Raw genomic sequence first — 144,179 nt, forward strand, 5'->3', positions numbered from 1 at the left:
CTTGTGTTGATGTTGTTGCCACTTTCTTGTATTTTATTTGTATTTTATTGAATTTATGTAGCCCTTTACTCCAAAGTGCTTTACATGAGAACAAGTAAACAATACAGCAAGCATGAGATGACAATTGAACCACAACCTGAAAACAGTATAAAGAACAACTTACTAAATTGCAGTGGTGAGGAGGGTGAAGGGATGGGAGAGGTGTACAAGGGAGTTGTAGATGTAGAGGAGGTAAGGACGGGGGAAAGAGGGAATGCAGAAATGTGGAGGAAGAAGAGAGGAAAAGGAGAGGCTAGATGCGAGCAGGGGGAAGGGAGGAAGGAGATAGTTTAGTTGGAAAGGGTAAGGAAAAGCAGTAGTAAGAGGTGAGAGTAGTAGGGAAGGGCGGAGGAAAGGAATGTGGGGTGTTAGGAAGGAGAGTAGAAGAGATAAGATTTTAGGGAAGAGCGAAAGGAAGGGTAGGAGAGAGAAGAGCGGATGTGAATGGGGAGGTGGTTCCATTGGAAAGGAGCAAGCAGTTGGAAGGAGCGGAAGCGGGAAGGGGCACAGGGTGGGGGAGGAGGAGAGAGTAGGAAAAGATTAGCAGAGCGAGAAGGGTGCAGAAAGAAAGAAAGGGAGGAGAGGTGGGGGGGGGCAAGACCATAAAGTGATTTGAAAACAAGACAGAGGAACTTGAACTTGAGCTGGGAGTGAAAAGAGAGCCAGTCTAGAGAGGTGAGGGAGGAGGAGATAGAATCAAGAGGTGAGAGAAGGCATAGGGAGCGGATGGCAGAGTGGTAGATGGATTTAAGAGGGGAGATATGAGAGGAGGGGAGACCGAAGAGAAGGGAGGAACAGTAGAAGAGCCTGGAGAAGATGAGGGAGGTAATTAAGAGTTTAGTGGCGTGGAAGGTAAGGAGGGGTCGGATTTTACGAATGTTGGAGAGGTGAAAGAGACAGGATTTAGCAGTGAGAGAAATGTGGTGAGATAGAGAGAGGAGAGGGTCGATATGTAGACCAAGGTTACGGGCATGGGGAGAGAAGGAAAGCTGGGAGGGGTAAAAGAAAATCAAGGGGGGAGGGAGGAGGAGGAATTGAGTTGGCAGGGAAGAAAAGGAGTTCAGTTTTGTCAGCATTCAGAGTAAGGAAGTGTGAGGACATCCAAGATTTAATGGCCGAAAGGCAAGAAGAGCGTTTATCATGGATGTCAGGAGAGAAAGAGGAGAAGGATGGGAAGAGCTGGGTGTCGTCAGCATAGAAATGGTGTGAGATGCCAAAGGAGAAGATAATGGGAGCTAAGAATGAGGTGTAGAGCTCCATATGCTGGCACGTATACGTTTTTGCTCTATACTCCAACCTCCTCTCTCCTCATTCTTTTTCTTTACTACCTCACCACCTATTTCCGCATGTGCTCTGCATAGTTCATCCATTACTGCGTTGCCCACCTTTCCTAACATCTTTTCCTCCTCTTCCTTGCTTCCCCATATTCCCCCCTCCCTTATATGCTTTCTGTAACCTTCCCCTCTTCATATTTTCATGCGCTCTCTGATATTATTTTCTTTCTCTATAGTCCCATTTCCCTGTCATTCCCTTCCCGCCCCTCCTCCCTCCTTCTCATCTCCTGTTGCTCCATGCATGTCACTCTGTCCGCTATCGTTCTTATCCGCGCTTCCTCCTTTTTCCTTTCTTCCTCTTGTACCTTCACCCTCTCTTTTACATCCTTATTTGCTTTCCTTTCTGTCCCGCGCTTCCTGCTCCAACTGCCTGATCAGTGCGCTCCGTACCTCCCTTAATTCTGACAGTCGCTCCTCCAACATCTCTTCCTCGTCCTGTGACAAATGACCTGTTACCTTGGTACTTACCCCGTGCCCTGTCTGTAGGTTGTCCGTCTCTTCCTTACCTACCTTCCTCACTACTTTCTCCTCCTCCCCTGTTAGCATCCCCCCGGAGTTTCAGAAGCACCTGTGCTGCTATCCATTCATCTGGTCCTACGTTTGCAAATTCTCTCGGTGTCCGTTGTCCACCCCCCGTGTTGCCTCTTTTATTTTTGTTTCCGCTGTGCTCTTCACCCCACCCCCTTTTCGTAACTATCCGTTGGCGCGCATGGTGGTGGGCTCTATACAGGGTTGGAATATCCCTCATCTGCTGTTAGTTGTGGTCTGGTGGCTTCTCTCAGTTCTGTTAGTGGATACCACCCTCCTTCCTCCTTTACAACTCTAGCTATTGGTATTTCCTCTGCCTTTTCCTTCTTCCCCTTTACCTCTGATATCGCAAATGATCCTTCTGCCTTCTCCTCACTTTCTTCAGTACTGGGTGGGTTTTTTTGGTGCCGTACCCCCACCCCCCTCCTTTCACTTTCTCCTCTTTTACCTTCTTTTCCTCTTTTACCCCCTACATTGGGACCATCCCTGGTACTCCTGGTGCGCACCCTTGGAACATCTTCCATAAATCGAAAATCTCTAAATGGCTTGCCAACTTCTTTCCTTTATTTGTGTTGTGTAGATATGTCAGCAAGGAGTGTTTGGTAAATGTGTCGAAGCTGCCGTTGGTGGCCATGGTACCCTTAGTTTGTTGTCTGTTCCTTGTGTCCGCTCAATGCTATATTTTACAATTTTTTCTTTGTGCGGTCACAATGTCATGCAGATGTGTTGGAGTGGTGTAGTTAAATCCCTTGCTCTTAGCCCTAAAACCCCGCACCTGCCCCCGACCCGTTATACGTGGCCATGTTACACGTTTACTTTTCTCGATGTCACCCTTTTACCTGGCCCTGTAAACTGGAGACTTCCGACCGTCCGCTGAAACGGAAGACAATTTCAAATTTTCAATGCTTTTACTGTTTTTTTCTCACGATGTTCAATTATGGCCCCCTTTGGCCGCAGCGCATGGAGCCCCCTGCTGCTGCGTGTCCTGTGTGGCGTGCTTGTAAACCTTCCTGTGCTGCCAATACTGGGCCCACCTTCAACTTAGCTCCTCCTCATCCCCCCTCACAGCCTGCGTGGCTTTGTACTTTGTTATTCCCTTCTGCCCCTCTTGTCGAGCACAGGCCGGCTTTCTCTGTGCGAGGCCGCCTCTCCCCCTTCACCCCTCCCTCACCGTGGTTCCTTCTCTCAATCACCCCTGGATGTGTACGAGGCGATTATCGTGTCCTATACAAGCCTTATGGGTGAAGTCACCAACCGTACGGACAATTACACAACCAATGAACGTGTGATATCTTTCCCTTTAAACTCCACAGCTGTCTTCCCACGGCGTCTAGAGTGGAGTAATCAACAATCAATTAACTAGTACAATCGGACTGTGCACGCTGCATCGCCTCGCGTGTGATACGCCCCTTCTATAGGGGGGCTTAACTAGCCAATTATCTTCCGCACTTGGGAAACAATCTAGCTACCTCCTACGGGAATACGTCATCTACCTGCCAAGCTAAAACACTGAACTAGTAGGGATCCCCTTCTAATCATTGATCTACAATGTCAATTCATTGGAAAGCCACACCTCCCTTATATAGGTGTCCGTGATCTAGACCAATCAGGACGATATGTCAGTCATACGTGGGTGCTCGAAGCCCCAACCAATTTATTCTGTGACGCTGTAGGGGACGGCCCTCGTGCCTGTCATGCTACACCTCACACACCTATCGCTGCTGATTAATCAAAATCCTTTTCAACACCCTGTAACAACCGCCCACCACCCTTTTTACAATTCCTCCCCCCTCCCGCACAACATTACATTGCTGGTTGGGTGTGCCATACTCACATCAAGTTCTCGTGCGCAGGGGCCGCTCAACTGCGGGCACCCCTCCCAATCCGCTCGCCACCACCCCTCGTCTGGACCACATCTGGACACTCGCCAACCGCGGGCAGGATACTTCTCAAGTCGGCTCCCGACAGCCAATGTCCGGATTGCACTGTCCGGTCTTCTCGCAGTTCTGTGATGGCCCTGTAGTCCTCAAAAGGGGGCAACGGCGGAGGGTGCCACACTGCCGGGCCACCTCGTCGCAAGAGGCCTTGTAGTTGTTGCCCTTAGGTAGACCTCAAACAGATCTCAGCAGTGCCTCCAACTTGTTGTGGTGATTTCCTGAGGGGCCAGCAGAGCCGTCCGTGGACTTGCAGGGCTGGGGAGGCCCCAACTCCTCCCGCGTCCCAAAAGGAGTATGAGGCACACACAAGGGCAAGGTAGTTACTGCTGTTTATTTTAGTAATGGCAAGGATAACTCTGACCGCATGCATCCGGAGAAGCTCTCAGCATTAGTGGGGCTCGCAGGTCCTTTTTACCGTGGTATGACGAGCTACTTGCGTCACCTGGAAAAACGATCCCCAAAACCTATCACCACTTCCGGTTGGCTCCCCGAGTGGTAGGGTCAGTATGGTTACTTATAGAGAAGAGGGTTATTGGGTGAGGACGGGTCAGGTGATACACTTGGGCTGTCCCTAACAATTGTTACACCGAAGTTGTTACAAGGGGACACTTGGTGATTGGCTAACTATAATGGCGTCATTGATGAGCCCCTCGTATTCTGATTGGTTCACCCGCGAGCCCCCAAGCCTGGGACCACCGCCGTTCCCAGCTCACAGTGTACCTGGTACTGGCAACAATGTGCAACTATGTGTCAGTGGTGGACAATGGACAGGTCTGACTATGGGCTAATGTGCATGTCTTTCCCATCGCTTGTAGGTGTCCAATTTGTCACTTCGTTGTTGCAGACTGCGTCTCAGACGTGGGACCCCAGCGATTTTCTGTCTCGTAAGCTTGGCATCTTGTCAGTTTGGCTTGGTCACGTGTGGAGAGACCGTGGCCGGGATGGAATTATGAGCATTTGATTTGTATTTCGGTTCTGAGGAGCGTTTGGCATTGGCAGGTGTAACCTTGGCACGGGGAGCGCGACATGTAGATGGCAACATCGCGGCCTTGGCTGTGGGTGCTCGTTGGGGCTCGTTCTGCCTGTTCAGTACTTTGCATTTTCGTCTGAGAGGATTTTCGTCTGAGAGGCTCCTGCCTGGGGACTCTTGCTTTGCGGCCTACTTTGGCCTAGTTTCTGGGTGGCGGTACATAAGCCATAATATGGGGGTCGCGAGGGGCGACAGAGCGTCACAAGCAGCAGTATATGTGTGTGTGTGTGTGTGTGTGTGTGTGTGTATATATATATATATATATATAGGCGTCTTCATTGGGATAAGTAGCGAAAAAGCATCTGCAAGCAGATATACATGAGCTCTTCATGCGTCTTGCGTTTCTGCGGTGCTGTAGGTGGCCTATGTGGAAAATAACAACGATGCATGTCTGTGGGTGTGTTGGTCCTCTGCATCATAGCACTGAGTATGTTCTTCGTGTAGGTTGGTGTGTAAGTGACCAATGTGCATTGTGGCATGTGTGTTCTTGTCTGTTGGCTATGTCGTCATGGCATCTCTAATGATGATGATGATGATTGTGGTTGCTGTCTAATCGAGTTGGTCCATGAGGTTGATGTCAGCTTCACCAGAGGTTCCCGGATGTGGTTTCATTAGTGGGCAGGCTCCCTGGGCGTGTGGGGCATGGCCACAGTGGAACTTGCCGTCTGGTGAGGAGGTGAATGGGTCGAACTCCTCTCGCGGTGGGTGCTTGGGTCGTGATGTCCTGGGCCATGGTTTAGATGAGAATGGGGGGAAGGGACTTTCCCATTTTCCCTCTTCAAGTTCATACACACTTTCTCCAAAAGGGTGTTACCTTTGACAGCTCCCTGTTAAAGAAGGGACATGTTTTCCTCAGGGATAACAATGCACAAAATGCATTTCAAATATTAAGACGTGCCTTTATGGAAGCTCTGGGCCTGGCTCAACCTGATACATGGAAACAATTCTAGAGACTGGTGCTTTGAATAAGGCTCCAGGCACAGTCGTTAAACAGTGTTAAAAAGACCAAGAAGAACATCTGGTTCGTTGTTCTCTGATTCTGAAAATAATTATTCAGTTTTGGAAAAAGAATTACTAGCTATGAAACTGACTTGCACATAATGGCATCATCTGTTATTAGTAGAACCAGAAATAATCGAGATATGGATGGATCATAGGAATCTCCAAATGCTACAAAGTTTTGATTGCCGAAACAGCAGACAGGCTCAATGGGCCTATTTCGTCTCACAATTCCACTTTTTGCTAATCTACTTACCTAGAATCAAGAACTTAGTGGCAGATGTGTTGTCCCACTGGGGGACAGGAACTGACGCATCCATTTCCTCATGTTGAGAAGATACTCCCTGCAGAGACTTTTATCATGTCCATCGATGTATCATTGCAACAGTACACAGAGATTTCATTAGCAATCCCCTGACCAATGCATTCTGTGACAGTACAAGGATGGGTTGCTGTTTAGAAGCAGCCATCTTTTTGTTTCTTTGCAACTCCTATGTTTGTCTCTTCTTTCTTTTTTCCACGACACACCTATCACCAGTCATAGAGGTGTAACAACCACCTATGAGAATATATTGCAACAGTTTTGGTGACTTGAAATACGAAACGATGTGTAACCTTTTGTTACCACATGTTTGGTATGTGCTCAAACAGACAAAAACCAGTAGGCAACCTGCTTCAAGCCAAAGCCCCTAACAGACCCTGGAAATGTATCTCCACAGATTTTATTGTTGACCTCCCTGTCTCTGACCCCTGTCTTTCACCAAAATGGCAAATTTTACACCACTGAGCAAACTACCATCCACCTTTGCAGATGACGACCATCTTAAAGGAAATCTGCCAGCTACATAGTCTACCTGAACGAATTGTGTCTAACAAAGGACCACCCTTGGGTATACATAGGAACCTGACTTCTGGATACCATCCTGAAGTCAATGGACGGACAAAGTGTTAACCAAACCTTAGAGCAGTATCTCTGTTGTTTCATCACTGCTTCACAAGGCAATTGTGTTTCCCTACTGTCAACAGCTGAGGTTTCCTACAACTCTTTGCACACCTCAATAGGAATGAGTCCATTCCAATGTGCCTATCGGTACCATCCTAAAAGGATACCTAAGAAACTACCCACTGATGTCTTGATTCCATCGCTGAATGATTTTTTGATTACACTTCGGTCAACGCAATGGCTGGCTGCTGACAATCTTGCTAAAGCCAGACGTGGTATTAAAAAATGCACAGACCCGAAAAGAACTACTACCACTGCCTACAGACCCGGAGAGCAAGTATGGTTGTCAGCTCGAACATTACCATCTCATTGAACGCTGGGAAAATTTGCACCTAGGTATTTTGGTCTGTTCACCGCTGAGAAAGTCATGAATCCTGCTGCCTTCCATCTTCGGTTATCCCCCTTCATGGAAATGTATCCACCCAGTTTTTCCTTGTTCCCGATTGAAACCGTTCCATATGGACACATCCTTGCATCAAACCCCCAAGACATCACCTCCCGTATAGAAGGATCAGCACCCTGAATATGTAGTCCAGCAGATATGTGATTCGAGAGTTCATCTGGGGTGATAGCAGTACCTGATATACTGGAAAGGGTATGCACCCTGTGACCGGACATGGGTAAAGGTATCTAACGACCATGCCACTCTTTTGGTGCATCATTTTCATCTCTGAAATCCTGGAAAGCCTGGTCCTGCAGGACTTGGACTGGGCATGATGTGTGATTCTGCCCGAGGATCTCTATATGGGCGCTATGACACAACTTGCCCATATCAAGAAGGCAGCTGGTCTAATCCATAGCGACCTTCCCAGGGTGGCTACTGGATGTTTCTGGTTTCAGAAATGCGACTCTGATACAGCAGTGCGACGCAATACCTGGTGTGCATGAGACTTGGTGCAGCGTAACATAGCTTCTTCCAGTGTCCCTGATGCTAGTTCCTTCTCTTGCTCTGCCCTGATCCTTCATCCTGCCTCCCACCCCCTACTATCTTTCTGCTCATTACTGTCCTTGTCCTGCCGTGGGTTTATTATCCTATGCTGCCCTGCCTGTCACCAATCTCTCTGCTGCTACACCATTCTAGCTGCTCTCCTGGACTTGTTATTGATCATCATTTTCAACCTTTCTTGTTCCAGGTACACTTGTTTTTTTTCTGCAAGGGTTTTTGGGATCCTACCCTCGAGTCAGGTTCACTTGCCTTCCTGTGCCTGCAGGGGGGGCCAGGTGGCTTCTCGAAGGGACATACCCTTTCACTTCCCTGATTGGAGTCGTTGAACCCCGCAGGTAAGGCGCACATCTCACATGATGTGCTGAAGTATCAATTAGTTATTATGTAACTGTTGTACAACATGCTGGACAGTGTTTTTGATCTTCTGTTATGGGATTCACAAGACCAGAAACTCTTACAGTGGTGGACGGAACATGTAGCCCCCGTAGTGGTGAGCAGAGAGCCAGTAGAATGGTGCTTGCTGTGGCCCTGCATCAAGACTCTTCCGGATGACAAAATATGAACTGACATTTACATTCACTTAAGTGGGCAACCACAGCCAAACACTGGTGGACCACGTTCAAAAAGGGAGCAGTGATCAGAGGAGGCTTCATGGCTTCACACCTGTGTAACCTGGCCTTTGGGGGAGATCAAGGCAGAGATTGGCCCGGGTAACCAGGTTAGCCTGAGAGACAAAGGAAGAAGGAGGATGGGGATGATAAAAGGCTACTAACAGAAGAGTTGGATTGTTTGGGTGAGGTCAAGGGACTAACAGGAGGCGGAACAAGAGGAATGATGGTGCATCAGATCGTGGAAGTTACTAGTGGAGAGAGTATTGTAGGAGAGGTATTGATTGATGAGAGCAAGTGATACGTCAGTGCGAGTATGCATGTGTGGTGGGTAAGGTGAGTAAGTCTTAATGGGAGAGTAGGGAAGTAAGTGAGAATAGAGTGAGTAGGGTGACTGAGAGTGAAAGGGAGGGTAAGCATGAGGGGTGGAGGGGTGTAGTACAGTGCAGAAAGGGAAGAATCATAGAGTGGTATGAGCAGATAGTGGTAGGAGGGGAGAGTAGTAGACGGGTAGGCATCCAACAATGTGTGGACGATACTCAATTGTACATGAGTAAAATGCCCACTGGACGGAATCTCTTCAATTAACTAGCCATCATACAGTCCTGGCTGTCAGCTGCCTACCTTTAAACTTGACCACTCCCAACACCAAATTCCTCGTCCTCCACCCCCCCTCCCCCCCACTGAACAACGACTCAAATGGCTCAGTTATATGCACTGATAAGGATTTGATCATAACTCTCGGATGCAGCGAAATCCTTAGGCTTCACCATTGACTGTAGCCTGTCTCCCCCTCCGCCACCACCCTATGGCAGGCAATAATGCTTAATGAAAAAATAAGAACAAAGAGTATATTATAATATTCAGTAAATAGATTAAGCTTGCCGCAACTTTGTCTGAGTTGTGACCTGGTGTGTAATTGCCACAGAAAGATTAGGCTCCAGGCACCATAAGTGGATTTTTGTGAAAGATTGTGTACATGTGTTTGTCTTTTACTGGGGGAAAAGCCTGATTGGATTTTATTTTTTTTTAGCTTATTTTGTTAATTTTATTTCCACAGAATATGAGGGGGAGACTCTCCCACTGCCCTCTCCCCTAACAATATTGACCCTACCACAGTCCATCATGTACATTTTGGTGATAACATTTTGAAAAATAAAAGCAAAATAATTTCGAGCAGTGTTTGGTCGAGCAGTAGACCCACTACCATTTTACTTTGTATGCATCGTGTAGAGATCGGTGACAAAAGCAAGTTCGTATTTGGCATGGATTACTTAAAGTAAGCTGAAAAATTGCCACCCCAAATCTACAATACATGTTTTCATGTTTGAAGTTAGGTTCTACTTGAAGGGTTCATACCTAAGAAATCAAATGCCCCAGGGAATTCCCCAGGGTGGGAAAATGTATTCCAGAGTCTGGGTGGATGTAATCGTTCTGTCCAGTCAGTGTTTTGTTTGTAGTCTGTGCTGCCATGCAGGGGTGGGCTGAGATCCACAAGAAGCCCTGGATATCATTTTCAAAGTGGCCCCATATTACACATTTTCAGCAAACCCAACCCTTTTCATATGGGACATTTTGGAGATGCCACACAAGAGAGGCCCAATAGACGGAGGCCTACCAGGAAACCTCCAGAGTTCCCCGAGTTGCCACCATGTATTTAATACAATCCTGATTTTGTTTCCAGACTAAGGAATTTCCCAAACTAGCAGTCTTTGCTTTCGCAGACATGCATAGTAGGAGAGAGTATGGAAGCCCATAGAGGGACAGCCCACCGTGTTTTGAGTAATGTGATGTAGCCGTTACCAATATTCCAGATGCCATTTTTGAATCCTCAAATCTCTGATTTCCTGCAGTTTCAGAATATTGAAATTCTTTGTTGTTCTGTTTATTCATATCCTAGTGAAGTGGGAGAATGGAAAAAACGGCTCCCAACAATCATCTCCACCCTTGGCCTAGAGGATCACGGCCCAGACACCCACCACGAGAGGAGTTTGCCCATATACCAAACGACCATGTACCCTGGTACAGGAACATACGGATGTGCCCACCCGCGTGCCCGCCAGCCTGCCGTACCCTTGCCGACGCCTGCGGCATGGAGGGACTCGACTGATCCATCCAGCACTACCTCAACACATCGTTAGAGATGCCATGACGACTTAGTCAGCGGACAGAATACTCGTGCAGCATACACACTGGACATTCCCACACCAATCCGCACGAAGAACATACTCGGTGCTATGACGTAGGTGACGAACACACCCACAGACGCGCATCTTTATTATTTTTCACTTAGGCTTCTTAAAATGCAGGAACGCAAGACGCACAATGAACTCATCTAAAAGCTTGCTTACGCTTCTCCTAAACCCATGTGCAAACAACGAAAAGGTCTAATGAAGGCACGACAATGGGGACAAAGCAATATGGCACCAAACGGCTCCACCTATACACCAGGCCCAGGTAGGCCTCAAGCAAGAGTCTCCATGAACTAGGCCTCAAGCAACAGTTCCCATGAACATTGCAATGAGCAAGAGTAAAAGTTGCTGATCCCGCAGAATGAGCCCGGCTAAAGCAGACAGCCAAGGGCACGATGTTGCTAACTTGCATGCCACAAGCTGACACCAAGGTCGCCTCCCCAATTAAGCAAAGCGCACAGTGGAAAATACAATATTAATTGTGCAAAATTATGTCTCAAACACAGTCCCACCCCACGTGACCAAGCCGAACCTGACAGAGTGCCAGGTCCGGGAGGGGAAAGGGATGCCTGGATACCCAGCTTCAAAGGTCCAGGCAGATACGAGCAAGCGTCTCAAAGGACATCTGCAGCGGTGGGAGTAACCGGCCTTCTAGCATATGCATAAATCTTACATTGTCTACACATATCACTAGTGAAACAATGTTGCAAATGACAGGTGCACCGCGAGCTGGGAACAGCGATGGTCCCAGACTGGGGGGCTCGTGTGTGGACCAATCAGAACATGGAGCTCTTATCACTGACGCCACTAACACTGACCAATCCTCAGAGACCTCCATGTAACAATTTTCATGTATCAATTTGTAGGGACAACCCAAGTATACCACCTGACTAACCCTCATCCACTAATAATGCTCTCTATACGTGTGCTATACTGACCCTACCACTCGAGGAGCCAATCCAGAGTGGCGATAGGTTTTTTGCCAACTTTCCCAGATGACGCAAGTAGCGCGTCATACTAAGGTAAAAAGGGCCTGCGCGCCCATGGTGAGTTGAGAGAGTGTCAGGACGGACGCGTACGTTCCTCGACCCATCCCTGCCGTTTGTTCAATAAACAGCAGAACCACCTTGCTTCTTGTGTGTGCCTCATACTCATTTTTGGGATACACAGGAGGAGTTGGGGCCTCCCTGCCTGGAGGTCCACGGACGGCTCTGCCGGCCCCGGGAGAATTTCCCCCCGACAAGTTGGAGGCACTGCTGAGATCTGTTTGAGGTCTACTTTTATTTTTATTTTTCCGAGTGCCCCTGTTGCTGGGAGGCCCGGCGGCGCGTCCCCCTCTCCCGCTGCCCCCTTTTGAGGACTACAGGACCATCGCGGAACTGCAAGAAGACCGGACAGCGCAATCCGGATATTGGCCTTCGGGAGCCGATTGAGAAGTATCCCGCCCGCGGTTGGCGAGTGTCCAGACGTGGTCCAGACGAGGGGAGATGGCGAGCCGATTGGAGGGGTGCACGCGGTCGAGCAGCCCCACATCAAGAGCACTTGTTGAGTATGCCACGCACAACAAACAATGTGAAATTGTGAGGGAGGGGGGAGGAATTGAATGCGGGAGGCGGGAGATGTTACACAGGTGCGTGGCGAAGGTTTGACAAATTAGTGTTGGCAATGAATGAATGGTAGCCGGACAAGTGAGAGAGCAGTCCGCTACGTTACGGGAGAGAAGGGGGCGGAGCATGAAAACATCACATGCGGCCGCTCGGAGACACTGAATGGCATAGGTCGCGACCACGTGTAAGGGTGTGTGTGCATGCGCGGTTTCCTACGATTTGGTGATTATTGATCAATGAGTAGATGAGGATCCCTATTGATCGAGCAAGAAACTCGATAGGTAGATGACGTTTCCCTGTAGGCGGTAGCTAGCTGGTTGCCCAATACGGAAGATAATTGGCTGGTTAAGCCCTCCTGTCGAGGGGCGTATCACACGCGAGGCGACGCAGCGTGCGCAGTCCGATTATATTGTTGATTACCTTGTTCCAGGCGTGACAGGAAGACAGCTGTGGGGCTAACGGGGGTAGATTGCAACTATATTTTGAACTTTTAAAGAATTTACCAGTAGTTTGAAAAAATCGGTGACATCACCAGTAGGGCTTTGTCATAGGATATATCGAATACAAGGTACGGAAACGGAGATAAACGGTACTGAATTGACAAGGGGGAAAGGCGGAAAAGGGGGCGTGGTTGTGCGCGGAGAACGCCGGCCACGGCAAGCATATAAGAGGGAGGAGGAGCAAGTGGGACGGCGGTATAGGAACGTAAATAAGGGGCACGCAGCCGCAGGGGGCTACGTGCACCTCGGCCGCAGGGGGCCGTAAAGGTGGGAAAGAGAGAAGAGAATGAACAAATGTGAATGATATACTTTATTGTTGGATTATAACAAGAGGTTATACATTATAAAGTGTAAGAGAGGTAACGACTATAAACTAAGGGAGGGACAACGAGTGTAGGTGCTACAATGTCATATGGGACAGGATTGGGAGGGTGGGGGAACACTCTCACTACCCCGCTGCAACACATATGTAAATCATTATCGCCCCATAGAGAGAAACTTATCAAGTATAGCATTGAATGGACGCAGGGGACGGATAACAAAATGACGACACCATGGCCACCTAACGGTAGTTTCGACCCGCATATCCAACATTCGCTATTGACACATCTGCATAACACATACAAGGGGAAGAAGTTGACAAACCATGTGGAGGTGTTTAATTTATGGAGAATGTTCCAGGGGTCCCGACCAGGACCAAATGGAATGTTTGTTATGGGAGGAACAATGGAGGAAGAGAAGATTAAGGAAGAAGGAGAGAATGGGGAAAAGGAGAGTGAAAGAACACAGAACACGGGGAATGGAGGAGAGGGAGGAGAGAAGAGCAGCAACATAAGTGGAAAGGAAATAAAAAAGGAACAGACAGAAGATATACCCATAGCGAAGGTGGTGAAAATGGAGGGAGGGGGGTTATATCCTTTAACAGAACTACGAGAAATGGTTGAATTAAGGGCGGCTGAAGGGTACTCGAACCCGACATACAGCCCGCCACCGTATACAGCTACAGGTAACTACACAGGAAGGGGACAGAGTAGCATGACAGGATCAGCCTGCACGAAAATACCGACGGGGGGAAGTGGGACTGGCGAGGAACGGATGCCTGGAATAGGGCAGGACGAGTGGGTAGCTGCGCAGGTATTATTAAAATTACGAGGTTCATTAACAGGGGAGGAGGAGGAGGTAGTGAGAAAAGTGGAGGAGGATGAAACTAGAAGAAGCAACGGGACAGGAGTAGAGGGGAAAATAAAGGGGGAAGAGCTGTTAAGGCAGAAGGAAGAGGTGTTGGAAGAACGACTAGCAGAACTAAGAGATGAGCAGAATACACTGATCAAGCAGCTCGAAAGGGAAGAAAGAGAAAGAGCACGAAAAAGGAAAGAAAGCAAGGATGAGCTGGACAAAATAAGGGAACGGAATGAGGAGAAAAGGAGAGAAGCAGAAAGGGCGAAGGCAGCAGCAGAAAGGGGATCAAGAGCAGCACTGCGCGACAAAAAGAGAGAAGAAGAAGAGGAAGAAAAGGAATTGGAAATATGTAGAAGAAAATTACTATCAGAAACGACAAGGAAATACGAAGAACGAAGGATGATAGAGGGCATACTAGAGAAAGAAAGGGCGAGATGGGAAAAACAGAAAGAGGAAGAAAGAATGATGGGAAAAATGGATATAAAGTCATTAGAGGAATATATAAAGGGAAGAGCAGAAATTGATAGAGGTATAGTTATAAGAAATGAATGAGAGAGAGAAGGAAAATGGGGGGGGGTGAATTAAGTAAGTACATATACAGAGACACAGAAGTGGCCACGACATCACAACAAAGGGGAGCAGCTGGCAATGTAAGAAATGATGAATTAGATCTAATTGACTTACAAACTGTAACAATAAAAGGGGAAAAGACGGAATGGGGGTCGCCGTTAATGGAAGGATTTTGTAGTGAGGAAGAAGAAGGGATTGAGAGGGAAAGGGGAGATAGTAGGAGGGAGAGTTTAGATAAACTATATATAACTAGGACAGAGAATCACCATGGAAATGTAGGAGGAAGGAAGAGGAGGAGGGAAGTGAGGAGAATGAGCAAGGGTTAGTAGTTAAGGAGACACGTGCAGTTACGCTGTCGCCCTCCCACCCAACATGCTCCACTACCCCGCGCTCATTACGTACGACAGCACGATCTAACTTAGCACCCTTCCCACGTGACCTGACCCCCTATGCAGGGAAACTTAGGGACCTCCCTGAACGTAGGATGAGAGAACAACTACATATGCCCATATCAGGTAAGGGGGAAAGTATAAGAAAAGGACGTGAGAGAGGTGAACAAGATAAATGTGATATGGGGAAAATTGACGATGTAGAAGAGAGAGAAGAGGAGGAGGGGTGTACGGATGAGATTGTGTGGGACACAAAGAGCAAGCAAGGACACAACTTGATGCCACTTCTGGAGAGAGGAGGGGTTAGACCACAATACGTCCCCTGGAAACATGCAGACAAAGAAAATATAAAGTGCAGGCTCCCATCACTAAGTGGAGGTGCGGGTAAATGGATATACGAAATGGAAAAGCACACGGCAGGACAGAAGTTGGCAGTGGGGGATGTAAAGGGCCTTCTAATATCAATATTGGGGGATGCAGCGGATGATATATGGAAGAGAGCAGGCTTCCCCGGGGTAACAATAATAAACACGTCACACGATGGGGCACCATTCGCAAACTGCAGACATGCATTATGGCAGGCACTAAGGGTCCAGTACCCAGACACATCAGACATAGGGGCAATTACCTCACGCAAGATGAGGGACAATGAAGATCCTGTTGATTATATCCAGGAAATTCAAGAGAAGTGGCGCATGGAAACTAGAGAGCCGTGGGACAAGACACCAGCAATATTTTACCACATACTAGTACAAGGGCTCCCAGACGTAGTACAGAAACAACTGAAGAAAGTAGTGGGGATGGAAGCAAAAGCATGGCCAGAAATACAACTGACGATAGTACATCATTGTAGAACATGGCAAGAGAAGGTAAGACAAAAGGAAGAAGATAGGAAAGCGGAAGAGGCTAAATTAGTTCAGAAAAAACTGAATAAATATACAATGGAAGGAGCATTAATAACCACACCTACAACAATGACTCAAAGCCCCACACAAGTAGTGGCTGCACAGGATCCCACTCAAATTCAACAATCACTGACTATGACACAACAGCAACCGCCACTTCCACCGTACACAACCAACATGGGTGGAGCATAGCCAACAACAGGGACCGGGTATTATAACTATAGCAGGGGGTGGGGAGGAATGTCAAGAGGAAGAGGATTTGGATATAACACACAACAGCAGGTGGGAGGACTTAGAAACTACTACCCTACCGGACAACCAGTATATCAGGACAACACAGTAAATTTCCCATGGCAGAGTAGGGAACCACCCATGTGCTGGATATGTGGAATGGTAGGGCACATGTCACGAACATGTAGAGTGAGACCAGGCACACCATCTTGGAACGAACAGGAACAGCAGGCCATCCAACAACAACAGACACCACAGGTTGTACAACAACAACAGCCACAGACATACTCACCGCCTCAACAACAGGTAACGTTAACACAGCAGCCCCAAATACAGCAGGTGCAACAACCCACACAAATCCAAGATAACATCATATCGTCTACCAATACACAGCCACAGCAAACACAACTGGGTAGGGTGACGGTATTGGGACACAACCCTTACACGGGAAGTGGCCAATCGTTATACCCCCAATAGGACAGCCCACAGACGGCCTTGGTGTGTCCCATCCTGTCAGTAACACCTAATAGTGCGGAGGAGCCACGCATAGCGGTGATGATAGGTGACAAAAAATTATCATTCCTTGTCGACACTGGGGCAACCCGGTCATGCATAAGGGAGGGTAAATTTAAGATGTCAGGTGAAGCCATGAACACACAAGGATTCTCTGGGGCTAGGGGATTGGTTCCTTTTACTGATAACATTCCCTTATCAATAGGGGATTATGACATGTCAGTTCCACTATTGTACTCTAAGGCCTCACCAGTGAATATACTGGGGAGAGACATCATGAGCAGATTGAACATGACGATCTCCTTTACGGAGGACGGCATAATATGCTCAACCCCTGGAATTAACATGTTCACTGCACGACAAATAATGCAAGCATACTGTGGACAGACAGTGGTTAGGGCTGAGCCCATGGATGGTGAACTGTTCCAATACGGGACAGACATGGCAATTGCATGGATGCCAGGAATTGAAGGAATAGTTTGGAGACGGCCAGCAGCCTACTTGTTTAGACCTGAGACGCCAACAAATGAACAAGAAGGAAAAGTGATTTTGGTGAGCATAGAGAGTATACTGGCAACTGCTGATTACATAGCAGTACATGCCCAAGACAGAGAAGGAAGAGCATGGAGGGCGGTGATAGCTCTAGCCGAAGGATGTAGACTCACCCAGGTGTCAGATGAGGAGCTGTTTTCAGAAGGAAAGGAAGAGGGTGAAATGGTGTTCATGATGAGTTTAGAGATTTGGTTAAGAGTAACTTACAAACAAGTGGCGCAGAAAATGGCAATGGCACTTGAGACACCCACGACCACCCCAGTTCCATTTTTTGAAGAGGATATGGCAATGGTACCTACATCATTATGGACCACCAGTCCCTATGACGTGGGGTGCATAAAAAGTATTGGGGGAGTGAGGATAAAATTTTAAAAGGGTGCAATTCTACCCAGAGTGAAACAATATCCACTATCAAAGGAGGCAGATGAGGGCATATATGAAACAATAACGGCCCTCATAAACAACGGCATATTGGTCCCATCAGAATCACCATGAAATACTGCTGTATACCCATTGCGCAAGACCAAAGGAGGGTCGTGGCGCTTCATACAGGACCTCAGGCCCTTGAACAACATAGTGGAGGCAGAATACCCAATAGCAGCAAACCCGGCCACAATACTGTGCGGCATTCCAGCAGAAGCATCACGGTTTACGGTGATTGATCTCAAAAATGCCTTTTTCTCAATACCTCTACACCCAGATTCACAAGACCTGACAAGCTTCACTTACAGAAACACAAACTGGAAACACACCAGACTGCCACAAGGTTACTGCGAGTCACCCTCAATATTCAATAGAGTAATACAGATGGACTTGGGTAACATTGAAGTGGACAGTACAGTACTACAATATGTTGATGACATAATTATTTGCAGCACCAATGAGAGAAGATGCAGAGAAGACTCATTGAAAATGCTGACAATACTGGCAGAAAAAGGTTACAAGGTAGACAAGGAAAAATTACAGTACTGTCAGGAACAGGTACTTTATATTGGTCAGCTCATATCCCAACACGGCAGAAAGATTGCACCACAAAGGGCACAGGCAATTTCCAAAACACCCCTACCACAAACAGTAAGGGAACTGCAACAGTTCCTAGGACTTTGCAACTACTGCAGGGCATGGGTATTTGACTACAGCTCGTACATAGGGCCCCTACTTGAAGGACTAAAAGAAGCTAACAGAGGGGGGAAAAAGTTGGGGTGAACAATGGAAATGAGAGAGGCTTTTGATGAATTGAAGGATGCAATATCCACTGCCCCGGTACTAGCCTCCCCAGACTACGAACGGCAATTCTTCATATTTTCACATTGCGGCTCAGCAGTGATGAAGGCAGTACTGGCACAAAAAACAAGTATGGGCTACAAACCAGTTGCATTTTACAGCGGCCACTTAGATCCTGTCATGTTAGGACATTTTCCCTGCGAAAAAGGCCTCGCCGCAGCTGCTTTCGCGGTGGAAAAGGCATCAACAATAACTATGGGGTGCCCAACCACACTGTTTGTAGAACATGCACTGTTTGCAATATTGAACAAGCCTTAGTCTACATTAACAACGCAGAGGGCGTCAGGGTATGAGATCATCTTATCTAGACCAGAACTATCCATTGTTAGATGCCACACGGTTAACCCTGCAAGGTTTATAGCAGAAGAAACTGAGGAGGGGACTATGTACACGATTGTACACAGACCACTCAAATGTACTCATGTACTAGAAAAGTTGAAGAGAACGCACTAGAGGGAGGTGAGCTCTTGTTCATTGATGGGTCATCGACAATTGACCAAAGCGACGGGATACGAAGAACGGGGGCTGCAGTGGTGAAAATGACAGAAGTGCCTGTGTGTGTGGCGTTGAAATGTGTACAATTACCACAACATTACTCTGCTCAAGCGGCCGAATTGGTTGCACTGATCTTGGCGTTGAAGGAAAGCTTTGACAAGCGAGTGACCATATATTCTGACAGTGCATATGTCACGTCCACTGTCCATTCCGGGCTGTCCAAATGGAGAAGAAGAGGGTTTAGGAGACCTGACGGCACTCCAGTGCAACATGCTCTCTTGCTGGCTGAACTAATTGAACTAATTGAAGTAATAAATGACCCCAAGAGTTAGCCTTGGTCAAATGCACGGCACATACCAATGGTGAAGACCATGTCTCAAAAGGAAATGCGGCAGCAGACGCACATGCAAAGTATGCTGCGTACTTTGGTGAGATTTGGAACCCCCCCGGAGTCAGAAAGAGGGAGAGGGAGGGGGATAGCAAGAGAGATGTTAATTAGAGAAGGGTACACCCACCTCCCAGCCACCCAGATAATGGAACTACAAGCAGCAGCACCAATGGCCGAAAAGGAGATATGGGTAAAAAGAGGATGTACAATGTCACCAACTGACGCCCTATGGTGCCAAGGTAACACTGGGAAGATGGTAATGCCACTGGCTCTATTGAGCACCGCCCTGAGCCAATTACACCATCCAGCTCACACAGGCAAGGAAGTAATTGCAGCACGAATTAGGGAAGACTGGTTCTGCCCCGAGTTAAACTCCCATGTGACAAACTTCATCAGCAATTGTCTCACATGCCAACAGTTCACAACTGGTCACACTCTGAAGGTGATAAAAGGTACTATACCCCGGCCAGAGGGACCCTTCCTACATATACATATTGACTATGTTGATATGATCAACGTATGTCAAGGAAATAGGTATATGATTGTAGTAGTATGCCCATTCTTCAGGTGGATTGAAGCAGGACCCTGCTCACACCCAGATGCATTTAGAGCAGCTAAATATCTGGTCAGGGAAGTTTTTCCCAGATGCGGAGTGTGCGAGGTACTGCGGTCAGACAATGGCCCGCATTTCGCCAACAAAATGTTCCAGCACATCACATCCCTCCTGAATATCAAGCATAAATTTGCATGTGCATACCACCCACAAGCCAACGGTATATGCGAACGCCTGAATGGCCTACTAAAGGAGGCAATTGCAAAGATACAGCAAACCACAAAGAAGAGTTGGCTATATTGCCTCCCACTAGCCCTATTTGAATTGAGGAACAGACCAGGCTCCGACCACCACCTCACCCCTCACAAGGTGGTAACTGGACGCCAAATGCGCCTTCCTCTGACGCCAACATCAAGAGCATTTACTGACCACGAGAGCACCTCAGCCGTTCTTGGTGATGAAATGTACAAATATGTGTCTTCTTTGATTACTAGCGTTGTGTTTGTATCTCAACAGCGCGAGCGCACGTGGGGCGGGTCTAAGAGCGACCAACAAAGAGAAGAGGACAAAGAACGTGAAACAGACAAACTGCAAAATTACCAAAGGTGACCACGTGCTACTTCGCAACTTCAACAGGAAGTGGAACAGCCCACGTTTCACTGGCCCCCACCTGGTAGAGGAAGTATCAACAAGAGCTGTAAAACTACAGGACAAACGCGCCTGGAATCATCTACACGACGTAAAGATCTGCAAACTCCAGACCCGCCCCAGCGCCACCGACAGGGCCGTTGGAACAACAGCAACAGCGTCTCCCACAGAAGAAGTGACTTTCCCTACAGCTAACGACCCCAACCACCCCCCTGATCCCCCAGAGACAATTACCAACATAGAGAAGGACAATACCCACACTGCCCACCCCATGGTCACACGATCAAAGAGTAAAGTAACCCCCGCCAATTGAGCCCCAAACCCCCTGCTTGTATAACCCAACTGAAGGACATTTGAAGGACATTGTCTTGCACATATACACATGTAAACACTTGAATGTTCTCTTCTCTTTCTCTCGCACATGCAGGTATCGCGTATTGCTGTACTGTCAGAAATAATAATGTTGTACTGTCGGGAATAATAAGTAACTAACAAGGCTCACTGCCCAGGTGTAGATGTTACCCTCAGACGATAACTACCCTGAAGAATTATCACACCAATTTGTCTATCACATAAAAAGGCCAAAGTACCTAAAAAGAAGGAGGGTACGTGTCTACTACACGGCATTCCTCTTGGCCATTGAACAATCAATGCCCCACCTCCACCCTTACTTACCTGTCCTAAGAGACAGATCACTTAGACTGGCGTGGGAGCAGCTCTTCGCCTGGGCATTGAACGACTATCTGATAGGGAGGGCTTGATAACAACGACTAACACTAATAACAAGCATATTGAGAAGTTTCAGGCGGGCAACTTTAACATCGCAAGAATTAGCTGCCGGACTGCAGCAAGGTAAGAGCAGCATCTGTAATAAAAATGATAGGGATATTGATAATCACCGGGTTCTTGGCTGCCTCTGTATGGCAGAATAGCTGTGCTATCAATATTTTGGCTGTTCCCAAACATAACATACCCCCACCCCCGGCTGAAACAGGTGTTACGTCAGGTGGTACCAGACAAATAACACACATAGGAGGTAGAGTTAAAGGCAGCACATACTCAGACCGTAAACGTATTGATAGCTACATAAAAGATTCCGCACACGTCTCGAATAACATGTGGTACCAGCACATGACTAAAATTGGCAAACAGACAACAAAAGATAGCTGCTACGTCTGCTCATTGATCCCATACGCCATGAGCGCTTCCCGAACATTTGTTGCCACAGAAATTGATGAGAAAACAGCACGATGTATAATATACATAGCACTGTTCCAAACGAAAGGAAGGTTCCAAGGGACTACGGTGCAACTGGTATGGAAAACACGAGACACATACCCGTACGAAAACAACTTCCTCAAGACTTATTTGAGCTACCACAAGGCCAGTTTGTACACAGAAGCGTTCACATATATAACTAGCGGCCCTGAAAAAGGAGAAACAAAGAAAGTAACACTGCAGTACCTGCCATGTGACTGGTATGCCACTGAAGTCCCTGGTAAACAAGGATGTTGGGAAAGGCCACTGATAATGATAACAGGGAAGGTGTACCTGGGAGACAAATGGGACATAGGTGTGGCCGGCAGCAATATGATAACGAGAGAAGACACCAAAAGCATTGCCGAACACAACGAAAGATGTTGGATGACTTGGGTCAAGTATGTACCCATGCTAACCTGGTTAGAGGAAGACGAAGACCCAATAACAATACTGCCACTAACTGTGCCTAAGGTATGCTACAAGCATAAAGGAGAAGTGGATGTGGGACACAACACCAACTGTGCAAGTGTGACGGAGTTACCTGAGGGGGGAGCAGGAACAGCAGTGCTAATGGACCATTACTGGGCCTGCGGAGACAAGGCATACGACACACTGCCCCCTCTGTGGAATGGTATATGCTCGATGGTACACGTCAATGTACCATCACTGGTGGTACCAAAAAAACATGTGAATGTGGCAACCTTTCCCAAGATGGATGAAGGGAACAAGAGGAAGAAAAGATCTGCACACACTCAAAAGGAGCCAGAAAATAAGGACGCAGCAACAACACTGTCCTGAACAGGAAAAGGAGACAAGGAGAACCCCTGACAGGAAATTATCTATGGGGACGATCAGAAACGGCACTCTCTTCGATCCCTCCAGAACACAGACTATTCAGCAGAGCAGCAATGTTCTTCTCCTCAATAATACATCCGGGACTTCAGGCGTACGCAAATGCAAAATGGCTCCAGATAACGAGGTGGGAACTAATGATGACAATTCATTCTACAGTAAATGGATTCAACGCAATAAAGGAAGAACTGCGAGCAGTAAGGATGGTAGCACTACAGAATAGATATGTACTGGACCTCCTCACAGCAATGGAAGGAGGAGTTTGCGCAAAGATAGGACAATTATGCTGCACATTCATTCCTGCTAACGACGCTGACAATGGCACATTGACAGAAGCAGTATCACAACTGGCCCAGATGCATTCCAAGATGATGGATGAAAGTAAAGGTGTCAATAAGGATGAGAGCTGGTTTTCAATATTATGGTCGTGGATGCCATCCTGGCTGTCAAACGGACTAAAGATTATAGTTGGGTGCATTATCCTGGCTGGAGCTGCACTGATCTTAACAAGATTTTGGAAGGCCCGGAAGGCACAAACAACTGACAAAATGATAGAAATGGTTGGTATGCACCCCTTGATGCCAGCAGATGATGGTCCTCACACAGGTATAATAATAAAGGAAAGAGAAAAGTTGCGCAACCAGATCATCGCTAATCATCTAGACCCACCATCTGTGAAGCTCGAAAACCCAAGAAACCCAAGGAGCTACGTAGGGAAGTGGGTATACTGCACACCTGGAGGAGCTTGCCTGTATATGTATTGGTCATTTGAGGATCATGTTAACCACTATGGACATTTGGGAGGAATAACTAAAATATGGAGAGTAAGAGGAGAAGGATGTGTTTGTGGTCGACAAGTCGACCAGAGGGGGGACTGAAGTGGGAGAATGGAAAAAACGGCTCCCAACAATCATCTCCCACCCTTGGCCTAGAGGATCACGGCCCAGACACCCACCACGAGAGGAGTTTGCCCATATACCAAACGACCAAGTACCCTGGTACAGGAACATACGGATGTGCCCACCCGCGTGCCCGCCAGCCTGCCGTACCCTTGCCGACGCCTGCGGCATGGAGGGACTCGACTGATCCATCCAGCACTACCTCAACACATCGTTAGAGATGCCATGACGACTTAGTCAGCGGACAGAATACTCGTGCAGCATACACACTGGACATTCCCACACCAATCCGCACGAAGAACATACTCAGTGCTATGACGTAGGTGACGAACACACCCACAGACGCGCATCTTTATTATTTTTCACTTAGGCTTCTTAAAATGCAGGAACGCAAGACGCACAATGAACTCATCTAAAAGCTTGCTTACACTTCTCCTAAACCCATGTGCAAACAACGAAAAGGTCTAATGAAGGCACGACAATGGGGACAAAGCAATATGGCACCAAACGGCTCCACCTATACACCAGGCCCAGGTAGGCCTCAAGCAAGAGTCTCCATGAACTAGGCCTCAAGCAACAGTTCCCATGAACATTGCAATGAGTAAGAGTAAAAGCTGCTGATCCCGCAGAATGAGCCCGGCTAAAGCAGACAGTCAAGGGCACGATGTTGCTAACTTGCATGCCACAAGCTGACACCAAGGTCGCCTCCCCAATTAAGCAAAGCGCACAGTGGAAAATACAATATTAATTGTGCAGAATTATGTCTCAAACACGGTCCCACCCCACGTGACCAAGCCGAACCTGACAGAGTGCCAGGTCCAGGAGGGGAGAGGGATGCCTGGATACCCAGCTTCAAAGGTCCAGGCAGATACGAGCAAGCGTCTCAAAGGACATCTGCAGCGGTGGGAGTAACCGGCCTTCTAGCATATGCATAAATCTTACATTGTCTACACATATCACTAGTGAAACAATGTTGCAAATGACAGGTGCACCGCTCGTGTGTGGACCAATCAGAACACTGACCAATCCTCAGAGACCTCCATGTAACAATTTTCATGTATCAATTTGTAGGGACAACCCAAGTATACCACCTGACTAACCCTCATCCACTAATAATGCTCTCTATACGTGTGCTATACTGACCCTACCACTCGAGGAGCCAATCCAGAGTGGCGATAGGTTTTTTGCTAACTTTCCCAGATGACGCAAGTAGCGCGTCATACTAAGGTAAAAAGGGCCTGCGTGCCCATGGTGAGTTGAGAGAGTGTCAGGACGGACGCGTACGTTCCTCGACCCATCCCTGCCGTTTGTTCAATAAACAGCAGAACCACCTTGCTTCTTGTGTGTGCCTCATACTCATTTTTTGGGATACACGGGAGGAGTTGGGTCCTCCCTGCCCGGAGGTCCGCGGACGGCTCTGCCGGCCCCGGGAGAATTTCCCCCCGACACTAGGATCTTCTGAGGATTTGTTGCCAGTTTTCTTGTGGTATCCTGCATCGTTGTATTGAATTTATTGAACGACCCAGTGCCATTTCAAGCAGAAATGTCTCCTAAAGTAGACGATAGCAGGGCCGTCAAAGGGTTAGGTGCCTTAACATGAGAGCATTGCTGGATTTAGCCCCACGTTGAAGGTGTAACGCTCACCTGATTCCCACGGAGGCGCGGGTCTGGGCCGGAAGCTGTCTGTGACTCCACTGTGTGGCGGACTCGAAGAGTGAGATTTCTGCAGGCGAAAGAATATGAGGGTTAATGGTCGGGGTTATCGGATGTCCCTCTCCCTCTCTCTCTCTCTCTCGCTTCCCAGCTTTTTCGTAGAGCCCCCCCCCCCGGGTTAACGTGCTCACCTTATATAGGTGAATGCTGGGCTCTCCATCTGCGTCTGGTTGCAGGGTGCCGTTGCCAGTTTCTTCACTGGTGTAGTACAGGCCTCTTGAGTTCAGAGGATGGTTGCCGTCATTATCTTCACGAGCGGTGAGTTTCTGGACACCTTTTGTCCTTATAGTCTTTAATGCTTTTCCCCTTATGTATTGCAGGGTTCCAGAGATGGAAAATGAATTGAAGCGCTTAGAAGTTCGTGAGTATGGCAAGCGCTTTAACTGTCTTTTTCCTTGCAGCTTAGTTCGTGTTACGCCGGACTATTCGCAGGCGTTTTATGGCGAAGAGCGTGAAGAACGTAAGTAAATACCTGTTTTTTTTTAAAACGTATTTTATTGATTTTGATAAGAAAAGAATATACAATACAACAAGAAACCAACAGTGCTTCAAAATGGGGAAGGGACGGTGGGGGGGAACAAAGGGAGGGAAGGGAACAAACAAGTCAACAACAGTCTTCATGTCGTGGCAAACTTACAGTGGACGGATGGGTTAGGGCCGATGACCCAAGGTTTCAGGAAGCAGGAGGGGTTGAGCACAGGGGCAGTCCTTCAAGTTCCGGCAACCGGTAACAGTGCCAATGTTACAATACGGGACTTCAGGGGGGTTTGTAGTCAGCTCTGAAGTGTATGTCGCCGAGGAGGGCCTTCCACGATTCCAGAGTGCCGCATTCGGTTTCGCCGCTTAACGTGATTCCTTCCTGCCAGGCCCTGGTCTCAGCTGTTGTCCATCTCTCAAGTTCTTTGAGCCATCGTTCGTGCCTGGGGCCCGACGGCGTCTTCCAGGCCATCGCAATCGTTCTTTTAGCCAGGAGGCATGAAATGTCCATTAACCTGATAACATGCTTGGACTTGCTAGGTCTGGGGTAGGTCCCCAGGAGGCACTCGCCAGGGGTCCATTCATATCTCGTCATTCCGGCGTCCATGCAGGTCTGTTTGGCCTTGGACCATAGTGTCATCGCCTTAGTGCAAGTCCAAAACATGTGAATCATGTCTGCTTTATCATTTCCACACCATGGACATGCAGGGGAGGATGCCTTATTGAAGGAGGCGACTCTATGTGGGGTCATGTATGTCCTGTAGAGGACGTTCAATTGAATTTGACCAAATCTGGTGTTCCTGGACACTTTTTTGGGGAATAACAGCTCTCTCTCCCATTCTTTGTCTGAGATCGGGGTCTCAAGGTCCGCTTCCCATTTCGTCCTCAGGTCTTCACTTTTAGGGTTGGGTCTGTCGCTTAATCTGCTATAAAGTCTGGAGACGGGTCTCCAGCCATCAGAGAGGTCGTGCATTTCTTGCAGTAGAGGATCAGGGGCGGGTTCCTCCGGCCAGCCGATCCATTGTTTCTTAGCAGTTTGTTTTAGGCGGTGGTACCAGAGGAACTGGCCCGGGGGAATTCCTTCAGTGGCCTTAAGAGAGTCAAAGTCCCTGAACTCCCATTCCTCGTACATGTCGCTCCAAGTGTAAATGCCGGCATCTTCCCACCTCCTTGCCGTAGAGATGTCTGCTTCTGTTCGACAAGTGTCCACTAGGATGGGGTTGTCCGGAGAGTATGGGTGCCGTACTCGCCTAATGTAGCAGGACCTGGCCCATACCTTCCTTCCCAGGTCAATCACTTGAGAGGGGGCCGGGGGTCGACGTGAAGAGTGCCACAGGATCTCCTTGGGGATCACGCTGCCCGATGATTGCCTCAGTAGTTCCGTCTCAGCCGAAGGTTCGTCCGAGAGCCATTTCGTTATATGACTCAGCTGAGCAGCCAGATAGTACAGCTGGAGATCTGGTAACTTTATTCCGCCCTCTTTGTGTGGCAGAGAGAGAACGGACAACGACAGTTTGTGCCTGTGCGGGCCCCAAAGGAAGTCCCTGATGATGGCCTCCAGCTTCTTGAAGAAGGATGGTCGAACGTAGTGGCAAATGTTCACAAAAAAGTATAGGAATCGGGGAAGTACGATCATCTTGACTATCGCTGCCCTGCCCACCATGGCCAATGGGAGCTTGGACCAAAACTTTATAGAGCGTCGAAGACTCGTGATGGCGGCCTCGGTGTTGTGTTCATGCGTGAGTGGCGGGGTGTGGCTTACATTGATCCCCAGGTAACGAAACTGAACCAGTTGCCAACCTATTCCAATCTCTGGGAGCTTGCTTTCTGGAGTGTTGCGTAAGCCCGCTAGGGGGAAGGCGGCGGACTTACTCCTGCTAAAACGAATCCCCGAATACTTCGCATAATTGTCCAGTACCTCCAGTGCTGTTGGCGCGTTAACTTCGGGAGAGCTCAGGTAAAGGAGGACGTCGTCTGCATATAAGGATATTATGTGGTGTGCATTGCCCACCTTGATGCCAGCATCGAAAAGCTGCTGCCTGAAGTATAGTGCAATCGGCTCCAGGCCCAGTATGTACAGCATGGGCGATAACTGACAACCCTGTCTTGTTCCCCTTTGTATTTCCCAAGCTGCAGACACCATTCTCCCCGTTCTTACTCTTGCCATTGGGGAATTGTAGAGGACCTCGACCCACCTGATGAAGCCCCCTCCAAAGCCAAATCTTCTCAGGACCTCTTTGATCCACTCCCAATATATGGAATCGAAGGCCTTGATAGCGTCAAGCGACAACACCGCCAGGTCCTCGTCCCTCTCATACGTTTCAGCCATTACATGCTGCAACCTCCTGAGGTTAGCGGTGGTGTTGCGCCCGGGTACAAATCCATTCTGGTCTTCGTGAACAATGGAACCCACTACCCTGGCTAGCTTGCGGGCCAATATGGATGTGAGGATCTTGGCATCATAGTTTAGCATAGCCAAAGGGCGATAGGACTCACAGTCGGTGGGCAATTTGTGTGGCTTGAGCATAGGGACAATTATGGTTTCTTTCATGGTGTTGGGGAGGATCCCGTTCGTGTATGCCTCTTGGTAGACCTGGTGGAGAACTGGGGCGAGGATGGACTCATACGTTTTATAAAACTCAGGTGGGAGGCCGTCGCTGCCAGGGGCTTTCTTGTTAGAGAGGGACCTAATCGCCCCTTGTACGTCCTCGAGAGTGATCTCCATCTCTAGTTCCTCTCTCTGCTCGGATGAGATGTGGGGAAGTTCTATCTCTTCAAGTGTGTCCATGATGTCTTCAGCAGGAATCTGGGTCCTATGCGCATAAAGTTCGGTGTAAAACTTAGCAAAGGCTTCATTGATCCCCAGCTGTGTCGTGTGGGATGCCCCATCGGCGTCCCGTATCTCTACTGGGAGGTGTTTGGGATGTTCACGCTTGCAGAGCCAGGCCAATAGTCTCCCTGGTTTGTCCGTTTCTTTGTGGGATCGGGCGGTGCGCGTGGCGAAATCAAATTTCTCCAGTCTTTCCCATGCTTGCTGACATTCTGTACGGGCTTCCTTCAATTTGTTTTCTGCTCCTGTGGAGTTGTCGTGTGCAGACTCTAGTTGGGAGATCTCAGCCTCCTGTGCTTCAAGGGTTCTCTGCAACTGCCTGCGAGTTCCGCCCTTCACCGAATTTCACCTCTGGTCACTACTTTCATGGCTTCCCACAGTGTACCCCAGGAGGAAACCGAACCCATGTTGTTTTCCAGGTATTCTTCCAATTTTTCGGCAAGGGTTTCCCTGAACTCGAGGTCCTCAAGTGCTGCAGTCGGCATCCTCCACATGGGAATCGGGGGTCTAGGGCCCCTCATCTGCCATAGCATGGTCAGTGGGGAGTGGTTGGAGATCGTTCGTCCCAGGTACTCCGTGGCTGCGATGCGTGGGGCGAGCTCCTTGTTGATGAACAGATAGTCAATTCTTGTGTGGACTCCGTGTGGAGCTGAGTAGTGGGAGTAGGTTCTGTTGTTCGGATGGCGTACCCTCAAGATATCCACTAAATTGAGCTGTTCCAGAGTTTCCATCAGGGCACGGGAAGCAGGGCTGCTCGAGCTTGGGGGGGGCAGCGATCTGTCCGCGCTTGTGTCAGCAACACAATTGAAGTCCCCTCCCCATATGAAGGTGCGGTCCCGGTACCGAGTCAGCTTCGTCACCATGGTGGCGAGGTACGCCGGCGTCCCGTGCTGTGGGAAGTAGGAGTTGATCAAGCAGAACGGGGTTTGTTCCATTGAGCCCCAGATCGCTACGAATCTCCCTTCTTTATCTTGTTCACTCCCCTCCAACTGGAAGGGGACGTCCGGGCTTATCCATATTAGCACCCCTCTGGCGTACTTAGAGTAGGGGGACCCTCTTACAGTTCCAGCCCATCGTTCTGCAATCTTAGACAAGGCCTCCGCCGTGAGGTGAGTCTCTTGAAGGAGAGCAATCGAGATTTTTTTCCTTTTGAGGTAGGACTGTATACGATTGCGCCTGAGGTATGAGCCCATACCCCGGACGTTCCAGGTCATCACAGTGAGTTGTTCCGCCATCCGGTCTGAGTTTCGGGTTTGGTGTGGGACTCCGTCCGGCTCCGCTTTAGTCTTTCATGGGTGGGCTGCGGGGGTGCCACTGAATTTCGTTCATCGGCGTCAAGTCCCAGACCCATCTCGGTCTGTGCTGGCAGAAAAGGCATGAAGACTGTACAACTAATAAAACTAAGAAAACTACTAACAAAACTCAAACTGGTGCGCCCAGCAACTACAACATTGTCGCGGTGCTCAGGCGCTCTCGAGCCGTCGGAGCCCATCCGGGGGTTGGGCGCGAGCTGGGTCGGGCGGTTGCCTCGACCGGGTAAATGTTACGCTGGGGTTGGGGCAAGGGCCTGGCGGCGGAGCCGAGCGAGGCCGTTTCCGAGTGAAAAAACTGGAGTTGGATTACCTTCTGTATTCCGGTCTCATGTGCGACAGTTCTTACAGTTACTCGGGGGACGCTCGCGGGGTCCCGGGGGGTTAGGCCTCGGCCTGTGAGTTATCGTTGCCATCCGCCAGGTTGTTGTCTTCGAGCCACATGTTGGCCGCATCTGGATTCTCAAGGAAGACCACCCTCTCTTTGTAGATGACCCTGAGGCGCGACGGATAGAGCAGTCTATATTTTAGGTTCAGCTGTCGGAGCCTGGCTTTTATCGGGACAAACGAATTCCGCTCCCTTTGAACCTTCTGCGTGTAGTCCGGATAAATGGAGATTCTGGAGTTTCCTCTTTCGATGGGGCCCCCCTCTCTGGATCGCCGTAAGATAGTTTCTCTGTCCTGAAAGTTCAATATCTTGGTGATTATGGGTCTGGGGTGCGATCCAGGGGGAGGGCGCCTCTGAAGGGATCTGTGGGCCCTTTCAACGGAGAATCCCTGGGTCAATTTGCCGGCTCCTATTTCTTGTATCAGGAGGGTTTCGATGAAGGACGTGGTGTTTGCTCCTTCGTTCCCCTCCGGGACCCCCAGGATCCTGATGTTGCTCCGTCTGGCCCGGCCTTCGGCCTCCTCCGCCTTTTCCTCCAAGAAGGCAACTTTCCTCCTCAGGAGGGAGTAAATACCTGTTTAATGTCTTTCTTTTGTCTTGCAGCGCCGGCATTCGCGGAATACCCGTAAGTTGTTAACGATGTTTTGTCTTCACAGGTGACGATGCGGAACAAAGAAATCCGGAATTTCCAGCGTGCCGGTGAGTATGACAATGCTTTTGTCTTTGCAGGTGGAGATGCGGCGTGAAGAAGCGGCCGCCGCCGATGAATAAGGTAAGTAAGCGCTGTGTGTTAAGTTCGTCTTGCTAACCTGTTGTTTCCGTTCTTTACAGATGCTGATGTTGGCTGGATTCCAAAATGGTAAGTTGAATTCTTGCAGGTTCAGGATCGAAAGATGATGGGCCGGAGCAGACTCGGTGAGCGTTCTGCTGCAGATGCAGAATAACGCGAAGCACGCTTCATCTATCGGGTGTGGTTTAAATAGCCTAGGAGTGATGAGGCGTCTTCTTCCCCGGCCCCGCCTAGGTAAGAAAAGAGTACCAGTTTCCAGAAGAGTTCCAGTGCTGTATCCAGGGAGTGGAGCTGCCCCACCCAGGTAAGAAAGTAGTTCCTGTTCACAGATGACTACTAAGAGGCTGGTAAGTAAGCAGCATGGTCTGCTGCAGGTAAATCCACCCAAGCACTCTCACACTTATTATGAGCCCGGCTCTTCCAGTGCCGGGACCAACGGTTTTGATGAGCCTGGTGCCACCGGCGCCAGGACAACGTCCAAAAGGTCCCAGTGGGGACCCGCTGGTGCCTGGAATTAGGGTTAGTGGCCTGCTTCCAAGGACGTTGGGCTGGTCCTGGCTCCTTGGAAGCAGTGATCATGACAGAAGGGTTTTCAGTTCTGTTCTCAACTTGCCTTTTTGAAAACCAAATCACTAGTTGAGAACCTGCTGCAGGCCCCTCTGAGACTTGCAGGTCACAAGTTCTGGTCCCATCAGGGCCCATTCAGTATTTCCTCTTACCGAGATTTAAAAAGAGTACTATTTGGGTTATAATGACAATTCTTATTTTCACAGCCGAAGAGAAATGCGTTGAGTGGCCAATGGAGCATTACATAATCTTTCATTTTGGGGAGTGTAAGTCTCTTGCCGACCAGGTGAATGGACAGATAAGCCTCTCATGCTCTTTCAAATATTTTAATCGATTAACAGAAATAAAGGAGGACCATGGATTCTTAATGTCAACATCGTCATCAACAACTAATGTAACAGCCATGCCTGGTTGGTTCGTTATTATATAGAATGTTTGTGCAAATTCCTGTTTCCTTGCTGTGAATCTAGAATATTTCAAATTTTCCATGATTATATAAGATTCACTGCTATTCCCACAAGACCAGATGTCAATGGTCTTCACCAACCTATCAATGATCTCAGTGGTTTGGACAGTAAAAAACTGTGACAGAGAAACCTTAGATCTTGGATCAGATCTGGGAGGATGTCTCAGGGGCAACGCGTTTTTCTTGGAAGCAAGACAACCCAGAGCAGCACAGGTTCGAATCCCGCACTTGCGCTTAGAGACTGCTTATAAAACCTTAAATCAAAAATTAATTGGATCTTTAAAGAATCAGAATAATTTACTTGCGTGGTCTCCAGCAAACATATGGTTTGGGCAGGAGATCTGCCCCAGTGCACAAGCAACGATTTCCCCGTGATAATTTAAGATGCTTTGTATCACCAAGACATTTTTACCTTGGAAATGGAATGAAGATCCGGGGTTCCCAGTGTTAACTAATGAAGATTTGCATAAACCCCTATTCTGCTGGGGCCAGGATCTAGGGGGCGCACTTTCTGATTAACAGCGGGGAAAGGAGGGTGAGAGATCTCAGAGGATGTTACTTTATGGTGTATATTTATTTTTATCTTGAATTTGAAATTGTCCTTTTTAAACATTTTTTTTTTAATCTATTAACACTGCTAATATTTTGGAAATGTCTGTCCTATTCCTTTCAGTTGCATAAATGGGCATTTGCAACGGAAATGTATACACAATGTGAGGTATTTGTGTTTAAATCTAAAGGGTTAATTCTTCCATGTGTCCTCTGATTCTGTATTGCTCAGGGCTCTGTTCTTGGTCCTCATTATTTTTCTCTCCATACTATCCCTCTTCACTGAACTTCTCCTCTGAAGATTTGCAAATCTTTCTCTTTTTGTTCCCTCTCTGAGCTCTATGCCACCCTCTCCTTCTGCCTGTCCCGGCCTGGGCTGTCATTGTCTTTACTTGGACCCCTCAAGACTGAAGTTCTTATGCATTCATGCCCTGTGGCCCTCATCCACCTTCACTGGCTCCCATCCACGCACAAACCACCTTCAAGTCTTGCTGCATCACCTATAAGGCAGTTGCCCAGTTGCCTCGCAGAGAAACTCAGCTTCTACAGCGGACAGCACACCACCACCAACCAGGACACTTGCAGACTTCAAATCTGCCACTGAAAAAAAGGAAAGTAAGAGAAAACAAGCCTTCTCTGCGTAGGCCCCAAGAATATGGAACTTCCTACCCATCGGTATAAGGCTTGCCCCTATGCTCCTGCAATTCAGAAAAGAACTCAAGACCCACCTCTTCAAGGAGTCTGTCCGCCTCAGCACCTAGGCCATCACGTCGTCCTGCGCCACCTGTCTCTCCCTAGACACCGTCTGCCACTCTCCTCTCTGCCACCCTGTACAGCTGTACCCCTCCTCTGTGTCACTCTGTATCCTACCCCCACTGTTGTGTTACCTCTGAAAAGCACTCCGTTATGCATATGTACCGTTGTATACCTCTGTAAAGCGCTCTGTTCAGAGACATTTTTATGGGAGGGCAAAAGGGGCAATTGCCCCAGGCCCCGACCCTGGAGAGGGGCCCTACAAGACTGTCTGATGTAAAGAAGTCAGTTTCCACTGTTCACCAAAAACAAATAGCATGTGCCAGAATATTTTATGGCATGCTACCGACGCTAAACATATTGCTTTCACTGTGGTATAGATAATTTGCGCATTCACTACAGCACAACTCCTGAAGCATTCTCACCTTTCTGTGGGGATCATATTGATCATGTGCAATAGCCTAGGGTCAAATGTTTATGGGTAAATTTGAGTGCTATGATGGTTCTGAAGATAGCTCAGCATGTTAAGCACTCATTTTAGAGATCTGTGTTCATATGCAAGATTACACAACCAAATTCCAATAAGGCTGACTCAGCCTTTCCTATGTCTGAAGTTGATAAAGCTGCATGCATATGCACTTTGTTTTGTAGCTCATCAGGTGCTATTATCAGCAATCTGCCGGCACAAGATAGCGTTGGCTATAGAAACAAACAGTGCATCACTATGGGGAAGGTCTATGAATCGGTTTCTTCAAAGGGGTGGTTGTAAACCGTAGGAAGCCTCCTCTAATGATGAACACAAAGTGTTAGTCTGGTGAGGTGATTAGGTAGACTACTTTGACCTTGTGGAATCAAAGCGTTCATTCATGTATGCTGGCTTTTCCAGCAGATAATACAGTGATCCTGGGCAAATCATCTTATGTCCCTGACAGTGCTGTGCTGTCTTCCATCAAAAGGTTTGCCTTCTCGTATGCTGATGGCATTATTTAGCCCATCACCTGATCCTTCTTTTTCTATCGGTCATTTGACTGGAAGGAGTTCTGGACGGAAGAAAGCGGTCCAGCTATCACAGGCCTCTGGCAAGCATAATTTAAGGTCTGCTAATTTGACAGAAAAGTGGTTTGCTTTTTTGTACAATTCAAAGGTTTATCTGCACGTTTATAAATAACAATTTCACAAGCCTGTGTTTTGGGCATATTATAAAGCTTGACAATACAAATGAAAAACCCAAATAAAATCTTTTAAGATCACATCAATTATAATGCTGATATGTGCATGCTCCCCTTGATCACGGAGACCATGAAGCTAGAATCATTCCCATCTATAAAAGCGATTTTTAAAAAAAGTGAATGGTAAGGATTGGAAAAGAAAGTGGTACAGTGCAGAAATTGCAGAGTGTGCGCAAATCCCTGCATAACATCTTAACCAATGTGGGATCCTCATCCAATTTAATCTCTTATTGCCTCAAAATTACCAGTCCATAAACCTTCCAAAATGGTCACCCTTCAGAGTGATTTTATTCACGGGGCATGAGTTCAAAAAAGCCTTACTCGTGGTTTCACCTGCTATAGCGTTGCTTCATCTATGTTAATATATGGTATATGGCCCAACACAGCTACTTGTCTCTTTGCTCTGATTTCATTCAAAACCATGTCCATCTTCGAATCTCAGCTGGTCTGGATACAGACACCTTCCTGATAGCTTCTAATCTTCATCCACTGTCTATGCTATGGGATGTGCAGCTTTCTTCTTGCTTGCATTTGGTCCCCTGTACCCATGCGTGAGTACTTTTGCATTCTGTGAGGCAGCTAATCTGAGTCGTCTGTCTATTCTGGATGATGAGCACCTTTTTCATGCGATCTGTGCCCTGCATTTATATTATGGCTGATATACCTTCCTCGTGGCTGCTATTAATGAAAAGTGGCCTGTACCCATGCTAGAACACAAGTACCCTTATCCTGGCCTGCTAATGTTGCCCTTGAAACCTTACTTGTTTATTATACTGATTATAGCAAGAATGAAGAACGTAATGGGACTGAAAGGGAGCACCCATGCTTGTTTTGATCGCTGTGAGTCAGCATATCAAGCTACGGGTGATGATCGCGATGAGGGGGGCACGACCAGATATTCAGACCCCTTAATTCTTTTGGTTTGTTTGAGGGGGGGCCCCAAAGGTGTCTGTGCCCGGGGCCCCAAAAGTGCTTAAGGTGGCACTGGCTCTGTTGTGTATCTCTATTGTATACCTCTGTAAATCGCTCTGTTGTTTCTCGAAGCTGGGTCCGTGCTCAATAAATACTATAATATGAATGCTCCTTTTTCTAATCCTACTTCTTCCCCCTTCTTGTTCCATCTCTACCACACCCAGTCATCTTGATGTCTTGTTTAATTCCGCTTTCCTTTTCAACGCACATCTCTAATACTGCACGTACCTGCTGCTTCCAACTCTATAATATTCAAGGAGCTCATTCTTTTCTTTCCTTTCCTTGAAGGCTACTAAACTTCTTTCCTGCTCGATTTGAAATTGCTCATCTCTTCTGATTGGTCTTCCTGCTTATCAACTTGCTTCCCTTCGTTCTATTTATAATTCTACCCACTGGATTTTGTCTTCCTCCCTGCACCTCTTTAACACTCTTTTATCTCTGGCCTACCTTTAACTCTCAAATTCTTTAATTTGCTTTGCGAGGTCAAAGGACGAGAAGGAGGACCAAAAGACCAAGTTGAGGATGGACTGTGCATCCAGAAGGATTGCTCAAAGTGTGTGAAAGGTGAGGCACTGGTTGTTAAAAGAAATTGTTACTTCGGTGTGTGCGCGTGCATGTTGAGTGAGGAAGAGTGGGATTTAAGTGAATGGGAAGGTTACGGCAAGAGTGAAAGGAGGGTGAATGTGGGAGAAGGTGTGGGTGGAGTGGAGTGTGGGGAGAGTAGTTGGGTGCAGAGCGGAGAGTCATAATAGAGTGAAGACAAGAATAGGAGTGAGAGAGTGGATCTGAATGACAGGGGACGTGTAAGGGAAGAAAAGGGAGGAAAGAAGAGGGGATAGGCAGGATGGAACATCAGGGTGGAATATTCATTGTAAGACTTGGGTTAGGATTTGGGTTAGGATTCAATTAGAGTGTTCCCAGGGGGAGAGAAAGGGAGATTGCCCCTCAGCCATCAGCTTGTCAGTTATTACAGTAGGAGTTACTGATCTCTAATGACCATCCTGGGGTTTAGGGATGCTGGAGGTAGAGGAGAGGAGGAGAGTGAGGGAGAGAGGGAGAGGTAGGAGAGCGGGAGGGACAGGGGAGGGAGAGGGGCAGAGAGATAGGCAGAGAGGCGAGGGGAGGGGAGGAATGAGGCACACCTTAGTGAAACTCTTTTCAATTATTTTAATAAAAACCCTTTTAATTATCCGTGAGAGTTGCTGTATTCTTGAGCTTATCTGTGACACCTGCCTGCTCCCTTCTATACATGTTGATGGATGACATTTTGGGAAGGCCTAAAACGATACTGTCCCACATCACCTGAATTGGGAGGACTTGGGAGGACTTGAATCATAAAACAAGACTTCTTTGCGTGTTCGTGGCTCTGTGGTGAAAACGATGAGACTGTTGAAGACTACATACAGGTTCTTTTCAATGGAGGACCGGGATGGAGAAGTCCCATGGAATTTCCAGTGTAGAATATCCATCTTGAAGGCATTAAAACAGAGGTTATTACCATTATCCAGTCCTAGGTTCTGGAGCGGACAATATGGGAAGGTTTTTTTTTAATTTCCTTTTATTATTATTGTTATTATGGTTAAATAAACCTTTTAACACAGCATCATAACAAGAGATTCAAAAACAACAAATATTAAAATATTACAAATCAATACAGCAAATAATAACATATTTACTTAACATTTACATCCACATACACTCCATATCATGAATCACATGGATTCATAGAAAAACATTACAATTCATTCTAAAACCATATAAATGATTGATTTACATAATTGATTTTAGCACCTCCCGTACTTTCAGCCAAACATGGTATAAGGTCAAATTCAAAATTGTGAATTCCCCTGAAAATAACAATCCCCAAGATTGATCAGAAAAAGCATTTTCAAGTATATATATTAAATTGTGGAAACCTTTGTCATATACATCATATAACTTCGTACAACCTGTTAATAGATGTCTAGGTGTCTCAATTTTAGTTACAGCGCCTACATATGCACTGTGCATACGGTATCCTTTTCCAGGCATTAACACAGGGAGAGTAGGAAGCAAGTCCAGTAGAACCTTCTAACTTTACTATCAAAATGATTACATAGATATTTACACAGAGTATCTCTCATGAAACCTTACTTAACATACCTCTCATATTTTTTGTGTTTGCCTAAATTGGTAACATTATTATTTTGGTCCCAAATGTTAGCAAGCATTTTTATTTGTTTTTCCATTACCGGAAGTGAATTCCATCAAAAAACCAATATCGTTAAATACAAATACATCATTTTTGCATTCAGTTAAAGTGCTATTTGAATCTTTAGAATCAAAAATAAAACTAAAATCATAACATTTTGAAAGGATTGTACATTTTAGATACCATACGAAGGTAAAACATCCCCATGTTTCTGTTCTTTTCAGTATTTGCTGAGATCAACCCCAATTTACAGTCTATCCCTTCAACAGGAGTGTTATTTTGGTAACCCGAATGCTCTGCGCCCGTCCAATTTCTTAATCCAGTTAGTTTCTTTTACTGTGACTATTTCCAGTTCATAAAGCAAGTTTTATATAACCTCACCAAACCCACTACAGAGTAACCACATTGATATCTTATGTAATTCAATACTGCTATGAATAATTTTCTCAATTTTCTGAAATCCATATCTTTCAAGGGATACCGCGTTCATTGGTTCCGAGACAAATATTCCCAAATAGATGTAGGTTTCAACTACCTCAAAATCTCCTTGTCTATCCTCCATATGAATTTTGAAGTCTTTCTCTTGTGTGGATGGAAAATCATTATTTTAGTTTTTTTTTATAATTGATACTGAGGTTGTTCTTTCTGGAATACTGGCAAAGTGTGTCCAGGATGCATTGTAACCTTATCTGGTTTCTGTCTAGTAAGAGGATATCATCAGCATAAGCAATCCATATAATTCGCTGTTGTCACATTTTTGAAGAGAAATCTGAAGCGTCCTTCAAATAAGGACCCATGTCTGAAACACATTGTATAAAGTAGGTGCCAATGGGCAACCTTGTTTAAGAGCAACATTATTTTAAATTTCTTTGCTCAATGTTACCTCCTAGTTAAGTTGAAATTGGACCACATTGTCCATATATAACTCTTCTATAAAGTGTAATATAGCCCAAATTCCGATCACCAAGTTTAGCCCATAATATCTGTCGGTCAACTGTATCGCAGGCACATTTGTAATCTATAAAACATACATATAAAGCACCTTCCTTTCTTTTTAATATTCTCGCAAATCCGATATAATAAGGACCAAGCATTCTCAATAGTGAGCCCACCCCTGTCTAAATCCAGTTTGTTGTTTGGACAGTATATGATTGTTTTTTTTATCCAAATGTTAAAGTTCTACTAATAGTTTTGTGAAAACATTTGAACAAACACCAGTCATTGCAAGCAATCGATAATTATTAGCGTCTTGCCTTGCACTCTTTTTTTTGAAAATGGTGATCAGTATAGAAGCTTTCCAACATACAGGAATGAATCCAGTGACAAGAAATGACTAGAATAGGTTGGTAAAGATCGCCACCCAAATGCCCAGGTTATTCTTGTATATCAAATTAGGTATACCTTCCAGGCCCGGGGCTTTCGATGATTTCAATTTAAGAATCATACTTTCACGCTGGTCTGCATCAATAGTTAATTTAACAATGCTATTTCTATCACCTTCCATCGATTTACTGTTGGATATACCATTTTTCCTGTGATATGACTTTAATATGATTTATCCATGCCTGCTCAGTTATGGGATTTATCTCTTGTTTCAGATCCTCTGTCTTTGTGCAATGAATTTTGTATAAATCCCAGAATCTATGGGTTGATGTCTTTTAACAAAATTCTTATATGTTATCTTTAAATTAGCTACTTTCCTCATTAGAGGGCTTTGTTGGTAGTGCTTCCTTTTAGTAAGCAGATTTCCCTATGTTTCCTTTTTCCCTTGGCAGGCACCATGCCAAAGGACATGTTCTTTATTAATTCCCCTGATAATGCCCTTTTAGGGTGCATTTGTATCTGTGATTTGGATAATTTAGAGATTTCTTCAAATGCTTAAAGTCCAAGCCTACCCTCCCAACATTTACTATTCATTAAGCCATCAAATATAAAAATATATATCAATGAATTATGCCACCTACAGCAATCACAATATATTCACTGCCAATTATTTCAATCGGGTTGGTCCTTGACTGTATAAAAAACTTCTTTAGTACGTGATCATTGACCACAGTAGGGACCACCATGAGTTGGCCCACAATTTTAATCAGAGGAGCTGGAAAGAGGATGTAATCAATCGAAGACGATTTATCTCTTGCCGACCAGGTGAATGGACAGATAAGCCTCTCATGCTCTTTCAAATATTTTAATCGATTAACAGAAATAAAGGAGGACCATGGATTCTTAATGTCAACATCGTCATCAACAACTAATGTAACAGCCATGCCTAGTTGGTTTGTTATTATATAGAATGTTTGTGCAAATTCCTGTTTCCTTGCTGTGAATCTAGAATATTTCAAAATTTCCATGATTATGTAAGATTCACTGCTATTCCCACAAGACCAGATGTCAATGGTCTTCACCAACCTATCAATGATCTCAGTGGTTTGGACATTATTGGGAGGATTATACACATTAATAAGTATGGTCTGATCAACTTTATCATACAATCAATGCGGCTGTGAGAATATAAGGATAGCTATCACTAACACTATATTCTGTTAATGACAAGGAACGCTTTGCTCCCATTATAAGACCACCAGACAGTTTAACAAGCGAGTTCCTTCAAGCCTTTCCTTGAATTATCTGGTAACTGTCTAGGGTAAAACTATGGGTCAAGCAGGTTTCTTTTAAGGCAAAAAGGTCACCCTCCAGTTCATAAGAAAGTCTTGTAAGATTTGAGACAAAGAGTGAAATCCTGTGGCGTTCCATGTTATCAACTGGAGTTGATCCCTAGGTATACCTTAATGTCAGTGGATATCTTCACATTTTCCATTCAATGGGGTAATCTGTTCACCATTATTCCCGTCATTACCTCTTAAACCCTCGATTCTTCTTTGTACAAATTTCTTTAGGTCAAATTCTGTATCACTTCCATCTTTCTTGATCTCCCTCTTGACTTTCTTGTCAATTGTTTAAAGCTCCTTATCTTCCATCCTGGCCATTTCATAACCCAACTCTCTAAATGCATCAGAGTATGCCAATATACACTACAAGACAACAGAAGAGACTTGGTGTAATATAGCCAAATTTTGCTCCCCTGCAGTTTTCAGGAATTTCAACCAATACAATCTTTGGTGAATAGAATTGTCAGATCGGGTATCTTCTGCAAAATTCTAGGGTGTTCTTACTATTTAATAAAGGGCTGTGAGTGGAGGCAAAGGTGTCAAGGATTTGAATCTTTTGAGTTTTAACTTCAGTGGGGCAAAGTATCTTCTTTATATTCACAATATACGAGGAAGGTTTTTTCTCACAGTCCCAATAATTTATTTCAATAACCTCCATTTCAATCCCTTCATTGTTTTCTTTGCTTCCACTAAGCCATCTACCTATATTTTCTCTTCCTTCCCAAGGTTGAGTAAGTGTGAATTTCTTCTTGATTATTTCTTTATCTGTTTTATTTTTCAACCAGGCTTCAATAGGACCTTGTTTCTTACATTTCTTGATATTTCTATTTATACTATTTCTGCCCAAGTTCTTAAGCGTTTCCTATTCAGCAAACCGGAAATGTTCCGTTGTTTCCGCACATGATACTTCATCATATGATATTTAACCTAAACTCAATGCCCCTCTCCTTTGGATTCTTTCCTGGTTATTTGTGGGGTTCATTTTCTCCTTTTAGATCATTTTATGGTATTTTTAATGATTCGTTGTTTGTCATCTGGTCTGACAGTGGGAGAGATCTCGATATATCTTTATGTACAGTACGAGTTAAAACCTTTACAGTTCCAAGCATTTCTGATTGCCTAAGACCATTATATTCTGTAGGAGGAATATCCATAACCTTATCTGCGATGAGCAGTGTAACATCAAATAATTTAATTACACCCTCTTTAATAATTTTGAACCCGGACAATGGGTCCTTTAAGATGAGGTAACAGTATCTGAGATGGATGGGGATGCAGACCTTAATCATACATCAATAATCGGTCCGACTCAAGAAGTTGGCAAAAGTCAAAGCTGTTTTCATAACAAGTCCTTAAAACGGGGAGTACAACGGACATCAATGTACACCGCAAAGACTTATCTATCACTTAAGAACTCAATGTATTTCATAAAAAAAACACAATCATCATTGATGTCATACTACGTGGCAAATAAGAAAAACCTACAGGGGGTTGTGGTTGGTGAATGGGGAACATCTACATCTACACATACTTTCTGTGGCTACATGGAAGTGATTGGATATCTACGGTCAGGTGGGCACCTAAGCCTATCCCAAGTGCAAGCATCTTTCATGTCATGAAAATATACAACATATTATTGGCCTCTCAAACTATAGGGCTCCTTAATACATGGCCCTCTTTAATTGGTTGGCACACTTGTACAATTCTAGAATATTTCATTTGCTAGCAGCATGCAACTGGGACTCCACGTGTTGAGGGGTTTGGCCTGGTCATGCCTTCCGACAGAATTAGCCCAACATCCATCATCACGCCTGTGGTCTGCCATTCAATTAATACCTTTTGAACTTTGACTTGCAGAGGTTCAATGTACCTGAGAATAAAAGGGAGTGAAACATGGTCTTATCTTCTGGTCTCGGTGTAGCTCGCCCCAAAGTGTATTCACATACGACCATGTGACTGGAGACCACATTTTTAAGCTCTTCAATGTATTTTAATACCATTAAATGAAGGAATCCTGGCACCTTGGATGGTTTTCATTACACCTCAAACAGGAGCTGAGCTTGCTTCTCATGTTTTTGTATCTTCTTGAGTACATGGCAAGGCTCTCGGCCGCCCCGGCTCTTGACACTGAGCCAGGCAACCCTTTCTTGAATCTTCCTTTACCGTAAGCTATTATTCTACTGTGCCACACTTCCAACGCTTTCATTCACGGGGTCCAAGTTTGCAAAAGTGCGTCATGGAATCCAAAACCCTCTGCATTGTCCTCAAGGATTCTGGGGCCTGGGTCCAAAATACCTTCAGCTATTCCTCTGCAAATACCTCCCCTTTCGAGCTCTTCGCTCCTCTACCTCTAACTCCCTCCGGGTCAATCGTTTTTCAACGAAACGAGCTGGGGGTAGATCTCTATCTTTGGCTGGGGCCTACCTCTGGAACAGCCTCCCTGCCACTCTAAAACTTGAGGAGAACCATCTCCGGTTCTGGAAGCACCTCAGGACTTTCCTCGTTGCTTCTGCCTTCACTCCCCTTCTCCCCTGCTGATCTGCTCTTTCTTGGCACTGTGCACCTGGCCCCCTATGCCGCTGGGCCCAGGTACCTGCTCCCCCTGCCACCTTCCTGCACTGCCTCCTGGCCACATCTGCACTTGTCAGACTTACCCAGACTGCTGCCTTAAACACAGCACTTGCCACTTGCTGGCTGCACTACCATTGTTTATTGCCTCCATTTTCTATTTATTTTTAATTATTATTATTTATCTGCGCTCCTCTGCTATGCACTTTCCACTCTCTCCCTTCCGTGCACTTTTTCCCTTTTCACTTTCCCATGCACTTGCGCGTTCTCGATGTCACTGGGCCTAGTAAGATCATTTTTATGTAGTGCTGTGTTCTCCCCTGTTCCCCTCCCTTGCCTAGTTGCACTCTGAAACACTTGTGTACGAGTGCGATACAAATAAAATATCATATCATATCATATATATTCCTATGTTTTTATATTGACGCATCACTGAAATCTATTCACTACAAAGCCAGCCTTATGATTATTTCGTCTACTTGCGTTACTGCTTCTGAACAATTGTAAAATGGTTTTTCATTTTCTCCAGTGCTCCTCTGCACGTGCAATCTTCATGTTGCTCCTGAAATGTTGCATACTTCATTACTTCGTTATCAGGTTCTATAAGGTCTATATTCTTACTTCACTTATATCTCTTCTGTGTGCTTCACCTCTACTTCGTGTGACGTCACCAGTCTTTCCTTCATCCATTTTCCCACTTCTTCTGGGACTTCCTTCAAAAGGTCATCATTTCTTCGTGGATACTTATAGGGTTTTCTCAATGGATACCTTGTTTCAAGGACTTTGTCGCGGTATTGGCATTCTCACTGGTATTGCACATGTCGCAATCTCTGACTGCCAACATATGGACAAAATAAGGGCGGAACTTCCGGTAGAGGTACTTGACTCCTCCTCTACACTCCCCCCTCTCCGCGATTCATTGCCCACGCTCCCATCATTCTTCACATCTAGACATCCTCGTCTGAAGAAATGTTTCTTTGGAGTCCATATCTTTATAACTCCTTTCAGGCATCCTGCTAACTTTACATGCTCATCAATATTCCAGGTCATAAGACTGCACTGTCCATTGGGACTGCAGTAAATCCATCTTTCCACTTGTGGGTTCTCGGATACAGAAATTGTGTCCCCTTGGGTGCGTGAATACTAGCCTTTACATAGTCTCTGATTTCTTCATCTGTCAGCTCTTTTGGTTTGAATCCAGCTTCAACATCAATCATGATTTTCATTCCTGTAGCTTTCTTTGCAGTCTTTTTTCAATGTGTGATTATAATTCTAACTACACAAAATCCAAACATGGTCATCACTAACTAACTAACCGGGCTCAAAGGAACTTAAAAATGCTCACCATCCATTGTGGAACCCATGAGAAGATTGACGCAAACCAGCTGTCATCAGCAATGTCTTCCACTTTATCTTCCATCTTGACATGCAAACTTGTCGGCATCGTTATGGCCTCTGATAAGGTGCTATTCTCATCATCATGAGAAGGTATGAATGTGCAACATGATTCTCCGATTTTGGCACAAACATTGCCATCCATAGCTGTAATCAAGTCCAGAACATATCTGTTTGGAGCTTCAACATCAATCATGATTTTCATTCCTGTAGCTTTCTTTGCAGTCTTTTTTCAATGTGTGATTATAATTCTAACTACACAAAATCCAAACATGGTCATTACTAACTAACTAACCGGGCTCAAAGGAACTTAAAAATGCTCACCATCCATTGTGGAACCCATGAGAAGATTGACGCAAACCAGCTGTCATCAGCAATGTCTTCCACTTTATCTTCCATCTTGACATGCAAACTTGTCGGCATCGTTATGGCCTCTGATAAGGTGCTATTCTCATCATCATGAGAAGGTATGAATGTGCAACATGATTCTCCGATTTTGGCACAAACACCGCCATCCATAGCTGTAATCAAGTCCAGAACATATCTGTTTGGAAGCGTCATAGGTTGTATAGCTCTCAGCTCTTCCTTGATAGCATTAAATCGCTTTATGGTAGTGTTGATCGTCTTTAAAATCACACATCTGGTTGTTTGTAACCACTTGGCATTTGCCATCATCTGGATCCCAGCCATAAAGATAACAGTAAAAACGGAAGCAGTCTTGCTGAATAGTCTGTGCTCATACGGAATACCATCAAAAGCTTCTATTGACCTAGCTGAGAAATAGTTTTAGCACTTCATTCGATCAAGAAGTTCAACAGCGATCTTCTTTCTCAGGTGAGCATCTGCTTTTGGAAATTTGCCAATAATCAGGTCACACTTTGGAATCACTAATGCTGGAACATGAATAATCACCATAGAACATAGTCCTCCCCAATCTCCGGGCAGCATCATATATGCTCTGGATCCACAGGCCCAGTAGTGATCCATTATCACTACTGTCCCATCCTTCACTCGTGACACATCAAAAATTCACCCACGTTGTTGATTCTATCCAACTTTTCTCGTGCCATTATTTCAGAAGCACAGTTCTGCACTGGCCAAAGGCACTATCTGCAACGGGCCTTTTCTGTCTTTGACCCATGTCAGAAACTTCCCAAGACTTGGCTAGAGAGGTTTGCATTCTTTTTCCAATCAGTCTATAACTGGTTTATGATGTCCAGTTACTGCCACAGCTCTGCATATGACTATGCCTTCTTCCAGCCATCTGGAGAAAGTACTGTTCCCCAGATCTGCATCTGTCCTCTTTCCTTGCATCTTCGTATCTCTTAATCAGTCGTTCCTTGGCAATTGAGCTTTTTATTTATCTCCCATCGGATTCCTGCTCCTTTCATGCCTGGCTGTTCAGATCTTATCACATGATCTCTGGTGTGTGCCCTTGGTCTTGTCTTTAAATCTTGAAAATAGTCGTCTTCTTCTGGCAATGTCCATTCAGTTGCCCAGACCAAAGATGCTATTCGACCCTGGAATTGACCTCTTGTATGGCAGAGTGCAATGTGATTTAAGCAATGTGCTGTTTGGACATCTATCTCTATAGCTATGACTATCTTAGCCTTTCCCATAGCATAAGGTAGGAGAACACAAATATATCAATCCTCCTCAGAGGTTCTCTTTCCTAGCTCTTTCATGTGTTGATACCACATGTTATTCCCCAAAAGTGCTATGCTGTCTAAATAATTATTAACTTATAGTCATCCTCTCTTATACTTCTCTCAGGCCTTTTTCTTGCCAGGTGAGGTCTTATAAGCATCTAATTGAATGCATCAGTACACATTCTTCCTACAGGGGGAATCGTAGGAACACTTGTTAGTGAAATTGGTGACCTTACATGTGTCACTGGTGTAGGGATGATCACATATGGTCTTGGCTTCCTTGCAACCTCTAACTCTGCATGGGTCACTGGGGTGGGGAGAATAAAAGGGATTGCTCTCCTTTAGAACCAACAAGATATGCAGCATTAATCAGTAAAAATAGAAAAACAATAACAGATGCTGCGCATATATAAATTATGCACCAGTACATGAAGCCCCACCACTGATGTCTCTCCACACGTCGTTGGGCTTGCTCACTTTCTGGAATCACATTATGCTCAATAAATCTCATTGTGCCCGAGTACCTATTCTTTAAGGAAGGAAACAACCTTTTTAATCAAGCAGCCTCGTTAAATGCCCAGGTAGCTGCCAAATCTGCTCGATCATCTCCACATGACTGAATGCAGGATGATTTATGGGATCTTGTAGAAACACATAAGTGTTGGTATTATGCCAAACAAGATAAGGATGAATTCGAATCAGGTGATAAAAGACCATAATAAGTAGTCTATGGGCATTGTCATCACACAGGACCATGTATGCGTTCAAAGAGAAACTCAGTAAGAAACAAATCTGGGAACTGCTTCCTTTTCCAATCCTCAAAAAGGAATTACAGATCGGGCATTTTTCATTTATCTCAACACTTTCTAATGTCCAATTTGAACAAATTCCTGTGGCTCAAGAACAGTAACTTTCTCACTTCCTGCTAAAATATTGATAAGGAGTGTCCAGGGGAGCCACAGTTCAAATGCACACTTGAATTTAGTTATTCCACAATCTTTGCATCCTTTTTCCCTGTCATCAATCAAGTCTGCATGTGCTAAATTACTTCTTCTTGACTTGCTTCTGAATTGGGTCGGGGGGTGTTCTGGTCTCACCAGCATATGGCTTCACGTCATTAAGATGTAATCAGGCTTGTCTTCTTTAAACTTACTAGTGAAGTTAAATATTAGTACAAGATCGCCATTAAATAGCTTTGGTACTGGTAAAAATTGTTCAGATACGGTTGCTGAATGGTCTTCATCTGTGTCCTGAGACCGACACCCCTTACATCTGAGTTGATCTGAAATGACAGATACTAGCAGTCATACATGTTAAATACGCATGTAACTCATTTCCTAACAATTCTACAGTTGTCTGGGCATCACTCCTAGTCCTCGATGGAGGAGTCGGAGGCATTCTCATTTGCCTCCCTGTTACTAATTCATGGGGTGTGAGGTGGTGGTCCAACCCGGGCTGATTTCTTAATGCATATAATGCTAGGGGCAGACAATACAGCCACTCATTCAGTGTTAATTTCAACTTGGCGACTCTCTCTTTGAGAAGGCTGTTCAGTCTCTAACATATCCCGTTCACTAGCGGGTGATAAGCTGAAGAAAACGTGTGTTTAATACTAAGCAATAGAAAGATTTGCTCAAATACATCATTTACAAAATGGGACCATTTGTCAGATCTTAGCACCTCACATACTCCCCATCTAGGAAATACTTCACATACTAAAAACCTTGCAGCACAAGTAGAATCAGGGTGTGTACATGGACCAGTTTCAATCCATCTCAAAAAGGGATACACCACCACTATCATATACCCATATCAACTACATACTTGCAGCATATCAACACAGTCAATATGTAAATGCTGAAAAGGACCATTCGGTCAAGGAATCACTCCTCTAATTGTTCGCAATGTGTGCCCAGCAGTAAGCTTTAGACATATGATGCAATTTACTACATAAAATGCAACATGTTCTAACAGGTTCGCTACCAACCAGTCTGCTGCAATAGCTGCATTAAGACTCTCACTAGTTACACACGTTGGGTACTGAAGCTGTTCTAAAGCTACCCTTAATAAGGCTACAGGCATCCCTGCCTTACCAGTGCTGTCCTGTCACCATAATGCCTCAGAGGGTGATAAAGAACACCCCCTCTGTGTCCACAGCTCTTTTTCCGCTTGTGGAGCACTATCTTGAACTTCCATCAACTGTGTTCTAGACAAATGATTACATCCTCCATATACAATCATAATTGTGACAATTTTTTCTTTCACATCAGGGGTATCAAAACAAAAAATACCCGGTGAATATGCAACCCTTTTGGCCTCTTTGTCTGCGGTATGTGCTGCGCATTTAATTATTGCGATGGCTACTGGGAGTTGTACTGCATTAATAAGCCTGTCTAATAATGTAGCGTGTTGCAGTGGAGTGCCGTCCGCTCAGAGGTAGCCCCACCTTTTCCAATGTGCTAACCTTGTGTGTACGGTTGACGTCACATGGGCAGAGTCACTGTGCACCGTCACTTCCTGCCCTGCGTGATTCTCAAGCGGTACAATAAGTGCCACCAATTCTATGCTGAAAAATGAGACCGTAGTCTTGCATTTGCTACCACTTCAAATTCCCCATTAGCTCTGTGCCTAAACACAGCTGAACCTGAATGGCTTTCTCCATCAGTTTGATCAATTTATTGAAGATCTGTCAATAAAGAGACCCCCCCCCTGCCAGAGCCTTCTTCTTTACTCTCGGATTACGTCATGAAACTCATAATTCGAGCAATCATGAACCTGCTCGTCCTCTGTCACAGGTTGGGCTACAAACGTGGCAGGGTTCACTATTTTACACCTAACTATTTTGATTGCTGGATTCGATATGACTACCCCGTATGCAGAAGCACTCTGAGACATGAGTGTACCCTTAGGTTTCTCCAAAACAGCAAACAAAGCATGCTCAACAAATAAAGTCCTGGAATACCCTATCATGATGCTTGCAGACTTCTCAATAGCGAACGCGGCTGCTGCCAGCAATTCTTTGCTAGGAAAGTATCCTCTCATAACTGGATCTAAAATTCCACTATAATATTCCAAAGGTGAATACCCAAATGTGGTTCTCGGTGTAAGCACTGTCATAACTGTTCCATTAATATGCAAAAACAAAAAGAACTCCACAGAATAATTGGGAATTCCTAAAACTGGAGCTGTACATACTGCTTATTTCAACTCTTCAAACCCTTCCTCCATTTCCTCCGTCTATTCTGTCTTCTTATTATTCACTTGGAATTTCTTTGAAGCATGCAAAAGAGGTCTCGTATGTGAACTATAATCAAATACCCACGCTCTAACATAGTTACACAATGCCAAAAACTGCTGCATTTGCTTTATCAGATTCGGTTTTGATATTTTCATAATCGCCTCAGCTCTTTCAGGTGTAACCTTCTTTCCCTCATGTGAAATCAACTGACCTATGTACAGCACCTCTTCCTGGCAATATTGTAACTTCTCCTTATCCACCTTAATATCCTTTGTCTGCCAAAATAGTCCTCAATCAAATTGAATCTTGCCTGCACTCATCTTCTCTCGTGCTACAAACTAAAATATCATCTACGTACTGCAGCACAACACTTGGCATATTGGTTAGCTCCATCTGCAGGACCCTATTAAAGATTGATGGGGGCTTGCAGTACCCTTATGGAAAACGAGTACTCTTCCGGTTAGTCTGGCAGAACGTAAATGACGTGAGGTCTTGAGAGTCCTTATGCAACGGGATTGAGAAAAATGCATTTTCAAGTCAATCACCGTGAAATATTGTGCCTCTGTAGGAATACTACATAAAATCGTTGCAGGATTTTGAACTAAAGGAAACTCTGCATCTACAATCTAGTTAATCAGCCTCATGTCCTGAATTAAACGCCACAACCCTCCCTTTTGATTTTTTTCACAGGATACACAGAAGTATTACACAATGACTCTGGTGTCACCAAAATACCTTTTTCCTTCATAGCCGAAATAGTCTTAAAAATACCTTCATCTGCCTCTCGAGACATCAGGTACTGCCTTTCTCAAGGTAAAATTGCTCCTGGTTTCAGCTTAATCTTAACTTCACCCACCCCCTCAATAGGCCTATGTCATAAGGGCCTGTAGTCCATAACTACCTGGGAGGTGTCATGGCTTCATTGGATGAGACACAGTATCATTCACTGTCCCATGAGGAAGGCCCTCTGAGACCCAAGACCTTAATAGCCTATTGTCAGCTAACGATTCCCCTTTGTAGAAGTCAAGAAACCATTTCTCTACACTACTCTGGTCAGGTCCCCACCTTTGACCCAAACACCCCCAATTCACACATAACATCTTTTGTTTCTAATGTGGCTTTATGTGAAATCTCTGAGAAAAAACATCTAGGTGTTGAAAGTCCAATGACATCCATTAACTCCAACTCCCATAACCACAACGGCAGGGGCGTAGACCTTTGGTTTTCCCAGGGGAAGTCAGAGGGGGGTGGTGACGGCAAAAAAGTCCCATTATAAGTATAGGGACTTTAAGGAAAATAGCCTTTCCCGGGGAGTGCCCTGGGCCCCGGAGCACCCATGTACTCAGCGCCCCTGCACCCAGGTACTGAGATGAGGAGGAGAAGGAGGATGAGGGAGTTTGTGCAGACTGACAGGAGCTCGAAGTACATTATGCAGGCCAGTTGCTTTTTTCAGTGTGCAGACTTTTAAAGATGACAACTACCCTTTTCGATCGAGCAGTGCAGGAGAAGACGTTGTACCCCAGGGCGAGGCACACAGATGGGCATGGTGGAATGGAGAAGGCCACTGGGACTGAAGGAGAAGTGCCACGTGCGAGAACGAAGGCCTGTGCAGACTCTGGGAGCTGCGCAGGAGTTCCTGGAGGTTGGGCTGCTCGAAGAGACAACGTTCTCCAATCCGGCCCAAAAGGAAAGCCGGCGTGTGACTGTGGAGCTGCGTAGGATGCTAGAAGAACATCTGCATGCTCCAAAGAGGAAAGAAGATGAAGGAACAACCCCGCAGAGGAGGAAGCAGAATCGCAGAACACTGGAAGGAACCGGTGAGTCTGCCCAAAGCAGCTGGAGACCCAGGGGCAGTCCAACAAGCGCGCCAACAAGTGTTTAAATGATATGACATTGCTGATGCAGAAAATACCCAAACTTTCTTTGAATACAGTCAAAGCAAAGTACTAATTCAATACCCAATAAGAAGAATGTTTGAATGCACTTAAGGCAGAGTAAAAATGCAAACCCCAATCAAGTACAGATGCATTTGATGCTAGAGTGGGGGAGAGGTTTGAGCAAATATTACCATAGACCGATAAATCAAGCACCCCACAGTATATGCTATTGTGGTATAGCCAAAGTACTGTGAAACACATAAGAGGACCTGGCAGGTGAGTACACCAGGCAACTGAAATTGTATAAAGATTACTGATAGGGGAGTACAGCACGTGATGTGCAAAGTTACAAGAAATTCTACAGAAAGACTGTTACAGAACTTATTGTTTAAACAAGAACTTTGTGAGCCCAGTGAAGACATAAATAAACAGTTAACTAAAGAGACATTTTTGCCATCCTATTTAAGAATCCAGGGGAAAAGGACCAACCTCTGGATCCAAGGGTGTTTAACTTGGAGAACATTTTCATTAGAGTCATTCTTAAACTTTTGATTTTGAACATGTGTACCGACATCAAGTTAAAGACCTTTCCTTGCACCTTTTGTTGTTTTGTTTATAGTGTGAGGGTCATGATAGGATGTTTTTGGACACAAGGACAGCTTTTTCCGTTACTGCCATTCTGACACAGACATATCCTTATTTTTTGGTTTCTAGGTAGGAAAGTTCCTCTTTAGAATGGAGTAAGCGAGGTATTTACCCCAACCAATTTGTATTCAATAAATGTCTTTAACCAAAAACATGACAGCTTTGTGTCCGGCTTTCATTTCTGACCCTCACAACTCCTTCTCATGCTCTTCGTTCCCCAAATCAATTCTTAATCTCTGTTCCAAGACCCCTTTGTGCTTCTTCCTGTTTTTGTTCTATTTTCCTTCTTGCTCCAAAACTTTGGAACTATCTTCCCCTCTATTCATTCGTCTTCATCATGTTTTCCGCCCACGGCTTTAGATGTATCTTCTCCCTTCTGTTGCCAACATCTGATTTCATTCCATCAATATCATTCCGTTGACTAACCTGTTATTTACCTAATTTTTTTAATGTTTTATTTTCATGTTCAGTGCTCTGTCAGCCCCCCCCCACCCCAAACAAATACAAATATATATCTCTGATTTCAGACTTCCACACCAGACTTAAACCTATCGCAGTACAATCCCCAATTAGCAGGGGTGTACAAACTTTGGCTCGCCAGACATTTTGGACTACGCCTCCCATCTGCCCCAGATAGCATATTCAATGATGAGGAATCATGTAAGGTGCACTCCAAAACATCTGGAGAGCTGAGAGTTCTAGGGAACCTGCAATGTCCATGAGCCCCTGGCCATCCTTTCCATTCCCATTCAGTGGTTACTGGAGACCACCTTTCCTGAACAAGCGAAGTATTCTTGTTTCTAGTTAGTGCACGTGTGAAGCCCATTGCTACACATCAGAATCTCTTCTTTTCCCAACCCCTATCTGCTATCCATTGCTCTTGGTGCCTGTTGGTGTTAAGGATACTGTCCACCACCCAGTGTAGATGCTCACCCCCCGGCCGCCTCTTTGGGTATTCCTTCTCCCTTTGTCAGTCTCCCCCTGCATCACAAGCCTCTCTGTCCCCCTGTTATCTCTCTCTCACAGTGCATCTTCCATCTCAACACAATATATGCGCTTTGTTTTCCAGCACCCATTTGCTGCTTTCAGCCCTGCAGTGCTTATATTGCCAAATTTACCTTGACCTGCCAGGGACCTGCGGCAGCCAGCTCCTCTCCTTACCCTGTGGGCTAACTTTACCTTTTATGATATACCTCCCTGTTAAGTCCTGTCTCGGCCGATGCGTCGGCGGGAGACAGGGATCAAAGGCCCGCGTGGGTAGGCCTTGCTTGCGCAGCTCCTGCTGGAGCAAGAAGTACGCAGACACGCTTGGCTGGTGACACTGCCCCGGAACTGCCTCCGTGGAGTGGGGGCAGGGCTTTTATTGCACGCCTTGTGTCACCGCGTAGCGGGACGCAAGGCGGACATAACATTCCTCCTTTATTTTAACTTTAAACAAAATACACCAAACATACATATTCAAACAGCAGGCTACCCCCTTTTTCTAGAGTCACTTGTGGGGTTTGCTACCATTCAAAGTCTCTGAGCTTGGCCAGAGGCCGGGGGGCGGTTCTTAACTTATATCTTCCACCCCTGCAACTGGGCCTCATTATCCCCTCGGGTGTCTCACCTTCAGTGTCCGGCTCACCCGTTTTAGGTTCGCTCAGCAGTTCTTTGGCTCCCCTGTCCATGCTGTCTCCGCCATGCGGGTTCTCAAGTTCCTCCTCCCTCAGCGGATGTTCTTCTTCTTCTTCTTGGGGGCACTCGCCATCTGTCCACAGTCTCCTGGGCACCGCCTTAAACCATGATGCGTTCCTCGTCACCTGTTTTTGTCCTCTTTGTGCAGTTATCATCGTGCCCTGTCGTTTGCTGATCGTCCACGGGGCTGCCTCATAGCGGGTGTCCAGTTTAGATTTTGATGGATTCCTCATCATGACCACCTGATCGCCCACTCAGTGAGCGGTCTGCTTGGCATGCCTCTTGGTGCTCATGTGTGCGTTGGCTCCTGTCCTTCTTGACTCCGTTACTCATTGTCAATCGCGTCCGGGCTCCTGCTCGTGATGTGGTATGGAGGAGTTTATGATGGTGCCAAACATCAGGTCTGCCGACGGGATGCCTGTCGTGCTGTGAGGTATGACCCTATCGTGGTAGAGGTTGTTCTGCCAGGGGCTAGCATTGACTCTTGACAGGCGCAGCACCTTGTTAATCGTCCGCATAAATTGTTCCACATCACCGTTTGCCTGTGGCCATGTCGGCATGATGTGGTGGTAGCGGATGTTGAGCTCTTTGAGGTATTGTTTGAACTCTTCCCCTTGGAAGGATGGGCTATTGTCGCTCCTGATTCTCGTCGGCAGTCCGTGCGTCGCAAACATTTTTTCAATTGCGGGAATGACCACTTCCGCTGCCGTGGAGTTGACAATCTCGAACTCTGGGTACCGAGAGTGGTCGTCTATGGCCACCAGTAAGTAGATGCCTTCCTGTAGTTTGAAGAAGTCTATGCTTATTGCGTCCCATCTGCCAGACCCTTGCGCTGCCGATTGGATGGATTCTGGGTCAGATGGAGACCCTGTTATTTGGCAGGGGAGGAAGGTACTGATCAGCCTTTCAACTTTGTTGTCTATCATGGGGAAGCATACCCGATGCCTGATCCGGGCTTAGGTCTGTACCATTCCTTGGTGGCCCTCATGTGCAAGCACCACTATCTTGTCTTGGAGGCTTGGGGGGATGATTATTCGAGTACCCCTGAGTATTAGACCTTCTTCCGTGATGGAGAGGTCCTGCCGGATTGTGAAAACCCCTGTGAGGACATTTTTCGCCTCTGCCGTCTTGTTGTGGATGTTCCGCAAGAATGATCTCCATTCCCCTGAGATAATCGTGTCCTTTATCAGGTTGCAGCACTGGTCGCTTTGTGTAGCCTCCACAATGTCGTCCAGGCTGATAGCTCGAGGCCTCATGGTGTGTACCACCTGGCAGATGTGCTCTTCCATCTCCTCTGCCACATGGATTTCCTGGGGTGTTACCGCTCTCGGGTGTCTTGCAGGAAATCTGCCGGGTTTCCACTGCCAGGCTGTTACGCCAGTTCAAAGTTGTATTGTTGGAGGTGCAATAGCCATTTGGCAATCCTAGCCGGAGGTTGAGAAGAAGTGCCCATTAATATAGGTAGCAGCGGTTTGTGGTCCGTGTACGTTGTGAACTTTCGGCCATACAGATAGAGGTGGAAGTGTCGGCACCCCCATAGCACAGCTATCCCCTCCTTTTCAATGTGGGAGTATCGTTGCTCGTCGGTGTTAGCGCTCTGGAAGCGTACGCAATCGGCCTTTGTTCACCCGTCTTCATCACTTGTGTCAGGATGGCCCCTAGGCCCACGGGGCTGGTGTCCACATACAGTTCAGTTGAAAATGCTGTGTCATAATAGGCCATCTTGGTGTCTGCTGACAATGATGCTTTTATGTGCTCAAACGCCTCTTGGCAGGCAGGTCCCCACTCCCACTTTGTGCTGCCTTTGGTGAGTTCTCGCAGCGGCTCCAAAAGGGTGGCCAGATTTGGGATGAATCTCCCGCAGTATGTAGCCATTACTAAGAAACTGCCCACCTCAGTTGGTGTGGTGGGTGGGTTAGCGGCTCGTATGTCTGCGACTTTCTGGGAGTCCGCTGAGATGCTTGTGCTGTTGAACGTGTATCTGAAAAAAGATATCTTATTCTTTAGGAATTCACATTTTTCTTTGTGAATGGTTAGTCCTGCCCCTTCTTGCCTGTTGAGGAGCATGTGAAGCCTTTTCAGGTGTTCTTCTCTGTTACTGGCATGAATTAGAATATCGTCGCTGACATTCAGGACCCCTGGTATGTTCCTGATTACTTCCTGTATTGTTTTGTTGGAAAACCTCGGCGGCCAAGGAGATGCCAAAACGCTTGTACCTTCATAGACCAATGTGCGTCGAAAATGTTGTTATATACCAGGAGTCCCTCTGTAGCTTCAGCTGGTGATGGCCAGCGTTCAGGTCCACCTTGGAGAATATGCTGGACCCTGTGATGTCAGCCACTATTTCGTCTAGGGTCGGGGTGAAATGGCGCTCCCTCTTGATGGCAGCGTTTGGTAGGCGCATATCTATGCAGGTTCTGACCTTTCCAGGTTGTTTTGGCTTTTTGGTGACTACCATGGGGGAGACCCACGGCGTGAGGCCCGTAACTTCCTCGATTATACCAGCTTTCTCCAATGCCCTTAGTTCCTTTTCTACTTGTTCGCGCATGTGGAATGGCGTCCTTCTGTGCCGTACTGCTCTTGGTTGGACCGATTCGTCGATGTGTAGTCTGATTGATTTACCTTTTAGGCATCCTAACCCTTTTAGTAGGTTGAGGTATTTTCCAGGACACACTCGACCTCTTGTGAGTCCGTCACTTCGCAGATGAAACTCACCAGCCCCAGGTCCTCCGCGGCATCTCCACTCAGGAGGCATTCAATGCCTGCATTCACCACGTAGATTTTGGATTGTAGTGCCCTCTCGCCGTGGTTGATGGTGGTGCGGAATCTGCCGACTACGGGTAGTGGGGTCTTGCACCCGTATGCGAATAGTAATTTGTCTGTCGCTTTTAGGTCAGGTTGCGGCTGGAGTGTCCTGAATGTGGTCATTGGCATTACATTCATGGAGGCCCCCGTGTCTATTGTCATCAGTACTTGCTGGTTCTGGATTACCACTTGGCATTTGCGTCTTCTGAGTTTCTTCCTTGCCATGGTGTTTCCATGATTGAGGGCTGACACCATGTAGACTTTTCTCCCTTTCTTCCATTGGTCATTCACGGAGTCTTGTTGGGCACATGCTGCATCATCACCTTCTTCCTCCGTGGAGGAGTTTGTGGTTTCAACTCGACGGGCGCTGGCCTGTTTCTTTTTCTTCCCCCCACTCTTTTCTTGGGTGCTTGTGGTGTTTGTTGTTGGGTGCCTGACGACCGGCATACCTTGGCGTAATGGTCCTTCCTGCCACATGCGCTGCACGTGGTCCCCTGTGCCGGGCAGTTGCGCCTTCCGTGGCGAGGTCCTCCACACCACCCACATTCCATGGGTCCCGGGGTTCGAGGCTGCCATCTGGAGTGCGTATAGTTTCCGCCAGTCTCATCCCTCGCAGATTGGCGATTTGTGACCTGGGCCACAGTGGCCGATGTGAGGGGTGGCTACAGTTTCTGAAGAGTTGTTCCCATATGCGCCACTCTGGCGTGAGCTAGTTCCCTCTGGCGGCCCAACTCGAGGATCCTGGTCAACGAAATGCCCTTCTGGCTTAATACCATCCTTCAGTTTCTCAGATTGAATGCCGTTGATGAGCTGTCTTCGAAATTTCCTTTTCAATGTCTGTGAATTTGCACAATATTGCCAACTTTCTGAGCCTGGTATGGTAAGCATCTAATGTCTCCTCTTCCAGCTGTATTGTGGTACAGAATATGAATGTCTCATAATCTGGATTGAGCTGCGGGAGAAAATGGGCCGTTAGGGCATCTTTTGCTTGCTGGTAGACATCCAGGCCATTGTCAATTGTCAAAGAATTTCTCAATGTGAAACTTCATACTCCACGTTCAACAGTAAATGCGATCTCATTTTTCTTGCGGTGGTAATGTCCTTACACTCCATTTCCATCTCAAACTTTTGAATCCATAGTTGCCATCTTGGGCCAACTGATGATGGGTCAGTGTATGGGTCAAAAGGGTGGATCATTACTGAAGAGCTGCCTTGTGGACGTGCTTGCGGCGTAGACGCCGATAAGTTTGCGGCCAGTCTGGACAGTGTGCCGGGCCTGGGAGTGGATGTGCCGGTCGCCATGACTAGGCCTCACTTTGTCACGTGTGGGGGCTGATGCCTCACCTTCGTGTGCCCCTGCGGGGGTCTGTGGCTTTCCTTGTGAGTGTTCACGTGTGGGGCGTGGATGGAGTGCCTTCTCACCTCCCAAAATCCTGTTGCGCAGCGTTGATGGCTCCTGATGTCGAGCAGCTGTTTGTTGGGGCAGATCCAGCGTTGTGCTGCGTGTCCGGGCTGATCCGACTTTGATGGAGGATCAGGAAAAATGTCTGTGAGGCTAAGCGGTAGTAAAAAAATGTTTAAGAAGAAAATATATATTTTTTTTTTGGGTGGGGGTTTGTATACCCCCACTACCCCCAACCATGTTTCCAAAGATGTAGCTGTCGCTGGGTGTGGCGATCAGCTGCTGTGCTTCAGCACACGTGCCGTTGGTATCATGTCCCTCGTCGCCAGTGTTAGGTCCTGTCTCGGCCGATGCGTCGGCGGGAGACAGGGATCAAAGGCCCACGTGGGTAGGCCTCGCTTGCGCAGCTCCTGCTGGAGCAAGAAGTACGCGAACACGCTTGGCTGGTGACACTGCCCCGGAACTGCCTCTGCGGAGCGGGGGCGGGGCTTTTATTGGACGCCTTGCGTCACCGTATAGCGGGACGCAAGGCAGACATAACACTCCCCACCACCCTCCTTTGGGCGCTCACTTCGCCTTGTATACACTATCTAGCCCTGTTCTGCACTCTCTGCATTTTTATATCACTCTTTCACCCATTCTATTCCCTCTTTCTACTCTTTTTTTTTTTTTCTGTCCACACCCTTTTTGCTTCTTTTTGACCACCTCCCTTCCCAGTGTTCTTGCATCCCTCTTTTCCCCTTCTCTTTCCCATCTCTTCTTTCCACATTCTCTCCCCTTTCAGTCTTCCCCCTTCCCCACCTTCTCCTCCCACTTTGCATGTATTCTTTTTCTATCAACTGTGCACTCTCCTCACCTGTGAGTTCACTGACCTCCTCTTTCTTCTCCATGTGCTGGCTAGTCCGCCCCCATGTTCTCTTCCCCTCCATCCTGTCCTTTTACATTGTTCTTGCTCCCAGGCATCCACATCCTCAATCAACATAAGTCCTTCAACTTTCATTCATCTATCCTCAAAATGTTTCATGTATCCCTTCAAGCACAATTCATTCACTCGTTTACATAGCCTCATAATCATTCATTGGGACATCCTCCCTTGCTCTCATTTATTCATTCATTCATCCATCCATCAATCACATGCATTCAGCCACCCCCTCCTGCATCCTCTTTGTCTGATTTCCCCTATGCATATCCAGGATCTCCCTAGGTGTCTGTGTGCATACATCCAAGCAATGTTTTTACCATACAACAGCAAAAGCTATTGGTTTTGCAATGTGAATGCTTATATCTGGAGCAATGTTATAGCAAGTAAGGCTTATCTGAATAGCGTACAATCTGAACCGAATCACATCTAGGCACTCATCATTTTGTCAGACAAGGAGCAATGAGATTATTTGGATTTCTAAAGATCACATGCTTTAGTGGAGCGGTGAAGTTCTGATTTACACTTACACCCAGTCTGCATTTGAGGCACTCCCGGCATACATTACCCGCTCTAGTTGGTACAATTATGTGTTGTTTGTGTGTAAAGAGCCAACACTCTGCTTTAGACATGACTTGAAAAGTACACAAATCTCATGATAAACTAACCTGACAATATGTAACTCATTACAGAAACGTGTTTATGTAAAGGAGTATGGGTGTAGCTTTATATTACCCATCCTGAGTGGAAGAGTGCAAGCACCTTTATACTAATTAATGTGAGCTAAACAAATGGCATTGATTTTATAACTACTTTCAAGACACAGTGAAGGAAAATGCATGATAAGTTGAGTCACCTGTTTGTGGTCATTGTTTCACACAGCATGATATGCACCACTCCCATTTTCAATCATCCAAAAATGCTTCTTAAGTGACCTGCCGTAAACAGTAGCCACTCTCATTTGCTCATTACCCACTCACTGGTGGCATCAACCATCCCCCTCAAGCAGCTTTCTGTTTTAAATGCTCTGCCGAAAAAGTAATATTAGACCTAAGTGCTATGCCCAGTGCCACTAAGTTTCTCCCCTTGTGCTCGAAATGCAAAACTATCGAAAAGACAAACAAGAGAAGGGGGGGTCATTTATTTTCTCTCCATCTTGTAGAAAAGTAAACTCTGCTTGCAAATTATGTTTTGCAGAGGGCGTTTACAAATAGGCTGCTATGGAATCTGCCTGGTATTTAGCAGGTGCTAATTTGAGGCAGTCCATAGAAATCCATTTGTTGGACGCCTGCATGACAATATCAGGCAGTTGTATAGCTAAGTGCACACACAAGACGGAAGAGGAAGGCACTGCAGACTCAGCTTCGATCACCTTCGCCACGTTGGGAACACTTGAAAATGGACTGGAGCACAAAATGGCAGCATCAAAACTTCACGCAATGCTTTCCAGCACCTCCTTTTAAAATGGCCCTTACAATCTCTTCCCGTCTGAGCCTGGGTGTTAGTTTCTGAGTGTGGGGAAGAGCTGATCATGTGCCCTTACAGAACCATGTAGAGTCACCTACCCCAAGATATGTCACTGTTCGTTGGAGGCCTAAGTGGCTTTTATGAACTTTAGCATCATGTGCGTGAGTACGAAACTTGTGTCTCCTTTGGAAATGATATGTATATAGGCCTTTAAGTGGGCTGGAGCTAGGTGCAGCTGAGAACAGTTAGTGTCCACAAACGGCCCTTTTATCGGCTTCCCCAGTACTCCTCTAATAGGATCTTGATTGATTTGTGTTTTGCAGACATGTCACTGTTAGGGCAAGTGTTGTGACAAATAAAATAAGCACCAAGCCCACTGAGCTTTATCTACCCGCAAGGATTGCATGATTAAATCACTGTCAGTCACGTTTGTCATACATGATTAAATTACTACCAGTCACGTTTGTCAAATTAGTGGCAATTCTTATCTACCCAAAATGCACTTTGATTTTATGCAAAGCAGCAAGACTCCCACATTCAGGTCCAGCCCCGCGACGTCATTTGGGGATAGCCAGGGGGAGCAACTGCTAACCCTGTTTCCCCGTCTGCTACTCCTAGACCTGCCATTTCTACCCCTGTGCCACTGGACAAAGAGGCTGTGCCAAGAGCAGATGTCTGTGTCACACCTGAAAAAGGTGGTTGTAAATGCAGCTACACGTGCCACAGCTTTTTTCACCTGGAATCTAGACGTTAGCTGAAGAAATAACAGGGAGGCAGGAAAATCCATGAAGCCGCCATCACTAACAGGTAGGCAGTCCATTAGTGAAGAATGCCTGAATAATTGGGTTCAGAGGCGGGGCTCTCTGTGCAGCTCATACCCAGTACAGGAAGGGTGTGGGGGATAGGTCTAGCTAGCTGGGAATGGGTAAGAGCATCCTGCAGTACTCAGTAACAGCACAGCATGACCGCAAATCTCATCAGTGTTTCTCATTGTCTGCTTTGCACATCCAGTGAGAGGGTTGTGTTTCAGTGGCTTCTGCCACCAATCCTGCCTGGGCACTGTGTGATCTCCCCCAGATGTGCCAGATCTGCATTACAGGCACACTGTGGATAGACGCAAGATGAGATAATTAATTTACGTGAAGTTGCCCTCCAAGTAAACCATCTGTTGCTTCCTCAAGCAACAAAAAATATATATTTGAAAGGGTAGCTAATGGGTAACGCACTTGCTTTGGGAACAAGAGGATGCAGTGCAACGTGGGTTCAGTTCCTGTGGCAGTGCTTAGAAGCTGCAGGAGGCTGTCATTAAGCAAGATATAAAGGACCAAAGAAAATAATAAAATCGGCCTTTTCTAGGGGTGATGTCATGGACCTGCTGCTGCTGTTTACATTTTAAAATTAAAAAAAGTTAATTACTGTGACCTGCAACACTTCTTTCCCCTCTATCTCCCATCTAACAAAACAACGGTGGGTTACATACCAGATAAGCAAAACAGAAATGTAGTGGCTGGAAGGTTTCAAATCATTCATAACCACTGGCACAGCTATAGGCAACCCTCCAGACCATTGTTTTTCTGGTTGGACTTGTGTTGGACAGTTGCTGTTTCCAGTCTACGGCCAGACACTTGGCAGGCACTGGATGTCTGTGCTTTGGGGTTTAGGCCTCTTCGAGATTCTCTGTCTGTTTACAGTTTAGCCTGAGTGATGTACAATAGTCCAAGTTACTGTGTTGGAAGTCTGCTTACATTCACAGTCATTTGGTAATATGGGCCTATCTACACTGATATTACCGCTACATATGGTGAGTCCATTCTTTTATGAAATGTATATCATATTACAGTGATATCATAACCATATTTGTCTTAGTGTACTGAAGAACAATGCTATGTGATGCCACTTCCTGTTTTGTCAAGGGGTGAAAGGTTGTGTGCCATCACTTCCTGTGATGCACTTGGGGGTGGGGTCAAATGACATCACTTCCTGTGATGTCATCAGAGGTCAAGGGCCGTGTGATGTCACTTCCGCTACCCCTGGCCTTTTGGTGAAATGACATCCCTGGTCCAGCCCTGAGCAGTCTGGCCAGCCAGGGCCCTGCACTCAGACAGGAGGCAAGAAGCAGACCAACGAATACACAGTGTGTGTTGTAGAAGCACAGCTCTACTTCCTAGCATGAGGCTTTTTGCCCGTCTGTATCAGGAGAGTTTGTGATGTTACCTCTCAACCCCCTGTGAGTCTGTGGGACAAATCTTCTTCCACCGCCTCTTCACCATCCTAACAGAGGCAGCACGTATCATAACTCTCTTGGCTAAACTGAGCATTTAAATGGGATGCTGTTCACTTCAGACGACTCGTTCGAGCAACCATTGGTTTTCACAAGACATTATGTTTTGGAGATCAGAACTGAAAACCTAGCATTTTTATGCCGAAAGCACACACAGAGCACCAGTTAGGTACCCAAATCACAATATGTCAGTAATTTTTTATCCCCGTTTTTTTTTTTTTTAGTTTAATTGGCCTAGACGCGTTTTTCTCACATTTGTCTTGCCTCATTCACTCTCTCACGCAATGAAAAACAACCAAGATATCGTTTTACAAATTGTTTTCTTGTTGGTCTTGGAAGTCTCAAAAGTACATTTACACAAACCATATGCCATTGTCTTTGGCATGTTGTGGAACTGCATTCTGGTACTTGAAGTTTTCTATTCAAGATGGGGGGAATTACGCTACAATCGTACTCTTTTTTTTTTTTTTTTTGCTTTTAAGCTATTTGCTTACATATATCCGAGTAATTTATTATGAGGTTTCAAGACCTCTCGTTCTCCAGATGTCTTTGGTGGTGCAACAGTTTAACCCCTTAAATCCCTCTCTACTTCTAAACACCACGCTCTCACCAATTCTCAATCTTCCCGGTACAACCACTAAATAGTTGACCAGCAGACTATCACTACCCCACCAGGGAGGGGTTGCAATGGTAAGAGACACGTTATTACGCTCAGTTTTAAATAGAAAAACTGAGCGTAACACATTAACGTATACATACCTTTAATTGACTTTGTGCTGATGGTCATATGCCTAGAGCGGGGACACCAGATCGAAAACCGCTCAAAACCTTTGTACTTGCATGCCTACTGAATCACTTTTGAACTCAAAAAAATGTTTGTTGTAGTAGACCGTAATACCACATCGATTGGTCAATGCAAATCTATTTTCAAACAATACATATTAAACAAACCTATGAAAAGTTTAATCACATCCAGAAAACATATTGGGAGTCAATGCCACAATTTGGGGAAGCTTACAGTTTTAAATCTATGGCAGGTAACCCTGGAAAAACTAAATAGGACAATAGAACGAACACGCACGCATGCTCAATAAAGGACTCCCTCGATCTAAAAAAGTTTTTTTTTTTCTCCAAATTGTGCAGTGGAACCACTCTGAACGCTATAAGGGTTTGTTGAACACCTGCATTGATAGGAGAGGTTATTTATAACGCGCTTAATACCCAGAGGTTTCTAAGTCCGGACCCAGGGATCTAACCTCTGGTGCTCTGTGTCGTCTTGTTTCCAAGGTCAGCACGTTGCCCCTGAGCTATCCTCCTGAGATGGTACTGTTTGTGCAGCTTTCCCCATGTGTAAAGTAATCTAAAGTCATCTTATTTTATTAGGTACATGGTTTGAAAACTAAACCTTTACCATATCAACACAAACAACAACAACAACAAAAAACAACAAAAAAAAAGAAGAAGAAAATTTCACCAATCACGTCGATTAAATTCCAAAAACAATTCAGAACACAGAACGGGACAGTTCTAATCAGTATGTGTATCCATTGCCTGGGCGGAAAAATGTGAGTATTCCAGGTGCTTCTTAAGTCGTCAGTGGAATTACATCCCTTAATATCACAGAAACCTCTGCCCATAATTCACTAGATCATGACTGTAGACCTGGGTATTCTCAGCATATAGCTATGATATCAAAAATAATATTGAGGAATGCCGGCAAAGCCAGAGTCAAGGATACTTTCACCCCCAAAGTCCACATTGTCCACCATTATTCTACATCAAATGCTCTGTGCTCTGCAACAAATTTTCCCAAAAAGTTGAGTGTGTAGATCCTTTAGTGCAGGGCAGAGTAGAACTAAATGTTGAAGAGTTTCGTTGGAGCAGTCACATAACCTGCATGAGAAGTTCCGCCCTGCCTTTGGGTTTCTTACCTCTATGATTTCCTTCGTGGGTATAGATTTAATCGAAAACGCAAAAACTGGCGGCGGAGCCAATTGCTCAGATATTTTGTCAGATAGATAAGAAGGCATCCCCTTGCGCTAACTTCTGTAATAGGCCTGCCATATAGTTTACATTTGTCCTTCGCCTCCACAGAATTAATCCAGTCTAAGTCCATCCGTTTTTTCTTTACTGATATCGGATTTTTCAAAAGGTCATCTTGGGCGTCATCAACCCTCGCCAATTGAAAAATACAAATCTTGCTCCATTGGTCTAGAAGAGGCTCAGTCTTTCCCAACAATGCTTTTTCCACACCCCTAGTCCTCCTTCTCCTTGGGCACTCAGGCACTTAATAGAGAATGCCAGGGGCTTCCAAACGACCACTGTGTAGAGAGAATTTAATCCGGGCTCTATTCTAATGGCCTGGATTGGTGTTGCATTCGGCAGGGCCAGTACCTTCCTCAAAAAGAGCCCCTTGAGTTTTGGCCATATGTTGTGAGGTAGTGCCAACATTGCTTCTGTCCTGTAGGTCAAAATAGGAGTTTGTTTTTTATGGTAGAAGTCAATTTGCAATACCTTGTTAGTATCAATTGTACCTGGGCTGCCAAGCACTTCACCCTACTGGGCAGTGGGTTTTCATAGTGCACATCCATCTGGCTGTTTCCAATATCCACACCAAGGTACTTTAATGAGGCGACCTCTAGAATTGTTTCCCCTTTCAGATGCCAACTGTAACAGCTATTTTTCCTTCCTAGCCTTTCTCCCAGGATCAAAACCCTAGACTTATTCACATTAATCTTCAAGCCGTTATCTTCAATATAACGCTCCAGGGCATTTAATTGACGTTGGAGCCCGATTTGCGTCTGGTCCATCAATATAAGATCGTTCGCATATAGCAGTCGATTTAAAGTCACTCCCTCCAACATTGGGGGAAAACATCTTATATTTTCAAATGTGGTATCGAAATCGGAAATGAATAAGCTAAAAATTTCCGGTGATAACCTACACCCCTGTTTAAGACCGTTCTCAGTGTCAATTGGTTGCGTCAAATTCCCCAAGCTGTCCAGTCTGACAGAAATGGTTGTTCCTGTGTGTAATGCCTTTATAGTTTCGAGTATGTTATTCGGGCATTTCCAACAGACTATCTTTGACCAGAGAATACCTCTGTTGACTTGATCGAAGGCTTGGACAAGATTGATCGAGGCCAAGTAGATTTGGCTTCTTTTTTTGACTTGGCCCTCATTTTTAGCAGGTTAATAAAGAACAGGTTAAGTGCCGTGCCTATGCCCTTCACACATCCTGCTTGCCAGATGTCCCGGTGGTTTGTGATTTCACTTCAGTCTGTCAGATCTTTCAAGATGACTGCTGCAAATAGTTTTCCTATTACATCCAATAGGGCGATAGGCCTGTAGTTCTTGGGATCAGACCTATCGCCCTTTTCAAAATTGGGCACAATGATTGAATGGGTTCATGACTTTGGTATCCTCTTTGTTGTTTTTGTGTACTGGAAGAGTTCCTCGATGAAGGAAACCCACTCATCTGGATTGTTCATTAACAAAGTGGTCTTGTATGGCAGTAGGGGTTCCAGTGGAGGGGGGGCAGATAATAGTGCACCAGTGGGAGGCTGGGGATGCACTGGGCACCAGGGGGGAGCCAGGAGGGACAACCACCCCTCCTCCCCCATGCCTGGCTTCGCCACTGTTGTATGGTGCACATCTGCCATTGTGGGGATTTGCTGTACATGGCTCTGTGTGAAAGAGTGAGGGTGGGCTTGTTAGTGAGGTAGAGGGAAAGGCATCTGTGGTGGACAACATGCAAAAAGAAAGTAGTAGAACTATGTTCTCACTTCCAGCAGCCTCCTTCTACTCCCCCACCAATCCCCACCCCACGCTTCCCACCAACCCCATTCTCAAAACCCCCACAATTCAAACACCATGCCTTAGTTTTCTCCACTCCACCCCACACTGCTGTGTTTACAAAAGTACAGTTAAGAATCCCACCAGCCAAAGGCTCTCATCTAAGGCACTGTCTGTGCCTGTCTGCGCCGAGGAGGGCCTGGAGGGTCTGACCCCTGTTCTAACTATGCCCCGTCCTTCTGACTAGTTACTTCCCCCCATGTCATGGGACCCTAGACTATCTATGCAGACATATAAACAAGCTTGGCTGACTTCCTCCACTATCTGTCCTGGGCGCTGGCTGTGCCTTTCACTTCTTTCTTTGCTCGCCACAACCAACTTTCATCTTCCATCAGTGCACTTGTGACTCCCAGGTACATTGGATTTAGGTGTTTTTATTATTCCATCTGTAAACCTCCTGCTTCACATTGTTTTGTGCCTCCATTTCTAAAAGCCAATTTAGGTGTGTTTATTATTTCAACTGTGAACCATCTGTAGATCTCACATCTCTGTACCACTTATTTGTGCTATTCCTTTCTGGTTTGCATTCGTTGCTTTGTGACTTCTCCTACTGGGCCTCCTGGTGAGTTTAGCTAGAACTGTACTGTGCAACCACTCCTCCTTCTATCCTTGTCCATACCTCTGCCGACCTATGGCTCTCTCCATTTCTCCTATATGCTCTAACTGCTGCCCTATCACCTTACTCCCTCTCTCACAAAGTCTGGTAGAAAAAAGCACAAGAAATACATCTTGAGTTTAGTCTAGATAAGTTTTCACTGATATCCACTTCTCTGTACCCCTTCCAGATCTATGGACCCCCGATCTCATCTCTACTCTCTCTCCTTCAACATACACTACTGTTAACGGTGGCACCAAATGGGAAGTCCTCTTGGCCGGCTTTCCATCCTCATGTTGCTTCGTTAAGGTCTATCACAATGGCAGTATCCTGGTTCAGGGTCCACAACCCAACCTCCTTCCCTTTGACGAGTTCCTGCCCTCTCTCATTAACTTCCTTCCTTCTCCTGCATCTCAGCCTTCTACTCTCTCTCCCCCTCCTCTTACTGATGTACCACACCACTGTACACCACCTCAGAAAAACCTCAAACGCACAGACTTCCTCCACCTGCCAGCTGGCAAATCTTAACGCCCGCTGAGCCAAAAAACACTCTGCTGACATCTATCTCCTTCTTGAAGACATTAACCTTGACATTCTCGCTCTTACCGAGACATGGTTCAATGCCAGCCCAGTCACTTCTTTTGACTCTCTCCTCCCTGACCACATCAAGATCATCTCCAAGCCTGGACCTCACTGCACTGGCAGGGGGGGGGGGTTACCTTAATCTTCCCTGCGTGGGTTCAAGCTTCGATCTTACCTACCCAGCTCTGCTCTTCCTTTGAAAGCCTAGTTTACAAGTTGGTCAACGCTCCCATCTCCACCCTGACCATTGCCACCATCCACCCTGACCATTGCCACCATCACCAGCCTCCATGCACCACCACCCTGTTCCTCTCGGAATAGACTGACTTCTGCTCTTCCTTACTTTCATCCAACTGCAACCTCCTTCTGCTGGATGACTTCAACATCCAACTGGACTCCCCAGGCACTGCATCCATTCTCTTCACTGACCTCCGCACCATGCTTTCCCTCTCCATTCTCCCTTCTGGGCAACTCACGCAGATGGTCACACTCTGGATGGCCCCATGCACTCTGAATTCTCTCTCTCTCCCCCCCCCCACTATTCACTCCTCTCTCCTGGTCAGACCACTCTCTCCTCTCCTCCGACCTGTGTCCCCTTGTCCCCCTAACCTCCCCCCCAAAAGCTCCACCAACCTCGTTTGCTTACATCTGCCCGATGAAACAAGTGTCTGTGGCTGACTTTGCTTCCACCTTCATCCCCCCTCTCCTCCTCACCCCTGACTCTACCTCTGACTCTGCCCTCAGCAACCTCCACCTTCCATCACCAACATTCTTGACAGTCCTAAAACATAAGAGCAGGGCAGCAGAACAGAAGTGGAAAATATCAGGTTCATCCTCTGACAAACTGGCCTGCCGCCTGCTGCAAAGGCAATACAGACTCGCTATCCATGTCAAGAAAAGAGCCCACATACAGACACGGGTTTCCAGTGCATCCAATAACATGGCTGCATTTTTAAAGATCTGCAGGGAACTAGCCAACCCCTCCTCAGTCTTCTCCTCGCCTTCTCCCTCCCATGTCCTCTGCAATGCACTAGCCCCACACTTTGCCATCAAAACACAGGACATCCTGACCTACCTTGCTACATACCCTCACAACCCGTCCCACACACCCCTCACTAAACTCCACCTCCCTCTTCCTTCTTCCTTCTCCTCCTTCACCCCTGCCACATCTGAAGAAGTTACCAGAGTTGTCTGATCCATGAAGGTTTCTTCTAAATAGGTCTCCCCCTGCTGATCCAGGACCATCAAGGATAACATTGACTCTCTTGCCCCTGCTCTCGCTGTTTTTTGCAATCACTCTTTTGTCACAGAATCTTTCCCCTCCTCCCTTTAGCACTCCCGTGTGCGCCCTCTCTTGAAAAATCCTTCATTAGATCCTACCTGTCTTCCTAACTACTGCCCTATTTCCATCACCCCCTCCCTGTGGAAACTGCTGGAGAAGTTGGTTTTACCCAACTCAACTCACTATTGAGCGGCTTCACTTCAACACTACAGCTAAGTCAATGCCTAGTCTGGGATGCTGAGGGAAACCCTTATTGATATATTTTTAGGTCCAGTTCATGTACTCTGGATGACAACCCTTATATAACACCGCTCTCTTAGAATCCCCCTGACCCCACTGAGCCAAGAAGTAGGTCTGTTTTGCAAATTCAAAAGGTGTATTTGAGAAATATAACAATATATATCTATCACACTTTTATAATAAATTAATATTGGATATCACACTTAAAATATGACAGTTATCAACAATGGATAATGTTCTACTGGTAAACTGATTTGGTTACTTAGAAGTAGTATAGAGGATGAGGTAGCTGAAATGCTTTATGGTTTCAAGGAAATGCAAGGTGGAATAAATGCAGTACAGAAAATAAACTGATATGGTTTCACAAGAGATAATATGTTCACTTTTCCCCTGGTGGCAATTCACCCCCCTCCCTATCTGCAATGCAAGGAGATGGAAGTAACACACAGTCTTCAGGAATACAATCAAATACAATACGGAATTCAGTTCCCCCCCCCAGCAAGCTTAGACAACAGGTATGCTTTTTAAAACACGGGCAAGAGTGCTTTGTAATGTGGTGGCAAGGAAGTGAAAAATGCTAAAATTGCTTTTAATTCCTTATAGGAGGTTCAGGGTGAGTGGTAGACACTTTAAATCAGTTCAGGTCAGCCCTAACAATGGATCAGGGATGGTTATTAGGTTGCAAACGAATTTTAGCAGTTCAGGCAAAAGCAGCAATCTTTTTACAGATGACAAAATCAGGCCAAATCGCAAATCGCGGTAAATTTTGCGAGTGCGTAAATCGCGATTGCGGTAAAAGTATAAGGAATAGGAAGTCGGTTCTAGGCTTGTTGGAAAGCTTAGATTCTAAGCTTTCAGAGGTAAGTTAAATCTCGTTTCTGGCGGATACTCACTCCTAATTTTGAAATGAATGGGCCTCATCACGGATCTGGTCAACTGAACTGGACTTCGGGCGGTTCTGCTCACAGCGTCTGGGTCAGCTCTGCTCTGCTGGTCTAGCCTCTCTGGATACAGCGCCCTCTGGTTCTGGATACTGCTCTGCTTTCCGGTCCGGATCAAGTGGATTCTGGATGTAACACTGCTTTCTGGGTACTGGCAAAAGTTCTTGGCAAAGATTTCAGACAGCTCGCCCGGCTGTTGAATAGTTTGGTTAGGTTTGCTGGATTCTGAAGGCCTGCTGAGAATACTTTTGCTTGCAGTGGGCCTTCTAGGTTCAAAGTTCTGTAGTCTATGGGTCCCTGGTTATGGTCTCTGTCTGGATGGGATGTCGGCCGTCAAAATGCTCCGCAGAAATGGAAATTGAATGTCTCTAACTGTCCCAGCAGTCTCTTTTTATGTGTTTTGGAAGTGGGTGTGTGCGTGGCATAACTGAGCTTGCCCCTCTCTACTTGTCATTAACCCAATTCTCCCCTCTCCCATGATTGGGGGAAGGAAATGGATTGTCATCATGATGAGGTCTGTTTATGGGTCAGAGGATCCTCCCCTGGTCAATTTGCCCACAAATCTGTATTTGATTCAAATACATATTTCCCAGCTACACAATGTGTTGAAATTACATGTACACATTATATATTCCTTATGGTCCGTGCTTGTCTGCCTCTGATCTTCCTGGGGGCTTGCATTCAAAAATGACAACATTTTGCGCTTTTTGGTCGGTTTACCAATATCGGACATTTACCAAAAATTACACAAATGTGTGCAAGGAGTATGGACATTAATTGATGAAGTGTCAGATTTTTAACATGCAGAAATTTGGACTAACAACCTATTTTCCGCTAGTAACCCCCCAGAACATACCACAGGGTCCCAACACCTCTTAAAATGTGCACAGAAAAATCACAAGGATAATGGTATTAATTATATAATTTTGACATATATAATTTTGACAAGTCCGTACTCTGAATTATCCTTCTTTTTAAAATTATGCTCTGGCCCAGATGGGTGTGGTTTAGGTTCCAAAGCACATGGGGAAGCTTCTGTCTGTCCCCGCCTCCAGCTCAGGTGGCTCCCAGAGGCACTTCTCCTCCCACTTCTCCCAAGAGGAAGCTATTTTACGACCCCCCCAATATAACATTTGCCTGAGCCCAGGACAGTGCATTGTTCTGTGTCTCTGCCCTAATCTAATCAGAGAGGTGTCATCTCCTTTTGGTGGGGGCAGCAGGATGCAGCTAGGCCTGGGAAGAGTGGCTGAGCAGGTTTCTCCTGTCGGGGGTAGTTGTCAGGCAGAATTCAGCTAAATGTCACTTTAGTTCCCAGTTTAAATCAAACTTACAATTTTTACATATACATTAAATACTTACTTCCTTCAAGTCATTTCAGAATATAGTTTTACATTGTATCCACCTCTTAGCAAGTCCTTCCTTGGCCTGGTTTGGGTTCATCTGTTCAGTTTTACACAAAAGTCTGGTGGTTTTAAAACGCCGGCTTTCTGATAGTGGTGAGTACCGGTATTGCATTCATTTTTGAGTTGTCTTGAATTTGACAGGAGATTTTTGCTATTGTTTTGATGGCCATCCTTACATTTGAGTGGTTATGTGGAACACCCCCACCAGAAGGTTGAATCTTTAGAGTGGTCTTGTGCCCATGATTTCAGCAAATTTTTGACATTAATAAAACTGATTTTTTTCAACAAAGGTCTCCGGTATTAGCTATCTTGCAATGTTTGGAATGGACATTTGGAGCTTGCACTCAAAGAAACCGAGGTGATTTAAAAGCGCTTTTGCTCTGACAGGTGCTGCTATTTTTCCTTTGGCACCAACTTTCACCCCTGGTGCTTTTGGTATGGGCAGAACTGCGCGGTTCTCCTGGACTCTGGGATGGAATGATGGGCGGCGACAGCTCATCCCCACATCTATCCAGTCTATTGATTTAGCATGGGTCAAATCCCTTCAAAAAACCCCCCGCCCAACTACGCTTTGATTCAAGTCGAGGGGAAGTCGGGTGCAAAGGAGGTTTTGAGCCCTTGCGCTGGTATGTCCACATTATCTACTTCCAATTCTGTAGATGGCACAGTTCAGCATCTTTTCCTCCACCCAGTTGGATCGATCGGTCTTCCACGCCGGTCCTGATGGGAATATTGGGCGGTACCCCAGGCCCCTCGGATCTTTACTCCCAGTCCCTGGGTGTCCTCCTTGGCCAGTCCCCAGGTTTTCTTTCTCCTAGGACGACAAAGGAAAGCGGCAATACCTATTCATAGACATTTCTCCCCCACTATTGATATAGTGGGGCGACATATACATTTTATACTTTAATGGACATAGCATTCCAATTTTGAAAAACAAGATATACTTCAGAGACCGTGGCTTACAAGCGTCCTAATATTTTAGAGACTATATGTGGGATATTTTAGGGTTGGAACTGAATTAATCTGGAGCGGTCCCCTCTGGTATTGCAGAGGATTCCTCCAGTTGTTGCAGAGTGTGCCTAGGATGGCAACACTTTAGCTGATTAATATGGACCCACTTGTCTTCCCCTTCTGCCAAACTGCCTTTGGGGATGCGGATCTTGTATGCAACAGGGGAGATCTTGTCTATAATTTCAAACGCTCCCTTTCATGTAGGCAAAAAATTTCGCTGTTTGGCCTGGTTCCTTTGGAAATTGTATAGATAGACCCGGTCCCCCACAGCATATTCCTTCGTGGTGGTCTTCAGGTCGTAGTGGGTTTTCATGCTATCAGCTGATCTTTCTAGATTCCGCTGAGCATAGGCAAAAGCATGTTGGAGGTGTTTCCTCAAATTCTCCACATACTCATGAGTTGTGGAGGCATTTATCAATGTCTGCTCTTGGGTCCTGTAGAGCAAATGCTGGGGAAGCACCATCTTGCGTCCAGTCATCAACTCAAATGGTGACATTTTGGTTGCAGATGAAGGGGTTGATCTGATGGCCATTAGGACCAGAGGTAATCGGATATCCCAACTTGGCCCAGAATCTGCCACAAACTGTTTTAATATGCTCACAATGGTTCGGTTGTATCTCTCCACTGCTCCAGAAGAAGCTGGCCTGTAAGCAATATGTAGCTTCCTTTTGACCCCCAGTATCTCCCACATCTTTGTCATTACTTCACTGGTGAAGTGGCTACCTCTGTCTGACTCAATCCTTTGAGGTAGACCAAAACGGGAAAAGATGTGATTAATCATCAGGGCAGCTGCTGTTTCTGCCTTGCAGTTTGGGGCTGGGAGACATTCCACCCACTTGGTAAACAAGCATGTAACGGTCAACATGTACTTGTTTCCTCTAGATGAGCGAATCACGGGGCCTACAAAGTCGATTTGCAAATCTGACCATGGCAGTGTTATCTCCCTCTTTTGGAGAGGCGCACAGTGTGTGAGGGATGATGGCTGAAATTGTACACACACAAGACACCCCTTCAAGTATTGGTCGAGGTCCTGCCCCATGTGTGGCCAGTATGCAACCGCTCTTAAGATTTCCAGTGTTGTGTGAAACCCCCTATGACCGGCGGTGGCCGCATCATGGGCGTGACTTAACATCAGGCTTCGGAATGAGGAAGGGACCACCCACTGATCATGGCCAGCTTGGGATTTCCTTATGAACAAGCAGATAAGCTTAGTAGTCGCCTTAGAGACAGAGGTTATCCTAAACGATTGATCACACAAGCGTACAAAAGGGCTCGGTTTACTGACCGTGACAATTTGCTCACGCCCAAACAAAATTCCAATTCAGTACTGGACAAGAACAATTCACAGATGACATGTGTATTGACCCATGGGCCTCAGACCTTCGAGATTAAAAAACTCATCTCGAAATACTGGCCCATCGTCAAAATAAATCTGCCAGACACACCTCCTCCCCGCTTTGCTTTCAAGAGGGGCAGCAATATTCGTGACAAACTTGTGCACTCTTCCCTTAAGAAAGCCGCCCCAAGAATAGGACTGTGGGACCTGAGCACCACCACAGGGCATTTCCCTTGTGGATCTTGCTCTGTCTGTCAATTCACCAGGAAAATGAAGGAGTTCAAAATTGGGCCAAAAACATGGACATTTACCACTATGACAAACTGTAAAACCGCACATGTGGTATACTGCATCCAATGCCCGTGTGGCCTTCGGTATGTTGGTCAAACTTCACGACCGGTACATATTAGAATATCAGAACATCGATCTAGAATCAGGTGTAAAACACTTACCGCACCCCTAGTAAGTCACTACACTGAGCTACAGCACTCTGCTAATGACATATTATGGTGGATTCTGGATGTGGTCAAAAATACGCCCAACATAACCCACTGCCTCCTACAGAAGGAGGCTCGATGGATCCATCGTTTATCCACTCACATTAATGGACTTAATGAGGATTTCAGTCCAACTTAACATGTTTTGGCTTCCATCTCACACCTGGGTTTTGCCTTGCGGGCGGCTGCCTCCTTCCAGCAGCATGTGTTCTGCTCCCCAGCCGGACGCTTCTCCGCAGGCTTCTGTCTGCTTTCCGGCACGGCAGCTTCTCTCAGTTGACGTTACAGAGGCCGCTGTCATGGCGCCCTTTTGTATCCACCCAAGTGAGTGACATGCAGGTGGGGCAGCTCTCAGCCTATCCACACATCTTGTTTTTAGGCCCAATGAAATGGCGAGTTAGGCCTCCTGCCCTCTTTAGGCTATATGAACATTCGTGCTCGCTTTGCAGAGTGTTGCGAGAGGGTTTCAAGAAAGGCTGTTCCCCTCGTACATCTGCAGTATACTTTGGTCAAGTCGTTATAGGTAAGACGCGATTTTTTCGCGGGTTCTTTCTTAAACACAGTTTAGTGTTTACTGCATATATCCGTCCATTCTTCTAACACGATTTCTCGCGGGTTCTTTCTTAAACACAGTTTAGTGTTTACTGTATATATCCGTCCATTCTTCTAACACTATTCATCATTTTCTATTTTTCAGAGGCTGTACACCTTTTATGCCAGTGATATGGGACCACACTAGGCTACCCGACGCATGTGCTCTCCGCACTATATACTCCACAGACTGCACTTTTCAACTGTGCATGCTATCTAGTTACAGGATTTAATCCACATGTGAGTACATACCTCTACACTCCTCTCCCCATTTGGATAACCTCTATTTGTACTTTTCTTCACTTTTATTCTGATAAGTTCCCCCTTCCATTTCAGCTGTTGTTTTTTCCAATGTGAGTCCTGACTCGATGCAGTTACACCAAGGGCCCTGTTGGTTCCGCTCTTCAGGCATTACTGTTGTGGGCCCCTGAGCCCGTTTTCACGCCTGTATTTCTAACTTACCCACAGCCTACAAAATTGAGGTAATTGATTTCCTAATTTATTCTCTTTTAAACAACAAGGGCAACTTTACTCAAATTTTGGAGTTCGCTCCCATGATGCTTTTAAATTTAATTCCATTTTCTTTCATGTCTGCTTCCCCACAGGGTTAAACTGTTGTGAGGTTTTTTCGCCCTGAGGAAGGCAACTTTCAACTATGTAAAGAAACTATGGCCAGACAGGCGGCATTTCAGCCGAAACGTTGTTGTGATGATGTCAATTTTGATTTTTCTTGAAATATTTTTTTGACACCTACACGTATTTTAAACAACAAGGGCAACTTTACTCAAATTTTGGAGTTCGCTCCCATGATGCTCTTAAATTTAATTCCATTTTCTTTCATGTCTGCTTCCCCACAGGGTTAAACTGTTGTGAGGTTTTTTCGCCCTGAGGAAGGCAACTTTCAACTATGTAAAGAAACTATGGCCAGACAGGCGGCATTTCAGCCGAAACGTTGTTGTGATGATGTCAACTTTGATTTTTCTTGAAATATTTTTTTGACACCTACACGTATTTTAAACAACAAGGGCAACTTTACTCAAATTTTGGAGTTCGCTCCCATGATGCTCTTAAATTTAATTCCATTTTCTTTCATGTCTGCTTCCCCACAGGGTTAAACTGTTGTGAGGTTTTTTCGCCCTGAGGAAGGCAACTTTCAACTATGTAAAGAAACTATGGCCAGACAGGCGGCATTTCAGCCGAAACGTTGTTGTGATGATGTCAACTTTGATTTTTCTTGAAATATTTTTTTGGCACCTACACATAGGCAGACCTGTCATTAGGAATATTGGAGTTAGAGTTTGAGTGGATACGGCTGTTCTGTGTAGAGAAGGAAGAACTTTTTACCTCAAGAACCGTCCATATATCTTCTCTCCACTAGTACTCCATTCCTTCTTTATTTCTTCTTTGTGACTTTATAACAAAGAACAACCTATTTTAAAAAAATATTTTTTTTGTTTATCAAAAAAAGAATAATTGATTGTTTTCTGTTCTTTAAACAAAATTGTGAATTACAACTATGTGTTTTATCAATTTCTGTTATACTTCTCTGTTATTACAACTATTATGCTCATCAGGATTTTCTTTGTCTAAATAATAAATATTTCAAATAACTTTCTAGAAATTTGCCCTTTTTGTTTTCAGAGAATTTCATAAAAATGCATGATACCAGAGTTTGGTACTTTTTTGAACAATTTAATCATGTTGATTTTGATACATAGCAGTAAGGGATCTATAGTGTTATTTTGGGATTTCCTTACCAACAAACCATCTTGGATTCGGAACCTTTTTGGACATTTCATCAACACTCTTAGGTCCTCTTTCCCAATGTAATCGGTATCCGTCAGGGGAAAGTTCTCAAGGTCCTCAATGTGTTGGTAAAACTTACCAAGTATTGGATCCCCTTTCTGAGCTGTAATGAAATCAGCATCAGGGGTCTCCTTACTCCATTGTGCAATTGAAAGATCATTGTGAGCATTGGTCTGGGACCTAGTGATGTCAGTGACCTGGATTTCCCCCAACAGGGACTCTATTTCTATTAGATCCCCTTGGATGGCCCCGGTTTTGGCCAGCTGATCAGCTAAGTCATTTGCAGTTTTGTCTGGTCCCTCTACTTTGGAATGACCGTTGATCTTTTTCCAGTAGATGGTCATCCCATTCGATGTGACCAGATCATCAATATTTTGGATGAACTTCCCATGTTTCAAGGGTTTGTTATTAGCACATAACATGCCTCTGGTTTTCCAATTAAGCAGGTGCTCCACGAACCCGTTCCGTACATAATCCGAATCTGTGATTATGACCAGTTTGTGGAGTTGATGTTGGACAGCATTGAGGATGGCCTGATGCACAGCCATCAATTCTGCCACCTGACTACTTCGGGGACCAATTTTGTATCCAGCGGAGTGTTCTGGAAACTCATTCACCCATGCGTTCCCTACGCCGGCCACAAGTTCTTTTTCCCCGTTGTTGTCAACATGGTAAGAGCATCCATCCACATAGACAGTGGGCATTCCCTCACACTTGTCTTCTTCAAAGACTTTGTGCGGGGAATTAAGGTATGCCTCCATGTTGTCCTTGATTTTTAGACTTCCGTCCTCGAGACAGTTTTCTCTGGCACAATCATGCAAGTCAGCCAGACCTTGCGTGAGGGGACTCTTCTTGTTTTGGCCATATCTGACCTCCACAGGAAAGCCTTGCATTGACAGAATCCAGGAAGTAATTTGGGAATTACTCACATTTCCGGCCCGGATTCTATTCTGTCACTCTGGAGATATTGCAGAGGCTGGTGTGGAGTCTCCACTATGATGTGTTCCCCCTGGATAAACGGGCGGTAATTCTTCAATGACCACACCGTTGCCAGGAGTGCCTTCTCACAATCATTGAATTTTTCCTCCACAGAGGATAAAGTTTTGCTCGCATAGGAGATTACTTTATTGACCTTGTCATGCTTTTGGTATAATACTGCCGTCAAGCAAGTATTAGAGAACCCTGTCTACAGGAAGAACTCCTTGTTTCTGACAGGGTAAGCTAGGCAAGGCGCTTGTGAGAGGCTTCTTTTGAGTTGTCTTACTGCCTCGGATCGTTCTGGACCCCATTACCACTTGACCCCCCCTTCAGGAGATGAATCAGGGGTCTAGTGATCTCTGCGTAGCCCTCAATGAACTTTCTGCTGTAATTAGTCAGTCAAAGGAGGCTCCTTAGTTCCCGCAGAGTTGTGGGATCCTTCAGTTTCTGGAGTGCTTCCACTTTCTTTTCTTGGGGACAGAGACCCTGAGGAGTAATCTCATGCCCCAAGAAATTAACACGGGTTCTACACCACTGTGCCTTCTGAAAGGAAAGTTTTGCTCCGGCGGCCCTCAACTGTGTCAGAACATAACGGATCTCCGCTATGTGTTCCTCCACAGATGAACTTTTGATGAGGACATCATCTACATAAGCCAGGTTACCCCTCGCACCCAGGTCGGGCATGGCCTTATGTAGGAAAATGTTGAATTCATTGCCGGAGTTGAGGTCTCCGAAGGGAGTCCGGGTCCATGTGTACTGCTGGCCCCCAAAGGTAAAAGCCAGTTTGTATTGGTCCTCCCTACTGACAGGCACGGTCCAGTATCCATTGGTCAGGTCTGTTGCTGTGAATACCTGTGACCCCTGAATCTGGGCCAGCCCTTGGTCAATGTAGGGCAGAGGCCATCGGGAAGTATGGACCCGTTTGTTGAGCTCCCTAAGGTCGGCGCAGGTTCTCCACTGGCCGTTTGGCTTCAATATTCCCAGCACCGGATTATTGAAGGTGCTGTGTACTGGACGGATTATTCTCCGGGACTCAAGGTTCTTAATTATTTCAGTAAGGGACTCCATGGATGCGAGAGGCAAATGATATTGCTTCACAAACACTGGAGTCATTCCAGGGTCCGTGGGAATTGTTGTGGTGTGGATGTCGGTGCGACCACAGTCATATGAGTCTACCGCAAAGAGATCTTGGAAATCCAAGAAAACTTGTTTCAACTTTTGCTTCTGTTCCAGAGTCACACAGGCATCAGCTAGGTTGACTCTTTCTTCCACCATCTGCCTGAAGCCTGGAAAGACTTCTGGTTTGGCTATCTCAGCGGCCTCCTCCAGCTGGGTGGAGAAGTCCCTGGTCAGAGTGCTGATTTGGATGGAGGCTTCAGGTGAGAAAGGCAGCCCTCATGGACCTGGAAAATCACCTCATCCCTCCTGAAGTCACAAGTCACATCTTCCTTACTATAAGGGCAGGAAGTGTACACCAGGAAGTTCCCCCCATGCCGGGTGAAGATCCTGTCTGGTGTTGTATTGTCATCGCTGTCACTGTCAAAACAGTCCTTGGGGATCGGTCCCAACAGTTAATTCCCTAAATCAATGGAAAAATGTCGGTCATCAACCGCCATTCCGATAATGGTGCCTGCGGCTAGAGTAATACTCTATAAGTCGCTGTTATCCACCTCTATTGGAATGGTGTCATGTTCTATGTTGACTAATGGTGTTGGGTGTACCCCCAACCCCTGCTGTTGGAGAGAAGCATTTAGATGTATATAAGCATCAGGGTTTTTCAATTTTTGTCCTCTTTTAACTTTCACTTCCAGGGAGAATTGTCGGGTCCTTTCTGGGATGGTGACTTCCTCTTTGATCTGAATTTCAACTGCATAAGGTAGCAATTGAGCTGACCTAAATGCTTTTTCTGGATCATCAAAGCCCATGGGATTATCCGCTAATCGGGACCAAGCTTTGAAGTTTATTAGGTCCAAATTAATGGCAAAGCGATTGAGAATGTCACTGCCCAAGTAAAAGGCGGCAGTGACGTCTCGCACGACCCAACAATTATGGACTATGCTCTTGTTGCCAATGGAGATTTTGAGCATACACCTGCTTGGCAGGAGATGTTTTGAATTGGGTGCTTCCAGGTCCATTTCCCATTTGTCTATCAGTTTGAATGTGGGAATGGCTGGATCTTTTGGGAGTTGGCGAAACATGGCTTCCCTGATGAAGCTCTTACCATTGTTCACACACACTCGGGCGAGAACAGAGTCCTTCCCCTCATTTAACTGAACAGGGATGAACAACTGATCTCCAATTTGCTGAATATCAGCCAGGCTCTGAGCTTATTTCACATCTTTCTGGACTATAGGAGTGGGAGTGTCTGATTGTGGATTGGTAAAGAATTTCAGAGTGTTTCCTTCCAGTGTGGAATACCTCCTTAAACTGGAAGGAAGGTTGATTTTCAGAAATAGAGAGGACCGCCCATCACCAGTCTGTTGTCCTACTGCTATTACTGTCACATCTGGAATTTGGTTGTTCTGGAAGTGAAATTCTACTTGGTCAGATTTTTGTTCAACCATGTGGCACGTGCCGTTTAAACTAACATGTTTGACACTCTGTTTTAATTTTATTGGTCGGCTAGTCTGGGTCCAGAGGACCTTGTTTACACAATCTATTAGGGGTGACAACCTTCTCAGGAGGTCGTTCCCTAGTAAAGAAGGGGTGCCCTCTGGAGTCACTACTATGACCGGGTGTTTCACCTTGTGTCGCCCAATTTTAATGTCCAAGTCTGCAGTCCCTTCTACGGGAATTTCCTTCCTGTCAAAGTTCTGCAGTTGTCCAGGAAGAGAGATTTGAGGAATATGGTAATTCTCACCCCTTCCTGCATTTAGTTAATCAAAGGCCCTTTTGGACAGAAGGGTAGCTTGGGATCCAGTGTCCACCAGTGCCAAAATTGTACCATGCCCCTGTACTTGTACCGGGGCATAATATCTTCCCTCCTTCTCCTCAAGGGGGCACAGATAATTCACATTTTTGGACAACTGGTGGGCTAACTTTCTGGTTTTGGACATTGCTAGCGATGAGATTTGGGCAGAATTCTGTGAAGAGCCTGGGGAATCTGAAATAAAAAGTTGGCAACTGGAGATCAGAGCCATTGTGGGTTCCCCTGGTTCCGGTTCTGGGCCGCCCCCCCTTTTTGGAGGCAGTCACCAGGATGGGTTTGAACCAGGGGATTTTGGTATTGTCGGTTCTGGAATGAGATGATGGGCGGCGGTAGCTCAGTCTCCACATCTCCCCAGTCTGAATGGGCATCCCTTGGGACCCATTTTTCCTTGGGAGGAGTTCCCCCATCTCTGAAGGAGAAGATCCTTTTCCCAGGATCTTCTGAGGATCCCTCTCCCACAAATTGGAAGACCTGTACTTCCTCCACCAAAGTGGGTCTGTTTGGGTCCTTTGTTTATCCTACCCACCTCTGCTCCTAGGGAGGCAGGCTTTCAGGGGCAGGAGATTTTGTTTCCGGTTCCTGGGCTTCCAGGAGCTGTTTACAAGTGGGGAAGGAAGCTTCCTCCAAGGCTTTACACCCCCCTTCCCCTTCTGCCTCCTCCCTGGGAACCGGTGGGCTATCGGGGTGCTGTCCCCGTCATTGTTCTGGAGAACCAGGCCTAGAGTTTGGGGCATTCTGCGGTGGCATGCTCATCTGAGGGTTCTGTTGAGCCCTCAGTATGTGACCCAGATCCCGTGCCATATTTTGGACCTGGCGCTCAAGCTGGGAAACCCGCTCAGGTTGATACGGGGTTCTGTTTTCTCCCCTAGGCTGATCCCGGGAAGGGTAGCTATCCCTTCTCTGGTAATACCCCGGATTGGGAAGATTTGGGTACCCCTCCACCCTTGGCCTCCCCTCTCCCGGATTAGGTTGTCTGGGCTCAGGGAATTGGGGAAAGAAGGATGGATGATTTTGGGGCTGGAAATTGGGTGGATACCTGGGGAAAAAGTTCTGCCCAGGATTTGGTGAATTTCTGCCCTCCTGGGGGACGTTAGGAGGGAAGTTCCCTGGGTCAGGTGCTTGGCTGGATCACCCCCCCCTTGGGCTGGAGGAGTCCACACATAACCCAGAATTTGTCGGTTTCCCTTGTAGCGGGGACTTACATAATCAGGGGAGCGAGGGACCCCATTTGTGGGACTACCTCCTTGGCTCCCTGTCTGTGACTGGCCTGAGGGCCTTCTGGGCTTGGCATTATTAGGTGCAGGTAGGTTTTTAGGCCCCCCATCTCCAAATCCAAAACGGGGGTGACCTTTACCTCCGCCACCTTGACAGCAGCAGGGGTGCTGTTGGTTTTGGGGTTTTTCTGTGCATTACTTTTATTTTCTATGGGCTTCTGCATCTCATAGATCCAGGTAGCCTGTTCAATGACCCAGTCTAGTGACCTCTTCTCGTGAAAAACTCTCACTAGCTGGGTCATGATGTATTTGGGCAAGGCATGGAAAAAAGTATTGACAAATTCTCTGCTGTCCGTGCGTACCCTTCTGGTGGTCTGTGCAAAGGCACGCTTCAATTCTTGTACGAATTCTTGTGGGGCCTGATCCTCCCCACATTGCAAATTGTAGGCTGCCTTGCGAGCCTCTTGAGGATTTCTATGAACAGAAATTTGTTTCAAGATGGCCGCCCTATATGTGGACCACCTTGAATGGTTTTGATCCTCCAGCCCCGCAAAGAAACTGGAGTATTCTGGTGAGAAGGTCCACTTTACATATTGAATACAGTTTTGGCTGTCCTTCAAATGGAAAGTCTCCATCATTTGCTCATAGAGCTCCAAGTGTTCCCAAACAGAATACTTGGCGTTCTTATGATAAGGCGTGATGACACTCCTTATTGCCTTTATTTGTTTCAATGGGTCCTTAAGCAAGGCCCTTTTTGCCTTATTGGCCTTTTTGGTTCGGGTAGCCCTGGTCCATTCATCCTCCGACTCAGAAGCACTGCTCCTAGAGGTGCCTGTCTGATCTTCCAGGTTTTCCCGGATTCTGCGAGCCTGGGAATGGCTGGCAGAATGTGGGGACCTGTCTCCTGTGTCCTGTAATGCTCAGAGGGAGGAGTCTTCAGATCCCTCCTTGCTCCCAGGATTTGATGGGTATCCCCACCCCCCACTGACCTAACTGGGCAGAGGTTTTCAGGATGCCCTTAGTGGGCCTACTCTCCTGGGGTTCCCCACTAAATTGCACTGTGCTTTGGTGCCCATACCCGGATGCCCGCCCCTCCATTCCTGGGTGGTACTGGCCTATGAGCCCCATACTTTTAGCTGGATAGTAATCTGCCATCCCTGTGGCCCCGTGCTCATGTGCGCCAGGGAACATGGGGGTGGCAGAGTCCAGGGACTGGTAGAGGTGAAGGCCTCTGGCACTAGGGCTCCTGAGGTTATGCTCAGGCGTCTCCCTTTCCCAGCGAACTTCGTCTCTATCAGCCCCTGCTCCCTTTTGCAATGCAAGAGCCTGCGCTTTCAGTTCCTCAGTTAAGACCTTACTAGACTCTATCAGTCTCTTCTGCATTGCTACCTGGTGCTGGAGCCTATCATTGTGCTGGCAGAGAGCCTAATTCTCTCTCTGTGCCTCCTGATTGGTCCTGGAGTGCTGGGCCAGTCTTTGCTGCAGGAGGGTTACCTCCTGAGTTGTATCCCTATTGGCCTGCTCCTTTCTCGCCAGAGCATCCTCCACCCTCCTGGTGTGCTCTAACAAGTTCTGGTGTTCTTTTTGGAGGTCACCCAGTCCCTGGAGGGCCAGGTGATTTTCTTCCATTTTCCTTTTTAAGTGGCAGACTTCCTGGCCTAAGGTATCCCTTTCCTGACTAAGAGCCTGCATCTGTGCCGCCAGGTCGTCCCTTTGCCTTTGGAAGGCACCAGCTTTCTGGCGCTCCTGATCAAACTCTGCCTGGGTATTCAGGTCTTTCAGAATCAATGTATTGCTTTCTGCCTATCTAGGTGGCTTTGCAGGGTGACTACCTGCTCAGCACATGCCCTATTGAAGTCTAACTGTTGCTCCAGCTTTTTCTGGCTCTGCAGTAGGGAGTCCAAACCTTCTTGGTACTCCTTCTGCAAGGCCAGAAATCTGGTATCCTGGTCAGCCTTTTCCTGTTGCCGCACATCCATATCCTCCTTTATTTTAGTGATGTACTGTCTGCTGTCCTTTTCTGACTCCTGGCTCCTGAGCAGCCTCTGCTCAGAAGAGTCCAGATCAGATTGGGCCTTCTCTAATGCCATCTGTGGCCTATTTGCCAGATCTTGGCGTTCAGCACATTTGTCCTGCATGGCTCCCATATGTAGGTACAAATATGCCGCTATCCTGGCAATCTTATTATGTTCATCTTTGGCTTTAGGGGCCATATATAGTTCACTTAGGGCCACATGTAGGGGACCCTGATCTCTCCATGTATCTGACCCTGTTTCAGTGACCTGTTGCGCAATTGCTTGCAACCAGACCGTTTGGTCCTGATGAGTCCACTCACCTCTCACAAATTGCTTATGTAAGAAGTGCTTTCTGGCTATTTTGATGTCTACCAGTGTCGTCATTCTGGAATTTGAGTTCCTTCCTGACTTACAGAAGTTTGTATTTTATTTTTGCAAAACAGACCGTTTCCTTAGAGCGTTCCTTTGAGGAGTGCTTTACAGCGTAACACAGCGTGGTGATCCGACCGGATGTATGTCTCCTGTCAGTTAGCACACTGTATTAATCTGCACAAGTGATAGATCTAACCCAGAATCCCGGACGAGCCCCCACTCTGTTAAGCGGCTTCACTTCAACACTACAGCTAAGTCAATGCCTAGTCTGGGATGCTGAGGGAAACCCTTATTGATATATTTTTAGGTCCAGTTCATGTACTCTGGATGACAACCCTTATATAACACCCCTCTCTTAGAATCCCCCTGACCCCACTGAGCTAAGAAGTAGGTCTGTTTTGCAAATTCAAAAGGTTTATTTGAGAAATATAACAATGTATATCTATCACCAAACGAATTTTAGCAGTTCAGGCAAAAGCGGCTATCTTTTTACAAATGACGAAATCAGGCCAAATTGCAGTAAATTTTGCGAGTGCGTAAATCACGATTGTGGTAAAAGTATAAGGAGTATGAAGTCGGTTCTAGGCTTGTCGGTCCTAGGACAAACGGTTCCAGAGATACGGACGATTTTGTGAAGGTAGTTTTTCGGATTTAAAGTAAACTCAAAATGACAGGTGACAGCTTGCAGCTGCAGAATTGACAGGTGACAGTTGTGCAGCTTTAAAAATGACAGATGACACGATTTCTAGGAGGCTGTTCTAATTAGGTTAAAATAGTTTGAATTAGATTATTTTAACTAAGAGATTGGGTTCTGCACAGTTATGGCGGATACTCACTCCTAATTTTGAAATGAATGGGCCTCGTCACAGATCTGGTCAACTGAACTGGACTTCGGGCGGTTCTGCTCACAGCGTCTGGGTCAGCTCTGCTCTGCTGGTCTAGCCTCTCTGGATACAGCGGCCTCTGGTTCTGGATACTGCTCTGCTTTCTGGTCCGGATCAAGTGGATTCTGGATGTAACACTGCTTTCTGGGTACTGGCAAAAGCTCTTGGCAAAGATTTCAGACAGCTCGCCCGGCTGTTGAATAGTTTGGTTAGGTTTGCTGGAATACTTTTGCTTGCAGTGGGCCTTCTAGGTTCAAAGTTCTGTAGTCTATGCGTCCCTGGTTCTGGTCTTTGTCTGGATGGGATGTCGGCCGTCAAAATGCTCCGCAGAAATGGAAATTGAATGTCTCTAACTGTCCCAGCAGTCTCTTTTCATGTGTTTTGGAAGTGCGTGTGTGCGTGGCATAACTGAGCCTGCCCCTCTCTACTTGTCATTGGCCCAATTCTCCCCTCTCCCATGATTGGGGGAAGGAAATGGATTGTCATCATGATGAGGTCTGTTTATGGGTCAGAGGATCCTCCCCTAGGCAATTTGCCCACAAATCTATATTTGATTCAAATACATATTTTCCAGATACACAATTTGTTGAAATTACATGTACACATTATATATTCCTTATGGTCCATGCTTATCCGCCTCTGATCTTCCTGGGGGCTTGCATTAAAAAATGACAACATTTTTCACTTTTTGGTCGGTTTACCAATATCGGACATTTACCAAAAATTACACAAATGTGGGCAAGGAGTACGGACATTAACTGATGAAGTGTCAGATTTTTAACATGTAGACATTTGGAGTAACAACCTATTTTCCGCTAGTAACCCTCCAGAACATACCACAGGGTCCCAGCACCTCTTAAAATGTGCACAGAAAAATCACAAGGATAATGGTATTAATTATATAATTATGACAAGTCCGTACTCTGAATTATCCACCTTTTTAAAATTATGCTCTGGCCCAGATGGGTGTGGTTTAGGTTCCAAAGCACATGGGGGAAGCTTCTGTCTGTCCCCGCCTCCCGCTCAGGTGGCTCCCAGCGGCACTTCTCCTCCCACTTCTCCCAAGAGGAAGCTATTTTACGAGCCCCCCAATATGACATTTACCTGAGCCCAGGACAGTGCATTGTTCTGTGTCTCTGCCCTAATCTAATCAGAGAGGTGTCATCTCCTTTTGGTGGGGGCAGCAGGATGCAGCTAGGCCTGGGAAGAGTGGCTGAGCAGGTTTCTCCTGTCGGGGGTAGTTGTCAGGCAGAATTCAGCTAAATGTCACTTTAATTCCCAGTTTAAATCAAACTTACAATTTTTACATATACATTAAATAATTACTTCCTTCAAGTCATTTCAGAATATAGTTTTACATTGTATCCACCTCTTAGCAAATCTTTCCTTGGCCTGGTTTGGGTTCATCTGTTCAGTTTTACACAAAAGTCTGGTGGTTTTAAAACGCCGGCTTTCCGATAGTGGTGAGTACCGGTATTGCATCCATTTTTGAGTTGTCTTGAATTTGACAGGAGATTTTTGCTATTGTTTTGATGGGCATCCTTACATTTGAGTGGTTATGTGGAACCCCCCCCACAAGAAGGTTGAATCTTAAGAGTAGTCTTGTGCCCATAATTTCAGCAAATTTTTGACATCAGTAAAACTGATTTTTTTGAACAAAGGTCTCCGGTATTAGCTATCTTGCAATGTTTGGAATGGACATTTGGAGCTTGCACTCAAAGAAACAGAGGTGATTTAAAAGCACTTTTGCTCTGACAGGTGCAGCTATTTTTCCTTTGGCACCATCTTTCACCCCTGGCGCTTTTGGTATGCGCACAACTGCGCGGTTCTCCTGGACTCTGGGATGGAATGAAGGGCGGCGACAGCTCATCCCCACATCTACCCAGTCTATTGATTCAGCATGGGTCAAAACCCTTCACATCACACAGTGAACTTGTTGGGGGACTCCACGACCATCAATTTGGATTCCGAGCATCCAGAGGCATGGAAACTGGTCTTCTGAACACCCATGAAGGACTCCTTGAATATCTTGACTCCAACTCCCCGGCTGTCCTGGCTCTTTAACATCTACCTTGCTCTGCTTGCACACCTCATCTCCTCCTCCTACTCCAACTTCCAGTGTTACACAGATGACACATACCTCTTTTTCAAACTCCCTGATGACTCCCTTGCACTCTCCATCATCCCTGACTGCCTATCTGCCATCCAGGCCTGGTGCACCTCCAACGATCTCTGCCTCAACGCCTGTTGAACTGAGATCCCTCCCATCAGGAGCCCTGCTCCTTCCTTCTTCCCCTCACTCTGGCCTTCCTCTTTGTGCTCGCCCTTGCTCCCTCTTCTGAAGCCGCCATAAACCTTGGAGTCATCCTTGACATCTCTCTCTCTCTCTCTCCTTCCTCTCTCACACTGATGACATTGCCAAGAAGTCCCACTTTCAGCTCTTCCTTTGCAAAGGAATTCTCCCTTTTCTCACTTTCCCCCAGCGGCTCAATGTGACTCAAGCCCTGGTTCTCTCTAGGATTAACTATTGTAATAGCCTCCTCCTGAATCTTCCATCGTCCACTCTGTGACCCCTCCAGCTAATCCAGAATAGGGCAACAAGACTTATCCTTGTCCTGAAGCCCAGGGACCACATTTCTCGTCCACTAAAAAGTCTTCACTGGCTCCCGGTTGCTGCACAGATTAAATTAAAATCCCTCTGCATCATCCACAATGCTGTCTGGGCACAGGGACCACACTATCTTCAACTTTATCTTACTAAATGCTCTACGTCTAGACCACTATGTTACTCTGGCACCAACTCTGTGTGTAAAGCATTTTGCTAAACAGAGGGTAAGGGGTTGTTCACTCTCGTCAGCTGGCTCCCTCCTACAGAACAACCTCCCCTCCCTCTGTACCTTTTGCAGGATCTTCTTAAATTCCGGAAGCTCCTTAAGACGTTCCTTTTTACCTCCTCCTTCCCTTCTTCTCTCCTCTGCTATTCCCACAGTTGCTGCGATCGGTTTCCTGGGCCCTTATGCATCCTCAGGGTCCTGACCTCCCACACCCAATTCAGCCCGGCTCCTGTCTTTCCACTGCCCTTGCACCCTCTGCCCTGCAGGCACGCACTTACACCTCTCGTGGCTCAAGGCCGTGTAGCACTCAACATTCCTATCACTCCATCTGTAGCTCACCCTCGTGCTCAGACTCTGCAGCACACTTGCACTCTTCCTTACAGCACTTGCACGTTCTGAATATTCATAAGGCACAGTAGGTTTGTCCTCTTTTCTGCTTTTAAATACTGTGTTTTAATGTACTTTAATGTATTACTGTATCACATATTGTGTTTTTAATGTATTTCCCCATTCCTTCTCCCTCTACTGCCCTATGGGCGCTTTGAAACAGTATTATCTTATTGTATTAGCGCCTAACAAGCAAACAATAAAATAAAATAAATAAATACTATCAAGACTTACAAAAACACAAGGAAGGAAAGTGCATTTAAATGCTAATTGTCCCCCACAGCACACAGCTTTAAGCAGACCCCCCTTTAATAACCCACCATTCCCACCTCTTAAGGGACACTCCCAGGCTCAGGGACATCATTTGGGGGTCGGAGCTGTGACCCTTGGGGTCTCCCTTGTTACCCCTAAGGTCTCCCTTGCTACCCCTGGAAAAAAAAAATGAAAACATATTTTTTACAAATGGATGCGCCTTTGTCCATTGTGATATCCATTGTACAGTGCTCATGTGGTGAGAATAGAAAGGGAGACATTTGGGATCTCATGAAGGACACATGTATTTTGGAGATACTGTTTCACTTAAAATGATTGCTTTGATCAGATGGCATGGGGATTGCCAATCCTCACAGTAGTTTGGTAACATCCTTTAAAGAATGAATCAAGAGAGACAAAGTGTTCTATTGTGATCTCACACAACTATCTATTAAAGTAATTAGATAGCAATCAATCAAGGAATGGATGTTGAGCAACAACAAAAATTATTTTGTTCTTTTTCTTTTTATGTCAACGCCTGATAATGTTGACTTATCACTCTGATGTGGAACGCTTCCTGATTCAATTATCAGGCGGTATATATATTATCCAAGAACATTTATTAGCTTTGTAATTATGCAATATTTTATGTGTAATACTCTGAATCAATGTAATGTTAAAGAGGTGATAATACTGGTCCTGAAGAAGACCTATGTATTGAAAGTCAAAACACGTGTTGGCAGCATTATACCATCACCAATATAAATTAAACAAGGATGAAAAAGTGAAGAATTTACTGAGACCTCTCATTTGCAAGAGTTGGAAACATACAATTGTAAATCATATAACTGTACATTGGAAAAACTGTAAACATGTCCATGTAAAGTGGATAGACCTTTGCCCAATTTGATGGTATACACTGGATGACTGCCAACGTGTTATCTTGACCAAATGTCCTGGTTTTGCCTTGAATTTGACCCGTCCCAAGACATTTTTTTACTTGAAAACCCCATCAAGGGAGGGCGAGCACAGGGAATTATTGCATTTTTGAAATTGGGTTAAGAGATGTCTACTCAAACCTGCAACTTTGGAGATACCAACCACATGCATAAACTGATTGCGTCCCAGAGACGTCTTTGAAACTAAACAAATGGAAAGGCCTCTAATTTGTCCCGGGAGGAGAGCTCAGTGGCATCGTGTTTGTCTTGGAAACAAAACAACACAGGTTTGATCCCTGGGTCTGCGCTTAGAAATCTCTGTGTATTTAAGTGCATTATAAATACCCATCGAAGAAAAAGACAATTACGCAACTGAAAAACAAACAATTCCTGTAACAGCGCCTCGATGCCCACGGGCTGTGTGAGTGCTTTAAAAATACAAAAAATAAAATAATTATCAATCAGAGCAAAGGTTCTTTAAGACTTTACATGTTACATTTACTGTAAAAATCGCACCATTTTTATCCCGGAGAAGTGCTTAAAATACTGTCGGATCCCGATTTGTGTGTTGGTGGGGTTTATCGGAGGGTGGTGTTTTTAGTCCTACTTCTATGTCTGTGGACTGTCCCGGATTTTTTATTATGAAAAGCTGGTCACCGTACACCGTGTGCACTTTTCTAGACGTGCATGTTAAACTTGGCGAAACCGGGTTTACAAGCATTTTCCACTCCAATGTGAATCGAAGAGTAAATGGAAATTGCATTCCATGCCCCGACCAGCCTGCCAAAACCACGCAAATCTAACAGCGAGCAAAAAGACGTGATAAACCGGATCTAACAATTTTACATCTGGTTTAACACCCCTTTTTGCACTCTGGGTAAGGGGTGAGCTTGGTAATGATCCCGTCAATGTTATCTTTTAGGAGTGTGGCTATAGTCTAAGTTGGGCAGAGGTCCAAGTGTGATCTGCACCGCCCCCTTTTCTGCCCACTGCCCACTCCCCTCATACTCACCGTCACACCCTCCCCCCCCTCCATTGAAACCCCATACCTGGGCCCTGCCTTGCCTCCACTCTACAACATTGTGTTTTACAACAGTTCCAGTAAAGCTGAAGAAAACATATGATAGAAAATGCATTTAAATGACGCCCAATAGTGTGTCATTGTCCCACTCAGCATGCTCCTTCATGCAGCCTCCCCTGCACCACCCTCCGTGCCCACCCACCTCTTAAAGAACATGGCCAGCCACAGACACGCCCCTCCCATTGCCTGCTAACAAATTTGAGTCTGCAGACATTAATACGCAGATCAAGCTGGGTGTTTTGGCTGCAAACAGCCTATTGAAGTAAACAATTCTTTTTCGACACTTGAGAGATTGCGCAGTGCAATGTTGCACTGGCTTGATATCAGCAGGGCTCAGGTTCGCGTCCCCAATGGGGAAGAAATAAAGAGAAACAGTTTTTTTTTTAAAAGCTGCCATCCTGGAACGGTATTGTAGTTCAATAAGGAACGGTGACGGGTTGCCCCGAGAAGTTGGGGAATGTTAACCACTTAAGTGCCAGGCTATTATGCAAGTCTATGCAAAAAGGACGCGCATACTCGTCCTTTGGCCCTACGGAGGTGTGCATTGCAAGGCCGCAGCCGTGGGGTTTGTGTGTGATAGCGCACCAGCTGGCAAACAGGTTTTGGAGGCTGTTTGTAAGGTAGAGGGCTTTGAGGGAAGGTGATGGAATCAAGGATGATGTTCGTATCACCTCGTCTGTAGTTCTCTTGGTTTGGGTCTTGAGGCTGGCACCTTTGCCAGATGGGGCAAGGGATATGTCTATGGTCCAGAGCCCTTACGATGACACATTTGCCAAGGGATAAATACTTGAATGAGGAGTCTCAGCAAAATGTGTGATTTCTCCTCTGTTTTCTAGTGGAAGGTACTTATTCGCGCCAAGGAGCGTCAGCACGTAGACAAGCCAAATCCTGTAGCGCACTGCAAATATAATGTGGTTGTGAGCATTATTTTAAGGACCCATTCAACATTGATGTGGTGTCTCGGCGCTATAATAGGCAGGAGAGGTAAGCCAGTGGGAGCTGCATTTGGTGTAGGTGCCAGGGTTTCAGAGCTTTTCTGAAGGTTTGATGTTCCTGTAAGTAGCTCATCAGCTCTGGAAGGTGGTTCCAGAGTCTAGAAGCAAGAGTGCAGAGGCCCATCGACTTTAGCTTAATAGCCAAGAGGCTGCATCTACACGCCCAATGGTGCACAACTTGCAGTACAAACATATATACACAACAGTTATCATCATATGTACATAATGTCTGTGAAGCTCCATGTATAGCCCTGGTACTGCAGTCAGTGTGGCCTTATTGCTGGTGGAACATACACAAAATACCCAATACTCACTAATGTAGACGTATGCGCTTGCTAATGTTACTCGCCTGAATCTAGTCAGTAACTTCTACATTATTACATGCTGTGTTGCACTTCATTCTACACAGTGCGTACCAATTTTGATTGGGTGATAATAATGTATGTTCATATGTGCTATGTAAAGCGCTTTGGATCAAAGCGCTATATATATATATATTTATATATATATATAAAATTATATTGGATGCTATTATTGCAAGTTCCTTGTTATTTTAGTTTCCATTGCTTTCAAAACCTACACAGGACTGAGGTGAGTAAACCAGGGGTTCAGGTTTTATACTACACAGGACTGAGCTCAGTAAACCTTGGGTTACAGGTTTTATACTACACAGGACTGAGGTGAGTAAACCTGGGGTTCAGGTTTTATACTACACAGGACTGAGCTCAGTAAACATTGGGTTACAGGTTTTATACTACACAGGACTGAGCTCAGTACACCTTGGGTTACAGGTTTTATACTACACAGGACTGAGGTCAGTAAACCTTGGGTTACAGGTTTTATACTACACAGGACTTAGGTCAGTAAACCTTGGGTTACAGGTTTTATACTACACAGGACTGAGCTCAGTAAACCTTGGTTTACAGGTTTTATAATACACAGGACTGAGGTCAGTAAACCTTGGGTTACAGGTTTTATATTACACAGGACTGAACTCAGTAAACATTGGGTTACACGTTTTATACTACACAGGAATGAGCCTAGTAAACCTTGGGTTACAGGTTTTATACTACACAGGACTGAGGTCAGTAAACCAGGGGTTCAGGTTTTATACTACACAGGACTGAGCTCAGTAAACCTTGGGTTACAGGTTTTATACTACACAGGACTGAGGTGAGTAAACCTGTGGTTCAGGTTTTATACTACACAGGACTGAGCTCAGTAAACATTGGGTTACAGGTTTTATACTACACAGGACTGAGCTCAGTACACCTTGGGTTACAGGTTTTATACTACACAGGACTGAGGTCAGTAAACCTTGGGTTACAGGTTTTATACTACACAGGACTTAGGTCAGTAAACCTTGGTTTACAGGTTTTATACTACACAGAACTGAGCTCAGTAAAGCTTGGGTTACAGGTTTTATACTACACAGGACTGAGCTCAGTAAACCTTGGTTTACAGGTTTTATAATACACAGGACTGAGGTCAGTAAACCTTGGGTTACAGGTTTTATATTACACAGGACTGAACTCAGTAAACATTGGGTTACACGTTTTATACTACACAGGACTTAGGTCAGTAAACCTTGGGTTCCAGGTTTTAGACTACACAGGACTGAGCTCAGTAAAGCTGTGGTTACAGGTTTTATACTACACAGGACTGAGCTCAGTAAACCTTGGGTTACAGGTTTTATACTACACAGGACTGAGCTCAGTAAACCTTGGTTTACAGGTTTTATACTACACATGACTACCTTGGGTTACATGTTTTATATTACACAGGACTGAGCTCAGTAAACATTGGATTACAGGTTTTATTCTACACAGGACTGAGCCTAGTAAACCTTGGGTTACAGGTTCTATACTACACAGGACTGAGCTCAGTAAACCATGGGTTACAGGTTTTATACTACACAGTACTGAGGTCAGTAAACCGAGGTTTACAGGTTTTATATTACACAGGACTGAGCTCAGTAAAGGTTGGGTTACAGGTTTTATACTACACAGGACCGAGCTGTGTAAACCTTGGTTTACAGGTTTTATACTACACATGACTGAGGTCAGTAAACCTTGGGTTACAGGTTTTATATTACATAGGAGTGAGCTCAGTAAACATTGGGTTACAGGTTTTATGCTACACAGGACTGAGCCTAGTAAACCTTGAGTTACAGGTTTTATACTACACAGGACTGAGCTCAGTAAACCTTGGGCTACAGGTTTTATACTACACAGGACTGAGGTCAGTACACCTTGGTTTACAGGTTTTATACTACACATGACTGAGCTCAGTAAACCTTGAATTACAGGTTTTATATTACACAGGGCTGAGCTCAGTAAACATTGGGTTACAGGTTTTATACGACACTGGACTGAGCCTAGTAAACCTTGGGTTACAGGTTTTATACTACACAGGACTGAGCTTGGTAAACATTGGGTTACAGGTTTTATACTACACAGGACTGAGCTCAGTAAACCTTGGGTTACAGGTTTTATACTACACAGGACTGAGCTCGGTAAACCTTGGGTTACAGGTTTTATATTACACAGGACTGAGCTCAGTAAACATTGGGTTACAGGCTTTATACTACACAGGACTGAGCCTAGTAAACCTTTGGTTACAGGTTTTATACTACACAGGACTGAGCTCAGTAAACATTGGGTTACAGGTATTATACTACGCAGGACTGAGCTCAGTAAACCTTGGATTACAGGTTTTATACTACACAGGACTGAGGTCAGTAAACCTTGGTTTACAGGTTTTATACTACGCAGGACTGAGCTCAGTAAACCTTGGTTTACAGGTTTTATACTACGCAGGACTGAGCTCAGTAAACATTGGGTTACAGGTTTTATACTACACAGGACTGAGCTCAGTAAACCTTGGGTTACAGGTTTTATACTACACAGGAATGAGGTCAGTAAACCTTGGGTTACAGGTTTTATACAACACAGGACTGAACTCAGTAAACCTTAGTTTACAGGTTTTATACTACACATGACTGAGGTCAGTAAACCTTGGGTTACAGGTTTTATATTACACAGGTCTGAGCTCAGTAAACCTTGGGTTACAGGTTTTATATTACACAGGATTGAGCTCAGTAAAGCTTGGGTTACAGGTTTTATACTACACAGGACTGAGGTCAAGTTGTATACTATTAGAAAAAGACAACTAGGCTAACCAGAAGTAGAGGTGACAATACTATGCCCGTTTTGACAATCCAGATGGTGTGGACTCCAACTCCTATCATCCTAGGCCATCATAGTCAATGAAGTGGGATCATGGGTGGCCTAGTCCAAAACCTCTGGAGGACCACAGGTTCCAGAGCCCTGGTATAGCTAGTAACAGTGACGGAAGTAGTACTTGAAGTACCAGCAAATAGAAGAGGACCCGGTCTGCTTCATTGTAATAAATATTCTGTCATTCAGGGAGGCGGGAATAGTGTAGGTTTTGGCCTCCCCAAATAAGTCACTGAGTGAGTGTACTGCACAGTCTCTTCTTCTTTGATGAGTGACCCCATTGTCGGGTAAGAGATCCCTCCTCTCACAGAAGTTGAACGTTTTAGTTTGGGCTGTAGGGTGGCAGGACCACTTACAAGCCAAATCTATTGCATTAAAGTAGCAATGGCATATGAGGAGTGACACAAAGCTTGAAGGTATTGTTTGGTTATTTCACTGCCCATCCCCACCCAAATCACCTCCTCGTGGGAAATCTTTGATCTCACTTTAATCAAACCTTACCATCAAACTTTGCACTCCAAGTGCCTGCCAGTGTTTTTTCAAAGCAGTCTTCTGAGAGTTAATGACTTAATTGGAGTTGTAGGCCCGTTGCTGTTGTAATACAAATGTCTAAATTAGGTCTGCCTTCAACCACTTAATTCATAAGCGCTATGCATGTCCTTTGCTGAAGTCCTCTTAGAAACAGCATTGGAAAAAGCCAACAGTTTTGGCTTGTGTTGAAGTAGCGGGCATTTGCCAGGCACTGCTTTGAGATGCCCAGGCTTTCTTGCCATTTTGCATCTTATACCATCAATGGCCAGTTAATACCACTATGGCAGTGCCTGGCATTTGCCTTTCCCATGCCTACACAAAAGCCCAAGCTGATGGCATTGCCAATGCTTGTTTTCTTGTGGCGATTAAAGTTACGCAGTATCCTCTCCTCGTCCTTGGAGCCCCAGTGCCATCCAGCGGCCGGCCCTGCTTAATCAAAGTTACATATTCCCCGCGGATACTTCCGTGGCCTGGTTGTATATCTGAATATCAACTACCCGCTGAGCTTGGCACGCATAAATATAAATGGGTCCAGCTAGACTGCGCTACCTCCCTACACAAGTCTCACAAACACATTAAGAATTAACAAGGAGATGAGTTTCAGGCGCTGAAGTCGATTGTAGGAAGGCAGCCTTAATTAACGTTTTGTTTCCTGGATATTAAATAATGGGGGCTTCTCATTTATCGCCAATCACAAAGATCAACGTGTCATGTGGGCATGTCGTTTTTTAAATTAATATTGTACTTGTCATTTATATAGCGCCTTTTACCATTATTATAATCTCAATGCGCTAGTATGCATGACTCTGCTAATTGTACCAGCCCCAGCATCCTCTCTCTGCTTCAGCATTGAGGACACTATTGGTTTAATCTCGCACACAAAGAACTATTCCCCATGCATACCCATACAGTGTGGAACATAAAATGCGAACCAAACATTCTCCAAAAGTCCAAATATTTCTATAGTTCTGGACTCGGGTCCTTCCCATCAATCCACTTGAGTAAAATCCAGTTGGGCTTAAAAATGACCAAGTATGAAAAGTATTACCACTGAAATTCAGTGTATGTAAACTTACCTCATGCATATTCATTGTGGCTATCCTAAAAGCATTTAAGTTGGCCAACAAGGACATCCGTAGTCTTCGTCAACGCTTGTAACCTTGGGTGGGATAGACACAATATCCTTTTATGCAATCTGATTAGCCGCATATCACTCGCACACACTCAATTTCTTTCCGCCCACGCTGCTCTGACACACACACACAAAGAACTGCTACTTGTGGAACAGTGCCCGCCATCTTGGAATGGACATTTCAGCCACTGTTTTGTACAGTGTATGCCACCGTGTTTGCTTTATCCATTCTTTAATTCTCCGAGACTATGGGCATGTGCAACAATTTTTTGTTGTTGTGTTTAAGTGGTGGTGGACGGTTTAACCCCATCAGTGCTATGGACGAGTATGCTCGTCCTATTTGCATAGAAATACATATAGCTCAGAAGCGCCTGGTGTTTTCTTTTCATATCTGTTTTGTGGAAAGGTTGTGAGCAAATGCTACAGTACATCTCTTGTTAGCTTATCTGTGACTGCACTCTCGCCTCATTCCCAGACTTGTTTCTTTTCATTTGTGAACGACCTTAGGGAAGTGGGGGATCATGATTCCCAGGAGGCTGGGAGCCGGCAGGACAAGGGACCCCCACCAAGGGCTGCGTACCCTGTCAGGCCCTGTCTGGCCATTGCCAGCACTCTGATACATCCTGTCACTTGTGCGATCTTTCGCTCCATTCGTCACCATGTCTAAGCGAATCTATCGTGCCCTTGGTTATTCACGCCGCTCACACACCATTTACTCTAGAAGAAAATCCACCCAGAGGATACATCACCTGCACAGCAGACTGCTGTGCACCAAGTCTTCAAACTCTTGAGGCAAGCCTTGCAAGGTTTACTGAAATTCCGATCGGTTGCTAACTGAGTAACTGACCCGATTTGGAAAATATTGGTTGAATTTTTCTTTTAATATTGTAATTAGTGTGTGCAGGATAGCTGCAAACCCTAAATAAACATGGACTCACAGCATGCACTCTCAAATCATACTGTGAATTAGTTCCTTGGCTAGGGTTTTGCGCTTGTCAGAAAATAGTGTTCCTTATCAGTGATAAGAAATTTGTGAAATCAAATGTCTCATAATAATATAGAGAATGTATTACAAGCGCTCAAAATTTGATCTTTTGTGCTTGATCTTAGCCAGCCAACACGCGTTTTGACCTCTGGTCATCTTCAAGTCTAGCAATTGTTACATTTACATCAAATATACATTTTTCTTTTAATTGTTTGTTGGTTTAGAGCAAACCTTACACAAATACAAAACAAACATACATAAATATTCACATGAATTAATTCTATATCTTTGTTAAATAATGATACAACGCAACTATCAAAGACACATTCTCCCTCCACATCAGTCTGGACCAAAACAAATTAATCGAATAATCAGTGCTCGAATGAATAGAGTCTTTAAAATAAATCAACCTCTAGAAAAGTTGAAATGCGGGCAAACAGTAACCCAATGTCTTAAGGTTTCCTGAGAATCGTCCATAGAGCAAAATCTGCAGGTCAAAGTGCGAAATGCTTGTTGAGATTTCCAATGTTTAGTCCTTTCCAGGGTGTGTAGTTGATTCATCCTAAAGCGCATATAAAGCGCTTGCATCTTATTACATGGAAATTGTTTCAGATACATAGGGAGAGAATCGCTTCTATGAGGAAAATGTGCATATTCAACATAGGTTGAGTACTTGCATATCGCATCGATAGTAACTGGCCAATCACAGATAATACGTTTTTTCTTGATAGTCGCAGGATTGTGAAGTGGATCTTCTTCGGAAACTCCAATTGCCTTCAGAAGATTCACCATATTAGCTCTAAAACACTTAACAGATTCCAGTGAAATATCCCTCATGATTATATTTAGATTACAATATAAATAATTTTCTGTTGGTTGGATGGCATAATTCGTCAACTGTCTCCATGAAAAGCGAGCATTCAAACAGAACTCATGAAGAATAATGGCATTCAGAATAGTCAAAGAAAGACCCAGAACCCCCTTCCAAAGTTTGCACTGGATGATGTTCAAGAGATTTCTCAGATCTATCAAACACTTATCTAGGCCATAGAGCAATACTGGCTAGATCTTCATCTTGCATAATCTCAATACAGGCAAATTAGAGAATTTACATACCCGAGTGAAAAGACATTTCATATGAGAAGAAAGGGTGCAAAGTTTACCTTGCAAAATAGACCTCCACATCTCCACATAGGCTGTATTGGAAAGATTATACCCCAGATATCTAAGAGAGTTAACTCGTTCCAATCACTCAGAGCCCCAATCGCCTACTCATAGTCTTTGGCCTAGGTTATCTTGAGAAAATAACAACACTGGATTTGGCTCCATTTGGATACAGATTGTTAGAAAGTACGCACTGAACAAATAGATCTAATTTAGATTGTGAGCCCCGTGCAGTTCTGTCAAAGAAGATCAAATCATCTGCAAATGCAAGCCAGTGTATTCTTAATTGCCCCAGCCTGGCTGCAAATATGTTGGAGGCTTGCCACAAATACTCAACGTCACTAAAATAAAGATTAAAAAGGGTCTGAGCCAATGTACAGCCCTGTTTTAGGCTGCTACTGCTTATGATCTTTCTGGAGAGTGACCCCTCCTTAGTTAGACTTATCGACACAGAAGTGTTATTGTGCAATAGTGCCCCAAACTGTACCAGCTTCAACGGGACATTCAACTTTAACAATTTAGTCCATAAAATTGATCTCACAACACAGTAAAGCGCACTCGTAGATTTCAAACAATTCATTGTAATATTGTAAACCTCAGTTCAACCTTCCCCAGAGGTCCATTCTTAATTCAACAGCAACCCTATTTTCTCAGGTCTAGCCAGTATAAGTTGGGTAAACCTTTGTCCCATTCCATTGTTCCATTTAACAGTGAATCCCCCTATCCATATTAATACAAAAAAGAGGGTTTCAGTTCCAATGCATGGAATGGAAGATTCAGAACACAAACACAACATACAGTGATCAGCACAACCGGGATTATGGAGTACTAGGGGTCCAGAGGGCATTCTCAAATTCCCAGTTAAATAGAGATAGTCAATTCTAGTCGAAAGTCTGCCCCTATGCTACGTATACATAGTAGCATTGTTGTGATGTTCATCATCCAACTGAAACATTTCTCAGTTCCTCAGAAAGAGATCCCAAGACATCCCTCGAATAACCCCTCTCTGGGTAGAGTGGGGTGTGGCTTTACAGATATTCCATTTAGTCCCTCCACCGAATTGGAATTAAAATCCCTTTTAAGAATAACAGAATTGTCATTTCCCTCCACATAGCAGACCTCAAAGATACATGCCATATTTGATTGAGTAACCTCCAACCTAAATCTAGCTGGATTCCAATGCATGTTAACCAAGAAGATCGAAGTAGTGGATGCACACGAGGTGAGTTTAACCACCAAAATCCCTTCCGAGACATGGACCACCTTACAACTCATGTTGAGATTAGAATCAACAGCTATAGCCAAGCCCCCACTTGGTCGAACCAAGTTAGATCTAATTGCTGGGCTAGTAAAAGTATAGTACCACTCCAATTCAAAGTTTGAGGTAGACATGGGCCTCATGCCAAGTTTGCTGGTCCGGAAATAAGGGTGCCGGTAAGCTCACTGGCACCCTTGTTTCCCGACCGGCAAATTATGGGTTTGCCTGCTGGATTCGCAGTGCCTGCAGGTCTGACCCTGCCAGGCACATCGGTAACGGTAGGCAAAGCCGTCACAGAAGCACTGGCACCATTAACAGCGGTGCCGGTGCTTCCATGTCCCCACTCCCATAGAGTCCTGGGATTAACAAAATTACCGGCACTTGACTTCCCGGCCGCCGGACTTGTAATATCTCTGTGGCACCGGGAAGTCAAGTGCCAGTAATTTTTACGGGTCTGGCGGCAACCTGCTGGACCCGTAATGAGGCCTATAGTCTCCTGGAACATAAACATTTCAAACCACAAAAAAACTCCTGTTCTCCCAAAGACAAGTTTCAAATTAGCCAAACCACAGACATTCTATGTAATAAAATTCACTTTGATAATGTTAGGGATGAACTAAACCCTGTCTGATAATGTCAAAGGACTTTAGGGCAGACTCTACCCGGGACCAATCTTGGCCTGCTTGTAGAAAATTTGAGATTGGGGCAACAGTAGACTCAGGTGAAGAAATATTTTTATTTGTAATAGAAGAAACCACATCCCTTGCCATAAGGTCCGGGCGCTGATAGGCCAAATGTTGATCTGCTTCCGTCAATGGCGTTATCACGCACAGGTCATATCCTATTAGCTGAAAATTGTCTCTCTGTTCCCACACCATGTTTGACACTATCACAGAATGAAAGTGGGAGGCCATACGGTTATTCTTTACTATGGATAGAGTTATTCGATCAATATCTTCTGATATCAATGGTCTTAGTGGTGGGATCTTTTGAAAGATTTCCAACGACTTCGACCTATTAGGAACACTCTGCCCCTTAGATTGATTACTGGAACTGGACCCTATAATTTTAGAAGACAAACCATTGCACTTAGCCAGCCTAATTACAGAGTCCATCCCATTTCCACCCTCACCGGCCACATGGACCACCAACTCAGGGAGCTCAGTGGATCACTTCCCACCCTATCGCCCATCCTGCCATCAGACACTGCAGAGCAGCTACCCAAAACCACATCAGCGTTAACAGTATTTTTAGCAGCATTATCCAGAGTCTCCCTGCAAGGGTTTTATCTTGTATCCAGACTTACAAACAAGGTACATTTTGATTGAATCGAGGCAGGACACTTGGCACCCACCTTCTTGGTCCCTAAAGGCATAGCTGTAATAGATTTAAATGGGAAATTAGTGGCCCGTTTGTCCATCTCTTACATAAGACAGTGGTCAGTCCCCATGTCCCGCCTGCCTGTGAACCTCTGGATGGAATTTGTCGACACATGGTCAGTATCAGCGTGTTTCAGTGATACCTGCCCCGTTTTGACCGTATCAGTATACAGATCCTCTGATTGCATTTCCCCAAATACACCCCTGATCACCGACCAAGACCCCTGGTTGGTTATCCTCTGGGTTAAGATCTATAATCTCATTCGTTTCTGGCAAATGTCTAAACCCTTTAATCATAGAGTTATGCCCATTTATCTTAGGTGCAGGCATATTTTTGGATTTGTTCCTCTTGTTTGCTTTGACTCTAGTTTTATACCCTAGCGACTGTACCATTAGTGTTGAAAAGCCGTAGTCACGTCACAGGTGTCAGCAGCCTCCTGCGGTTCTGCCACTGAATGAGCAGTGTGATCCTGTCCTTCCCAGATCTCAATTCTGTCAGCCACTTCTACAAGGGCAGAAGGGCAGTTTGGTGTTATTAATGTATCGTTCTGAATCCCTATACTATGTGACCCTTCGAGTATTGAGCACACCCTGCTGTGGATTTGCGCACATTACCTCAGAGGCCAATTCAGCAATTTTTTCCTCAGCCCCGAGCACAGCATTCTTCTCAATAAAAGCGTTTCTATTAGGGTCAGTCTTAAAATCTCCCACTTTTTTTTTTTTAGCCGATCTAACATTAGCAACATATTCTTTTCTAAACCAGAGATTTTATGGCTATTAACATGAATATTTTCCTTAGTGCATCCACAATCATTATTCGCATTATGAACTCCCTTCACATAACCTTCTAAGAATAGAATTCGATCATTAAGCATGTTAAAAGCAGTTTGTTGACCAATTAGCAACCCCCCCAAATTTTACTGTGCATCCGCAAATGTTTTAAGGCCCAAATTCAGACTATTATGCAAATTGGTAATCAATGGTAAAATAGAATCCAAAACAGGGGTCAATAGAAGAGTACCACAATAGGACGCAGAAAAGCGCTTAGATGAAAAAGCTCCTTCTTCAGTAGCCAAAGCCAGGGAATTGTGGCACTTGTTGTTAGATGTAAGCGGATTCAAAGCTTCCACAAAACTAGTCTCATCTTGGGCTGCTTGCGTTCCTGCTCATCCCTTGATCTCATGGGCTCCTCGCATCCTTGGCTGCGCACTTCCCCGTGCACTCCCAGATTGCGTGCACTCCCTCGCGCTTAGGCCGCATGCACTCCCTCACAACTCTAGGCCGCCTTCTCCACCTGCTGCGTGCCCTACGCTTCCCCTGTAAGCCCTTCCTTCCCCCTCCAAATTCCCATCACTTGCCTATTGTTTACTCTGTGATTTTGTTCTCCATGGTTTGCTGTTTTCTTTCCTTCTAGGTTCCCCCGATAGTTGTCCTACCTTGGGTTGTTTACTACTCAGGGTTGCTTGCTTACAGCATACTGGCTGCATCCTTGCTGCTCTTAGTTTTCTAGGTTCCCCGGTTGATTTCTCTGTCGTTGTGCATTCTGTAGCTTCTGGTTGTTTGTGTCACTTTTTTCCCTGCTGTTCATTTTTCTTCTAGGTTCCCCGGTTGATTGCTCTGTCTTTTTGCATCTTGCAGCTCCTGGTTGTTTGCGTCACGGTATCCCTGCTGTTCTTTCCTTTCTTGGTTCCCTGGTTCATTGCTCTGTCCTGGCGGATTTTGTTTCTCCTGGTTATTTGCATCATTTTATTGCCTATATCTTCCTGTTCCTTCCTTCAGGTTCTATGGTTCATTGTTCTGTTTTCTAGCATTGTTTTTGCTCTTGTTTGCTTGCCTATATTTGTATCTGAGTTCTGCCATTGTTCTGTCCACTTTGTTCCCCCTCCCTCTGTGTCCTCCCTTCTTCCTAGTGTTTCCTCCCCCCTCCTGCCGACCCCTAACCCACCTCCTACCCCTCCTCCACTCCCCCCTCCCCCACTCTGCCCTCTGCACCCTCTATGGTGCTCTCTGTCTCTCATATCTCCTCTAACTGTTTCTCTATCGACTAGCCTATCCTTCCCACTAAGTTTGGTAGGAAGAAGATCAAGAGGGATATTCTGGTACCCAACCCAGGCCTCCCTATTGCCGATACCTACACCAGCGCTTCAACCAGACAGACCCCTACCAACATCCTCTTTTTTGTTCCCTCTCCACGCCTATGGACCCTCCATATAGTCTCTGTTCTTTCTCCTTCTTCCTCTTCACCCATTAATGGACGCACCCGATGGGAGGCCCTCCTGGCCCCCTTCCACTCCTCCAAGACCATCATGAATGGGTACCTAAATGGCACCGTCTTGGTCCAAGGGTCTCAGGCCAACCTCCTCCTTTTTGATAGAGGCTTGCGTGCCTTTTCAACTTCCTTCCTTCTCCTGCTGTCCCTTCTCTCCCCTCTTTGGCTCCTCTGCCTCCCTCCTCTGCAGCCACCTTTACGGCTGCCTCTGCTGATTCTCCGGCCACCCTGTTGCCTCTTCCTTTTGTCTCCCCTCTTGCACCCACCTCCTCTCTCTTGGCTACCTTGCCCTCTCCTCCTTCCTCCTCTGCCCATCCACGGTCGGGCACATCCAACACTACCTCAGGCCATACCTCTGACCTGTACCCCTCCATGGAAGTCTTTTGAATGTGGCAACATGCTCCACATTGCCACTCTCAACTCTTGCTCAGCCTTCAAACACTCCTCTGACATCTGCCATCTCCTGGAAGAACTCAATCTGGATGTCCTCGGTCTTATCGAGACGTGGTTCACGGCCAGCTTTGTCACAAGCTGTGACACTCTCCTTCTTAATGGCTACAAGATCCTCTCTGCACCCAGAACTAACCATCTCAGTGGGAGTGGAGCCTTGATCCTCCCAGAGTGGAACCCTGTGTCTATCATTCCTACGCAGGACTACTCCTTTGAATGCCTGGTCTTCAGGCTCTCCCTCTCCTGGCCTTTCTTTCAGTCTGGCCTCTATCTAATGGCTGCCTGGGCAGGTAGCCATGTTCCTCTCTGAGTGGGCGGATCTCTGCTCCTCCCTCCTCATCTCTACCTCTCAGCTTCTCCTCCTCAGAGACCTTAAAATCCACCTGGATGCTTTTGTCCTTTTGCAGGACTCTTAACCTCTGTGACTCCCTGTGTCTCTCTGTCTGGCCTGATGTACTCCACAGGGCACACTCTGGATGTTCTAATCTCATCAGACCGCCCCTCTCAAACCATCTCACCACTCCTCTCTCCTGGAGTGACCACTTTCTCCTTTCCTTCCATCTCTCTCTCTTCCCCTCAGGCCAAGTCAATCACAGTACTGCCACCTACCTTCTCGGTCATTCGACCCATGAAGCGTGTGTCAGTTGAGGCTTTTGCCGCTACTTTCTCTACTCCTTCTGCACCTTGGGCTGACTCACATCCTGACACAGCCCTTTCTAACCTCCATCTTTCTATCTCTGACACTCTTGATGTACTTGCCCCTGTCATGAGGATCCGCTTGAAGACTAAATCCAAGTGAAACTCTTGGTATGATTCAGACCTCGTTACCCTGAAACGCAAGTGCAGGGTTGCTGAGACAAAGTGGAAGGCTACTGGGGCACCCTCTGACAAACTGGCCTGCCACCTGCTCTAAAGGCAGTACCGACTCTCTGTCCTCTCCAACAAGAGAGCACTCATCCAACACCGCGTCTCTGCAGCATCTAACAACTCGGCCAAACTCTTCAAAATCTGCATGGAGCTGGCGAAGCCTGCTGCAGTCTCTATCTCGCCTGTCCTTTCCCATGCCCTCTGCATGGCTTTGGTCTCTCATTTCATCACAAAACCTCAGGACATCCTGGCCACCATCTCTTCCTCCTCCTCTTCCATGCCTGGCCCACCTGTGGCCTCCTCTCCTCCTACCTTCTCTTTCTTTCCCTTGTTGACCCCAGACGATGTGTCTAGACAAGTGCGATCTGTGTAAGTCTCATCAAAATAGGTTCTTCCCTGTTCTTCCAAAACCACCAAGGACCACATTAACACTCTTGCTCCTGCCCTGGCTGATTTCTGCATTCATTCTTTTGCCACTTGAAACTTCTCCTCTCCCCCTGAAGCACTCCCTTGTGCACCCCATCCTCAAGAAGCCCGATCTCTATCACTCCTTTCTTGGGCAAACTCTTGGAAAATCTGGCCATATCCCAGCTTAACCTTCACACTGAATCTGGTGGCTGTCTCCATGACATTCAGTCTGGTTCAGAACGTCCCGAAGCATGGAAACTGCTCTCCTGAACAGCCGTGAAGACCTGCTCTCCAACCTTGACTAACTTGCCTTCTGTCCTCATTCTCCTTGATCTTTCTTCTGCTTTCAACACGGTCAACCATGCCATCCTGCTCAAGCGCCTCTGTGATAAACTGGGTATCACTGATTATGCCCTGGCCTGGCTGACCTCGTTTCTCACTGACTGACCCTCTCAGGTCCAACTGGGGTTCTTCCTCTCTCCTATATCTCTCTACCTGTGGTGCCCCACAGGGGTCTAAACTCTCTCCCTGGCTGTTCAACCAATACCTGGATCCTCTCGCCCACGGCATAGCTGCTCTCTGATCCAACTTTCAGTGTTATGCAGATGACACTCTGCTGTCTTCCCCTCAGCCGCCTATACTCCTTCTCTCATTCCTGATTGCCTGCAATTCAGGAGTGGTGTGCCGCTAGTGATCTCTGCCTCAATGCCAGTAAGATGGGGATCATCCTCATCGGAACACCAGCTCCCTCCTTTCCTCACTCTCTCTCTGGCCGCCCACTCTAGGTCCTCTTTCTTCTCCTACCTATGAGGATAAGAACCTCAGGGTCATCTTTGACTCCACCCTCTCCTTCTCTCCTCACATTTCTGACATCTCTAAGAAGTCAACTATCAACTGCACCTCCTCAGAGGTATTCTTCCCTTCCTCTTTTTTCCCCAGAAGCTCACTGTCTCCAGAGCTCTGGTACTTTCAAGGCTGGACTACCGCAACATCCTCTTTCTAAATCTTCCTGCCTCTACCCGCCCTCCTCTACAACTCATCCACAACAGGACTGCAAGACTTGTCCTTGGCCTCAATCCCAGGGATCATTTCTCTCCAGCTCTGAAATCTCTTCATTGGCTCCCAGTGGGGGCAATGATCAAGTTCAAGACCCTCTGCATTGTCCACAAGGCTTTCACGGGCCTGGATCTGCACTGCCTCCAACTCTCTCTTCCTAAATATCTCCCTTCTTGAGCTCTCCGCTCATCCACCTCTAACACTCTGAGGGTCAGGCGCTTTTCCAAGCAGAGATTTGGAGGAATATCTCTTTCTTCGGCATGGGCCTCCCTCTGGAACAGCCTCCCAGCCTCTCTTAAATTGAAGAGAACCATCTTCGGTTTCGCTTCCTCTTTCTCTCTTCCTCTCCCCTGCTAATGACCCGCCTGTTCCACGTACCTGGTTTACCTGACCACCTCTGAACTTGGGACCAGGTCCTTGCTTGTCCAGTTGCACCTCACACTGCATCTTGGCCCCCAAGCACTTGCGGTCTGAATCTGTAACCCAACATTCCAGCCACTCTCTGCACTTATTAGATGCTCGCTGGTTGCACCCTCTGATTACTGTCACTTAGCCACCTGTTGGCTGCACTCTGTTACCTGCACTTCCCCCTTTACCCTCCCAGGTGCACTTCTCCACTACCCCCTCTTGCACATCCCCCTCTCCCCCCTCCCTGCGCTTGCGCAATCTGAATGTCACACGCTTGTAAGATCATTGTTTTGTCCTCCCTTTGTTTCCCCTCCGTGTCTTATCATGCCTAGAACCCCTTGTGCACAGGTATGTTATAAATGCCATATCATATAATATCATATCATATCATCAATTACTTCCTCATCGACTTCTTGAATGTCATTTAGAAGACCCGTCCTCTGATTACGGTCCTATATAAAATAAACCTCCAAGTCCTTGTAAGATCGTTGTTTTGTCCTCCGTTTGTTTCCCCCTCCTTGTCTTGTCACACCTAGAAACACTTGTGAATAGGCACGTTATAAATGCCATATCATATCATATCACATCATCAATGACTTCCTCATTGGCTCCTTGAATGTCATTTAGAAGACCCGTCCTGTGATTACGGTCCTTTATATAAAACAAACCTCCTTTTCCCATACCGACTTCCTGGCCATAAAATCATCATCGGGATTACTACACAGACTTGCCGGGTAAAAAGAACCCTCTGCTCCCCATTGAGCTTGGAGGGAACAGACATTTGTGCCTCATAGTTTACGCCACCCGCAGGCGGACCCATTAGGGACTCCCCGTCTTTTATCAAACAATGAGCCCGGCCCGATTCCACCTTTACCCTGCTCCATGGTGAGAATCGGAGCCTCATGCATGAATTGCATTTCCAAGTCAGTTAGGTCATGTAATATGCCTTTCTTTGCAGCAACTGTAACAAATCTTCAAGCACCTCCTGTTCGTTTTAAATCGTACCCCTTCCCCTTTTAAAGATCACTGGAGATTGGGGCTGCGAATGGACATGGGGATTAACATCCCGAGCTGCTTTGTCCACACATTCCTGCATCTTTTCATTTGTAGTTTTCCCAAAAATAAAAACTGGAGGTTTCATAACAGGCTGCGTAGTTGTATTATAATCCAATGATCCTGAATTTGCCAAGTTATTTTCCAAGATATTTGTTGTCTCCCATCTAATACCAGGGAAATTAGTTTTGGTTTGATCCAAGGTATAGTTGGAGACCTGATTCGCAGTGGAGGCATGGAATCTTACGACTTTCCTTATTACTATGATGGGTGGTGCTGATAAACATGCCTGCCGTGAGTAGTACCACTCCACGGAGCACACAGAGTGGAAGGAATAATCTCATTATGACGATCAGTTGGCCAATGGAGTCAAACAGTCAGATAATATATTTATGATTGTGTTTAGAGTGTCACAAGTATCAACCTACTTCAGATGCTTCGTAACTCCTCCGATATGGCTGAATCCCTCAGGTGGGGTTAACTTTCGTCATCGGCCACCAAGCCACCAAACACTCTGTCCACACTCCGCACACGGTCTGACGTGAATGCTGCTTTTGAGTATTAGGAGCCGCCTCCAAAAGTAGGGAGTGTAGAAAGTCTGCTGTAGCTTTGTCCTCTGTTGACTTCCTCACCAAACACTCTGTCCACACTCTGCACATGCTCCACTGTGAACACTGATTTTGATTAATAGGTGCCACATCCAAAAGTAGAGAGTGTAGAAAGACTGCTGCAGCTTTGTCTTCCATTGTCTTCCTCACCAAACACTCTGTCCACACTCTGCACATGCTCCACTGTGAACACTGATTTTGATTAATAGGTGCCACATCCAAAAGTAGAGAGTGTAGAAAGACTGCTGCAGCTTTGTCTTCCATTGTCTTCCTCACCAAACACTTGCTCCACACTCCGCACACGCTGCACTGTCAACACTGCTTTGGAGTAATAGATGCCACCTCCAAAAGTAGAGTGTAGAAAGACTGCTGCAGGTTTGTCCTCCATTGTCTTTGTCACCAAACATTCTGCCCACACTAAGTACACATTAAATCAAACAAATAAGATGTCATAACCATTACAGTGATATATTCATGTGTTGTGCACAGAAAATACAAAATAAAAATAAATATACATGGAACATCAAACAGAAAAATAGAGGAGAGAGAGAAAAAATAAAGGCATACATTAGTGAAGCATTCAGTTTCGTGTATCTATGTACAATCATCCCCATCTAAGGATTCCATCTAAGGACAAATCTCATTTGTCAATATCTACAAAATAATCAAAATCTAATTGGAGAGTAGTTCTGGACCCACACCCATGTGCACTTGTAATTTATAATTCTGCAAATGTTCATGCCGATAACACATGTTAGTACTGCTACTTACATTCATTTAGTTTGTGATCATGTGTATTAAGTCATGCCACTCACCCTATGCTTGATATTTATCCCTTGGTATGGGATATTGTTCGTGACATCTAATTGGGGTGTAATTAATTTCAAATTTAGAATTATAAGTAATACTTTGTCAATAAATTAATCAGTACTAATTGGGAATACATGGTTCCCACTCCCTGATGTTGACTGGTGTATAACTGCTTTCTTTTAGGTATTTCAAATTAGATTCTTGTATTTCAGATGTCAATCCGCATCTAGTTAATATAATACAAAAAACAATAGGTCTGGTGTCACTTTGATCTGCACCATATCTATCTCCATTTAAGTAGTAGACTTGTTTCTAAATTGTTCTATAAATGATCATATTTTTATGTCCTTACTTTTGTGGATCAATGTCCTTAAAGGAAATAGGTCTGTGTATGGGTGTCTGGTCACACCCTATGCAGTCCACGTGTGGTTTTCCCAGCTCTCGCCATTTTGGTTTTTATTCTTATATCACGTCAACGTCATGGCGTAACGGCTGTGCAACGTCAGCGCCATGATCCAATATGTAAACCATGGCCATCGCGCTTAGTGTATGCGCGCATGTGTTGACAACAGTTAGAAGAAGTTGCAAAAGGTGTATGGAAGTGTTAAAAATAATGCTAGAAGGTGGGGAATGGCAAAGTTATGAGGTGAAATGTAAATTGGACAACAATGTTTCTATATTGGGGTAAGTATGGTATTAGTAGGTTGTAGGAAATTAAGGGTGCACTGGTAAAAACCTATGAAATTCACTGAAAAATCTTTGTTAAAGGGACATTATAGTTAATTTGCACTTATATGTCAGGAATGTCATCAATGACATTTGTGATGTCATCTTTCATGTACCGAGTGTTAGTCTTAGCAGTGCACAGTGGTGGCCGAGTTATGGTTGCCTAGCTTACCATAACGGGTGAATTTCTGATGTTTTTCGGTTTTCCTTGTAACCATAATGTCCCTTTAACAAAGATTTTTCACTGAATTTCATAGTTCCTTATATTATACCTACCCCCAATATAGCAGCTGCAGAGTCCGCAGACAGTGCGGTAGTCCACGGATATCAGGTAACATTCACACAGCCCAGAAACACAGGGGAGAGCAAAAAATGAATGTTCTACCCATCAACCAACAAACATGTGTTTATACATAAAACAGCATTACTTATATTTACTACACGCAAATATACCTTTTTGGAAAAAATCATTACTTCAAAAGGTCCAAATTATTTTTTCATTTAATGCACAACATAATAGAATGCACCAATTGGAAAATGTAACTGTACACCTCATGTTATCACCTCAGTAGAACTCTGCATACACATTCACAAAAAACAGGTGCTTGTTGGAAAACAAGGTCTCGCTAAATAGAAAGTGCACTGTATTTATTTCTCTATTATTACCATTAATTATATAAACATTTCTTATAAGAAAAAAACACCATTTTTTTCTCACAGAAATGGCAAACACACTGGCGTGGTTAGAGGAGAACTTCCCAAAAGAGGAAATGAGTGACAATACCATCTCTAGTGGTATACAATACATCTTTTAATATAAAAAAATAATATAGTTTGTAGAAACCTCACTGAAAAAAAATATTTCCTATTTCTTTACAGTACATAGTTTTCACAAAGAAGAAACACCTGAATTTAATTATGCACAATTTGAAAAATCACAATGAGAAGCCCTATCCCCAACTGTACATAATGAGATCATTATTTTGTCTGAAAAAGTGGACCAAATTAGAAATGACTTTAAAGACCTTTTAAATTACGTCAAAAATCACGTGATTAAAAATGTTCAATATCACTGTCCTTTCTGCACCTGTCCGCCTTGTCTTCAGCAATCATCCCCATCACATTCCAAACATGTAAATGAAAAACGCTTCCATGAAACCTCACTCCATTCCTCCCCTGATCATTATTGTATAGAAATGTCTAATTCCCCCGTTTATGTTTCACATTCCGATACCCCATCTCTTTCCTAAATAAATGTATATTTTATACTATAAATATCTTTGTATACTGTTCTTTGCTTTTTCTATTTTTAAAAACCCCAATTATGAGTCTGCAGACACTAGGACTGTCTGGAGTGGCTGCACACAAAATGGAGGTGCCCATTCCGGACATGCACGATGTCCAGACATGTCCGTTTTCACATGGTCACTTTTAATTAGTCCACAGACATTGCACCTGTTCTACAGACAGTCACAGATGTGTCTCTCACCCGATGGTTGTCTGCCAACGGTTGTCAGGGCTGCTGATGACCCGGACTTCAACATGTAAACGCAAATGTGCAGCGTGACAGGAGTGCCCGCGAACAGTGTTCGTCACCATGGATAGTTTAAAACTGCATTTTTGGCCAATCTAGGGTGTTTCAAGCTAGAGGTTTTCACTTCTACTCATCCTAGACCCATTGTTACCTGATCTGGCAACTTTTTAAAACTTTTAAAGGCTTGTTTCGACTCTGTAGTCTGTGGACAGTTGCGCGGTCCACAGACGGCTCCTCTGAAGGCACCCACCCATTACTTTTCCTCATTCTCAATCTGCCTATCTAGGAAAGAGCAGCTAACACCTGCTTTGTAAAACAGCTACTATTCCTGCAATGGCATCTCTTTTGGTCATTTCTCCTCCCCAACCACCACCAGCACCTAAACAACCTGGATGGCCTGGACAGGGGAACAGGCATGGCAATGCATAGGAGGATCAAGAGGAAGTCTAAGATGAGGTAGCGGAAGTGCCTACCTCGAGCACACGGGTATATGCATGGATGTGGTGGTTCTTTAAGACCGTGGGTGGGATCGAAAAGGCAGAGGCTATCCGTGTTGCATGCATTGAGTGTGGGGTGAAACTCAGTCACGGACAACAGGGGCACTGCCCCTTCAGGACCACATAAATGTGCTGCCACATCTGTTCTAATGACGCAGTTGCACTGAGAAAGGCTGTTCCTTTCTCAGGGAGGAGCAGGCTATCTTCCTCTGTGCCATCTTCCTCAACCGCTTCTGGCAACACACATTGTACTCCTTTGGGACAGAGGATCCCACCGGATGCCTTGTATGCCATATGGGATACTGTAGATACTTACCTTTCGAGGGTCACAGTGTTCTGCATGTACTGCGACACACCGGTCTACAGGAGGGAGCAGTTTCAAAGTGCTTTTGAGGCAGTTGTCAAGGGACACGAGAAATAATGCCTCCTACCTTAATTTTAAGGAACACCCACCATCTTCTCCTGTCTACCTGCTCCTCCGTCTCTGTGGTTGGCGCCCCTTCTCTACCTTCCCTCCCTTCCCTTCCCCACCTTACTTTGCCTCTCCTGCAAACAAACTCAAAAAAGCCCCAAAAAATATAAAACCTCAGTTAAAAAATAGAAGTGAGAAAAAAAGTAACAGGCCCCTGTGCAGCCTTCATAGTCCACAGACAGCGCCGTGGTCCATGGACATCAGAAACAATTCCAGGCGTGGGGAGGGAGAATCACAATCACTTTAATTGTTTTGCATTAAAAAATGATGGCTCTTAAAAGAACCTTTTTTGTGTTTTTGGCTTTTACATTTTTTATTTTTTTAGTTTATAAACTGAACTAAGGAACATTTTTTTGAACTTAATTAATCGAACTTCACAAAAAGTGTACATCTTTTTTCTGTTTTTTCCATTTTCTTTATTTCAACTTCTAAAGAATACTTAAATCCATACTTTATATGTTCACAAAAACTGCTTCAAAGCTTTTTGAATGTTTTACAGAAAAACCTGATTACCCACATCAGTTAGATGGACTCCATTTCTCTGAAAAATGTTGGCAATGTCAAATGTAAATGTTCTCATTATGAAAAGATGTCATGCCAACAGCTTTTAATAAAGCACACACAGCTTTTTTGACATTGCACCTTGCTTTTTCCATTTCTGGACAAATTAATTTGAGCGCTTTCCCATTTGTCTCTGAGCAAGGCACAAAAATATAACTTTCGAATGTGGAAACATTTCCGTCAACTTTCCTAATGTATCCTTCATTGCAAATTGCAATTAAATCCTGGTAACGTACCCCAAACTGTTCCCTCCACAATGAACATCAATAATGTCCAGATGTTTTAAGTATTCTTACAAAATGGGAGTAAATCAGGCCTCTTCATTCCTCACACTCTATACCATGACACTTCATATTAGTCTCACGGTTTTCCTTTATGTGTAGGGTCTTGGTTTTCCACAAATTATAAATCGAATATACAGAATCCTGGGCATAGATTGTACTATGCAAAACGTTCTTCTCTGCAACTGCAACATTTAAATAACATTCTCCTACATAGAACAGCCAAACAACTCAAGAAATAGAGCACATCTAAAGTCAATATTTAGCAACAGAAGTTCACTTAGAAAATGTAGTACCTTCAGGACACATTAGTGAAAACCTTACAAACACCAACCACTGAACAAACTGAACTGGATAACCCAGCCCTTTAAGATGAGTAACAATTACCCTGGAGATGGATGGGGATGCAGATTTGTATTCATACATCAATATTCAAAATGACTCGGGTAGTTTGGCAAAAGGATAACTGTTTTAATATCAATTATATAAAACAGGGAGTTACAACTAACATCAACAAACTCGCTCAATCCTCTTACTCAACGCATTTCATAAGAAACGGAGCTTATATATCGAAAACTCGTCATCATTGACGTTGACCTATGAAACTACCAACGTCATCCTACGTGGCAAACTATAAAACCTATGAGTAACATTGATAGGCTCTCAGTGAATATCTAAGTATATGTTCCATACTAATCTAAAAGAGTGTGAATATGTGATTGGTTACTTAACATCAGGTAGGGCAACTAAGCCCCTCCTTAAAATGACTACTATAAACGTCACTAAATGTACGACTTCCCATTGGTTACACAAACTATAGGACCCTACTTATGCGGTCCCTGACAATGGTTGGCATTCTAATCTTCATCAGTACTTTTCCACCTACATCTAGCAGCATGCAGGCTGGCCCTCCAGGTACTGGTGAGTTTGTCTTAACCATAGCTTCCCACCAATTAGCATATCAATCCATAATCACCTCAGTGGTCTGCTAGTCAAGCTTTGAAGCTCAACCTTGAGTTTGTTCTTTCCTGTGGAGAATTCAGGGAGTGAAGGCACGCTCTGCCCTCATGCGTAGGTGTGAGTATCTTGCTAGTCCAACTTCATCCTTCCACATGACGGAAGACCATGGAATCGAGCTTCTAGTGTCTTTAAAATGTTTTAATAGACTTCTGACGTCTTCCTTGTTTTGTTCATGCCTTCTGAACAGGAGTTTTGTTCTTTCACACGGTCTGTGTCCAATGTGAGTTACTTCAACCTGGTTAGACCCTGGCTTCTTTGGCTCATCCAACCTCCCCTTTCGAAGATTCTCTTTGTAATTTTGACTTTTGTTAGCTGGGAAACACTCAGAAACAAGGCCTTTTTCTAAAGTCCAGCACTGCTATAACATGAAGTGGAAACATCCATCCTTCACTTGTCCATATACATATAAATACGTTGGCGCTTGCCACAATCTATTGATTATAAAGCTAGCCTCATGATTACTTGTCTGCATGCATTTCTTTTGTATCTGTACTTGTGTTAAATGACTTGATATCCTCATCAGTACTGTAGCATAAGCTTCTTCACCTTGATCCCAAGATGTCACTTATTTTTGATTCTTTCTTGATGCCTTATAGAATATTTGCATTCTCTAGTCTCTGCATCTTTTTCTGTGCACGTCAGCTCAACTCTGTGTGACGTCATCATTCATCTTTGCCATTCATTTGCTCTGCCTCTTCCAGGATTTCATTCAAATGGCCATCATATTTTCTATTATGCAGGTACGGTTTCCTCAATGGGAACCTTGCTTTCAGGATTCTCCTAGTTATCGGTCTACCCAATGATACTGCATGTGTCTTACACTCTGGCTCCCACCATATAGGTAATATGGGTGAGGTGGTTGAGGGGGGAGTACTTAGCTCCTTCTATACATTCCCCCTCTGGGCGATTAATTGGTCACTCTCTCATCATCCTTCACCTCCAGACATCTTGGTCGGAAGAAGAGTTTCTTTGAAATCCATATCTTTATGACTCCCTTCAGGCTTCCTGCTGATTTGACATGCATGTCTTTGTTCCAGGTCATGAGCGTGCACTGTCCACTTGGACTACAGTAAATCCATCTTTCTACATACTTCTTATGATTCTTTGGATACAGGAACTTCGTTCCCTCAGGTGCATGAATACTGGCTTTCACAAAGTCTATCATTTCTTCGTCTGTCAAGTCCTTGGGCTTCCATCCTGATTCAACATCGATCATGATTTTCATCCCTATGGCTTTCTTTGCTCTTTTCTTGCATTGGGAGATTGTTATCTTGATCACACAGAATCCAAGGAATATCATTATTATCAGGGCTCCAAGGAACTTGAAAATGTCTGCCATCCATTGTGGAACCCAGGAAAAGAGTGACCCAAACCAACTGTCATCAGCAATGTTCTCTACCTCATCTATTATCTGGCCATGGAGCTTTGTCAGCATCTCTGTCCTCTGTCAAGGTTCCATTCTCGTCATCATGAGAAGGTATGAATGTGGCACATGATTCTCCGATTTTTGTACAACCACCTTCATCCATCGCTGTGATTATGTCCAAGACGTATCTGTTCTGGAGAGTCATCAGTCGTATGGCTCTCATCTCTTCTCTGATTGCATTGAATCCCTCTATAGTCGTGTTGATTGTCTGTAGCAACTCCCATCTTGTGATCTGCAGCCACTTGGTATTTGCTCCAACCTGGATTCTCGGCATGAAGATCATTGTGAAAACTGATGAGGTCTGGCTGAACAACCTATGCTCATATGGGATAGAATCAAAAGGTTCTACGGATTTTGCTGAGAAATAGTTCTGTCTCTTCATTCTTCTCATCAGGCCCACAGATCTATTTTTCCTCAGGTGAGCATCTGCTTTCGGAAAACTGTCAAGATTCAGGTCACTTTTCGGAATCACCAATGCTGGAACATGGCCGTTCACTATGGAGCAAATTCCTCCGCAGTCTGCATGAAATCTTATATAAACTCTCGCTCCACACACCCAATAATGATCCATAATTACTGCAGTTCCAATGCTCATTCATGGTGTATCAAAAATTCTATTATAGTTCTGATTTTCTCCAACTTTTCTTGTACCATTGTTTCTGAAGCACAACTTTGTTTTCTCCAAGGGCACTATCTGCAAGGGTCCTGCTCTGTCTTCAACCCAGGTTAGTAACTTGTCAATACTTTTCCATAAAAGCTTGCATAGCACTTGTGCATTACAAACAGTCAATTCAGGGTGATCATACACCATCCATACTCTGCAGATAACCACTCCTTCTTCCCATCCATCTGGTGATAACCCTGATCCTTGAATCTGCATCTGGCCTCTGTTCTTCCAATGCCGTATGTTTTCTTCAGTTTTTCTTGGACTATCAAGTTTTTTATTCACTTCCCATCTGATTCCAGTTCCTTTTACACCAGGTTTCTCATATCTGATCATATGATTCTTGGTGTGTTCTATGTCTCTTGGCTTTGTGTTTTGCACATAATCATCTTCATCTGGATCTGTTCATTCAATTGCCCATTTGAGGTAGACATCCCGGCCCATGAACAGGCCTCTTGTTCAGCAAAGTGCTATGTGGGAAAGACAATGGGGGTCATTCCGAGTTTGGAGGTAGCCATGGTGCTATTAGCACCATAACAGGTCTGCTAATAGCAGGCCCGTTATCCTCGTAATAGGGCGGTAGGGGGTTAACGGCACCAGGATCCTTACTGGTACTGTTAACCCCCTACCGCCAGGGTCAGAATGACCCCCAATGTGCTGTCAGGACATCTACTTCGATGGCTATAAAGATCTTAGACTTCACCATACTGTAAGGCAGGAGTGCACATACAAAGCATTCCTCCTTTGAGGTCCTTCTTCCCACTTCCTTCATATGTTGGTACCATATGTTGCTTCCCAAGTGAGCTGTACTGTCCAGGTAATCATTTAGCTCAAACTTATCCTCCTTGGTATTTCTCTTAGGTCTCATTCTTCTCTCGTGACCTTCTACCATTATTTCAAGGAGTATGCCAGCATAGTTTCTCCTAACTGGACCATAGGAACACTCGCAGTGGACTAGGTCTATTTGCATGCATTAACTGTGTAGGTTCACCTTTTAACAACCATTTCTTTTGTCTCTCTTGTAAAGCCTATCTCTGGTGTCCAAAAATAATCCCTAAGACACTTTACGCATTTGAATGACTGTCAGTAACATTTATCTCAGAATCAGACAACTTGTCATTTTTCTTTAAAACAGGAATAACCACATAGGGTCTCGGCTGCTTAGTAGTTGCCACAATTGTACCTTCCTTCTGCTTAGAAACATTCTCAGGAGTCTTGGCTCCATGTACGTCTATGTAATATGACGTGCGCACAGTGAGTGAAAGCAGTATTATTATGAACAGAATGTAAGCATAAATAATGCAGAGGTATGAGACATTGCAGCATCAATCTTTTACACAGCGTGGATCTGGCATAATGATGTTGCTACTAATGCTGCCCATTTTTATTTTTTAAGGAAGAAAAAACAAATATTTAATTAGGGCACATTATGCACTCTTTTTTGGACTCTGCTGATTTTTACTCAATACATTTCCGTGATCAGCTGACCGTTCATTGGATGATAAAATCAAACTCTGTGTATTCCTCAAATCGGCCTTTCACCAGGCGAAATGTGGATGCCTCCCCAACAAGAAGTAAACGACTACAACAGGTATGCTCTAGATCTCTTTTTCAGAAAGTCTTATTTAGAATGTCCTCAGTCTACATCAGTTTGTCTAGATTAGTTCAATAACATACACCAGTTCCCAATAGATGCCTCAAATCTGTCTTAGACCAGATGACATGATGAATTTCTTTCAGCGTGAAACAAGAGTTCTCCCTAACCATCAACCTCTCGATTTGTCCATCGAAGGAAAGTTCCATTCGGTTCTCAACGTTCTTTCAGAATAAGCATTCACTTGCAAATATAATGTCTTGCAATATAATGTCTCTCAAAATCTCGTTTAATGCTGCATTATTTCTCGGGTCCCTTAGGAATGACCAGGCATCAGTGTGTCTATTACCAAGCTGCGGGCATTCTTGCATCAAGTAGAAAAACACTAAACTGACCAGTCTGCATGTGTTATCAGCTGATAGGGGCATTTGCACTTTCCCCACTGTACTCAGGAAGCTACAGAACTTGCTCAATGATGGCTGTGAGCAATCTCCTTATGATCGGACCATTCTTAGGATCTTGCAGGAAAACATGAACACTAGTAGATCTCCCCACGATTGCAGGATATGTGACCAAAATAAAAAGAAAAACTTCAAATATGATCTGTGAAATCTTGTCTTTGGGTACCACCATGGGCAAATCCAAACAGGAGCACAGTAAGAAATTAATCAGGGTACGGCACCCTCTTCCAGTTGTCGAAACAAAATCAAGGTCTGGCATATTTTTCTTCTTATCAAGTCTTAAGCATGCCTCAGTCCAAAGTCAACAAACTCCTGTGGCTCAAGAAAAATGATCTTCTCTTGACTCTTCCCCAAATGACTGAAAAGAGTGTTCGAAACAACTTCCCTTAACTGTTTTATAGGTGACTGTAAAGAGTGTCCAGAACCAAGCCACAGTCCAATAAACATTTTGTCTTTACTCCGCAGCTTCTGCGTCCTTCTTCCTTGTCATAGACCTAGTCTGCACGTGCTGAGGTTCTTCCCCGATGCTTGCTTGCGAAGGGTGTGGGGGTGAAGGGGTCTCTCCAGTATAAATGTTCACGTCACCTAGGAAAGTCCAAGTACGTCTGCCCTGAACTTTGACTGCAGACGGCATGACGTCCTCCATGACGAAAGGGCCGCTGAAAAGAGGCTTGTGCCACTTTCTTGTGAAGTTGCGTATTAAGACTCCATCTCCGGGGAACACTTTAGGAATGCAACGTTTTCATAACCGTTCTGATGTTGGCTGGGCATCACTTCTAACTCTAGATGGAGGTGTGAGGGGTGTCCTCATTTGCCTCCCTGTCACTATTTCATTGGGGGTAAGATGGAGGTCCAAACCTGGTTGGTTTCTCAATGCATATAATGCCAGTGGTAGGCAATGCAACCACACTTTTTTCAAAGTCAGCTTCAACTTTCAACTATCTTTTCTTTAAGCAAGCTGTTGAGCCTCTCGCAGATCCCATTTCCTTGTGGATGATAAGCCAAAGAAAACTTGTGCTTTATACCAACCAACAAGCTAATCTGTTCAAAAATCTGGTTCACAAAATGGGGACCATTATCTGATCTTAATACTTCACATATTCCCCATCTGGGAAACACTTCTCGTACTAAGAGTTTTAACAGTGCTGTCTTGTCACCACAGTGCCTCAGAGGGGTTTAAAGAACACCCTCTTTGCATCCACAAATCCTTCTTATCTTGAAGTGCTTCTCCCTGGACTTCTATTAATTGTTTTTGAAAGATTACTATAGGATTCAGTCACACTCACCATGATCACCATTTTTTCATTTTACATTAGGCGTATCAAATGACATGACATTTTCTGAACGTGCAGTGAGTTTGGCTTCATCGTATGCTGCTTGATTTCCATGTGAGATAAAGTCTGCCTTTTTAGTATGAGCTGCGCATTTAATGACTGCGATGGCTACTGGGAGTTTTAGTGCCTTAATAAGCCTGTCAATAAATCAGCATTTTGCACTGGAGTGCCATCCGCTCAGAGGTAGCCCCTCCTTTTCCAACGTGCTAGCCCTGCGTGTACTGTCGACGTCACATAGACGGAGTCACTGTAAACTGTTACTTTCTGGTCTGTGTGATTCTCGAGCACGACAATCAGCACCACTAACTCTGCAGCCTGTGCTGAATAGTGAGATGATAGTCGTGCACTTACAAAGATCTCAAACTCCCCATTGGCCGCGTGCTTCACCACAGTGGCATCTATATATCTCTGTCCATCATTTTGATCGATCCTTGAAGAACCGTCAATTAAAACATTTTCTCCACTTGGCAAAGCATTTTCTTTTATCCTAGTGATTTCATCATAGAACTCTTCATAGTTCGAGCAATCATGCAAATGCTCATCCTTGCCAGTCATTCAGCTACAAACATGGCAGGATTCACTATTCTGCATCAAACTATTTTAATTGCTGGATTTAATATTTCTACCTTATAGGCAGAAGCCCTTTGAGAAGTTGATGTTCTGTTCGTTTTCTTCAAAATCAAAATGGCAAATAATGCATGCTCAACAAATAACGTCATAGAGCATCCCATCACTATGCTTGCAGCCTTCTCAATGGCAAAGTGGCAGCTGCCAAAGTTTGTTCATACGGAAAATGACCTCTCATTACTGGGTCTAGAATCTCACTGTAATATGCAAGGGGCTTGTACTCCAATGTGGTTCTCTGCATAAGGACTGCTGTCATAACAGTACCACCCGTATGCAAGAATAAAAAGTATTCCTCAGCATAAATAGGAATCCCTAAAACTGGAGCTGCACAATTTGCTCTTTTCAATTCATCAAACCCTTCTTCCATCTCCTCGGTCCAGACAATTTTTTCCTTCGTTGCCTGTGCATTCTTTAGGGCTTGTAATAAATGCCTTATATATGAGCTGTAGTCAAAGACCCATGCTCTGACATACTTACAAAGTACCAAAAATCTCTGCATGTGCTTTATCGTGTGTGGCTTTGTAGTTTTCAAAATAGTCTTAGCTCTTTGAGGAGTAACCTTCTTTCCTTCATGTGAAATTAACTGACCTATATACAACACTTCTTGTTGACAATACTGTAACTTCTCCTTGTCAACTTTATATCCTTTGCCAGCAAGTGTAATCATCAACTGAATAGATTCGTGCCTGCCCTCTTCCTCTGAAGTGCTGCAAACTAAAATGTCACATACGTATTGCAATACAACACTTTCTAGATCAATATTGCTCAAATCCTTCTGGAGAACTCTATTGAAAATCGATAGAGAATCACAATACCCTTGAGGTAAACGAGTACAGAACACAGATAGAAATGCTGTCTAAAAGTAAACAAAGTTAGATCTTGTGAGTCTTTGTGCAATGGAATTGAGAAAAACACATTTTTCGAATCAATCACAGTAAAATATTGTGCCCCAATAGGTATGTTACATACGATTGTATATGGTATATTGGCCTTAAATCTTGAATTAGCCTCCACAACCCACCTTTTGATTTCTTGATAGGGTACTACACTGATGTATTACACAGTGACTCTGATGTCACCAAGATACCTTGATCCATCAAGGCATAAATCATCTTAAAAATACCTTCATCTGCCTCTCGAGACATGGGATACTGTTGTGCTCAAGGTAAAATTGCTCCTGGTTTCAATTTAATGATCACTTCTCCAACCCCCTTCAACAGGCCTACATCATATGGGCCTGTGGTCCACAATGAGACTGGCACTTTTGCCATATCTTCATCAAAATACTCAGGATGTTTTTGTGCTATCATCATTTTCTGAGGTACCTCTCGTTTGATGGCTCGTACCCAATAAGTAATGCTCATTTCAAAAATGACTTTGTCATCAGATGGATGATCTCTAAACAGATCTTCATCAGTGACAACAGTTAATCTGTAACCTTCCCCGATGACGATTACTGCGCACCATCGTCTACCTTCATTGTCAGTTCCATCAAGCAAAGACATCTCTCCTCACACTATGGCTGCTTCTTATTCTAAGGGAAGATCTCATCCCTATTCTTCAAACATAGGTATCCTTGATCTAAATAGAAACTCATCAGGTATTCTCATAGTTCTGCCTACTAGACCTGTCAACCATGTCAACAGAATGCGTTCTCCATAATGAAAAACCTCAGGTTCCAACGGAACTGCTCATATGGTCACTTGTCCTGCAAACCAACAGATGTCCATACACTTATGGAACTCTCCCGTCTCCTGCCCACCCTTTCAATTGTATTTACAATCACTATTTGTTACATTTACCATAATTATTGGGAACAAAAACTTAGGAAACCAGTTTTTAGTAAAAATTGTGTATTTCTAATTAATTTGTGCTGTAATCCACATAATTTACATTTCACTTCAGTACATCAAAACATTTACTTCCATATTAAAGGCATACTAGAAAAAATGCAGTTTACAAAATGTGTTCAATTTCCTTTTGAACCTCTTGGTCCTCATGAGTAAACAATGTTAATAACAATCACTCGATGCGTTTCGGGGTTTAGATTGATCCCCTTCTTCAAGAGTTGTTCACCCACTTTCACTCTCTTTCTTTTGCTTTTTTCAATCACCTATAACATATAATGCTATAATTAGATTATATATATTTTTAATAAATTACTCTGTCATGTTGCCATAATCACTTTAACAGTAATAATCGTTTAGATGATCACTTATATCTAGGGGTATCATTTAATCTAATAAGAGTAATTTACTCATGAGGACCAAGAGGTTCAAAAGGAAATTGAACACATTTTGCAAACTGCATTTTTTCTAGTATGCCTTTAATACAGAAGTAAATGTTTTGATGTACTGAAGTGAAATGTAAAATATGTGGATTACAGCAACAATTAATTAGAAATACACAATTTTTACTAAAAACTGGTTTCCTAAGTTTTTGTTCCCAATAATTATGGTAAATGTAACAAATATTGATTGTATATACAATTGAAAGGGTGTGCAGGGGACGGGAGAGTTCCATAAGTGTATGGACATCTGTTGGTTTTTCATAGATTAATACAACCCTGTGTCAAGGTTGTTTTTCTCCCCGGCACCCCACAAACTATCCTTCAAATACCAAAAATAATTTAACTATTAGGTGTGCGCTGTGCAAAAATAGGTTTTTGCACTTGTCCTGCAAACGCCATAATAAATTCACTCACAGTTAAATTATGCATTCCTGGTGTTGAACACACTGTGCCTTCATCAGTAAACGAAATTGTCATGTTCAACTTGGTCATTAGATCTCAACCCAATATATTGACAAGTGTCTGCCTTGAATACAGCAGTGACACCAACATGTCACACTCTCCTATAGAGACTGGTAATTCTTCAGTAAATGGAACTTTGCTTGTAGCTCTTGTGAAAGCTTGAGTATTCATGGCATTGCCAGACAACGAAAATTTCCCCTCTCATATACACGATCGTGTTGCACCCGTGTCTACTAAAAACAAAAATGTTTTGCCTCCTATAGTGACCTCTATCCTCGGTTCCCCGTGAGGATTCGGCGTCATGGATAGTATTGAACACATCAAGTCTCCCAGTGAGCTGTCCAATTGTGGATACGGCCTCATTCCCATACCTGTGATTCCCTCCCTCTACAGTGACACCCCCTATTCTAGGAGTCATTAACTGTCCCGTGCTTGTGCTTTGCTGTATCTGCATAGGAGAATGCTGCGACTGCTCTTGCAGCGTATTTACTTCTGCTTGCTGTGTTTGCAAACCTTGCTGCATCCTCGGTGCTTGTGCCTGTTGCACTGTTAGAATCTGAGCAAACCTATCTCAGCTCTGCTGTGAAAACGCAGGCAGGTTAGAAGTCCCCCTCTTAAAAATGGACCATTCTGCATGAACCTTTGACTTCTACACACACAAGCAAAATGCCCTTTCATTCGATATGCCCAACATAGGTGTCTCCTCTTCTGCCCATCCTGTATATCTTGATTGTCATTCTGTGTATTTTGAAACCTACCTTGATTGCTCTGAAAGTTTCCCTGATTATTCTGTCAATTCTCCTGATTATTTTGAAAATGTCTTCCTCGAAACCCTCCTCTTCCTCGTGGAGCAAATCCATTATAGCCCTGATCAAACTGCCTTTGATTATTCGTCAGTGGCATGTTTGTAACCTGCTGTGAATTCAATCCATCTCCACTAGTTATCATCGCCCTTTCAATAGCGTACTTAGTCAACTTCTTCTGCACTAAAGTTTCCGCTTTGCCTTTCCTGATGTCTTCTTTCTTGCCATTCATTTCTTGCAAGAGTCTGCAATAATGCGCAATGCTCAGCAGAATTTCTGACCACAGTTTTGTGTCCATACCCACTGACATCTTAAGCTGCTTCTGTACTTGGTCTGGCAGCCCTTGGCATAATATATGATAGAACACGGATATAGATTTTCCCCAAGCCTCACGTGTCTCCAAGGTCAACTGCTCTTGGAAATTCTGAATGTATAGAAGCGGATCATCCCCTTCCTGCATCTTTTTCGTCATTATAGCTCCCATATCTGACATGTCTAGATATAGTACTCTAAGTGCTTTCCAGACCGCAGCTCTGCAGTTATTGAATGGTGCTCCGTCATGAGCAGTGTTAACCGTAGTAACACCAGCATACCCTGCTCTAGACCAACCGTCATCAGCTCTCTCTCAAGAATGGCAATCCGGAGACCCTTAATGTCCCTTAAAGCCAATGTATTTCCTCCTGTCATCTTTTCTAATTCACGTATCCATTTCTCAGCGCCAGAAGTTAAACACGGGAGTGTACACCTTAAATTATCCTTGTCCATCTGGGACAAAGGTACATACTGCGGTCTAGCTCCCCCTTTCTCTATTAAGGGAAACTGTGAAATCCCAAACTCACTCACATCTCCCATCGTCTGTCTACTCAAGGCAGGGACAACATTTCCGCACCGCCTTCTTCCCGGCAGTGACCTTAATCTGCTCACATAAGGTAGTGACTCCCTCCTCTCACCATGGGGTTGCCCTTTAGGTTGGTTTAACTGCGTCAACGATTTTGATGCTCGAGGTATAGGTATATTCAAATCTGACCATCTCACTTCTTTATCCATTGAAAAATATCCCTCAGGACCACACATGTCACCTTTCTCCTCCCCAAAGAAGGTGTCTCTATCCTCATCTGACATTTCATGTGCCCAACTCGTATAACTCCTTTCCTCTTCATCTTTGTTTAGAGTCAGTCTATCTAAAGACATCTCTTTGGGCCTCATGCTACATGAGGCTCCCTCTATATCATAAAGCTAGGTACTTTTGAGTCAATAATTTTTCCCCTTCCCCTGTGATACTTTCTGGGTTCTCATGTCATGATAAACTATATCGATCGCTTCCCCAATGCTTCTAGAGTCGAACTCGTCCTCTAGATGGGCCTGGTAATGACTCGTATTCTGGGAAGAACTCCTCTATGTCCTCCCATGCTACATCTGGATCGGGATTCCTTACTTCCTTCTTTAAGCGTTCAAGACCGCGTGCTCTTTGCCTTCTTTTTTGTTCTATGTCATCTTCAATCTCTCAACGCTTTCTTGCTTCCTCTCTCACCCTGTTTTCCTCTTTTTTTTTTATATCCCTTCTTTCGTTTGCCCGTCGTATCTCCTCATCTTTTCGTCTTGCTATTCTCTTATCTCTTAATTTTCGTTCCTCCTCTTCTATTCTCTTCCTTTCTAGCCTTTCCTGCTCATCGATTGCCTTTTGTCTGTTATCTCATTTTATTTTTTCTTCTGCTTGTTCCTGTTTTGTCAATTGCTCATCTTGATATAACTGCTCCCTTCTTTGTCTATCTTTCCTTTTTACCCCTTCTTCTTTCAATCGTTCCTCTCCTTCTTTGACCTTTTTATCCTGTTTGTCTCGATCTTCCCTTTGTTTTACATCCTCAATGCCTTTACCATCGAGTTTGAGCAAAATATGACCACCCATTCATTCTGTAAAAGTGCTAACTCATCAGCTTGATCTCTTTCTCCCCTCCATCTCTTTATTTCTCTTCCTATATCTAAAGATGTGCTTGCTCGGTCACTTCTCTCCTTATTGCATCTCTCCTTGTCCCACGGGACTTTAGAGATTACATCTCTCACAGTATTTTTCTCCGGTCCTTGTCACTGCTTTGAGCAGGCGACTCATTTGCCTGGTTGCTATACCCTGTTGCTTCCTTAAGCTCCCTCAATGGGTATAACCAATCATCTTTCTTACTTTCGCCGGTTACTTCAGATGGGGTGTGCGAGCATATAATGAGGATCCAATCTATAGGAGGCAGCTCTTCTCTCTCCTCCTGGTACATTTTCCAAAGCTCTAAACTAGCTAGTCGCTTTTCTAGCTTTTTCCCCTTATATGCTGCATGCAAATATGTCGTCATATGATGCAGGACTGCCTTCAATAGTGACCCACCTTGCATCCACGACATACGCATTTTGTCTGTGGTTCCCTTAACCCATTCCGCACTGCACTGTTTTAGCTTGGATGCATGTGTCAGTGCTTGCAGAGGTGCACAAGTTGAGTATCATCCTCTATTTTTTGAATCGTCACTCTTGATCTGTCAACACTCGCTTGCTCTTTTCACAGATTCAAAAAATACATTTCAGAAAAATGATATAATATGAGCGTGCACCACTCGTCACAGGCTCCAATCCATTTAAATCACGTTTTTTTACTTTAATCTTGCTGAAAAAAAACACCACAACTTAATTTTAAACAACAATTACATTTTCCAACCTCGTGTTTTTCCTTTTCTCATCAAACAATTTTTGACTATTATGTCATCACCAGCACATAAATACATAAAACCAAACAGACACACTCGACCGGTCACTTATATTTCTCTCTACTGTCTTTTCTCTAAAACCAGTCTTTCCCTCTAAATTAATACTCCTACGGAGTTTAAATCAACCTCTATAAGTTACGTCTTTAACCAAACTAATTTTCTATGCCACGCGCTATGGGATTTTAGGTTCAGATTTCTTCTGTTATGTACTTTAAAACGCAGGCACAGGGCATACTATTTGTATTGTGGTCTCTCCTCACGATACCTCTTAATTGCTTCGTCTCAAAAAAGTCAATTTCTATTCAATATTTAACACTCTTATTCTCAAGTTATGTTTATCCTGCCTTCTTCCAATGCTCACTTTTCCCTTATCATTTATTTTCACTCATACATCATTTTGCCACCTTCCTTAGTTTTTACTCAGCATTCACATGTTCGTATTCTGATTCTCAGGATCCTACGCCTCTTTTACCGCCTCTTCAACTTCCCATTCGTTTAGCTTCTCGTAGACTGTGGGAGGGGATTCCATGGAACCCGGGGGACCAGTCACACCGTGCTTGCAAGTCTAGCAACTTAACCTAACACTATCTATGGAGAGCTTCACGTCCTTTCAGCCGAATTGCAGAGGTTGTGCGATATTTCCCGGACTCCAAAGTTTACTTATGTCAATGGATTTTTAACCATCCTCTCCACTTCCACGTGAACTGGATAACTCAGCCCTTTAAGATGAGTAGCAATTACCCTGGGTATGGATGGGGATGCAGATTCTTATTCATACATCAATAATTGAAATGACTCAGGTAGTTTTGCAAAAGAATAACTGTTTTAATATCAATTATCTAAAACAGTGAGTACAACGAACATCAATAAACTCGCTTGATCCTCTTACTCTGCATTTCATAAAAAACTGAGATTATATATTGAAAACTCGTCATCATTGACGTTGACCTACGTAACTACCAGCGTCATCCTACGTGGCAAACTTTAAAACATATGAGTAACGGTGATAGGCTCTCAGTTAACATCTAAGTATATGTTCCACACAAATCTAAAAGAGTGTGAATATGTGATTGGTTACTTATCAGGTGGGGCAACTAAGCCCTCCCCTTAAAATGACTACTATAAATGTCACTAAATGTACGGCGTTCCATTGGTTACACAAACTATAGGACCCCTAATTACGCAGTCCCCTACAATGGGTTGGCATTCTAACCTTCGTCAGTACTTTTCCACCTACGTCTAGGAGCATGCAGGGCAGCCCTCCAGGTGCTGGTGAGTTCGTCTTAACCATAGCTTCCCACCAATTAGCATATAAATCCATCATCACCTCAGTGGTCTGCTAGTCAATTAGGCTTTGAAGCTCGGCCTTGAGTTTGTTCTGTCCTGTAGAGAATTCAGGGAGTGAAGGCACGCTCTGCCCTCATGCGTAGGTGTGAGCATCTTGCTCGTCCAACTTCATCCTTCCATGTGACTGAAGAGCATAGAATCGAGTTTCTAGTGTCTTTAAAATATATTTTTTTAGTAGACCTTGGACGTCTTCCTTGTTTTGTTCGTGCCTTCTGAACAGGAGTTTTGTTCTTTTCTACGCACCGTGTGTCCAATGTTAGTTACTTCATCCTGATAAGACCCTGGCTTCTTTGGCTCATCCAACCTCACCTTTCCAAGATTCACTTTGTAATTTCAACTTTTGTTAGCTGCAACAAACTCAGAAACGAGGCCTGTTTCTAAAGTCCAGCACTGCTATAACATGTAGTGGAACCATCCATCCTTCACTTGTCCATATACATATATATACATTGGCACTTGCTGCAATCTATTTACTATAAAGCTATCCTCATGATTACTTGTCTGCTTGCGTTTCTTTTGCATCTGTACACGTGTAAAATGACTTGATATCTTCATCAGTTCTGTAGCATAAGCTTCTTAATCACCTTGATCCCAAGATGTCACTTATCTTTGATTCTTTCTTGATGCCTTATAGAATATTTGCATTCTCTAATCTCTGCATCTTTCTCTGTGCACGTCAGCTCACCTCTGTGTGACATCACCATGGATCTTTGCCATCCATTTGCTCTGCCTCTTCTGTGATTTAATTCGAATGCCAATCAAATGTTCTCGAATGCAGGTCTGGTTTTCTCAATGGGAACCTTGCTTCCAGGATTCTCCTAGGTATCGGTATACCCAATGGTACTGAACGTGTCTCACACTCTGGCTCCCAACATATAGGTAATATGGGTGAGATAGTTGAGGTGGGGGTACTTAGCTCCTCTTCTACAAAACACAGACAAAAAAGAAATAGCAATGTTTCAAAACACTTCTGCTGAAATACCAGACCAAGCATGTGTCTGTTGTTACAGAACATTTTATAAAAAAGAGCACAGAAATAGTAGATCTGGCCTACAAATTAACAACGAGGAATCCCAATGATTTAAATTAGCTTTATATCTAACAACAGAAAATAAATACAAAATAACTGACCCCCTCAATAGTTTGCACAAACTCCAATACAAAGTTTGACAATAACCAAATGCTATCACGTGCTGTCACCAACAACGTAACTTGTAGGAGCGCCTTATAATCCAAACAGTAAACCCATTTCAAACTATACCACGCCTTCAACCCAAAACAGCCAAATTGCTGCCTTGTGAGTTACTGAAAGGCATTTGTGACAAAGTAGTATATTTGCCATTAGATCTGAAATAGAATGCAGAATCTTTAGGAGTACAAGGGCCAATAGATCAATTTTTGATTGTACTAGTTAATGGTATACCAACAGCAGAGAATTTCTTTTGGCAACAACTAGTCAACTTAAACAATGTTAGACAAGCCCTACAATATCTAAAATAAATCAACTAATACTACAAAGATATAAACATAGAGGAGAACTTAAGAGAAACCACAAATAATTCAGAATTCAGTACAAACTGTCCAATCTGAACGTGTAGATGCTATTAATGCAGCAAACATTTTGGAACGGTATACAATTCACCCACTAAATTCCAAAGACATGATAGAAGATGTATTAGAAACATATCAAATGTGTTAAGCTAAAGGATATCCAGTGAGCATAGGGGAGAAAGGTGTAGAAGCATGTTCCTTTCCTTCATTGTTTCCTACAGGAACAGGAGGAAGATGTGATCAATACAAATAACTGCATCAAAATATCGCTCTTTACGAATGTATTTTGAAGACCCCAGATTTAGACAAAATGAAGAATACATTTTTCCACCTCCTGTTCGAAAGTAAACTAGCAACTCAAAAAAACAGGTTCTAATATATTAAACTTGTCCGCTACCCAACTGCTTCAAAAGATAAAAAACAAAGATGACATTTTGCAGTCAAGTTTCACAAATCTCTTGGCAAACATGCTGGGTACAAAAGAATATTGGTTCTGACATCACGCTGATGTACGTTGTATGCTAAGGAACCTAGGCCACCCAAAATGGTTTGTTACTTTAAATTGTTACTTTAAGTTGTGCTGAATACGCACGGGATGACTTGCATGACTTCTTACGCAGAGAAACCCATAATAAAGAAGGAATAGACATTAAAACACCCGGAGGACTCTGTTCTCTTGACCCTGTGAAAGAATCAAGGTACTGTCACCATTGATTTATTGCCATGCTGCACTTCATCTGCAATAAAACTAAAAGAATATCAATCCAGAGGAACACCACATATCCACATGTTTTTGTGGATTAAAGATGCTCCCAGATTTGGCCATGACAGTGATTCCACTGTTTTAAAGTTTTAAAGTTTATTGAAAAATACCTTGCTTGCAACATCCCTTCAGAAACCACACAGTGACCTATGTACACCTTCTTATGCTTCCAAAAACATAAGTTTGGCAAATACTGGCAACATAGACATAAAAATAATGGTAAATAATATACCAAATGTCGCTTTGTCTCCTAAGGCCAGTTTCGACAAAAGGACAAGAAAACAGCTTGATGTCTTTTTTTTGACACAGTGTAAAAGGCAAATTGCCTAAAAACACATACAACATTAAAAGGAACGAAGCATCAAAGAACATCAATGATTACAATGCAATCATTGCCCTCTTGTGGAATGCAAATATAGACATACAATATATTGCAGCCAATTCCACTGCTGTTGCAATATATATCACAGCCTATCTCACCAAAGCTGAGAAAACAGCTTAAAAGTCCTGTGGGATGACATATCATATGACAAAACACTGTCACAAAAACTGTACAGCTTCAGTATAAAAATGCTCTCCTGTAGAGAATGCAGGTGCTAAGAAGCTACAGACCGTTTAACAGGAACAGCCTTATATGGGAAATCTGAAAACATGGTCTGCCTAAACCTTGGTCCAGCTTCATCCCGAAAAAGAGTACTGAAATCCCACCAAGAGATAGAAACAATATCCAGAAATGATCCCAATGGCCAGGACATTTTAAAAAACGATTTCATAGTCACATACTACCCTAACAGAAGTCCTGCATTGGAAAACATGTGCCTGAACCATATAGCTCAAAACGACTCCTACAAAATTAATGTCACACCGGATGAGACAACTGGCGAATATGTAGTCTCAACTTGTGAAGGTAGCCTAGTCAAACTTATCAAACCCAGTCTAATTAATCATATGAAATTATTATTTAAATATCTGCAACATAGGGAACTTTATTACATGGCCCTAGGGCAACTTTTTAAACCATGGAGAAACGAAGAACAATTATTAGGCAAACATGACTCATTTGAAGCTGCATTCAATGCAATTGAAAGCAGTATAACAAATGTCAATTTCAGGCAATACAAAGAAATGTTGGACAATGAACACCAACAAGAGGAAGAATGTGAAGCTCAACTAGATAAAGACACTCCTGAGGGCAGCCAACCTTCCCTTACAGGAAGCCAAAAACCACTTGGAGAACCACTCATTCTAAATGAAGCAGAAATAGCCATGACAGAAGTAGAAAACAACCTGTATCAATGTAAACAATCAGAAGAAGATTTTTCAGTGCTTAAATCACAGCTAAATGATGAACAGCTCACTATTTATCTAGAAGTCAATGAAGAAATTGAACATGGTTTTAAACATGAAACTGAAAGTTGTAGCTGTAAACATTATACACTTCTGCTCCTATATGTAAGTGGTGAAGCTAGTTCTGGAAAAACATTCTTAATTAAAATAATCAGCACATTTCTGGAAAACTTAACAAACAACAACTTTTTGGCAGCTGTGATAGCCCCATAAGGTTTAGCTGCCTACAACATAGGAGGTGTAACTTTCTATCAACTACAGCTCCTTCCAGTAGAACACCAAAGTAAATTAGAATACTAAAAATTATAAACAGAAGCTGCTACTGAAGTATGCAGAATTCTGAAAAAAATGAAAGTGCTCCTAATAGCAGAAGTAAGAATGGTTTCCAACCTCATGTTGGCTTTAATTTATCTTAGAATGCAAGAAGTCCTAAAAACTGACTACAAAGAACTGTTAATAGGAAAACATGTTGTGGTTTTCGGAGACCTTCTAAAGTTAACACCAGTAAAAGGTGAACCTATTTTCAAAACATTAGGACACAAACAATGCTGCAACACACTCTGCATTATAGGAAATGTAAATCTCTGACAGCTGTTTCAATGCAGAGAACTAACTCAAAACATGTGTCAATCTGCAGACCTCACTTATGCTAACATTTTAAAAAGCATTCAAACTGGTCTGCTTACTAAACATTCAAAATCCATCTTAAACAGTAGACTCATCCATGAGCTGCATGGGAGAAACACATCTGCTCCTGATTTAATAGAACAATTAACTCCACAAATATAAAATACATATCCTTAATGCCAACCCTAGGAAGCAGCAGTCAATTCAACGAGTCAATTTAAAAAAAAGAAATGCATCCCATGCTGCATATCGGCTCCACAAACAAAATAGAAGTGCATAGCATGACACTGCCTATGTGTCAGCAAGCAAAAGCACGATTAAATAGCTTAGAAAAATCTATCTCCAACACAACTGGGTTGGAGGAAATGTTTACATTGTGTCTAAACTTCGGAGTATTTCTAAAAAATAACCTTGACCTAGAACAAGGTTCAGTCAATAGAGCAATTGGTACAGTTGTTGGCTTCCAAACCTATCCACATTACAACAACATTCAATTGTTCAAAATCCACTTTGACGAACTTGCAGAAGTTAAAAAATAGGCCACACAATAGCACAATTCCTTCTTTTCAAAGACATTTACATATGCAGAAAACAATTCTCTCTGTCTCTTGCATATGCTGTCACTATTCACAAATCGCAAAGTATAACTCTAGATCATGCATTGATTGACATTGGCAGCACAATCCTTTACGGAATGTATGAGTTACAGAACACTTTCACGTTGACAAACACTTGATGGTTTATTCCTTGTCAACTTTGATGTGAACAAAGTCAACACTGACATTCCTTGCATCCTAGAATACAACAGGCTATGTGGACTGTACACCCTCTATCATGATATGCACCCTGTATCTCACAAAAAATAAAACCTTTAAAAAGAAAAGTAATATAAACAGAACCGCTAAGAGATCTCCCAACAATACCACCAAAGGAAAGAAAAACTGCTACTCCATCAGAAGACAAAAAGACAAATATTTCTTCTAAAAGAGCAAGTGCAGGCCTATCAAATAACACAGAAACAAAACTCTCTGGTCCATATAAATTTAGCAACACAACTGGAGTCAATTGCTATGCAAATGTAGCAATTAATCTTCTCTTCCAATTCCCACTAAATGTTCAAAACATTTACTTGAACAGCTCAGACCAGTTGTGTTTACAAATGCTTGTCCTTCATAGAAATACCACAAATAGCCATGACAGCACTTAGTGTGTTTCAGGTATAAGGCAAGAATTGGACTTTTGCATAGGAATGGTGAAATTCACCATAAATACACAGAAAGTCCATAAAAATATCTAATGTACTTAATGAAAGTACTAGAGACCAAAAACATACCTATAATTGAAATATTCCAGATTTCATACACATGGAAACATACATGCAGTCTCTGCAACCATGTTTCACAAGAGAACTTCCCTAAGGAACGATGTGTTTATGTATCCATACCAAATTGTGAATCCGTTTCATTTCACCAGCTTCTACAAAAAGCAAATCATGGCATATTATGCACTTATTGCAATTCAGGCAATCGTTCCACCATACAAACAAACTCACATAACCAATATATGATACTAATCCTTTTAAGGTACAATGCAGGTGGTACCAAACACAACTGTAAGCTTACTAGCTTCACACACGGACAATTAAGACAACCTTCATAACAGTAGGCATAATGTACAACATTGGTGCCACTACCACTGCAGGCCACTATACTGTGTAAATTAAAAAAATAAGTGATTGGTTTGAATGTAACAACACTCTGTTACTCAAAAACATAGGTTAGCAGCATATCTAACAAATGCTTACTTAATATTGCTTAAACCCAAAAGTAGTCACTGAACTGTAATGCTATCAACAGTTAGTTATAATTCTACAATACTAATTTTAAAAGTCAAAATAGTTAGAATACGCCAACAGGTATCTAACGACTTTAAAAATATACTTCATTGCATTGCACTTCAAATACGCCATCACAATTCTTCTTACTACAACACTTCTTCTAACATCAAATATACTTAGAATACACCAACAGGTATCTAAGCACTTTAATCATTCCCTTAAGTACAACACACTTCAAACAAACATACTGTCAAACTTACACTCACATAAAAGTAGTAGGGTTTTTTAAATCCTGCATGGATTTTTTTTGCCAATGACCCAATGATTGTATAACGGCAAAACAACAACTGAGTACCACACACTAATGTTGTACCAAACATAGTACATAGACTGTACTGATTATGAGGGTCTAAAAAGTACATGAATATGTGAAATTGTATGCAATTAAACATTTTAAACTATCCTGCTTAACATATTATACTGTTTCTCCTTCATCACCATCTGAAACTAAGTAACCCTACCAAATGTAATCCTATTTGTTATGCTTATAAAGAAACACATAAAATATGATAACCACTACCCTCTATTGTACTGTACTACCATATTACAAATACTGTACACTCCCCCTACAGTACATATAATTGCTATACACATATTACTATAGTGTATATAGACAGTGGCTAGATTCTAGGGGGAATGGCCTATGGCCATGCCCCCAAGAATATGGGCACTGGCAACAAACAGCACAATGTAATGAAACCGTATAACAAGTACATGCAATACATGTTGTATTTTTTCTCTCCTAAAGTCATCCAGCAAGCATGGAATTGATCTCTTCTCACCACGATCCTCGGAAGAGGCCCCTGACCACCCAGATGAAAGGTAAGTCCAGTTGGGCTTTTGTGGAGCCTTCATCACCGCCACTCTGCGCGCACATTCGTTTTTGCCTAAATATCAGAAAAACAAAATAATTATTTTTGCAAGACTGTAAATTGAAAGAAAAATGCATGCCGCATTGCACTGTTGCTGTGTGCCTTTGTGCATTCTACCATCAATTGGCTTCAGTTGAGGGAAACACTCTCCATCATGGCCACTGCTGGATTTGTAGGCACTGGAGTGCCTGTTTTGGGGTGGACAGCCCTGCTGTGATTGGGCCCGCTTTCCATCAAAGGCCCAATCAAGCGAGACAGTAGGTGAAGCCAGTCCACCTCCCAAGGGCCATTATAAGGCCCCTGTCTGTGCTTGTCCAGGCTGAGGCTGGACTGGAGGGCCACCTACCCCTCCCCAAACTATGCCTCCAGACTAGTTTACTGCTTCCCCATGGTATTGCATACTTGGACATCTGATCTGCAAGTGAAGTTTGGCTGAACTCCTCCACTAACCTCTTCTGAACCTTTTACTTTGCCTTGGCACTCTGCCTTCCTTGCTGCAACTAACCTACATTTTCCCTCACAGTATGTGTGTCTCCTTTTTTCAAAAGAATGATTTTAAGTGTGTTTACTGTGAACCTCCTGCATTGCATTGTGCCTCCTTTTTTTAAAAATGATAAAACAATTTTACGTGTGTTTACATTTTTGATGTGTGCACCTCCAGCATTGCGTTGTGCCTCCTATTAAAAAAAAACAATTTTAGGTCTTGTCTGTTGAAATTCTATTTCTGGTTTGCATTTGCCTTCTTTACTACTTCTACTAGGCCACCTGGTGAGTTTAGCTAGAACTGTGCTATGCTGCTACTCTTCTTTCATTCCTCGACTAACCTCTGCCATGCCTATGGCTCGCTCCATCTCTCCTATATTCTGTTACTGCTACACTATCACCTATCCCCCCTCTCTCACGAAGTTAGGTAGGAAAAAGCACAAAAAAATACATCTTGAGTGCAAACCCTTTCCCATCGCAGACACCTACGTCAGTGCTTCCTCTAGGTTTGAACTGATATCCTCTTCTCTGTCCCCTCTCCAGATCTATGGACCCCCCATCTCATCTCCACTCTCTCTCCTTCCTCTATCATTAATGGTGGCACCAAATGGGAAGTCCTCTTGCTCAGCTTCTCATCCTCACATTGCTTTTTAATGTCTATCACACAGGCACTATCTTGGTTCCAGGTCCAAAACCCAACCTACTTATCTTTGACCGGATACTGCTTTCTCTAATTATCTTTCTTCCTTCTCCTGCATCTCCATCTTCTACTCTCTCTCTCCCTTCTCTGACTGTTGTACCACACCCCTGTACACCACCTCAGAAAACATTCAAAGGCAAGGACCTCCTCAACTTGGCGACTCTTAATGCCTGCTCATCCAACAAACACTCCAATGACATCTGCCTCCTTCTAGAAGACATTGACCTTGACACTCTCGCTCTTACCGAGACATGGTTCAATGCCAGATCAGTCACTGCTTTTGACTCTCTCCTCACTGACAGCTTCAAGATCATCTCCAAGTCTCAAACTCACCGCACCGACCAGGGGGGGTTGCCTTAATCTTCCCTGAGTGGGTTCCTGCTTCCATCTTACCCATCCAGTTCTACTCTTTCTTTGAAAGCCAGGTTTGTAAGTTGGTCATCTCTCCCATCTCCACCCTGACCATTGCTACCATTTTCCGTCCTTCAGGAGCCACCACCCTGTTCCTCTCCAAATGGGCTGATTTCTGCTCTTCCTTACTTTCATCCACCTCCAATCTCCTCTCCTGGGTGATTTCAACATCCAGCTGCACTCCCCTGGCTCTGCATCCATTCTCTTCACTGACCTCTGCACCTCACATTCTCTCTACATTCTCCCTTCTGGGCCAAACCATTCAGCTGGATGCACTCTGGACTCCCTCATAAACTCCGACGTCTCTCTCTCTCCATCCACTAGTCACCCCTATCTCCTGGTCATACCATCCTCTCCTCTCCTCCCACCTGGGTCCCTTTGGCCCTCTGACCATCCCCCAAAAGCTCTGCCAACCTTTTTCGCTAACATCCACCCGATGAAACGAGTGTCAGCTGCTGCCTTCACTTCCACCTTCATCCCCCCCTCACCCCATACCCCTGATTCTACCTCTGACTCTGCCCTTAGAAACCTCCACATTTCCATCACCAATACTCTTGGCATTCTTGCTCAAGTCATGAGTATCCGCCTGAAACCTGCCTCTAAGCTTAACACTTGGTACAACTCCGAACTTGTGGCCCTGAAATGAAAGTGCAGGGCGGCAGAACAGAAGTGGCAAACCTCAGGATCATCCTCTGACAAACTGGCCTGCACCGAAGGCAATACAGACTCTCCATCCATGCCAAGAAAAGAGCCCACATACAGGCATGTGTTTCCGGTGCATCCAACAACACGGCAGAATTTTTCAAGATCTGCATGGAACTAGCCAAACCTTCTGCAGTCTCCTCCTCCCCTTCTCCTTCCCAGGCCCTCTGCAATGCACTGCCCACACTCTTCGCCACCAAAATTCAGGACATCCTGATCACCCTTGCTACACACCCTCTGGTGTTCTCCTCCTACCGGTTTCTGTGCTCTTCACATCATCAGGGAGACTGCCTCTTAGAACACCAGTGGCTGATTAGGTTAACTGTGCAGGGAACTAGAGTGCGCCCCTCTCTCCTGTTCATCATATTTCTTGTATTTCTGAAGGGTGGAATCTTCACAATCTAATAGGGTGCCACACTGGGGTGACACATGCCCTGTTTTGGAGTGCCTCACTGTGGGCAACTCTCCCTTTTCCCCACTGTGTTACTGGGTGTGAGCTTGTTCCTTGCAACCCTGATTACTACAGCTACCAGAAGTCCTTACAGCAGAATCATCATTGATTGTGAACACATGCACTTGTTGTGAGCTGCAAGCTAAGACTGCCTCCCTGATGATGTGAAGAGCACAGAAACTGGAAGGAGGAGAACACCAGTGGCTGAGTAGGTTAACTGTGCAGGGAACTAGAGTGCTCCTCTCTCTCCTGTTCATCAGGAACCATTTTTTTGGGGTTTGCGAACGTTGGCGAACAAAAAACAGTGTATAAAGTTGTACAAAGTGGATAGAAGTGTTAAGAATGTTGCTAGAGGGTGGGGAATTGCACAATTTTCACTTCAAACATCCTAGATTGGCCGAAAATGCTCAAATTGCGGGTGAGTATGATATTAGGAAGTTGTAGCAGATTAAGGTGCACTGGTACAAACCTATGATATTCAGTGAAATAAACTTTGTTAAAGGGGCGGTATGGTTAAGTTGCACTAATAAAAACCTATGAAAGTCAGTGAAATATTTTTGTTAAAGGGACGCTATGGTTACAAGTAAAACCGAAAACCCCCAGAAAATCGCCAGCTATGGTAAAGCAAGCCACCATAACTCACACCAACACCGTGTACTGCTAAAACCAACACCCAGTACTTACTTCAAAGATTACATCACAAATGTCATTGTTGACATCACTGATGACATCATATGTCTTTGCCACTTGTTGTTGTTCACTGGCATATCTAGACCAGTTGTTTTTGTTCACTGACAGTGAGAAGTTCAAAAATTGAAAAGGTGCTATATATCTAGACATTAACTTTCTCATATGTTCTTAAAGTACTTTCCTTAGAGTTTGATCTCAGCTCATGGTGCACATACATGGGCCAATAAACAGGCCTCAAACACACAATTAATGTGTGAACATAAAGATGAACTTTAATGTCATTGTCATTTTCTGATGATGTTTCTTTCCTCCTTACTTTTTTTATTTTTATTTTCTTTATGACGTGCATTTGGTTAATTAACCTTTCACAACGCATATAAAAGTAATTAATAAAAGGAACACAATATACATCTAAAATTTCATTTGAGGACAACTCCTTAACATAATAAACAGAATTACCAAGTTAAAACAGCATTATAGACCCATTCAGCCCAGTAATCTGGTTTTCACAATATTCCACATATGGTGCTCCCCTGAGGTTACAACAAGAGACTTGGCCCTGTAAATAAACTCCAAAATTAGTCATCTGCAAGATTACGAAACTTGACATATCCTTTGTCGTACACACATTGAAGACTAGGGCATTGGGTTAAAATATGTCAGGCAGTCTCAACCACTTCTCCACATCTCCCGCAGAGTCTTGTCTCTCTAGGCCTTCCTTCCCAGGCTCTGGTGTAACCCAAGACCGGCAGGAAGTCAAACGTTAAAAAGAGAATAAAATGACCAGCCCAAGAAAGCGCAGCTTAGTGAGGTAACTGCAAGGTGTATCCCCAAACAAACCTTGATAGGAGTATTGAAAATATCTGGGTCATAGAGCCAGTTGCGCTAGGGATAGTATACGGTCTTGGTACCGAGTTTCATCCTCAATTCTGGCAAGATGGAATTCGACAAAGACTTGGGTACTTCACTCACAACAATGTCCGAGAAATGTCTCAGCACCACTTGTTCCATCTCTCTGAACCAAGAACTCCAAGAAACCCTTCGTGCGTGACCCAATGTGAGGTTCAAGAGGCTTGGTTTATAAGAGTCTTCAAGGGTGATCTTTGCCCACAGCCTACACACAGCAACCTTCTGAAGTGAGTTCAGAGACTGTAGGCCAAGTTCAAGCCTAATTGCCTGGACTGGTACCAAACTGGGTAAGCCCAGCAGTGTGGGTAATATTTTCGTCTCCAACCGCATCAACCAACCCATTGAGCTCTCCAGAAGCACCTCCAATGTATACATTATTCCTGGTGTAATTGAGTGCTTGTACACATTGATCTTGGCCTCAATAGATCCCCCATAATCTATCATCAATCCTCCTAAAGGCGTGCCATTTGGTCCAAGCCTTGGAGGAAACAATCTCACCCACACATGCCTGTGCCCTAGAGGCCCTAACAGTCATACCTAGGTACTTGTATTCAATTACCTGACCCAGTGCCAGGCCACTTATTTTCCAAACAAAGGACGGATTCCTGTTTGCATGCCTCCCAAGGGTCATCATGTTTGTCTTTGCAATATTAACCCTTAGACCATTGTCCTTCACATATATACTTAATGCATCCAGTGAATGCTGAAGTCCCATGGCTGTATGATCAAAAATTACAGTTTCATCATCATGGGCGAGACAGTGAATATCCTCACTGCTAAACCTAAGGGGATGATTGTTTGCAGATCTTAAACATGGTTCAAAGTCAGACACATATAGATTATATAGGATGGGGGAAGCACACAGCCCTGCTTCAATCCTCTATTAGTGGGAATGGAGTTTCCCAAATCAACTGTTTGTGAGATGCATATCTGTACCTGTGTGTCGCAGTGAAGTTATTTCAAAAAGTACAGGACCGAATCATCTATCTCCTAACTCTCCAACTTTCTCCAAAGGTTATCTCAATGGACACTGTTGAATGCAGAGCTATAATCGACAAAACACATATGCTATACTTGGTCAGGAGATTGTAGTGTATCTGAGATCAGAGTGAGGAGAACCCACGTATCGTGAGTCGTGGAGCAATTATTCCGAAAACCCATCTGCGTAAGATTTAGAAGAGCCCTATTTTCAACCCAATTAAACAGCATCTCTAGTAGCAACCTCGGAAATATCTTGGAGCGCTGTCCAATAACACCATGGGCCTCATTACACGGTAGGCGGAGGACCAAGGTGCTATGAGCACCTTGGTCCATGCCGGTAAAATACCGGCACCGCCTTTGTGGAAAGGGGAATTACCGCCCTATTCCAAGATTGGCGGGGCGGTAATTCCCCCTTCCCCCATTGCCCTTCCCCATTCCCATTTTTGCACCATAGGGCTCTATGGGAATGGGGAAGGCGCTAGTTACGGTGCCGCAAATTGCGGTACCGTAATTAGCACCTTGGTCCCTTTGCGGGTTGGTTTTTAACGCCTGCTAAGCAGCAAGCGTTAAAGTACCTACCCGCAAAGGGACCTCGTAGTAAGGCGGTAAGGGTTAACGGTCACCGGTACGATTACCGGTGACGGTTAACCCTTACCGCCTTCCGTGTAATGAGGCCCCATGAGTCTATCATTCTGGGGCAGCTGCTCTGGTCCCTTCTTATGCACCAGAATTAACATTGACTGTTGCCAGGCCATTGGCCAGTCTCACAGATATGCAGAAATAAAAGCTTCAGTGCTGCTGTCCAGTAATTAGGTATCCATTCAAAGATGACATTACATAGTCCAACTGGGCCAGCTGACCAAGAAGCAGATAATTTACTTATAATCAAATGCATATCCGCTTCCTTCACCTGCCTACCAACCTCAGTATTAGCCATGAGCCTACAGGGTGGGATCAAGGGATGATCCTGCTCCACCCAGTAGTTTTCCTTATTAAAGGCTTCCCAATGGGTTCCTGCTACACTACAGAATTCATATGCCCCCGTATCAGCCTGATTGAGTCGAATTAGGTGCCAGAAATTCCTAGTATCCCCCTCTTTAATTTGTTTTTTAATAAACATCCATCCCGCGCTGGCCGTACTATAGCAGTGGTTGGAGAGCGATCATTTGTATGTACCTCTAAGGGCACAAATACATTCTATCCTCTCTTTATGACTAGTATATGCTGCCTTCTAACAAGGCGAATAGCCGCTCGCAGCTCTCTCTTCTTACTTACTATCAATGCGTTGTAGCGCGTTCCCGGATTTATCAAGCATCTGCTAGTGATCATGGGCCTATCATGTTGTGGCACATACCTATCCACCAGGATTTCCATCTTCCAATTGCAAGACTGTATTGTCAGAGTCCCCATAGCTTCCGCCCTCATCAGTCTTGCATTAATTTTATGAATGTAACCCTGCATCCAATGTAATCTATTTCCCTAAATGTTTACAGTAGGGTTATGGGCTATTTTTTTGATGATTTAAAGTTGAGTAAACTGGAGTGTCATATCCAATATAGTATGGTCACTCATTGGGATGGATGTATTTTCAACATGGGGGAATACTTACGCAGTGGGACATTCACAAAGATAAAATCAAGGCTACTACGTGTCTGCCATTTTACCAGGTGTGGTGTAATTCATGGGTGGTGGGTTCAGGAGCTGTAGATCAAATTCCCCCAACAGATCCCTACATTTTTGTCCCTGAATATGATGTTTAGTTTGTTTACCTACATGCAAGGCTAAGAAACTCGGGGTCACCTTTGCCTCCACCCTTTCCTTCTCTGTACACATCTTTGATGTCTCTAAAAAGTCAAACTTCTTACTGCACCTCCTTAGAGGTACTCTGCTTTTCCTCTCCTTTCCTCAGAAGCTCACTGTCTCCCAAGCTCTGGTTCTCTCTAGGTTGGACTACTGTAACAGCCTCTTTCTAAATCTACCTGCCTCCACTCTCCGCCCCTTACAACTAATCCAGAACAGAACTGCAAGACTTGTCCTTGGCCTCAATCCCTGGGATCGTATCTCTCCAGCTCTGAAATCCCTTCATTGGCTCCCAGTGGATGCACGGATTACATTTAAAACCCTCTGCATTGTCCACAAGGCCTTCTGGGGCGTGTTCCAAAATACCTTCAACTATCCCTCCGTAAATACCTCCCCTCTTGAGCCCTTTGCTCCTCTACTTCTAACTCCCTCAGGGTCAGTCATCTTTCAAAGAAATGAGCCGGGGTAGATCGCTGTCTTCAGCCGGGCCTCCCGACCACCTTGAAACTTGCGGAAAACCAAGCGCGATATAAATTAAATAACATTTAATTTCATTCCCCCCTGAGTCATTCTTGGCCCATGGTCATAGCAGTCCACATTGAAATCGTCTGCCACCAATATTCCCCCCCTAGGATGTTGTAGTTGCCAGAGGTGAAGTGAATCAATAAGGACCTTCTTCAGCCTATTGGTTTGGATACCACCGGGAGAATCATACAAGGTCATCCCCAGCAGGCTGCCTCCACCAAAAGGCAACCCAGTGAATGCGACATACACAAAAGGCACGCTTTTGAAAGGGACATAGTGATTTGTTTCACTTAATAGATGTCTTTCACTTCAATACATAAACCACCCACCGGGCGGCCAGCTTTTGGTCGAGGGGATAGTAAAAAGAAGCGTGAATAACAATCCAGGTCAAAACAGTAGGCAAGCCAGGTATCCTCTAATACAAATGTGGCATTTAACATCATAAAATCAAGAACTGCCCTATTCTTCAAAAATGATAAATGTACTCTAGAGCTCCAAGACATAACCCTACAAGAGTCCTCAGGAGGGGGCTCATTTCATCGTGGCATACGGGGAGGAACAATCCAAGTGCCCTCTTTCCTCTTTTCCATTCGCCCATAATCAGAACACTGCACTTCAACCACATCACTGTCAACATATGCCATACGGGTAGGTTCAGGGGCATAGCCTGGTTTCTGTGTGGGGCAGAAAACATAGATGTCGAATCCCACTGACAGACAAGGCCAACAGTGTTTACAAATGCGTTCCACCACCATAGGTGAAGCAAAAACAGCTAGGTCCCACTTCATCACACTATTGAAGGTAGGTAATTCCAGGCCCTCTATGTACTTTGTTCTAATATTAGATAGGTCGGACTGAACCATCCCCATGCCCTGTTGGTAATGGTGTAGTGGACAGCAGAAGTTTCCCGCACTCTGCCATCAGCAACCCTGGGTGGCCTCCTTACCATCAGGTTTTATTTTTGCTTTTTCCCTGAGTTGTCTGTTCCATGTTGGTTTCTTTTATAGTTTCATGAGAGAGAGAGAGAGAGAGAGAGAGAGAGAGAGAGAGAGAGAGAGAGAGAGAGAGAGAGAGAGAGAGAGAGAGAGAGAGAGAGAGAGAGAGAGAGAAAAAAAAAAAAAAAAAAAAAAGAAAGAAAGAAAGAAAGAAGAGAGATCCAGGATAGATAGATAGACAGACAAGGCATCCATGGCTTGGTCCTCTGTGGAGGCAATGATGCGGTGTCATGCTCATTCAATGCCTGCCCCTGTGGAATGAGGTCAACCTTTACATGCTCCCTCCCCTGTATGATATGATAGAATAGGTTATTTATAATGCGCTTAATACCCAGAGGTTTCTAAGCGTGGACCCGGTTGCTCCGTGTCGTCTTGCTCCCAAGGCGAGTACGTTGCCCCTGAGCTATCCTCCCCAGTAGTGATTCCCTCCAACATATCATGGTTTGGCTTAGCATTTATGGCAGCCTGCCAAGTCATGTAAGCAACCAACAGCCCCATGGACTTTTAAATTCAGACTGCCCCATCGCCAAGATAGCACGCAATTGCAGAAGTGATTCAATTTTTGCTTCAATATGCTGCATAGAACTAGCTGTAGTTCAAGGGGGGGTCAGAATGACCAATCGAGGCTATGGGTGAAGGCAGCCCTCTGGCTTCATTATCCGTGGTGCTATAAATGGAGGAAGAGGCATATTGCTCCAAGTCAGGGGAGGCAGAGAGGTTTGTGGGCAGG

Source organism: Ambystoma mexicanum, chromosome 11 (genome assembly GCF_040938575.1).
Source record: "Ambystoma mexicanum isolate Mex_15411 chromosome 11, UKY_AmexF1_1, whole genome shotgun sequence".
NCBI classification, from domain to species: Eukaryota; Metazoa; Chordata; class Amphibia; order Caudata; family Ambystomatidae; genus Ambystoma; species Ambystoma mexicanum.